At 39.8% G+C, this 144,179-nt stretch overlaps 4 protein-coding genes and 4 non-coding genes across 11 annotated transcripts in view; 5 read left to right on the top strand and 3 right to left on the bottom strand.

The window, feature by feature from the left end:
* Positions 1–57,338: 57,338 nt before the first annotated feature.
* Positions 57,339–71,515, top strand: ctps1a (CTP synthase 1a). Its single transcript, XM_065471333.1, has 18 exons — positions 57,339–57,505; positions 60,084–60,266; positions 60,345–60,515; positions 60,607–60,707; positions 66,129–66,245; positions 66,528–66,611; positions 67,492–67,572; positions 67,656–67,807; positions 67,907–68,039; positions 68,359–68,447; positions 68,551–68,645; positions 68,758–68,820; positions 69,769–69,812; positions 69,898–69,994; positions 70,074–70,129; positions 70,370–70,466; positions 70,568–70,712; positions 70,790–71,515. The coding sequence occupies exons 2-18, from the start codon at positions 60,098–60,100 to the stop codon at positions 70,872–70,874; spliced, it is 1,779 nt and encodes a 592-aa protein (XP_065327405.1). The 5' UTR covers positions 57,339–57,505; positions 60,084–60,097; the 3' UTR covers positions 70,875–71,515.
* A 718-nt stretch (positions 71,516–72,233) lies between these two features.
* LOC135933377 (small nucleolar RNA SNORD99) lies at positions 72,234–72,305 on the bottom strand. The gene has a single exon (XR_010573751.1). It is a non-coding gene; the product is annotated as a small nucleolar RNA SNORD99 (small nucleolar RNA).
* Positions 72,306–72,474: 169 nt separating this feature from the next.
* Positions 72,475–72,605, bottom strand: LOC135933370 (small nucleolar RNA SNORA44). The gene has a single exon (XR_010573742.1). It is a non-coding gene; the product is annotated as a small nucleolar RNA SNORA44 (small nucleolar RNA).
* Positions 72,606–73,012: 407 nt separating this feature from the next.
* Positions 73,013–73,150, bottom strand: LOC135933362 (small nucleolar RNA SNORA16B/SNORA16A family). Its single transcript, XR_010573733.1, has one exon. It is a non-coding gene; the product is annotated as a small nucleolar RNA SNORA16B/SNORA16A family (small nucleolar RNA).
* Positions 73,151–74,555: 1,405 nt separating this feature from the next.
* On the top strand, positions 74,556–82,122 carry rab42a (RAB42, member RAS oncogene family a). The gene is made up of 2 exons (XM_065471332.1): positions 74,556–74,969; positions 76,827–82,122. The coding sequence occupies exons 1-2, from the start codon at positions 74,611–74,613 to the stop codon at positions 77,266–77,268; spliced, it is 801 nt and encodes a 266-aa protein (XP_065327404.1). The 5' UTR covers positions 74,556–74,610; the 3' UTR covers positions 77,269–82,122.
* Positions 82,123–85,030: 2,908 nt separating this feature from the next.
* Positions 85,031–85,163, top strand: LOC135933375 (U11 spliceosomal RNA). The gene has a single exon (XR_010573748.1). It is a non-coding gene; the product is annotated as a U11 spliceosomal RNA (small nuclear RNA).
* A 298-nt stretch (positions 85,164–85,461) lies between these two features.
* Positions 85,462–101,785, top strand: gmeb1 (glucocorticoid modulatory element binding protein 1). 2 transcript variants are annotated; one of them, XM_065471331.1, is made up of 10 exons: positions 85,462–85,554; positions 89,132–89,331; positions 89,471–89,523; positions 90,579–90,694; positions 91,443–91,546; positions 94,444–94,592; positions 95,827–95,952; positions 96,094–96,231; positions 96,511–96,648; positions 99,277–101,785. In XM_065471331.1, exons 2-10 carry the CDS (start codon positions 89,192–89,194, stop codon positions 100,131–100,133), a joined length of 1,821 nt encoding a protein of 606 aa, XP_065327403.1. In that variant the 5' UTR covers positions 85,462–85,554; positions 89,132–89,191; the 3' UTR covers positions 100,134–101,785. The 2 variants fall into 2 exon arrangements, with proteins under 2 accessions (XP_065327403.1, XP_065327402.1); XM_065471330.1 differs by having other exon boundaries at positions 95,821–95,952.
* A 33,821-nt stretch (positions 101,786–135,606) lies between these two features.
* The window catches only part of ptprua (protein tyrosine phosphatase receptor type Ua), a 245,385-nt gene continuing 236,812 nt past the window's right edge, over positions 135,607–144,179 (top strand). For all 3 annotated transcript variants that reach the window (XM_065471328.1, XM_065471329.1, XM_065471327.1), the window contains exon 1: positions 135,607–135,829. In XM_065471328.1, coding sequence (XP_065327400.1) covers positions 135,760–135,829 — 70 coding nt within the window. In that variant the 5' untranslated portion in view covers positions 135,607–135,759. The remainder of the gene's footprint in view (positions 135,830–144,179) is intronic.

Genomic DNA, 144,179 nt, shown 5'->3' with positions numbered 1-144,179 from the left:
ACCAAATAGCAAAGTTTGAGGTTTGCTCAATACTAAAGTAAGAATAATTTCCATTCGCTTATCCTTTTCAGGGTCGTGGGGGGTGCTGGAGCCTATCCCAACTGTCATAGGGCGAGAGGCGGGGTACACCCTGGACAGGTCGCCAGTCTCTCTCAGGGCTAACACACAGGGACAGACAACCATTCTCGCTCACATTCACTCCTGCATTCACACCTATGGGCAATTTGGATTAACCAATTAACCTATCCCCACAAAATGCATGTCTTTGGACGGTGGGAGGAAGCCCACGCAAACACAGGGAGAACATGCAAACTCCACACAGAAAGACCCCAACCTGATGGTGGAATTGAACTCAGGCCCTTCTTGCTGTGCGGCAACAGTGCTAACCACCGTGCCGCCTAGTAAGAATAACTTGAGTGAGCCAATATCCACAATCTCCCTAACTCTCTGCAAGCTGAAATAAATCTTCCTATTTTTCTTTTGGCTGGTCACTTTAGGTACTGCCAAGCAGATCAAGTCCTTCTATCTCACCCTATCCCTAGCATCTTCTTTCAAACCAACCATCTACTCTCCTACTTCCATCTACTACTTCTGACTTCCTCCTGTCTTTATCAGTGCCACTGTCTCCAAACCATAGATCATCGCAGCTCTCAGGACCAACTTGTAAACCTTCCTTTTACTCTTGCTGCTATCCTTCTGTCACAAATAACCCCTGATACTTGTCTCTATCCACTCCATCCTGCCTGAACTCTCTTCCTCCCTGCTCTTGTGCACTGTCCATTGCTTTGGATGACTGACCTCATCTACCTTCTCTGTCTCTATTTCTTGCATGTTTACCTTCCTACCTGCCTCCATCTCATTCACACACATATATTCTGTCTTGCTTCTGACCTTCATCCCTCTTTTCTCCAGTGCGTACCTCCAGGTCTCCTGACTCTCTTCCACCTGCTCGCTAATCTCACCACAGATCGCAATACTATCTGCAGGCATCATAGTCCACTGAGACTTCCTCCTGTCTTCCTCTGTTATCCTGTCCATTACCATAGCAAACAAGACTTTTAAATGCCTTTTAAAATTCTGTCTAGGCTCACAGTTGTCATTATTAGACAACTTCATTCAGTGAGTAGATTTAACGACATCAGGATGGTTAACTTGATCGCTTGTCCATGTCTGTGATGCTGGAATCTTTTGGAGCATCATTAATGTAACTACCTGACAAAGAATATGATGTGGCTTACTCTGTGATTAATTATCCTGGCAGGCTTATCTCACATGAAATGGCAGATATTTGTGTCTGTGGAATTCACCCATACGCACACTATATACTGCATTATTGAGCGACACCTCTGTTGATTCAGCAACTTACAGTTACAGACCCCTGTCTGTGACAGACTGGCAACCCGTTCAGGGTTTACCCTGCTTCTCACCATCTTTGGCAGATGGAATTGGCTCCAGCACTCCTTTCACAGTCAACAAGTAGATAATATGTGGGGGATGAATATCCAACTGACTCCCAAAAACAGAAAGAGGTATGTCTTTTTTTTTCTTCTTTTTTTTTTGTTGCCTTTATTACCTGTCTCACATCAGGAAACAGGACAGGACAATCAGTATCACTGCAAACGCTGTCAGACATGAGATCCAAGGACAGATTCAATGCGAACACTAAATCACGTGAAATTAGTTTATTTACAGCAAACATGAGGATTATATACAGTGACGGTGAAGAAGTGTGGGCTGTATACAGAGGGGAGAACAGAAGAGTTTTTAACTATACAGAGCACAGGCTGACTGGTGTAAAAGAATGATTAGACTAGTATGATTATGTCAGTATTTAGTTTAACAGTTTGGGAAAGTGGTAGTGATGTAAAGAACAGACTATTAAGCCAATGAGTGATTACAATTCAATTCAATTCAACTCAATTTTATTTATATAGCGCCAAATCACAACAAAAGTCGCCTCAAGGCGCTTCATAGGTACAGAGAAAACCCCAACAATCATATGACCCCCTGTGAGCAAGCACTTTGGCGACAGTGGGAAGGAAAAACTCCCTTTTAACAGGAAGAAACCTCCGGCAGAACCAGGCTCAGGGAGGGGCGGGGCCATCTGCTGCGACCGGTTGGGGTGAGAGAAGGAAAACAGGATGAAAGACATGCTGTGGAAGAGAGACAGAGATTAATAACAGATATGATTCAATGCAGAGAGGTCTATTAACACATAGTGAGTGAGAAAGGTGACTGGAAAGGAAAAACTCAATGCATCATGGGAATCCCCGGCAGCCTACGTCTATTGCAGCATAACTAAGGGAGGATTCAGGGTCACCTGGTCCAGCCCTAACTATATGCTTTAGCAAAAAGGAAAGTTTTAAGCCTAATCTTGAAAGTAGAGATAGTGTCTGTCTCCCGAATCCAAACTGGAAGCTGGTTCCACAGAAGAGGGGCCTGAAAACTGAAGGTTCTCCCTCCCATTCTACTTTTAAGTACTTTAGGAACAACAAGTAGGCCTGCAGTGCGAGAGCGAAGTGCTCTAATAGGGTGATATGGTACTACAAGGTCATTAAGATAAGATGGGGCCTGATTATTTAAGACCTTGTATGTGAGGACCAGGATTTTGAATTCAATTCTGGATTTAACAGGAAGCCAATGAAGGGAAGCCAAAACAGGAGAAATGTGCTCTCTCTTTCTAGTCCCTGTCAGTACTCTTGCTGCAGCATTTTGGATCAGCTGAAGGCTTTTCAGGGAGTTTTTAGGACATCCTGATAATAATGAATTACAGTAGTCCAGCCTGGAAGTAATAAATGCATGAACTAGTTTTTCAGCGTCACTAAGAAACAGGATATTTCTAATTTTAGAGATGTTGCGCAAATGGAAGAAAGCGGTCTTACATATTTGTTTAATATGTGCGTTGAGGGACATGTCCTGGTCAAAAATGACTCCAAGGTTCCTCACAGCATTACTGGAGGCCAAGGTAATGCCATCCAGAGTAAGAATCTGGTTAGATACCATATTTCTAAGATTTTCAGGACCGAGTACAATAACCTCAGTTTTATCTGAATTAAGAAGCAGAAAGTTAGCGGCCATCCAGGTCTTTATGTCTTTAAGACATTCCTGCAGTTTTACTAATTGGTGTGTGTTACCTGGCTTCATGGATAGATAGAGCTGGGTGTCATCTGCATAGCAGTGAAAATTTATGCTATGTCTTCTAATGATGCTGCCTAGGGGAAGCATGTATAATGTAAACAGAATTGGTCCTAGCACTGAACCCTGTGGAACACCATAATTGACCTTAGTGTGTGAAGAGGACTCTCCATTTACATGTACAAATTGGAGTATATTAGATAGATATGATACAAACCACTGCAGTACAGTACCTGTAATACCTACAGCATGTTCTAATCGCTCTAATAGGATATTATGGTCAACAGTATCAAACGCTGCACTAAGGTCTAGCAGGACAAGCACAGAGATGAGTCCACTGTCAGAGGCCATACAGAGCTTCCTTTTTGAACTTAGACATAAGCTGAATTTATACAGTGAGAATCTTGGTTTACTCAAATTCAAAATGAAACTTTCAAAGAATCTGAGATATTGAAATGTCATGAGAAGTCATGAATACACAACAGATCCACTGGTTGAGCTATGTATGTTCTAAATGCAATTTCTAAGGCTGAATTGGTGCCACAATTAAGTTCATGGCAAATTCTTTTAATTTCATTCCCAGCGAGTGCTCTTCTCACAAATACATGGAGTGGGAATAATGTCATCAGCCTATGGATAAGGTGTTGCGTATTGTAGTAGGTAGTCCACTGACTTAGAGAAAAGAAAGTATTTGAGAGACTGTTGGATATGAGCTTCTTATCGTTGTTCCCAGTTGATGGAAAGATTTGCTGGAGAAAGATTCCATTTCCTTTTGTTACCTTGTAGGTGTCTGTTAAGCAGAGATACTTCAAGAAGGCTTATAGACAGCTTTCTTTTCTTCTTTGGTTATATTAGCAAATGAAGGCATGGCAGCTGGGAGGTTTGTAACCTAAGAAGAGGTGGATCCCTTGGGTGTTAAGTTTAGAAAGAGAACAAGATTAAAAGACAGAGTAAAATGCAAGCATAGAGGGAGAGAGAGCATCTGAGGAAGAGCCAGAGAAAATTATCTGACTGGGTTTAAATGACAATGAGAAACTAGAACAAAAAGTGATGCTTAGCAAAACTCTGGCTAGACTTGAGGATTGGCTCTAAATCAATGATTACATTTCACACATATAATTACATGCAAAGCTTAACCATGCAAGTCTTGCACAAATTGATGAGTATATCATGTCTGTACTAATACTGATCTCTCCAGAAATTAATCCCACTCAGGGCATTATACCATATTACAAAAGTATGATTTAGTTAGCTTTCAGATTGTTCTAATAATTAATTCAATAAGAATTTACATTTTCTTTAGGGGGAATCATGTATTGATCACATAGTATTAGTTAATGCCAACCAATGGGTTGACAAACCCTTAGCAGTCGAGCCCTTAATGAAAGTGGTATATTATGTTGTTCACTGCACATCCACATAATAATGCTACAGTCACAATAGCAAGTGCATTCAGTCTATGAATCATTAACCATATTCTTGTTGGGTGGAGAAGGAGGAGGGATGGCAGTGAGAAAGATGGAACACAGAACAAAGTCTGCTTTATTTTATTGCATCTTGAAGACACTAATCAAATAATCTGTTTATTTGCAGCACCACAAGAATATCGAAAGGCATGAGTGTATATATATCTTTTTTAACACCCTTTTACACCCTCCAGAAAAATAAAATCAGAGATGTCTTTAGTGACTAGCTGGATATAATTTAATATGCCAGGAGGAGAAGACAGAGGGTTAGTGTGTAAACATGTAGTTTGGAAATGTTTAATTTAACACAAATCCTTAGAAAGAGAAAAAAACACCTAAAATGTGGCATGCAAGTATTGGTGCATGGGATACAGCCATCACATGGACCAATAATTGAAGTGACTTTACAACTACCATATGATGGAAATGTAAACCTTAAATTCATGAACCCTTAATAAACATGTCAAGCTCTAACATAGTAAGTAAAGAGTCTGTTATTAAGGTCAGGATATTCTGTAGAAATGGCTTGTAGGATGCTCCCAGACAGCAGTAGTGATTGCACTGGTAACACGATGCTAGACATGCAGCAGATGACATTCTGGAGGAAGAAGGATAAATCTATCATCATAGCAGACTTAGAAATCTTTTTTGGTGGATTGATGTGTTGATTTGGCTTCTAAATTTCACAAATCTCAATCCAGTCAAACATCTGTGGAATAATAATGTTGTGCCTAAGATCATTGACAAGTTCCTCCCAAGTAGTTCTGGTTTCACGCTATTCTCATTATGATTGAAACTCTACGAGGTGGGATCTTGCTTGGAGCTCCAGACCACTGGAGATCGCCAGATATTTTATGGTTCTTCCATTTGCAAATAATTGCACCTACTGTTGTCACCTTCAAATCCAGCTGCTTGCAGATGGTCTTGTAGCCCATTCCAGCCTTGTGTAGGTCCACAATGTCATCCCGGTCATCCTTGGAAAGCTCATTGGTCTTGGCCATGGTGCAGAGTGTGGAATCTGAATAGTTTGATTGCTTCTGTAGACAGCTCTCTTTAATGCAGGCAACAAGTTGAGAAGGCTCCCAATATCTGCTGGTTACCTATATAAAAGACGCATGGGAACCAGAAATCTTGCTGATTGATAGGGGATCAAATACCTATTTTCTTCATGAAAATGCAAATTAATTTCTTACTTTTTTGAAATGTATTTTTCTGGATTTTTGGTTATTTTTCTGTCTCTCACTGTTCAAATAAACCTACCACTGAAATTATAGACGGAACATTTTTCTGTCAGTGGGCAAACTTACAAAATCTACAGGGGTTGAAATACATATTTTCCCTGACTGTACAACTGTGTAGAATTATTTAAGTGTTGAGCTTTCAGTCGCAGCTGAGGGAAGCTTCAGTGAAAAAAATCTATTGATTCAGTTAGTGATAGTGATGATTCAGAATACTCCAAATTAAGACTCATTCATGTACTGAATTCCTCCAACTGCTATTCATTGAACTGAAGGAATACGTGAGATTTGTGAGGCCAGAATATCGCAGGAGTGCTAAAAGCACTGCTGACTAAATTAGTAAGTATAAATATGTATCGCTGAGTGCTGACTCAGAGAGGGTGAGATACGTAAATGAATGACATCCATGACAAATGCTGTAATTCATAGGTACCATATTACCTTTACCATGGCATTTTTAAAAGATATTATCTGAGCTACTGAAAAATGTTTTTTCCTGCCAAACAGCATTTATATGGTGATATTAAATAATTACATACGCAGCAGTAAAGATGTTATTGAGTTCATGATGGGGCTTTGTAATTAAATGAGTTATCTGTGTTAAAATACTTCTCTGACAGCATCAATAAAAATTTCAAAGCAATTATATTCCAGGAGGAAATTGATTGTTGATGATTGAAACCCATTGTAATTTAAACAATTTAAACAAAGTTTTAAGTATTGTAGTCCCATAGCTTTGAAGCCAGAGTTTTAAGCAGATCACAGACTACATTTATTTGATTTAGCCTGTATTGGGCAGGCTAAACGACTGTTAAGCTCTATTGTTAAATGTAAAAAACTATCATTTTTTCCAGACAGTCATCCAGTTACCACATACTGAAAACTGTGCAGAAAAAAAAAACATTTTAAAAAGCCACTAAAAATATGTTAATAACAAATGTAAAACACTCTTGGTGGGCTGGTTTTGTTTGTCTGTGTGTCATTGTGCATGAGACATGGCATTCAAACTGTGTGCGCGTGTGTGTGTGTGTGTGTGTGTGTGTGTTACAACAAACAGCACTGTGTGGACGTAATGGCAGGGGGGCAAGGATCGAGCATAGCTGCAAGCTGTCACACTCTTGACTTAAAGAGACAGTGTGCTAATTCCGCATAAACACATAGACAGCCAGTCGAAGACCAGCTACTATATCTGGGCAGCAAGTCTGAAAGAAATGAAGCACCATTGTTATATGCAAGCATACACACACATCACAGCTTTAAGTCTTTTCTTTTGTGGAATAGAACGACAAAAGAGTGGGGAACAATGAGAGGAGGTGATGGCTACCTTGGAGAAAAGAAATGAATGAAAGGAGTAGAGAAGGAGAAAGAGAACAGAGGTAGTGATAATGTGATGGACAGGTGAAGGCAGGCAGGGAAATGGAGCACTGGATGAGCAAACGCTGTAAACATATGGCATTTTTCCACTGGCCTCTGTGTTAGTGTCGTTGTGTAGGGAATATTAAAGGAATACAAAATTTGGATATGCATAAGGTTACTTGCATGAAAGTAGCAAATGGCCGTACAATAACCTTGTCTTTTTTTTTAAATCGCTGATTTTTTTTTTTTTAGTTAACATCATTCAAATAAAGCCAGAGAGAGAATCTGTGCCACAACAACCATATTTCTTGGCTTTATCACAACACAAGGTCATTAATATGTCCTTCACTTTTAAGTCCCAGCATCCCCACTGAGATAGGCTAAACATTCACGTCACACCAACATCTTTAACCACCTGACGCACACAGCTGTGCGTGTCCAGATACTGCTCCCCACCCACACGCCATAGAAGAGCAGAGAGTATCTGTGGATGCCTGATACCTCACTGTGCTCAGTCAGAGACCCTGTGGCAGGAAAGTGGCTGATTGCATGTGCAAGGATGGGGGGTGGGACTACAGCTATTTAAAACTGTACGTGTCTGTCTCTCTAGTCTTCAGCACTGCCTGAACCGGCACCACTACCACTTTCTCTGATTTTCCTTTTTTCCACAGAAAGCATCCCATTCCCTACTGTGGCTCGGTAAAGCAGATGAACAGGCCTCTGTTCTTGGGTTCAGACAAATTATGTAACATCACCATTGGTTGAGAAGGAGCACTATCTGAGCCTGAGGCTACTGTACTCACTGTCCTTGATCTGTATGCATGACTTGGTGAGTTTGTGTAAAGTTGAGAGAAAATGTGTTGCTTCTAATAATCTGGTTTTGAAGTCAAATAATAAACAATGAAATATATCAATGTAATGCTACTTGTTTGTGTCAATGGCATGACATGAGACAGTCAAGATGAATAGTGTTTCAATAGAAGAACAACTTAACAACAACTTTAGCAACTTTAACAACCACAACATTCCACATACCTGCACAGAATGTGAAGTTGTTGGTGATCAATATGTATTTTTGTGATGGACTGCCAGCCTGGACTTGGGAACTGGAATAGCCTTCAGCCCTGAAAATGTATTATAGTGCTAAATAGTATATGACATAAAATAATGTAAAAATATAAAAATAATATATAAATAATATTATAATATTTATTATAGTATTTCAGGGCTATGTATGTCACTTGACAGCATTAAAAAAGTGAAATTAAATGTTTAATAATTTTTTTAAAAAGTGGTGAACCAAACAGTTGATTTGTCACTTTATGGTGCTACTGCTAACATAACCTAAATGTTATTAAAATTTATTATTTGCCATAAAATCAGACCACTAGACCCATTTTGTTTATCCATTGCTGTTGATAAATCACATTAAGTGTTAGCACAGCAAGAATATGCTGAAATCATTTCCTCAGTATGTCATTTTTGTAACTTTCTAAGTTAATATTAGTAAATATTGTAAAAATCAAGAATAACATGTGGAAATCACAAATATTACAACTGATTACCTTTTAATCAAATTACAGTAGCTGGTAAATTAATATTACTATGTTGTCAAAATTATAATTTCATGTTTAACAAGTACGATTTGGACGCTAAACAATTATATGGCTAAAAATCACATGGTCCTGTGGCATGATACTCATGATACCATCCACCTTCAACCACAGTGTGTTTGAGGTCATGGTTTCATATGAAGCCACAAGGGCTGGCACTCTCCACCAGTATATTGCCAACAAACCAGATGAGTGGGGCTTTAAATTGTTCAGCCAAGCAAGTTCATCTGGCATCATCCACGACTTGCTGCTGTATCAAGGGGGATCTACATTCTTCAATGCTCCCCTCAGTGAAAAGGAACAGAAGCTAGCTCTAGGTGCCAAAGTTGTAAAAAAAAACACACTATGCAACCCCACAAAAGAACCTCAGCTCTTCACAAGTTTCAGCTTGGACCAGAACTTGCACACCTCCTTGGGTGTCAGGTGCATTGGTACTATATGACCAAACTGCACCGGTGGAGCTCCCCTGATGGCAGACAAAGACCTGATGAAGAAGGGCCATGGAGCCTGTGATTACAGGCTCTGATGAGGGTCTGATTGCAATAAAATGGTTTGACACCAAATGTGTCAACCTTCTAAACAATGCCTGTGGGTTCATGCCTCTTTCATCGGTCAAACGGTAGAGCAAAGAGTCCAATGCAAAGATCACCTTTCCATGCCCATCACTCATCCCTGTATATAATTAGCATATGGGAGGAATTAAGCTTTCTGATATGATATTACACCTGTATAAGACAAGTTATAAGTTACAAGTTAAGGAGATGGCATATTCCACTGATCGGATACATCCTTGACTTAAATACCGGGTCTACAAGAGGGACTGTGCCCTACTGGACCAGAAACCGATGGCTCTCAAAAGGTTTCCACCTGGCTGTGTCTGAACCAAGTTAACAAGCCAGCATCTAGAGTTGGACGACCATGATTCAGCTCTCCAAGACCACAGAACAAATGCTACACCCTAAGACAAAATCTACCCCCCTCTACCGGAATGTTCCTTCCAGCACATCTTCATTGAAGATGAAACCAGAATAACAACTTAATAAACACCATGGAAAACCACATCAAAATAAAACTGTATGTTCTATTTCAGAATAACATAAAAAGTCTTTTTTTATCACTTACACATTTTATTATTAGATTATTGTGGTCTGATCTAACATCCCATGCATAGGATTGATGTCGCCTTGATGTGCCATTGATCAGTCAAGGGACCTGGTCTATAGTTGTCAATATATGAAGTCTGAGAGAGGTCCTGAAATTTTATGTGTCAGAAGTAAGAAAAATGAGTAAGGATTTGAGTGAATTTGATAAGGGCCAAATATGCAGCTTATGTGGGATGTATCTGATTTGCAGTGCTCAGTATCTGATAAAAGTGATCCAAGGAAGGAACAGTGGCAAATGAGTGGGCCACCAAGGCTCACTGATGCATAGGGAGCAAAGCAAAGGCTGGCCTGTGTGGTCTGTGCCAACAGACAAGCTACTGTAGCTCAAATTGCTATTGGTCCTGATAGAAAGATGCCAGAACACATACAGTGGCTTGCAAAAGTATTTGGCCCCCTTGAACTTTTCCACATTTTGTCACATTACAGCCACAAACATGAATCAATTTTATTGGAATTCCACGTGAAAGACCAATACAAAGTGGTGTACACGTGAAAAGTGGAACGAAAATCAGACATGATTCCAAACATTTTTTACAAATAAATAACTGAAAAGTGGGATGTGCGTAATTATTCAGCCCCCTGAGTCAATACTTTGTAGAACCACCTTTTGCTGCAATTCCAGCTGCCAGTCTTTTAGGGTATGTCTCTACCAGCTTTGCACATCTACAGACTGAAATCCTTGCCCATTCTTCTTTGCAAAACAGCTCCAGCTCAGTCAGATTAGATGGACAGCGTTTGTGAACAGCAGTTTTCAGATCTTGCCACAGATTCTGGATTGGATTTAGACACCAGACAGGTCAGGGATAAAGTTATTGAGAAATTTAAAGCAGGCTTAGGCTACAAAAAGATTTCCCAAGCCTTGAACATCCCACGGAGCACTGTTCAAGCCATCATTCAGAAATGGAAGGAGTATGGCACAACTGTAAACCTACCAAGACAAGGCCGTCCACCTAAACTCACAGGCCGAACAAGGAGAGCGCTGATCAGAAATGCAGCCAAGAGGCCCATGGTGACTCTGGACAAGCTGCAGAGATCTACAGCTCAGGTGGGGGAATCTGTCCATAGGACAACTATTAGTCGTGCACTGCACAAAGTTGGCCTTTATGGAAGAGTGGCAAGAAGAAAGCCATTGTTAACAGAAAACCATAAGAAGTCCTGTTTGCAGTTTGCCACAAGCCATGTGGGGGACACAGCAAACATGTGGAAGAAGGTGCTCTGGTCAGATGAGACCAAAATGGAACTTTTTGGCCAAAATGCAAAACGCTATGTGTGGCAGAAAACTAACACTGCACATCACTCTGAACACACCATCCCCACTGTCAAATATGGTGGTGGCAGCATCATGCTCTGGGGGTGCTTCTCTTCAGCAGGGACAGGGAAGCTGGTCAGAGCTGATGGGAAGATGGATGGAGCCAAATACAGGGCAATCTTGGAAGAAAACCTCTTGGAATCTGCAAAAGACTTGAGACTGGGGCGGAGGTTCACCTTCCAGCAGGACAACGACCCTAAACATAAAGCCAGATCAACAATGGAATGGTTTAAAACAAAACATATCCATGTGTTAGAATGGCCCAGTCAAAGTCCAGATCTAAATCCAATCCAGAATCTGTGGCAAGATCTGAAAACTGCTGTTCACAAACGCTGTCCATCTAATCTGACTGAGCTGGAGCTGTTTTGCAAAGAAGAATGGGCAAGGATTTCAGTCTGTAGATGTGCAAAGCTGGTAGAGACATACCCTAAAAGACTGGCAGCTGTAATTGCAGCAAAAGGTGGTTCTACAAAGTTTTGACTCAGGGGGCTGAATAATTACGCACACCCCACTTTTCAGTTATTTATTTGTAAAAAATGTTTGGAATCATGTATGATTTTCGTTCCACTTCTCACGTGTACACCACTTTGTGTTGGTCTTTCACGTGGAATTCCAATAAAATTGATTCATGTTTGTGGCTGTAATGTGACAAAATGTGGAAAAGTTCAAGGGGGCCGAATACTTTTGCAAGCCACTGTAGTGCATAGTTTGCTCCATATGGGGATGCATAGCAGTAGACCAGTCAGGGTGCCTCTGTGGGATATGCTCGACAAACAGGTCCTATCCATGGAGGTCCCACCTCACAACTTGCAAGGCCTAAAGGATTTGTTGCTAATGTGTTGGTGCTGTTATGACAGCAAAACAGCTTCCAACACTATATTATTGAGGTGGTCAAAATGTTATGTCTGATCAGTGTACAGTACTGTGTAAAAGTCTTGAGAAATCACTCTATTTTTGCTTGGAAAATGGGAAATAGCTGGTGATTCATTGGAAAACATGCAAAGTTCCTATAAGTTGATATTTGGTATGACCACCTTTATTCTTTAACAGAGTGTAAAGTCTCTTAGTCTCTCTCCTCTGCAGCTCACCTGGGATTACAGACCTCATACCAGGCAGTAGAACTATCAGTGCTGATGAAAATTCTCCAATATCAAGAGAACGATAACCACTGCTGATGAAAAGCTACTAGCTGATTTGTAAAACATGTCCTTATAAGACTCACACAACAAAAAGTAATCAATTCTGTCTTCACATTAATCACAGTGAGCAAGAAAAGTCAGAGTAATGAGATGGCCATTAAAATTAAAACAAATCAAAAACAGCTGCATATAGCTGCCACACAACATAGTGCCAAGGAGCATAAGGACTGACCTGATGAACTTGTAGGAGAGATAATGTTTCATTTAGTGATCTGAAATGTTTGTTTTACCTTCTGAGTGTGAGACAAACTACATAACCACATTAAATGTCCTGAAAGCACCACTCATTGCCATTTATCCTGTAGTTGAAAGTTTTCCTTATGGAGAGGGAAAATGTGGCTTGTCATTAAATATTACCATCTTTTAAACTATATAATGTTTGATGCTGGGAAGACTTAGAGGCAGTGGACCATGTCCTGCTAGGCTGCCACTAGACTGCAGCTGTGGCTCTAGTGACAAGAAAAATTAAATATATTTTATTAAACCCACAGTCACTTAAACATAGGTTTGAGAGAAAAATTCTCAACTGAAGACAAATAGTCCCTCTGGTTGTTTTTCTTAAATGTCGTTTTTTTATTTGCTCTTTTGAAGTTAATAATTTTTGCTCTGACTTGCTGGACTATCAGTGTTAAATTCAAAAACATTAAAATATACTGGTGAGAACACACTTACATATATGGATGAGCTACAGTATAATTAGAGAAACTTTTAAACTTACAACAACTAAAATGCAATTATTGAGTATTTTTAGTATTTACATTTACAAGTATTCCAACTATCAATCAATCTAAACCTTGCCAGACTGAGAAGTGAAATATCAGCTAGCAAAGACTGGTCATTGTATCCCTGTCCTTTTTATTTGTTGCATTTCTAGTTCTTATTCTGTCCTCTTTCCTTTTGACTGCGACCTACTCCCTTTAGCTCTCTGGATTTGTTCGTGTATTTGACCTACTTTTACACTGGTTTTTTTGTTTGTTTGTTTTTTCAGGGTCTTTTTTGATGAGAAGATCACTAATCCAGTGTCACATCTGCAGCTTTTAGCATGACTGTCATCATTCTTTGCTCATATGTAGATCAATTTAGATGGATGCAACAGCAGGAACTACTTCAAAGTTGTTGGTTTTTTGTTTTGTTTTTGCTTTGTTTTTACCTGAGACAGGAGGCCAGAGTACCCAAAGAGAATCCACACAGACATATGGAGAACATGCAAACTCCACACTGTTAACATGAAAGTGGAAATCCAAAAAAAGGAAAAGAAAACAGAAAGTAAATATTAATGAAATCTCTAGGCCAGTAACAGTTTGATAGTTAGATTTCCTGGTGTGCTTGGGATCATTGATCAACAGGATGATCATTAATCAAGCTAAGGTTTGACCCAATTTCAGTCAAGCTTTAGCTGTCAGGAAGATGGCCTCACAATTTACAATACTTAAGTATACAGAGGAATTCACGGCTGACTCAGTGACTGCAAGGTACCAAGGTCTTGTGGTCACAAAACAAGCCCAAATCGTCACTTCTCCACCTTAACAGCTTGTATGAGGTATTTGTAAGTTGTGTTTGTTTTTTGGTTTGGTCAAATGTAGCACTCTGCAACTGTGCAAATCTAAGCCATACTACCATGTTCTTGTTAGAGAAAAAAAAACTTTCTCTTGGCAACCCTTCTGAACAAACCATCTTTTGTCTTTCTTAAACTGTACAGTGTGCACAAGGTGCGATAATAATAAAGCCCCACTTGTAACTGTAATTTGGCCTCCAAAACCCCAAAGCTCACATTAACAATCTAAACATTATCCTGTGGACTCTTCACTGATAAATATAGTAGAAATAGCAAGATACTTAGTTTATTGTAGTAAAGCATACACACACAGTGGTCCCGCATAGGATCTGCATTAGCGTATTTCATTTCCAATCTTTCAGAGGCATTTAGAGCACAGGTCAAGCTGGAAATCTTCTCTCCAGTTTGCAAATATTTCCCCCCTGAGTTTTCTGTCTATGTTATTTTATGCCTCAGCAACTAAATGGCCTCACAGTTGATCTGCTGCAGGTTAAAAAAAACCTCTCAATAAGTGGTTTTAACAGAGGAAAGGGGCTACCAGAGAAGAAGTACTGTGTGAAGCCCCTGCAGCCTCTATACCCCTGCCCACCACTCACTATATGATTCCTCCTCCTGTGCAGCCCAGCAGTAATGACCTCCCTCTGCTCTGCAGAGCACCTTCAGCCTGTCCATGGGCTGAGGCAATCTGTCGCTTGTTTGTGCTGGTGACATCTGCTCCCACAGGGACCCAGGAATATGCTTCTGTTCTCTTGCAAAGCTCGCGAATGTGAACTGTGTGGTTTTTTATCATATGCGGGGGTGTGATGGGTGAGACTGAGAAGAGCACTTACACATATATTGCTGTTGTTGAGTGGAAATTATAGTTGGACCAGGATGGCTTTACTGATTCACTGCTTTACTGAATACTGATACTTTCACACTCATTTGAAAAAATAAATATCTGTTAGCAAATTAGGATTCCATGCATAATTTCATTTCTTGACATGTGGAAAATTACAATTGCAGTTGCACTGCCCAAAAGTGGCAAGTCAATTTTTGTTGCTACTGTATAATGATAGTAAAGACATCCTTAAACTGTAAGAGATTGTTTGTATGTGCATCTTGTTGAATGCATTAGTTTAAAGATTAGTGTGTTGATACACAATATATTCTTTAAACTACAAACCAAGTTTTACACACCATTTCAGTAGGAACGTTTGCATACATTCTTATGAGTTGAATAGGCTACAATAGCAGAAGTCAAGTCAGGCAAGACCAGATATGAGCCAGTGGGCACAGGCTTAATACAAATGAAAAATTGACACCTGCAAAACATAGGCTGGTCAGATAATTCTCAATTATTGCTGAGGTGGCAGATTAGTTGTTAATGGATTCTTGCGTTTATTGACTTATGGTTCCTGCTTTGATTGTATTTTATTTGTGTGTGTTGTGTTTCTTTGCTTTTCTTCCCCTTCTTTTTATCTGTGTCTTATTTATGCCTTTGTCCTCTTGTTCTTGCTGCCCCGTTTTTGTTTTTAATGTGGTCTCCATGTCTCAGTTTTATTTGTCTTTCAGTCCCTTTTTTGAATGCAGCTTCTCTTGTGTCTTACTTGATTATCTTCACCTGTTGTTCACCTTTAATTGATTTTTTTTCCAGCCATATCACAGTTGGCCTGTTATGTGATTAGCTCACCTTTATCCTTTTTTTCTTTATTCACTTATTTCACTTTTTCTGATTTTCATATTTGGTAAATGTTCAGTCACCTACTGTTTATTTACAATTTTTAAAATGTGTTATACATATGGACCTCTCATAATACTTTATGATAGACAAAGTAAACAGGCTTCTTTTACAAAATTCATCGTTAACAAGCACTGAATTTTGATCACTTTGATTACACTTTGGTTTAAATTTCTGTCTTCTGTTCATTTTCTTTTTGGACATAAGCAGTAGCTACATAGGAATGACTTGTAACTGTGACTGGGTTTATTGAACACTCTATTTAGAGCTTCAGGCTTTACTACTAAAATTACACTTTTAATCCCTTTGCTATACTGAATGGATGATACATAAATAGGGAGAAGATGCTGCAGCATTACATTTACACTATAATCAATGGTGTCAGTGTTGATGCCAAGTGTGAGAGCAGCATATGTAGTGCATATGTAACTTTATTAACTGGGCTGGTTCTTATATAGTGATTTTCTGCTGTACTTGAGCACTCAAAGCGCTTTATACAAAATACCTGATCCACCCATTCATTCAAGCACGTATTTCTACACCTAAGTGCTTTCTGTCTAACATTCCAACATATTCACACACATTTATACTCCAATAAAAGCATCGGAGAGCAACTTGGGGTTCAGTATCTTCCCCAAGAATATTTGGCATGCTGACTGGAGCAGCCAGGGAACAAACTACCAAACTCCATCTTTATTTCACATCTTTAGCCTCTAATAGTGACTGAGCTCATAAATTCATTAGGAGATTCTACTGAGGTCATAGAGAATCAAGACTACTTTTCCATATGTCTTTTTGTATCCCCAGAAAACACAATCAAGTAGGGGTGTCTGTCCGTGCAGTAGCCCTAAACTGGTTCTGACTGATATTTTTATGACCACAATAAAAACCTCCTAATGTATCACTAAAAACAATATCATCTAAAGCAAACACAGTGAGGAGGAGGAAGACACTGAGTTACAATGTTACAACATTTGTCAGGGTGGGAAGGATAAATGTGTGAGTATGTATTAAAGTGTTTCGTATTCTTTGCAGAAATAAACACCAGCGTTCTGGACCTGAGAGCAACTCATTCTTAGTCAGCATTCTAACAACTCAACTGCTCCCTGCACAGCACATTCAAGCCGTCGGCTTATTGTGAATCAGAACCAATTATGTCTGATCACTGACGCAAATGGGAACCAAAGAGAGAGAGGGGAAATTGTGAGGAAAAGAGCATTTTAAAGGATCATTTAAGATTGTGACATTAAGCAATGATGCACTGTTAAGTCAAAGGTGGGTAAACCATTATCTCCAGTCAGTATTTATCTTGAATCCTAGACATTTATCAACCCAGGCTTTTCTCAGCAGGTGCGTCATTACACCCAAAACTGGGTCACAAATTGGAAAACAATCAAAAACAAAGTCCCACAGTTCTGCAGAGTGCAGCCAGGTGCAGATGCAAATTATTGCTTCAACATGCTGGGACAGTCATTCTCCAGAAAAAAATAATACTATTTTTTTTGTAAGACTTTTATTTTTGAATGGCCTTGTTTATAACATACTACATTTAAAAAAAATAACTCTTACCCTGTAATGGTAATCTCATCCAAATGTAGCAGTCACGCTGGTATCTCTCTGCATTATTTGCAAAACCTAAGGTCACTATCTCAACAATTGCAAAATGATAATAGTTGAGCAATTTTTCTTTGTCAGTTACTATCTTCTAGCATGTTAACTTGCTAACATTTGTTAATTAGCACAGAACTCAAATACAGCTGAGGGTGACTGGAACATCACTGGATCTGCAGGTATTTAGTCAGGAAAGTTAGATAAAGAAGTCAAGACATTACTATTATTCACTTGTTTTCAAGGTGTGCCCAGGAGGCATTTAACCAGATACCTAAAAGACCTCAGCTGGCTCACAGAAGAAAGAGTATCTACTTCAAGATCATTCCAGATGTCTAAGCTTCACACCATGTGTCTCTTGGGCTGAGCCCATCAACCCTACACAGGAAACTCATTTTGGCTGCTTGCATTCAAAGGTTACTCTTTCATATGTTACTCTTCACCATAGATGAGCGTTGGGATGTTGAAGGACTAGTGGTCCATGGTGGGAGTTACCTCAAGTATTCAGGCTCTGTCGTCTTCACATAGGATGCTTTGGTCAGGCTTAGGGGTTCCAAAGTGCTCTTTCCCCAAAAGTATCCCGACTCTAAATCAGTATTTCTCCTCCCAAACCGAACACAAGCAGAGCAATACCCTGCTTTTCCTTTTTGAGTTGCTGGATGCCTTGCCATAACTTCTTTGATGCCTTCCCAAACTTCTCTCACACCCAGCTTTTTGCTTCTGTAACTGGTGAAACCCCAGCCCTTTTGGTCCTTTTTCGTCCAAGCCTACCAAGCCTGCAAAGTATCCTTCTTCAGTTTGACAGGCTCCTTCACCACTGGTATTCACTAGTGTCCCTGTCATCATGACAGGGACTGGAGGGTCATTTACCAGGGTTTTTGAGCCTTTTGCATTGTATTCTGTGTTTGGTGTTCGTTGTTTTGTTTATTGATATTTGTTTTAGTCAGCATTTTAGTGACTTCAGTTATTGATATAACCCAATCCTAGTTTTAGTGCTTGTTTTGTTCCCTCAGTGTTTCCTGTCAATTCCCCTAGCTTAAGTTCATTTATGTGTCTACATTTAGGTATGGTCTCACTCATTATGATAGTTTCTCTACAGTTTTATTTTTCTTCTTGTCTCATTGTATCATACAGTAGGCAGGACTGGGTCCAGATACAGGACTTGGGGGACAGAATGTGAACTCAAAACTCAGCTTTTATTTCTGGTGACTCACAGTAGAAAACAAAATATAATGCAGAGGAGGGCAGAAGCCAATTGGAAACACAGGAAACAGAGCAGAGGAGCACACAGCATTCAAATTAAACCATGTAATTCTTTTTCCCCCTTTTTTTGTTGATAATATATTTACATATGTTTTACTTACTAGTTTTATGCATTCTGTATTGTTCTATTGTAATAAAATAAAAGAAAAGAAAAAGAAAAGACTAGGCTTTTTATTAAAAAAAAACAAAAAAACAAGATTAAATATTACATTTCACAACTCACTTATGGAACTCTCCTCAGGCGGAGGAGTGTGTTTTTCTCCTCTGCTCTCATGCTGTGTATTTGTTTTCCCCTATTCTGATGACACAAGATTTACAGGAATTTGTATTGGAAGTAGAAAAGGAATACAACAGCATAATGAGTGTTTTTACATGCAAACCCAAAGCTTTATCAGCAGGCTCTGTGTGTTCCAAGTTAGTGAAACATTTTGTTCTACAGAGTCATGTTGGGAGAAACAACTTGTCATCGTTTGGTACACAAAGTAGATTTGGAACCAATAGATCTGTCTGCCCATATCAAGCTAATGGTGGCCTTTTAATAATTCACATGTGGCATGCCAGAAGCAGTCTTGACCAGTTTTTGTTTGTGCTTTAGTTACTGAGCCTTTGATGAGGATTGTCCTCACTTGAACTTAAAATGATTTTGTCAAACAAGCAGAGTCAGACATGCCCCAAGGAAAGCCAGTGATGAGTCAGTTCAGCTCCCCATTTAGTTTACTGTAAACTATTATCTCATTCATATTCAGTTACAGAGATGTCAGGCCTTTCACTTGTAACTACTGGCCAATCAGAAGCTAGTTACATTGATAAGATGTACTATAAGGCATCAGACAACTCTGTTTATCTTCTATCAGCAGTACATGTCATTGTCTTGATACAAAATGCATCCAGCACATAAACAAATGTTCTCAGGAGAACTTGTTAAGTGCAATAACCACAGTGATTCTGATATGAAAGACATCCTTATAAGTAAGGATGGGAATTGATAAGAATTTAGTGATTCTGATCCCGTTATCAATTCCCTTATCGATTCTCATTGGCTCTGCTTTGAGAGTCACCACCCTAAGCAGCATATCCAAGACATCACATTCATGCAAAATAATTACATGCATCAAATGTTTGTGTATGTTGGAGGAATCTTTGTTGTGATCAGTGTTGGGGTCATTACTCAAAAAAAGTAATTATTACACATATTACACAGAACACTTTTCTTAAAAGTAATGCAATATGTTACTTAATTACGACCAGGAGAAAGACATTTGTTATACTACTTGTTATGTTACTTTCATGTTACTCTGTAAAATGATCTGAAACACACTGTCTCATAATTACCTTTTAACAATATAAACCTGAAGCTACAGCCCCACACACCAACACAAATCCCTATCCTAATGAGGACACACATGATCTTTCTCTTAGTCTTTAGGTATGAGCACAAAGCTGATAACACAAAGCAAAGGTGAAAACCAGTGCAAAGAGGTCTGACTGCTCATCGGTTTGTTACCTGTTGAAGTTCAGCGGCGGCTGACTTCACCACAAATGAGGGCTCTTTATTACGATGCTGGGCTGGTGTCAGCATTTATTCAGGTTTAGCATCACTCTGGGTTCTTGGCTTGCTTAGTGTTAGCATGCTGTCTGTGCTTGCGAAGAGCTGAGTTGTGTTAACAGTATGATGCAGTTGTTTCTGTCCCCGAGCAGTCTTGACTTTATCATCATGCTCATAATCTTTTGTGCAACAGCGTCCATATCCACACTGCAGACTGCGCCAGTATTTTCCTCCTCCGACATCAAACTGAAATCAGCTGACTGTAGCGAGAGTGTAAGAACAATAAGCAGATACGCAGGCAGACTAACGATTCCAAGGAACTGGACTACTGGGAACGCATCCCTGATTATAAGTGGACAACTAGATCACATCATGTTTAAAATCACAGAGCTATGGGGTATCTCTAGTACATAATGGTCAAAGGAAGCCATAAATCTGATGCTGGTCGGATCTAGAGCAGTTTAAACTGTAAATGCCAATGTAGTAATAAGGCAGGAACATCCTAATTTTGTGCTAATAGAACAAAGCTCAGTTTTTTTAAAATCAGCATTTAAAATGCTCAAATTCTTTGTCAAATTTTAATCAAATGACCGTAATGAGTGGATTTGGTTTTGGGAGGAAAAAGAAAACTTAAACAGCACCATAGCTGAGTTTTCTGAGCTAGGGTGCTGGTTATATTTGTTATATGAATGAAGGTTAAGAAGTTGAATTCAAATAAAAATTTAAGCTTGATATGCAGTTGTTTCCTACCAAGATGGCAACAATAGAAAACGGGTGAGAGATATTACATGTCCATCTTTTATGCTGTCTATGTTCTCAGCTGTCTGGAGTGGCCCACTGTGTGGTCCCTGGTCGCTTCAGTCTGTCATTCCTGGGATCCAAACATGATGCAGAAAGACAACCAAGGAGACAGGGCTAGGGAAACAGAGTTGGATCATAAAAGGGAACTAACAAACCTAAACTCATCAAGAAGCTAGCAAAAAAAAACTACAGGCCACATGAAATGCCATTAACATTAATGTGTAAAATCTATGCAAATATTTTGTGCATTAAAAATGTTTTTCAGACTCAATAGCTGTGTCAAAATTCAGGGGCTGCCTTCAGATTTGCGTCACCAGCTGTCTCGGTGGAGTTTAATAAACTCAGCTGTCTGCTCCGTGCTATCTAAAATATAATAGGACACTGGAGTAAATTCTCTACCATCTCACACTTCTGTTTAATCAGTTTTCTGTTCGACGTTTATTCAGCTGTAATCTGAGCCAAACCGATTTACTCAGGAACAAATAAAACACTGAGAAAAGCCAAACAATAACATTTTTAAGTTATCTAAGTGACTTATTTATCATGTTTAACCTGAGTAGTGAAAGACTGTGGGGGGTTTGAAAACAATGTGCTGGGAGTTCGCTGTTCTCACCGGCTCTAGTGAGCCTTGATCTCCCAGTCAGCTATCGAGCTGGTGGGTAACAGACGTCTCCAAAAACATAGAAGCACTTTTGCAAATATGTGGTGATGTCTTGATAAATCGAGCAGATATTTGAAGTTTACACAGCTACAAACTTGCTTGAAAATATCTTAAAAGTTTATTTTGTAACCCAGAAAGAGTAATATTAAAACTAGGTAGCTGCCGCCATAGTTTGTAAACTGGAATTGGCTGGGCCGTGCTATGAATTCTGGAATAGGTTGGGCCACAAAGGATACACCCGACCCATCCATCAAATCTGGAGAAAGGGAGGACGCATTTATCGGCCGCATTTGGAGGAGTCTGAATTTGGACAGCCTTCGTCGCGTCGCTGTGACATAATCGGCCTACAAATGCGGCCCCTGAATTTGGACACAGCTAATGACTAAAAAATGGGCTGTGAGGTCAGTTTAACCAGTTTAACCAGAACAAAAGATATTTGTGACATCAGCAAATAATGTAAATAATATAAATAATATGAAATTGCTGCCTGTTTCTTAATTAGCTCATCAGCCAATTCAGTTCACTCCTCAGATACTATACCTTTCCAAATTGTTGAATAGTGATTTATGATCAACAATGTCAAAAGTTTGTTAGATCTATAAATAGTTTTGCTTCATACCTTTTTTTGCCTCAACAGTGTTAGATTTCAGCAATTAATTCCAGTAAAAGCTGAAGGTTTTCTAAATCCTTCCTGGCTGACAGTGAGCAGGGTTTTTTTTTTAATTAAGTCATCTTATATGACTCTTTTCCAGTATCTTGGCTCTCTCTCAATACAGAGTGAAATAAAAAAGAGGCCTGTAATTGTAAAATGATGTCTGTAACCTGCTTTATATAAAAGTATTACTTTTGGTATTTCAATTTTTGTTTGGAAATGTTCTTGGGTATAACGATTGGGTATTTGAGCTACTGGCCTTTTCTGTCAGTTCAAACCAGTGTGGTCAGTCTTCTCTAACTTCTGGGATTAACAAAGCATTTTCACCTAGTGAACTGTCACTCACTAGATATTTTCACTTTACTTTTCTGAACCATTCTCTCCCTAGACATGGTTGTGTGGGAAAGTCCCAGTAGATCAGCAATTACTCATATACTCATCAGCAGTTTCTGAAATACTCAAGCCTGTCTGGCATTGATCTTCCCCATTTTGATGCATGGTTTGATATTTCCATTAATGAGCTGCTGAGCAAATGTACCTAATAAAGTCGCTGGTGCGTGTGTGTGTGTGTGTGTGTGTGTGTGTGTGTGTGTGTGTGTGTGTATGTGTGTGTGTGTGCGTGTGTGTGTGTGTTTCACGGGCTAAAAAACAGGTGGATGCAACTGTTTTGTGAATCTGCACTATATAAATGAAACTGAATTAAATAAATTGCTTTAAAACGTGAAAATAATTTGAAAACATAGATTTCAGGGGTTTTTTTCTGGATCGTATTAGTAGTATTTTCAATTATTTTCACTCCTTAAATACAAAAGTGATGAACAATAGCTTGAATTGTATCAGCAGACATAAGAAATCATTTTTCTATGAGAATTATACAATCAATTAGTTTTCTATGAGGGAAATCTTCTCTTCCTTTGGTTTATGTATGCATTCAGTTCTGCTGGGGAAATTAAACATTCTGGGCTCATTTACAACAACTATTAGCTACAGCATCATCATCATTATTATTCCCCCAACGAGACAGCCAGAAGTAGAACAGATGAGTCAACAGAACACTCACACATCTGGTGATAGGGTTATGTCACCACACTGCATCATTTGCTCTTTAGTAATATGGGCTTGCTGATTTCAGAAATAATACCCGTTTTGCTCTACCAGCTGTAAACATGATGTGTCCAGATGTTTTTTGCTATACCTGTGAATGCTTTTCTACATCCAAGCAGCAGCAAAACAAAGCACATTTGCTCATTTTGTTATGAAATTGGGCAACTAAGATAACCCATAAGTTTCCTTGAATTTATCTAAAGCATGGACTAAGGGAAAGAGCAAGAGCTTGGGCTCTTGGGTATTTCAGTGGTATTGAGGGAGCCACAGAATAACATTGATGACACTTCATGTCACTATTTAGTCAATATTTCTGGATACAGTTCCAGAACTAAATTTTCTATTAATTACCCTAACCTGACATTAGTAATGATACCTGCATCACATCATGCATCAGATGAAATACTACCTCCACCTTTTCCTGGCTTAGCTGATGATAGCGAACAGTCTGATGATGTTTTATCTCCAGATGCACAATGTTCTAGTGATCAGGACTTTGAAGAGCCATCTTCAAGTAGTTCTCTGGCCCCCAATAATTCACTCAGCCAGAGTTAAAAGACTTAGTATTAGATTTGGGTCTGCCAAAGGAAGCACCTGAGTTGCGCCAGTCTAGGTTCAGCAAGAAAACCCTCCTGCCTTCAGGAACCAGATTTTCTTTTTATAGGCATCACAAGAAGGATCTTTTTCCATTCATTGCAATGGGTCATGCCTTTGTCTTTTGTGTTGGTATTAAAGGTGTTTTTGATGCAATTGTTTGTGTGTATCAGTCAGCTCCAAAGCCAGCCTAAAATGTGTCCTACTGTATAACTGTCCACTTAAAAGAAACCTATGAAAATATGCAAATTGTGTTTGAGAAACTGAAATAGAATGGGCACTGTGACATCCATTGACCTCTAGGTGCACTATTTACTAGAATGGAGTTTTTTCTTTTCTCATCTTGTTTTTTCGGAGGCCTACTGTGTACCCAGTGGTTATTTTTTGTTTGTTTTTTTGGTGATCTGTGTTGGGATATTCTGTTTTAGATGGGCAGTTTGGTAGGGGCTCTCTGTCATTTTCTTTAAACTAGTTTTCTCCTATTTTGTGGCCAGCCAGGGAGTTTGGGCATTGTACTTTTGCTTTGTGGGATAAGAATTGTTTTTATTTTTTTTAATCAGACAATGCTGAGCTGGATTTTGTTCAGTAGATTGAAGTTGTGGGTTGCTAGATTTACTTTATAGATGTTGTGTCACACCTTGTACCTCTTAGACTTCCACACTAAGGGTTTTAACGTAAGTGGGGGCTTATCCGAGATTGTTCTATTGAACATGGCAGAGTTTAATTTGGGGAATTTTGTTGTGAATCCTACCAAAGAACAGGTTAATGTTTGTGGGAAGGATGATTTCTGTGCAATTGCTGCTCATTATAAAATTCTTGTGTTGAAATAATTGCCCCAAAGAGAACTTAAATCTGTTGTTTTAAAGGGGCTGACTGACAAAGGAGTGCTCTCTCTGGAAAGGGAAAATGAAGAAGCTGCTACCACCTCTGCTGCAGAAACTCCTGCTCATCCTGATGTTACATCTGGGGATAGGATGAGTACACCCATTGTTGCCAAACCTGATGAGATAAAGCTACCTTCTGCTCTTCCACGGTTTGAGCCATTTTATTCTGAAACCAGCAATCCATCTGCTGGAGCACGCCTAAAGGTACGCCTGTGTAACCCATGGTTATTTTATTGCCAATGGTATTTTATTTTAACATTTATTTTAGTGTTACTGTTTTGTTAAGTGTTGAGTTTTCCCATGTACCGTAAATGCACCATAGCACTGCTCAAGGTGCGCAAACCTGTTGTGGAACTTTCAGTCCTGCAACGTGCTGAGCCACGGAGTTAAGATATTCTGTGAAGAATATCCTGGGTGTTGGGGTTTTTTTTATGTGGTAGAAATCTGCTGTTAAGGACCGAGTAGTGCCATCTAAGGACTGGATGCCATTGGAGATGCTCTCAGTCTTAAGGCCACCTGTTTCCTTGGAGGATGGTAGGATTCATGTTGCTACTTTTTTTTTTGGGGGGGGGGGGGGGGGGGGGGGGGGGGTCAGCAGAACTGTGACTAAAGACCATCCAAATAACTTTGAACTCTTACCAAATACTGAATATTGAGTGCACTCACCTGAAATGGACAGCGTACCAAACACATTTATGGAAACTTAAAGTGATGATATTGGACATTGTTGAAGGTAACATCATTGAGGTGAACTAAATGTTGAAATGGTTTAAATGTTTTGTTCATGTCTATGTTTTTGGACAATTTAAATGTTGAATACACTTAAATGACTTTTTCCCTTTAAGTTGTTGTCAGTGTCTCATTTTGAGTGGAGGTTTTTTCTCTAAGTTGAGTTACCACTGCCAGTCTCCTTATGATCCTAACTGAACCCAACAAGATATTTGTTTTTTTTTTACTTGACTTTGGATGACAGATAACTGTTTATTTGATTATTCGGACTACTCAGTTAAAAAGCGTGACACTTAGTATGTGTAGGACAAGTTGGAATGAAACTCAAGTGTTGACAGCTTGAAGCTGAAACTGCAATTAGATTGCAACAGTTGGAGTTAGAGTCCGAAAAGGTCTGCACTAAGCCCTCTCCTCTGACTGTGGAGGATTGTCAAGGTTCTACTCATCCTCCTGCTGTACCCTCTCCTTATGTCTCTGCTTTAGCCTTCGATGTGAGCAAGAACATAACCCTAGTTCCTCCATTTTGAGAAACTGAGGTTGAAGCTTATTTCAGGGCATTTAAATGCATTGCTGTGGCTCTGCTCTTGATCACAGGTGTTTGGTCCCTCTTTCGACAATGTAAACTGGTTGGTAAAACACAAGAAATCTGTGCAGCTCTTTCAGTTTAAGATTCTCTGGTGTATAAAAAAAGTTAAAAGTGGCCAGATTTTGTAAGATGTGCAGTGTTTGCCAAATTGCTGGTAAACCCAACCAAGTGGTAGCAAGTGTACCCCTCAAACATTGGTTGGCGAATCTTTTCAATGTGTGTTTATAGGCTGTGTATGCCTGCTCCAAAAACCCCCAAAATGGGAATTAGTTTTAACTTACCATTATGTGCTTCCACACATTTCCCAGAGGCTATTCCTCACCAGAAAATCACTGTTCCTAAAGTAACAAAAGTTCTGCTTAAATATTGAACAATATTTGGACTTTCTAGTGTGGTGCAGACCGACCAAGGCACTAATTTTCAGTCTAAGATTTTTAAACAGATACTACAGTCATTTGGCAAACAGCATGTTCTATCTAGTCCCTATCATCCCCAGTCCTAACTTGTGTTAGAAAGATGGCATCAAATTCTGAAGGCCATGATGCACAAATATTGTCTGGACTTGAAGAAACTGGGATGAAGGGCTACTTTTTCTCTTTTTTGCTGCTTGTGTGGCTAAGCAGGAATCCCTTGGGTTTAGCCCTGCTGAATTTGTGTTTTGGCATACTGTCAGAGGGCTTCTAAAGGTACTTAAGGCACAATTGGATGCTGACTCACGATCTCAAAGAAATGTGCTTGAGTTTGTCACACAATGTCGAGAGCTTCTACATCATGCCTCCATAGCCAGAACCTCCGTGTCACCTTTTCAGCCTAATATGAAGCGGCTTTAGGACAGGGAGGCTGTACTACGCTCATTCCAACCCGGTGACAAAGTTGTATTGGTGCCTAACCCTGGTCCAGCCCTCTTAGCAGAGTTTACAGGCCAATATGTTGTGAAAAGCAAAATAAATGACACAGATTACATTATTAAAATGCTTGACCGGAGGCACCAGAAACGTCTGTGTCATGTGAATATGCTAAAGCAGTTTCATTGCAGGGAAAATGCTAAAAAGAACTCAACTAAAGAAAAGTCTCCTGAACCTACCAGTGATGTTTCCCAGTTTGTTATCTAGCCTTAGGTGTTCTGTTATCATTTCCCCATCTGTGTCCCGTCCTCTTGTGCATAGCATACTGTGTTGGTATCTCTTTGTGAAGTCAGTCTTGTGTCCATGGTCATTTGTCTGTTCCCCCGGTTATGTGTATTCTATCATGTCTGGTAAATTCTGACCCTCACTCTGTGTTATTCTAGTCTTGTCTCTGTCCCCATGTTTATTTCCATGTTCCCCAGTATGTGTTTCTCTCGCTCCCTCTATTCCCTGTATTTAGTCGGTAAGTATCACAGTGTGGGTTTCTTGTGTTTCCCGTTTTATTCTGATAGTCTCTTGTCTTGTGTGCATCTTGTTCAGTTTTGCTTCCTGGTCTCGTTAGTTAAACTATGGTCAGCTATGTTCCCACCTGTGGCCTATTCCCTCATTTGCCCTTCTGTGTATTTATTGTCTGCATTTCCTTGTGTTCCTTGTTGGAATTTTCCTCATCCTCAGGCTGTGTGTCCCGTCTGTTTAGTTTGTCTCAGTTTAAGTTTCTTGTGTCTTTCTCGGTTCATATAATTCCAGCATTAAAGCTGAGTTTTGAGTTCAGTCCTGCTTGAGAGGCTTGCATTCTGGTTCCAATGCTGCCTTGCCTCTTACAGCGGTACATGACAGTTACAGTGACTGACTCATTTCCTTTACCCTGTATAGAAGACAGCATTAACAGCATTGGAGCAGCTAAATATATAGCAAAATTAGATCTAATGAAAGGCTACTGGCAGGTTCCTCTCACTTCAGGAGCCTCTGAGATTTCAGCTTTTGTCACCCCACATCACTTTTTTTGCAGTATACTGTGATGGCTTTCAGAATGTGCAACGCACTAGGTATTTTCCAGCAGCTGATGAACTCTATGTTGGGAGACATACCAAACTGTAATGTCTATTTGGATGATGCTGTAGTATATTCATCATGCTGGTCTGACCACCTGAATACACTCTACCTTGCTTCTTGCTAAATTTAGAGTCAAAGAGGCTTGGACTAAACAAGTGTAAACAGTTTTTAAAGGCTGTTGTGACATACCTGGGTATACCCTGGGCCGACCACAAGACATGACCTCCGGCAGATTTTATGATGTGAAAAATTCACATTTTGTGACAAAGCTTTGCATGATTAAATATTTTTATTATTATTTTTTGCAACTCAGCATCTTTGAATCAGGTAATGTCAACTATTTTCTGTAAAACACCAGTGGGGCAGGGTGTGGTTGGTGGCTTGGCTGCAGAGGAGGAGTGGAGCAGTGGGTTCAGGGTGTGGTGTCAGGGAAGGCTGGGTTTCGCAGCCGGTGAACATCATCTAATCTGATCATCGAACCCCTATTTCAGTGGCGGCCAGGCCGGAGAGGAGGACAGAGCGGCTGCAGCAGAGAACGGGAGCACTAAGTACTGCGAAGTGTCAATGAGAAGAGTGAAACGAAAAACTGACAACACAGTCATTGTGAATAAAATAAAGAGCCAAAAGTGAGCATTCTGAGCTGTGTCAGGTCCTTCAAGGTTACAAGCACAAATTGTGTGTTTGAAGTGCAATCTTCCAGCCGCCTGAAAGAGTTCCTTTACTCATTAGATGTACTCCTCTATTGAGGTAAGTTGTATGACAAAACCCATGCTTAGTCCTGATTAGACCATGAAGAGCACTTACTGATCTTCCCCTAGTACTTTGCAATCAGTATACAATCAGGATGAAGCATCCCAACTCTTCACTGACAGGTCTCACATTAGTAAGTGGCAACTAAAATTCTCACATTGCTTTACGACTTAATTTAATTAATGTATACTTTATTGATCCCCGTGGGGAAATTCCTCTCTGCATTTAACCCATTCACTCAGTGAAGCAGTGGGCAGCCATTGGGCGCCCGGGGAGCAGTGTGTAGGGACGGTACCTTGCTCAGGGGTGCCTCAGGGGAATCGAACCCCCGACCTTCCGATCATGGGGGGGCCATCACGCTATCTACTGAGCTATCCCTGCCCTTCTGTATCTTGGGGTCTTGTTCGTGAGAGAAGAGGGAGGGGACTGGGAGAGCGACAGATGGAGTGGTGCTTCAGCTGCGGTAATACAGACACTGTACCGAATATGGCGTTATTTTTGTGCCACTATTCTGAGCGCACGTCAAAATATTTTGAGTGCACGTAAAAAAAATTTGCAGGTGCAAGTGTTGCATTTTGAGGAGAAATTTATTTTGAGCGAAGAAAAACTAAATTTGAGTGAACAAAATTCATTGCTGTGTGCAAAAAATGTATTTCAGTGTTTGCTATTATCCATACACACACACAATAGCAGCCCCTCTCGCTTAGTTTTTGCATTTGCGCTTGCTCGCAATGTGTTGCTTGCGCTCTCAACATTTCTGCCTGTGCGCGTTTAACTCTTTCTGTACACCGTTATATTTGTGCCACAAAACCAGCCAATCACAGACTTGGATGCAAAAAAATCTGATTGGCTGTTTTGGTCTCCAATCAGCACGAAATGACGAAATGCAATATCCCAGAATCCATTTCGTCCAAAACTCAAACGAGGCAGTGGCGGAGGAACACAGAGTGGCGGAGTTTGAAATATTACTCTTTCTGGGTCACAAAATAAACTTTTAAGATATTTTCATGCGAGAATGGTGCTGTGTAAACTTCATATATCTGCTCAATTTATCAAGACATCACATATTTGCAAAAGTGCTCTAATGTTTTCGGAGATGCCTGTTACCCACCAGCTGACCGGGTGGTTACTTGGGTTAAACATAATATATAAGGCTGAACTGACAAAAAAATCGGCCGACTACACCACCAGGTATTATAGGAAAAACCACAAAGCCTTTGAACTAAAACAAACGCTGTTGTGACCGTGATGTACACTGTCTTGTTGGTATATATGTATGATTTGTATCACCTTCATGTTTCCCTCTCACCACATATCCAAACCGATATCATGACCAGCAGCTTTTACAGCTGTGGCTCCAGCAAACATCAGCTGATACTAGAAAGTAATATTAAATAAATTCTAACAACAGCTTGAACGTGCTGCTGTTGTTTAGCGCGACATCCGCTGGTTTCCTCTTTCTGGCGCAAAGTGGGCGATAAACAAACAAGAGAGACGGGACTTGTGGCAGAAAAGCCGATCAGCTGATCATTGATCAGTTTCATGATTGAAGTAGCAACAGGAGAGGGAGGGGAGAGAATGAGAGAAGAACAGGCAGTTGTGCAGCAAAGACACAGAATAACTCCAGCTTTGTGTCTTTTTTTCATTCTAGCTGAAGTACGGGACGAATCGCGTTCCTTTTCCCCTCAATACGGATGTATTGTAATTGGTCCAGCCCAGAGTTGACCATGACCAATTGGCTAATCCACCACCTTTCATTGTTTATACCGTTACAAAAACAAACAAACAAACTTAAAATGAAAAATCACCATTGGCCCACCGGGTAAATGCCCGGTATGCCCAATGGCCAGTCCAGCTATGCGGTCAGCTGATGGGTAACAGGCATCTCCGAAAACATTAGAGCACTTTTGCAAATATGTGATGTCTTGATAAACACCATTCTCGCATGAAAATATCTTAAAAGTTTATTTTGTGACCCAGAAAGAGTAATATTTCAAACTCCGCCACTCTGTGTTCCTCCGCCACTGCCTCGTTTGAGTTTTGGATGAAATGGATTCTGGGATATTGCATTTCGTCATTTGATTGATTGATTGATTGATTGATTGATATTGATTGATATACCTTTATTAGTCCCACAAGGGGAAATTTCATGTTAAGGCTGCCGACCTATTGCACGCAATGGCGGCACCATCTTACCCTCCGACCATACATACATTACACAAAAACATCACATGGGGAAGACAGGTCAGAGAGGTATAACAATGGAAAAAGCACCACATGAGGAAAGATAAGGAGAAAAAAAATAACTCCCCCCAGACTGAGCTCCAATAGGGAGATCAGTTTGAGAACAGAAAAAAAACACCTCTGCACATAGCACATGAAAAAACTCTTAATACACCAAAGAAACACATGACAAGCAACAGGGGTGGGTAAAGGGTGAGAGACAGCCAATGTAGACAGTACATCCGGGCCTGCAGCCTATGCGCTGGTCTCCTTGATCCACCGTCTGCATCGTAAGGGAATAAGCGTCGAAGGCGTTTGGAGGGGGGAGGGGGGATGAGTGTATATCTGCATGTGTATATATATGTCTGTGTGCGTGTGTGTGTATGTGTCCAGAGTTCAGCTGAGACAGTGTCCTTCGCCCTGCCAGGCTAAGTAAACAGTCTTCCAGCCAACCCAGGTGGCCTTGATAGAATGGGAAGAACAGTCTCAACACAGTCGTTATCAGGGTGTTTTGTTCAGCTCCAGCCTTGAGACCGCAGGTGGAGCCGAAGGGGTCTCCGCATGAAGTGATGGTGGTTTTAACTTTACTGCGAACAACTCATATGAATTTCAAAGCTGTTCTAACAACACTGGTCTCTCAATCTCCCGTTGGAGAGCCGTGAGCTTCTCCATGATGTTATCAACCTTACGCTCCGTGATGTTGTCATTCTTGTGCTCAAAGAGCAGATTCTGAGAACTCACGACCGCAGTGAGCTGCTCCAAGAGGTGATCCAGTTTGCGCTCAGAGGTGTTATTCCGAGCGAGCCCCTCCAGATGTAATCCAGTTTGCACTCAGAGGTCTTGTTCTGAGTATTCACGGCAGCCGTGCGGTTCTCCAAGATCTTATCCGTGCTGCACTCAATGAGCCCATTTTGAGAAACTCATGCCTCGTCCCATCGTTTCAATCCCAGCGGGCAGCCTTGTGGGGGTTTGAACAGCCGGTTCCGCTTCCTTAATTCTTCGATAAGCCAGGGCCAAGCCAGCTCCAATCAGCAAGAACCCTGTTATCATGGTTCCGAATAGGTAGATATCTTCAGCAGTCAGGCTCACCTGAGCCCAGACTTCTCGTTGAGAAAGGGGTGTCAATTGCATTCAGGGACCAGTTGATCAAATCCATAATTCCTCTTTTAGGTTTTAGAGAACAGACTGTGAGAGAGTGTTCCAAGGAAAAGTAATACAAAAAACACGAGACTAGACAAGGACACAAGAGGCTAAGCAGGGAAGCTAAGGGAGAGGAGAGGAGGAGGGGAAAAAAAGTGCGACCGCCTTCGCCGAGAGCAAGAGTAGAAGTTCGAGCTGATTGGAGGCCAAAACAGCCAATCATGGATGGATGTTAGAAAAACAGATTTAATTATATTTCCCTCCAACAGAAACTAGAAAAATGATGCACATGTAAGTATCCACATAACTGTTTAGGTTATTAAGTGAGTAAAATTTGCAAAAAAGAAATTCTGGGGGGGAGTTCACATGAATGAATTTCTGAATTTTGAGAGGCATATTGAAACTAAAGCAGCAATTATCTAAATATATTGGTTTATTTTTTTAAATACAGACATTTTCTTCAGTGAGAAGCAAGTATTAAACATTGTGTAATACTTTTCCTGCTTACCGTTAGAGATTACAGACTTTACAAATGGAAGATTTATGAGCCATATCATTGTCCAGGGTAGACGCTCCATCTGATCTTCTTTTTCATGTTTACAAATGTGTGAAGTTAACTGAATGTAACATTTTTCATAACGTCTGTGTGCTTGGAGCATCCATCAGAACGTGAATATGTGAACATTCGAATAAAAATGCTTGTATGAATTTGTGTGTGAATGGGTGAAAGAGGCTTGTATGAAAAAGTGCTTTGAGTGCTCAAATGGAGTAGAAATGTGCTACATAAGTACTAGTCCAGTTACCATTTACCACCTGAATCTAATGTTAGAAACCAGAATCAGGTGGGAAACAGACAGTCAAGAGTCAGTGCTGGAGATGGCAATAGTTCCACAATTTCAGACTCTGTGGACCAACAGAAAGGTTAGTTTGGTTAAAGTTGTGGCTATCTGACTGTACATGAAGCTGAGCAAAAACTGGAGACAAGGAAACAGTTGAGGTGTTTGTGGGTGGTAGGTGTGAGCCACTTCGATACAGGCTTGATTTTCTCTGTCTTCACCCGTTCACCATCAAATACTCAGAAAGTTACGGATGTAACGTGAAGTTTTGCTTCCTTAACATATTGTCTTTTTTACAGAAGTCACTGAAGTATTATGTAGAAGTTACAGATATTATTGCTAAAAAATACTCCATTAAAAGTTTAAATGCTGATTCAACGTCATTACTACAGTAAAAGTAAAAAGTACAGCCTCTGAAATGTACTCAAAGTGAGACAGTAAATTGTCTTTGGAGGATGTTTCTACCAGCTATTTTTGTGCCAAGCTAACTGAACCTTGTGCTATATTATTGTAATAATAAAATATTATTTGTAGATGGGAATACAAACTTTATTTTATTCTTCATTTTAATTCCAATTAATGTACTCAGCTTGAATCGGTTAATTAGAAAATGAGCAGAGAAAAAGAAGGATTAAATTGGAATTCAACCCTAAAATTGATTGGTTGTTATGACTCAGCTTACAGGCTATGATCAGCTGACCTGTGCTGCTGCTGCTGTTTGAGGTTTACTGCTCTTTGTAGATTTACACAACTCAATTCGACAACTTAAGAAAACACCAGCAATAAGAAAAACGCTGAAAAAGCACACAAATCACAACGGAAATAGGCAAAAACAACAACGGAAATAGGAAAAAAGAAAACAGAAATAGGAAAAAACAGATTTCCAAAAGCACAAGGGAAGTGTTTCTGGGGAGACAATAAGCCGACGGACCAGTTGCAGAAACCAAAATATGCTAAGAATTGCGCTGAGAGACACTTAAAAGAAGTGGAGGATCTATCGGTTTTGTGAGGGAAAGAAAAGATGAGAGGTAAGTGTGTTAGCCTAACTATTAGCCTAAAAATCCATCATTAGTATTATATGAATCATGATAAAACACACCTACCATGTTTTGGGTTCCTGCAACTGGTCTGCCGGGTTATTCTCGCCCCAGAAACACTTCCGTTGTGCTTTTGGAAAATCTGTTTTTTCCTATTTCTGTTTTCTTTTTTCCTATTTCCATTGTCATTTTTCCTATTTCCATTGTGTTTTGTGTGCTTTTGCAGCGTTTGTCTTATTGCTGGTGTTTTCTTAAGTTGCTGTCCGTTTGGGCTCTCAGGGCCACCGTAGTTTCTCTATGAATTTCACATTCCTGTGGCAGAAGATAAAACAAAGAAGTTTTCTTCCTACGCAGAGTGTACAGCAGACGCTAATGTTTTTGTCACTTTTTACGCATATCAAACTCAAAGTGATGTCAGTACTTCCAAGCTTTAAATGCTGCATGGTCGTACTCTCTCCCACACTCCATATTATCCATTGTTGACCTACACACGTCTGCTGCTGCCACAGACGTCACACACTTGTACGTCATTGTCATGAGACACTCTCACAAACAAAATCACGGTTTAGTCACACGGCTTAGGCCCGCGTCAAACCACGCGACCGTGCTCGCGTGTACCCGCGCAGCTACAGCGCTCTTCTTTGTACAGTACTTACTTGGTGTTGCTCTTGCGTGTAGTATAGCCTTGAATCTCGCCGATCGTCATTCATCGAGGAGAAAAGACAGACAGCTAATCCACAGGAACTTCCTGGCTGACGTCAGTCTTTCAGCGTGTCCCTTCTCCCCTCGGTGAATGTCGACCCAGAGATCCGGCTCGAAGGACCAATTAATGATAGGTTTGTAGCTTGAACCCATTCGCTGGAACGTTGAAGGCAATGTAATTACACAGCAAGAACAAGACACAAGTAGGCAACGTTCTTTGTGTTACTCATGCATGAGGAGGCCTGCCTGGAGCCAAGTGTCGTTCCAGCCACTTGACCTCCGTCAGACTCTCAGCCAGGTTCCCCATAGCACTCCTTTTATTGTGGTCACATGAATATGCATAGGTTCATTAACATATGACATCTTACATAGGTATACACGTGAACAAAGAATACTCTGTGTGTGTGTGTGTGTGTGTGTGTGTGTGTGTGTGTGTGTGTGTGTGTGTGTGTGTGTGTGTGTGTGTGGTCAAGCATGACCCCATAAATGACTTCCCTAAACCTGCTGGCCTGGAAGTCCAGCAGTTCATCTAAACAAAAGGCACTTAGACTAAAACAGATATAGATACGTTTATCCTACCATAAAACAATAAGACAAGGTACGACCTCTCCCATGCTCCCAGAGTGTGGGTGTGAAAGCCAGTGCTCTGGAATGCACACAAGTGTCTCTGCAGACTACTAAGGATCAAACCTCCTATCACTACACAATCGATTATATACTTCTAAGCATATGGCACAAATATTTCTAAGCATAAATGACAATCAACAATACAAAACCTAACAACAGTAATGCAGCGTTCTTATGGGAAAGTAACAGTAATCTAATTACTTTTTTTGCAATAGTAATACCATACTTTACTCGTTACTTGAAAAAAGTAATCGTATTAAGAAGTTTGCTTAGCAGGTTTGATGATGATGATCAATCTCTGGCTCTCTTCCACAGCATGTCTTTTGTCCTGTCTTCCTTCTCTCACCCTAACCAGTCACAGCAGATGACCGCCCCTCCCTGAGCCTGGTTCTGCTGGAGGTTTCTTCCTGTTACAACGGAGTTTTTCCTTCCCACTGTCGCCAAAGGGCTTGCTCATATGGGGTTTGTAAGATTGTTGGGCTTTTATCTGTATGTATTATTTTAGGCTCTGCCTTACAGTATAAAGCGCCTTGAGGTGACTGTTGTTCTGATTTGGCACTTTATAAATAAAATTGAATTGAATTGAACGAGGAATAGCAAATTTGAGGAACAGCACATTTAACATACAGTCTTTTTGAGCCACTGTGCCTCATGAACATACACTAAATTACAGCATGAGTAATAAAAACTCCAGTATGCAGTATACAATCCTACAGCTACTTTGACTGACAAGTGATCTTTAAGGATTAAAAAAAATCTGGGATTACCACTTTAAACAGTTTAACAGTAAAAGGTTCAGATACGCAGTAGGTTTGAGGGAGAGGGGCCTCTTCAGATTCAGGCCACACGTCCATCAGCTAAGTTGTGATGACTCATGCTGTTACACCATGCCTACGCATCTATGCCTCTGCTGCACACCAGCTTTATCTGTTTCTGCCTTTCCCTCCCCATCCTTCTCTGCTATTGTCTCTCTCACACACATGCACATTGACAGTCAAACACAAACACATACACACACATTTATGGACTAACCTTCCACCCCCCTTATACTGTGAGGCAAAAAGCTAGAACACAGTATTCTTCACTGCCACCAATCCATGCCCTCATTTTAAACATATCTCCTGCCTAATTCACCCAGTTACATAACAGACAATTACACAACCAATTCAGCACTTCTCAAAGACTAGCCTCACAAGGGCATCCAAGCACAGCAGTAAGCAAAGTGCTGGCGATATGGGGAAGAGGAGAAAATGTGTAAGTAATTTTAATAAAGAGACGGAATACAGTTAAGACCCATCAAGCACTAATGATAGTAAATGAAAAATGGGGGAGGGAATGAACCAGTGTGAAATTGTCAATTAGGATTTTCTTCCTGTTGTGACTAGAGGGAATTTGATAAGCCAGAGGCAATAGCAAACTTCTTGTATATATGAAGATCACGGAGGGCCTTTTCTCATTCTGTATATGAGCTGAAACTCTACAAGCTGAAGATTAGACAATCTTTTTCAGTGAATGCAAAGTTATCACGGTAGAGGAAATGTCAATGTATAGGTAATTATCGCCCAAGTGATGTCATCCACCTGTGCAGATTAAATGATAATATACTTTTTTTTTATTAACCTTTTGCGTCTTTATACATATAAATTGACTCTAAAAAGAGTTTACATGTGATTATATTTTATAAAATGTAGCCGTTTTAGGTTACTCCATGTACATAGGAACCTAACCCTGAGGGTGAAAAGCTCTTTTGTGCTTTTTGAAATAAAGTATAGGTCAAAACATAAAAGCTTTGTTCTTATTGCAGGGGAATTTGCCTTGCCACCCTTGACCACTGTTTCTGCGCTTGTGTGGTTGCTGTACGAACGATGATGAAGAGAAAACCAACTGAAGGTGAAGCTGACTAATTTACATTCCTAGCCTTACATATGATCAAGAGATGTGGGTAGTGACCAGAATAATAAGATTACAAATTGCTTCTTGTATCTTGTAAAGGGGTCTTGGCTCACCTTAGTGATAGAGTGAGGAACTCAGTCATTCAGGAGGGACGATAACAGCTACAAAAGAAACCAGTTAAGGTGGTTCAGGCATCTGACCAAGATGCCTCTTGAATGCCTTGAATGTCTTAAGGTAAGGAGTTGGTACGGACCCTTGACACAGGAGCGTTTATGTGTCTTAGCTGACTTGGGAATGCCTCAGTATTCCCCCAGAGGAGAGTTGGCTCTCAATGCTTAGAGGTGTAGGAAGCAGGCAATGATGAAGGAGGCTGGCCAGTAACAAAGGACAATGACCCCTTCTGGGGGCCAGAAAGGTGGCAGTTAATAGAAGATTGGATCCTTCCAGAGGCTTACCTTAAGGCCAGTAGTGGATGCTTACAAGGTGACCAGAGGCAAAGGAGGCAGAGTTTCTTCGAAGACTTGGTTGGCAGCCAGCATTGACAGAGGAGATGGGATCCCTCAAGAGGCTTGGCTAGAGGCCAGCAACAACAAAACTTTTCAAAAGGGCAGAAGTGTAGCACTGGAGAGGAATCTTAGGATTAGCATCTTGCCCAAAGGATACTTTGGCATGCAGGCTGAAATAGCCAGGGATCGAACCACCAAACCTTCCAATTAGTGGATGACCTGCTCTACCCCTGAGGTACAGCCGGTCACTGTGATGTTCAAGCAGGACAGACTAGCAATGTTGGAAGTGGAGGCCATCTGACTCAGAAGACAAGGGACGGTCAGAGGGTCTGTATATATTTTTTAACCTGTAGAATGATCAATTTGCTTGATAAGAAAAGATTATTTCTCCCGCTCGTTAGAACCTTCAAGTTCGTTCAACCGATTGCCCTTGACAGTGGTACAACTTACATTTTCAAATAATATTAAATCATAATTTTGATATTTTGATTTACCATTTAGGCAGTGGTTATCCAACTTGTCAATGTTTGCTGGAATTCTTCAGAGACATGCTCCACCCTGTGTGCTGCATATTTTGTACAGAATGATTCATACTGGGGAACAATAATGAGTCTATTAGACCTCAGAACCAAGCAAGAACTACTGTTATTGTATCTTTATTTCAGACATATACAGATGTCATAGACTTTCTACCACAGTTGCCTGACCTTACTGATTAAAGACTGAGAAAGTCAAGTATAGTAGACATCAACCCATATTGTTTTAAGCAGTGTATGGGATGCTGTCATTATTGCAAAAGATGGTGAAAAGAAATTCGATATTAGATATTTTGAATGCCAACTCTCTCCATTGTTAAGTTTAGAACATTTTTGTGAGTGTGGCAACACAAATGGGGGAAATGATGAGGAAAACAGAAAGGGGAACCAAGGATGATGTCACACATGCAAAGATTGTAGTGTGTTGATTGGGAGCTTGAAGGCTTTGCAATTACAAGGAAAACCCAACAATGTCACCCTGGGAATTTCACCCAGATAATATCTAGTTTAAAACTATGCTAATTACCAAGAAGGCACTCAAGTCTGGTATACTTGAGACAGAGACGTGATGCAGAGCATACATTGTTTTGGCACATATATAAAACATACATCAAATAGAAGACTCTGTAATTTAATTGCACATATACTGTTAAAAGATATGCCAAAAAGGAAGACAAGTCCAGAGAATCACCAATTCTCATCTGCAGTTTACCTTTAAATACACTCATATTAAGGTGCCGCTCAAACCAGGGGTGTAAACCATTGATACACGGAAGATCCCACCACCAAGGCACCCAGCCACCTCCACTTTTGGCATTTAGCTGCTGAATAAAGTAAACGTATGTCATTAATAGATCCAAACCATGTAAACAATCAAATGCAGCCTCTGTAGTTACACCATAAAAAAAACACACTGGTGATCTGAAGCTACTGCTGGAGCCTATCCAAGCTGCCATAAGTTGAAAGGTCACCAGTCTGGTCAGCAATCTGACACAGGATTAACAAGAGAAACACAGACAAGCATTCACACTTATGGTCCATTTAGAGTCACTAATTAACCTGACTCCACTAACTGCACTACTTTGGATTGTGGGAGGAAGCCGATGTACCTGGAGAGAACACACTCAAACACAGGAAGAACATGTAAAACTTTTCCTTTTGAAAACTGTTCCTGTTCCTCCATCCCAGATGGTGGAGTTGCACTCAGGACCTTCTTGCTGTGATGTAACAGTGCTAACCACTATATCACTGTGCTGCCCTATGTTGGACTTGTATGTCTAATCATGAAAAATCATGTTCAGAGTACCCAGCCTTCTTGAAGTCACTCAGTGTGGTGCTCAAGGGTGCTCCATTTAGTGACTTCTTCTTCCTACTGGAACACTTCAGTGCTCGTGTGGGCAATAACAGGAAGACCTGGAGAGACTGGATTGGGAAGAACGGCCTGCCTGATCTGAAGTCAAGTGGTGTTCTATTATTGGACTTCTGTGCAAAACAACTTATCAATAACAAATACCATGTTCTAATATAAGGATATTCATAAGTGCATGTTGCACCAGGAGACCCTATATCACAGGTCAGAGATCGATTTTGTAGTCATATCAGGTGATCTATGCAACCCATTTCTATTTTATTTATCCAGCGCCAAATCACAACAACAGTCGCCTCAAGGTGCTTTATATTGTAAGGTAGACCCTACAATAATAATAATGATCAATAAAAATGATCTGCAGCCATATGTTATGTTCTGGACCCTCAAGTGCATACAGGAGCTGAGCTATCAACTGATCACCGCCTGGTTAAGTGTTGAATCATTTGGTAGGAGAAGATACTGGATAGACCTGGCACATCTAAATGTATTCTGACTGTGCGCTGTGAATGCCTGGCAGAGGCCCTGGTCAGTTAGATCTTTATCTCCCACCATGACAGGGCTTCAACAGCATTCCAAGAGAGGCTTGGGACATTGAGTCCAAATGGACCATGTTTCACATCTCTATTGCTAAAGCTGCTGCAAGAAGCTGCAGCTGCAAGGTGGTTGGTGCATGTTATAGTGTTAATCCCTGAACCAGGGAGTTGAAGGGAGATATCAAGCTGAAGAAGGTGTCCTTTCCAGCTTCTTTGGCCTGTTGTACTTTGAAAGCAGCTGATGTGTACCACGAGGCCAAGCACTATGCAGCCCTGGTGGTAGTTAAAGCAAAAACTCAGGTGTGGGAGCAGATAGGTGACATAGTTATTCGGTGTAAGGAATACTTCAAGGACCTCTGTTGGATGCCAGGGCGATCTGGGTGCAACATCTGTCACTCAATTGATCACGAGGGTTGATTTGGCTAACTATGCGGATGTCCCCTTCTGAATCCCACTGACACATCTTCTGTAGAGGAAACAGGATCTAGGGACAAGGGGGGCAGCTTGCCCATCAGTGGGGTGAGGTCACTGAGGCAGTTAAACTACTACATTGGTGGTCTGGTCCCTGAGTTCCTAAAGGCCCTGGATGTTGTAGGGCTGTTCTAGTTGACACGCCTCTACACTGTGATGTGGAGATTTGGGGCACTGGCTCTGGACTAGCAGACTGGGGTGGTGGCCTCCGTCTTTAAGAAGAGGGGCTGGAGGTTTATTCCAACTACAGGGCGATCACACTTCACAGGCCAGGTAGCCAGGTGGAAGAAGGCTTCCACTTCAGGGAAAATGTGGAGGGCCTACTCCAGGTCAGGCACGAGTTGACGAAGTTTATGTGTCTTGGGGTCTGTACATGAGTGAGGAGAGAAGAAAGGAGCTGCATCAGTCTGTTGTGGTAAAAGGAGAGCTGAGCATAAAAGCAAAGCTTTCAATTTACTGGTTGATCTATGTTCCTGCCCTGACCTATGGTTACAAGCTCTGGAATAACCTTGTGTTTTTAACTGATGTGTAGTTACAGCCTGTTGTTTTATGGTAAGATTTGATATGTTATAATCAGTATCATCATTCATCTTGCTGTGGATAAACAAGTACAATATTTCAATTAATATTAGCATTTTGCTATTTTTTATATCAGTAAAAACGTTATTGTCCAGTTGATCTTTGCATGAATTTCCACATTGTATCGATATTAACCAAGGGTTAAAAAATAATCAAGAATCAATATCAAGAGGTCAAGATACATAGCAGGATACATACAGGTCACCAATATCTTAAAGGCTAACACATGGAGTCAGATAATGTCTAATTCAGTTATCCATTCACATTGACCGCTACATTTTGTTTCAGTTTTGAGCATAAAAGCTGTTTATTTTGCAATACGTATGAATCTCACAAACGAACAACAACACGAATAACATATGATTTTAGAGAATATAATTGTAGATTAAACATAATATATAGTTTTTGGGGTTTTTTGGGGGGTTTTTTTGCCTGTCCCATTTGGTTATTTAGCCGTCAGAATTGTTGTCTGAAGGCCAACAAGGATACCCAATGGATTTACTTTACCAAGTGGATCATCACGGCCTTGCTGTATTGGTCCATTTGATCGACCTTTGTTGTTATTATTTATTTTATTTTATTTTCAGTTGTTACTAACGGGACAGACATGACTAGGAAAGGGAGAAAGAAAGATGAAGGAAAGCAACATAATAAACACATAATAAACGCATTAATCTAGCTAAGTGTAAACAGCAGTAAATACTAAATATTGAATGTTGTGGTGCAGCACGCAGGGCCGACAGCGCACAATGTGCTTTGAGGTAGCAGCCAAGAAAGGTGTAGTTTATGTCTATGGACAGTGAACACCTGTGTTCACACCTGTGTGGATCAGCGCGCTTGTATTCAAAAGGTTTCCCCAAGTAACGGTCTGCTAGAGGGTGTAGGGAGCCATAGCCCTGTCCCCCAGGGCACGAAGCAGGCATGGAGGAGATCCAGGCCCCAGACATTCAGAGGCCCCAGAGTGCGAGAGCCCAAGGAGGACCACCGGAGGGGAAGAGCTGAGGAGAGCCCCAGACGAGGGGTCACCCAGCAGCCACGGAGCAGAAGCCAGAGGGGGCTGCACTGGCGTGCCCGCCAGCTCTGCCGGCAGCCAGCTGTGCCAGAGTAAACCGAGCCGCAGGCCCAGAGGCCCCGGAAGAGGCCTGACTGAGCAACAGGCGCCAGGCCCTGCCAAGTAGCCACCGGGAGTGAGCTGGTACATACCTGAGCGCCCAGCCCCGGACACCAAGAACCACCAACGCACCGACCCCTGAGGGCATCAGTCACCGGCAGGGAGTGTGGTGAGGGGAGATAGGCCTCCATACTTTGGAGGGCCTGGGAGTTCCCAGAGAGGTGGAGTCTAAGACCTGACCTGACATATAGACACAGACAAACAGGCACACACAGACACAAACATGCATTCCCACCCTCATGCACACATATACAAATGCTCAGCACTCACCCAACGTAAAGATAGACACAAATGGACATTGTACACACAATCACACTCCCCAAACATACTCTATACCCCGGGTCCAGGTACCCTCGCCCCCAGAAGGGGAAACGGCACCTAGACCCAGGTAACCTTTCCTCCACCCCGGAGGAAAGGTTACCCTTTACCCCGGGGTGGAGGCAAGCAGACCACCCTGGCTCCACAGTAGCAGGGAGGACCCGCATCCCAGATTCCAATCGGACGACCAACACTTCCTCCCAGCCCCCCCGCCCCGGTGGAAAGGAGAGAACGGGGGTGAAGACCCCATACCTCTTATTGGTATGGGAGCTTAGTTAAAATATATAGTATTTTAAATAAACTCAACCTTAAACACCTACAGCAGTAATATTAATTGATTTAACACTGGCGGAGAACATTTTTTTCATAATAATTACTTTTCGTTTTATTGATTTATGTAAAATTAGTGGAGTCTTTTCAAAATGATTTACTGGCACTTTTGCTAAAGCATTATTTTATTATTCCTCTACTACTCGTCATAGTCAGGAAGGAGTTTAGAAAGGTGTAGAAGATATATATAAAGGACTAACACACAAGCAGCACAAAATGGTATGTTTTAATCTGCTCCGATCTGTCTTGAACACATTTAAGATTATTTTTAGGATGGCTTTAGATAGGAACAGGCAGTTTTGCATTTGTCAGCCCTGATTCCTGTTATTACACTGGAACCACCACGTGTGTTTTCAGGTAATCATCACATTACTTGAAGTTTGCTGTAATATCAAAGTCATGCATCGAGCATGACTTTGATGTAGTTTTCACTTAGCTAGCCCTTGTATATTTCTAAAGTAATATGGTCTCAAATTATATATATATTTAAATCAATTTCTTAAGAGTAATAATATGAGTGTAAAATTTTGCACGACTTCATTAACTATGCTAAAGTCTGTTCATTCTTAGCAGACTGTAAACCTATCATCAGTGAGTCAAAGACAATACAGTATATTATCAAGACACAAATGTTGCTGCATTGGCGGCTTATTTTTAAGCATAGTGAAAAGTTCAGCAACATTATCCATTTTTTTCAGCCTCAGCTTAACTGAGCTCCTCTCCTTTATTCGAATGGCTAGGTGCTTCCTGCTGCTCATCCACAACAGAGCCGAACATTCCAGGGACCATGTGATTTTCCCCTCTGCTTCCCTCCCCCGATCTCTCAAAACCATCAAGCTATGTGACCACAGGGCTATTTCTCCCAGGGAAAATATAACAAACAGGCACTTAGGCGGTCTGCAGCAGCAGGAAGAACAACTCAGTGTGTTAAACAAGGGCCCGATTATAACTGCCGCATTGGTCACTTGTGATATCAGCAGGCACCTGCTGCACCTTTCTCCTGAATGATAGGTGTTGACACCCAGACAAAACCTCCACATCAGCAAGGGTACAGGAGGAAAATAAGAAGTCCAGAAGCAAAGAATTTGTTTTTTCAACAAAGTCTCATCTTTGCAAACTGTTGTAACATCTCTCTGTCTGTATGATCTGTGAATTTCTGAGCTTCTATACTGATATACAGCGATCAGACATTTATAACCACTTAGAGGTGATGTGAATGATTATCTCGTCACGGTGGCACCTGTTAGTGGGAGCAGTATATTAGAGAGCAAGTAAACATTTTTTTTCTCCAAGTAGATGTGTTAGAAGCAGGAAAAATGGGTGCGTGTGACTCACTTACCTGGGGAACAGCTGACACCTGGTCACTTTATACACTCTGGGCTTACTCATGTGCAAGTTTATGCTCTGAAGTGTAAATATTTTCTCAACATCCAGAGTCCTAACTGAAGTGTGAATTTGCCAAAAAGAAAGTATCTAATATCCTTTAAAACAATACAGTTTATTCTAAACCAGTAAAAATCTCAACACCTTTGCCAACTTGTGTTTTTATTACATGGAAGACCTGTGTGTGCTGCTACATACAAGAAAGTCCTGTTTTTCTGTAAATGACTTGGATTGAGCTAATAAACAGTGGCTTATGGAATATGGCTTGATGATTTCTGGCTGTTGCTTTCTCAGCACGCTATGATGCTAACAAGTGGGAACATAGCTCAACAGCTCAAATGGTACTGATCTTATTCTGATTGGCATGCCATGGTCATCGTCATTCCTGTCCTCATAACTATAATACTTGAGGACAAAATTCCTGAACTTTACTTTTTTCGGTTATGCCTAAGCCACGTGTACGTGTGTGTATGTGCTCGATTCATGCACTGGCTACTAAGAAAGTCATAAGGGCAGTTCATAGAATAAAGACTCTGCTGGTTTTCTGACCAAGCATTGTGTAGAAAGATATAAAAGGCACAATTTATGCCACAAAACTTTATTGTAATTGATGAACATGACCGATCCAATTTTGTGAGACAAATTAATAAGTCCGCATTCATAAGTAAATAACTGTTCTTGTCAGGTGTTGTCAGGGCTGGACTAGGACAAACAATCCACCAAACAGACAAGCAAACAGATTTAATCAGGTTGGTAGTTGCTGTTGGGTTAATCCTTAGTGTAGTGTTTGACGAATATTAAAAGCTAAACTTTTGCTATTATCACTGGATCATGGTCAAAGCAGCTATTCATTTTACCTGAATCCTTGAATTTGTGACTTTCTAATTACTTCTTGTACTTGTATTTTCTTACCAAGTGAATTTCCCCTTCTTAGTTTCTTCCTCTCTTCTCCGCAGCTGGTGCCAGCAGCAACAGCCTCCTGTGACTGGGAGGCCCAGTTACTAATTTCTGCTGGTACTACTGTTCACAGTGCAGGAGCACCGACAGCTAACCTGTCGGTTAATTTTGTACATTTTGCTACATCTATTATTAGTTTCTTTTTATTGTTTTCTCTCAGCTTTCCAGCTCCACCTTTTCACCACTTCTTCCACACTAAACTTTTTCTCCAATCTACATGACGCACAACAAAGATAGGGTAGGGCCGATCTCATTAAGAGATTTGATTGGGAAATCCAGTTTCAGTCATGAAAATGAATGAAGGGGCTGCTGTCAGTGCTCACACACCCCGTGTGCAGCGGCGCTTCAGGCTGGCCCGTCAGTCCAAAAGTGTGTCAGCCCACCAGAAAATTGCCCGGTATGCCAGATTATCAGTCCAACCCTGAGTGCTGTGCTGGATCTGGAACCTTTGTTGTCTAAACAATGATATGACCAAATGTAGTATAACATGGTCACAGTCAGGACAGTCAAAATGAGGGTGATTAATAGACACTAACCCTTCTCTAAGCCAAGTTAAAAAAAGAAAAAAAGTAATAAGACAATCAAGGACAGCATGTATGACGTGTTAACTATTCTCTCAATTTCTTTGAGGTCCTAAAATATAAGAAAAGATAACAACAAGAGTGCTCACTTTTCCCTTCCCTGGGTCTTAGTTGATGGCAGCAGGAGAGGTTTTGATTTATGATTCCTAGGATTGGTACTCTAGGAACAACCCCAGCTGTTTCATTGACACAGCTGAGGCCAGGAGAGAGATGAGTAATGTAATTAACAAGTGAATGAACGGAGGAAGATGGAGAAAGATCAGTCTGCATGAGAGGGGGGTATCGTTGCCCACTGATGTTCCCACACGACAGAGCTATATCTCAGTGTGTACTAGTGTCCCACTCTGATGTCATCCTCTCAGCATAATTAAATGAGATAAATGTGAAAGAGAAGCAATAAGCCTTAAAGGGCAACAACCGCATCAGTGTGGTGCTGCTCTGTGGCTGGGCTTGTATTTTTGTGGTACAAATATATTCTGTTACATCTCTGCTAGAGCAGCTCCACAGATTATGCGCATATTAAAGACAGGGATGGAGGAAGAAGAACATCTATATCTCCTTTTACCATGACTCTGGTCACCGTTTCATTTACAGTACTTAAATAAATTAAAGCTGACACAAACATCAAGGTGCTAGCTATGAGACGGACACTGCAAGCCCACGTGTAGCTACACCACAAAATATCGTAAATAAATCTAGTGGAATGACTGAATTTTATTCTCATAGTCAGTATAGAATTATTGTGACTTTTAAGCTCAACATTTCTAGGTTTAACTTTCACACTAGTTTAGATATAACAGTGGATTGTCTTCCAATTTGAAATAACCAGAATGAAAAAACTCTGAGAACTTTAACAGCTGATAAATGTAATCATAACTGTTTCTTTACATAGCAATGAAACCGTGATTATATATATATATATATATATATATATATATATATATATATATATATATATATATATATATATATATATATATATAACAAAAAAAACACCCAGCTCGCCCCTGCGGGCGGTTTATCCTTCAAGCTCGGGTCCTCTACCAGAGGCCTGGGAGCCTGAGGGTCCTGTGCAGTATCTTAGCTGTTCCCAGGACTGTGCTCTTCTGGACAGAGATCTCCGATGTTGTTCCCGGGATCTGCTGGAGCCACTCGCCTAGCTTGGGAGTCACCGCACCTAGTGCTCCGATTACCACTGGGATCACTGTTACCTTCACCCTCCACATCCTCTCGAGCTCTTCTCTGAGCCCTTGGTATTTCTCCAGCTTCTTGTGTTCCTTCTTTCTGATGTTGCTGTCATTCGGAACCGCTACATCGATCACTACGGCCGTCTTCTTCTGTTTGTCCACCACTATGTCCGGTTGGTTAGCCACCACCATTTTGTCTGTCTGTATCTGGAAGTCCCACAGGATCTTAGCTCGGTCATTCTCCACCACCCTTGAGGGCGTCTCCCATTTTGACCTCGGAACTTCCAGGCCATATTCGGCACAGATGTTTCTGTATACTATGCCGGCCACTTGGTTATGGCGTTCCATGTATGCCCTGCCTGCTAGCATCTTGCACCCTGCTGTTATGTGCTGGATTATCTCAGGGGCATCTTTACACAGCCTGCACCTGGGGTCTTGCCTGGTGTGATAGACCCCAGCCTCTATGGATCTTGTACTCAGAGCTTGTTCTTGTGCTGCCATGATTAGTGCCTCCGTGCTGTCTTTCAGTCCAGCTTTGTCCAGCCACTGGTAGGATTTCTGGATATCAGCCACCTCCTCTATCTGCCAGTGGTACATATCGTACAGGGGCCTGTCCTTCCATGATGGTTCCTCGTCTTCCTCCTCTTTCTTGGGTTTCTGCTGCCTGAGGTATTCACTGAGCACTTGGTCAATTGGGGCCATCTTCCCAATGTATTCGTGGATGTTCGTTGTCTCATCCTGGACTGTGGTGCTGACCAATGTTCCCTCTAATTTTTCACGTGTCTGAGCAAACGCACAAACTCCCTGAGCGGACACTTGGACCACTGTGAGCGACATCAGACGTGTGCACTGTGGTCACGCCGGCATCTAATCCATCCAAGTTACATGGTTTATTGAAATAATCAAATTACGGCATTTACATTTATGTTAGACTACTTTTAATTAGCTGCTTTAGCCCACTTACAATGAAAATGTAAAAAAAAATCTAGTCATGACCTGTGTAGTATGTTAACACTATTGGAAGTAAAAATAACTTGAACTCCAATTTTTAAAACACAACTTTTTTTTTTTTTTTAATAAAGCTCTGACTTGTATTATGAGTATGAATCTGTGGTCTGGGAGAGAGTCCTGTAACTCTCTGTCTGCAAAATATAGTATATAATGACCAATGTTGGGCAATTAATTACATAGTTACTTCTTCAAAAAGTAACTCAGTTTGGCAAACAACAAAGTTTATTGCAGCTACTTTTTTTTAAATGCAGCCAAGTCATTTTTAAATAAGCAATTCAAACTTTTCACAGAACAATCAGCTGTTCAAATTTGATGCCACACAAATTATTTGTGCCACTCCAAAAAATAATTTCTGTCCACTATAAGATAAAGGAGAACAACAGCCTGATACCTGCAGGCCTGACAACAGGAGATATATCACTCCTGTAACACCTGTAACATTCAGCAGTCGCCTCATTGTTCTGACACACACAACAAAACTATTGACTACACTACACACTGACTACACAAGATTTGCGCTAAACGTCGCAAATCTCTCACATCTCAAAGCACCACCGTCACTCCTAAAACTTCCCCCCGTTTCTTAACAACTAGATGCCACGTTGCCATATCATTTTTTGATTGGTCACATGGTACTTTTTTGGACGAATAGGAAAGGGAGAGGGGGGTGGAGTTTGTTTTTGCTCACAGGCTTTCGAGCCTTTTTTCTTATAAAATGCGGTTTTTACCGTTTCTTCCCGCAGTAAATACAAACAACGATAATATTCAGGAAGAAAACCAAACATATATTTTTTTTTTTATCATAACTCTGGTTTTACGTGGCCTATCAACACAATTTAAAAACTGGTATAAAGTCCACACTTTTTGTTCCATTGGTCCTGCTCACATCTCCAATGGTTGTACACGTTGTCATTAACGTGGCTTCACTCCACATCAGCCATGCCGCTTGCTAGCTAAAACACCGGTGTCGGCACATAAGGACGCTGTCATAGCCTGTCAATGACGTTGATTAGCTGCATATATACGAATGTGAATCGTATTATTGGCTGGACTATGGGATAAGGTGGCATCGTTCTAATCCCATACGGGAGCAGCCAGTCACTTACTGACTAACACTGCAAAACAGAATTGTTAAAGTATTCATTTTAATTTCAATTCAGGTTAGATTTTTTTTTGTGCGCAACGCAGATTTTCTGTGCGCAGAGACCGTGCCAGCAGTGCGCAATTGCGCACGTGCGCAGCTTAGAGGGAACATTGGTGCTGACACTCACCAGTCCCTGGCCTCCTTCCTTCCGCTTAGCGTACAGCCTCAGGGTGCTGGACTTGGGGTGAAACCCTCCATGCATGGTAAGGAGCTTTCTTGTCTTTATGTCAGTGGCTTCTATCTCCTCCTTTGGCCAACTTATTATACCAGCTGGGTATGATCACGGGCAGGGCGTAGGTGTTGATGGCCCGAATCTTGTTCTTACCATTCAGCTGACTCCTCAGGACTTGCCTGACCCTCAGCAGGTACTTGGTGGTTGCAGCTTTCCTAGCGGCCTCTTCATGGTTCCCATTCGCCTGCGGGATCCCCAGGTACTTGTAACTGTCCTTTATGTCTGCAATGTTGCCTTCTAGTAGTTCGATCCCCTCAGTTCTGACTACCTTCCCTCTCTTTGTTATCATCCGACTACACTTCTCCAGTCCGAATGACATACAGATGTCATTGCTGTATATCCTGGTAGTGTGGATCAGTGAATCGATGTCTCGTTCACTCTTGGCATACAGCTTGATGTCATCCATGTACAGGAGGTGGCTGACAACTGCTCCGTTCCGTAGTCGGTATCCGTAGCCAGTCTTGTTAATGATCTCACTGAGGGGGTTCAGGCCTATGCAGAACAGCAGAGGGGATAGAGCATGTCCTTGGTAGATCCCGCACTTGATGGTGACTTGTGCTATGGGCTTGAAGTTGGCCTCTAGTGTTGTACGCCACATCCCCATTGAGTTCCTGATGAAGGCTCTTAGGGTCCTGTTAATCTTGTACAATTCTAGGCATTCCAGTATCCAGCTGTGGGGCATTGAGTCATAGGTCTTCTTGTAATCAATCCAGGCAGAGCACAGGTTGGTCAGCCTGGTCTTGCAGTCTCGGCTGACTGTTCTGTCTACCAGTAGCTGGTGTTTTGCGCCTCTGGTATTCTTGCCAATCCCTTTCTGTGCCCCACTCATGTATTGACCCATGTGCCTGTTCATCTTAGCCGATATGATGCCTGACAGGAGCTTCCATGTAGTACTGAGGCAGGTTATTGGTCGGTAGTTGGATGGGACCGGTCCCTTCTTGGGGTCCTTGGGGATCAGGACCGTCCGGCCTTCGGTTAGCCATTCCGGGTGTCTCTCGTCAACTAGCAGCTGGTTCATTTGTGCTGCCAGACGCTCATGGAGTGCAGTCAGCTTCTTAAGCCAGTAGGCGTGAACCATGTCGGGCCCTGGTGCTGTCCAACTCTTCATACTAGAGACCCTTGCTTGGATGTCTGCCACCGCGATGATTACTGGACCCTGTTCAGGGAGGTTGCTATGGTCTGCCCTCAGATCTGCTGGCCACTGAGCATTGCGTTTTGGGTTGCGTCCTTCTCCCATATGCTCTTCCAATATTGCTCCGTCTCCAGCCTTGGTGGTGCCGTTCTCGTATTGTTCCCTTGCCACTGAGAGTACACCTTGTGGTACAGCTGGTTTATTCTCCTGCCTTCTATCTCTCTGTTGTACCTCCTCAAGCAGCTGGCCAAGGCTGTGAGTCTTTGCTTGGCAGTTTCCAAGGCCTCAGGTATGGACAGCTTGCTGTATTTGTTATGCACCTTCTTTGTCGCGCCTTTCTGCAACTCTGATAGTTGGCTAACCTCCCTCCATGCTACTTTGATCTTGCCCTTATAACAAAATGTGTACAAAAATGTGAGGGCTGTACTAATTTTTGTGACATACTGTACCAGATTGATTGTGCATATATAAATTAGAAATCAGTTATGTGCAAACCCTAATAATAAGAGAGAAAATTGTAGGACCAACAAGGAAAATTATTGATAGTATGTTAAAATCTACACAATAAGTATTAAAAAATTTGCAGACAAAATGTTTTACATCAAACTCTTTGTTAAATTGACTTAAAGTAACTGGGTAATTGCTAAATATCAATTAACTGGTATGAAATTATAAGCTGTAAATGCAACCAAGACAGAACAACCACAGAAAACTGCTTAACCACTGCAAATAGCAGAATAGAAAAGGTTGGTCTTTATAGATAATTCAGAGACACTCCACAATATAACACAGTACAACACACAAAACATGTGATCAGTATTTTATATTGGCTGCAAATATCTGATTAAATGTTATTGATTTTGTTATGAAAAAATGTTATGTTCTTTGTGCCTCAGTGGACAATGCCTGGGAAACAAGTCAGCAATCAATATACAGTTTAAAATTCAGTGTATTCTAATTGACAACATGTCTTTGCAAACAATTCAAAACAGTACAATGGAACACTGATCTCTGCAGTATACACAAACTGGCTTGGAAACAGCCTCCACAGCAAGTCTCCACTGCACATAAAGCAGTAAATTATTTTGATAATTAATGTTTACTCAATGTGATGGTGACAAATTGCATTAAATAAATAAATACTGCAAATTTACTAATAGTCTTGTTAGCCTTAATAACTCACTTTTTAAGTATACACTCACTTCATGGGCACACGTTGCTAGTGCTCCGTTGGTCCCTATTTTACCTTGAGAACTCCCTTAAGTCCTCATGGCATAGATTCGGCAAGGTGCTGGAAAGATTCCTCAGAGACACAGGTCCATATTGATATCATAGCATCGCACAATTGCTGTAGTTATGTTGGCATATGAGGTGACTCTACTGTTCCACCACAAACTCAAAGTTGTTCTGATGGATTGAGAACTGGTGATTGCAGAGGCCATTTTGAATGCAATGAAGTTATTTTTGTTGTGTTCCAGAAGCCAGTTTAAGATGACTGGAACTTGTGACAAGGTACATTATCACCCTGGAAGCACCCATCAGAAGATGTGTAAGCTGTAATAACAAAGGGATGGACACGGTCAGCAACAATACTCAGGTAGGTTGTGGTATTTAAAAGATGCGCAAAGCCTCGATTATACTAAAGCCTTGATTATACTCCACTGCAGACATAGAAAGCTGGACTTACCTGATGACCAAATAATCATTCCTGTTAGACTGCCATCTGGAGTGCATGCTCAGTTGGTACACTGCAATGTAAATTCTTGGTGGACAAGTCTGGTCTGTGCAGTCAAAAAAAAAAAAAAATGGCCAGATACATGGACGTCCGCACAGATCGTCACACTCACTGTCTGATGGCAAAATTTAAGCCACTCGGACATGGGCACATCCAAGCAGAGTTATGGATGCTGAAAGTATAGTTGAGGCTTAAGAGGTTCAAAATGTCCCAAGAAAATATTTCCCACGCCATTACACCATCACTACCAGCTTGAACCATTGATACAAGGCGGGATCAGTCCATGTTTTCATGTTACCAAATTCTAACCCAACCATCCGAATGTTGCAGCAGAAATTTAAAGTTATCAGGACTGGCAACATTTTACAATTTCCTGTTATCTAATTTGATGAGGATGTGTGAATTATGGCCAATGTTTCCTGTTTTAGCTGACTGTTGTGTAGCCCATATGGTTTAATGTTCAATGTGTTTTGCATTATGAAATACTTTTCTACATACTTTGTAACAAGTAGTTATTGGAGTTATTGTTGTCATTCTATCAGCTTGAAGTAGTTTGACCATACTCCTCTGACTGCTGACATCAACAATGCATTTTTTTCCCAATTAACTGCTGTTTACTGAATATTTTCACTTTTTTGAACCACTCTCTGTAAGCCCTAAACATGGTTGCGCAGGAAAAACCCAATACATCAGCAGTTTCTCAAATATTCAGTCCAGTCCATCTGACATCAAAAAACAAGTCACTTAAATAAGAATTTTCCATTATTCTAAGGCTTGGATTGAATTTCAGCAGCTCATCTTGACCATGTCTATATTTCTAAATGCTTGGAGTTGCTGCAATGTGACTGGCTGATCAGATATTTCCATTAACACGCAAATGATCTGGTGTACCCAATAAAGTGACCTGTAATTGGATATATTTGATGTAATAATCTATTACACGCAAGTGTTTTTTATATGTTATATCAGATTTTTTTCCCCATTGTTGAACTAGTCTTAGAATGGTTTTTAATTAGCATTTTAACTAATGATTCTTCTTTTCTGAATCAAAACTGGTTGGAAGGCTCTTTAGATGCTCATGAGTTTCTTAAGCAAAGCAGGAAGCGGAGCAGCAGGAAGATATGAAGTAGGAGAGATATTCTTGTGTGCCGAAAAGCAGTAAGTTAATAAAACATGACAGATTTTGAAAGGATAATGATTACGGCTGACCTTATTTGAGATACCCGGTAATATTGCTATATGGAAGAAATGAAAGTGGACATGGAAAAATTCAGCAGTGCAACAAAAATAAAGGTGTGTCAACCTTCTACGAAACAAAGTAGTATAGATCTTTATATTTTTTTTCACCACAGACCCTAGTTTTACAGCAGATTCAGTATGACTTAATACTTTTAGTGAAGAAATTTTGTCTAATATTCCCACACTCAAATTTGTCAGCAGAAGAAATATCCCTCTCAGGTATAAGTACACAGTTGTAGGAATCACAACTTTAAAATTAAAGGTCATACATAGCCACGTAGTTTTGACTAGACATCTGTTTAGGTCACACATGAAGGTTAAGCAAAGAAAACACAGGGTAATTAGTGATCTTCAGTGTGATATACATTTTCACTTTACACAGAGCAAGGTTGCTTGCCCCTTCTTCTACTCTTTATGTTGTGTAATTACTGCTTGTATAACATAAAAATATATATTTCTTTCTTGGTGCAAAATTGCTCCAAGAACGGATGGAAGTCACAAAAATAGCAAACTAAACCTTGATATCCACCATCATAGAATAAATGTGACTATATACATGGAGCACTAAAGAGAGTACAGAGTTGCAGTTTGTGTTGAGGCTAGCCTAGAGAAATGTGAACAGCTAGTCTGACTATGTTGGACTACAAAATACAACTGAAAGCACATTTTAAATGCGATGCTTTTAGCTATGTTTTAACCCTCTCGAGGCAGGCGTTGCCGATTTGCAACAGTTAAAAACTAACAACCTGATTACCCCACATACATATTTTATGAGTTTTTTTTTACTCAGAAGTACCACTGCAGGACTTGGTTGTGCATTAGCAACAAAAACTTAATTTGAGCCTGAGAGGGTTAAAACCCTCTGAACATTTGAAATGCAGAATTGCTAAATAAGCTAGCTGGTTGGTTGAAGACATGTTAATAAAATAAATAAGAGATTAGTGAGATATAAAATCAATAATTACAAGAAATAATAAATTACAACAATAAAAATAATAAATTTGAAATGTTTTCACTTTGGGCAAATCAGAGTAGCTGTTAGACATTAAGAATGTGAAACAAGAAGACACAGGTCAGCTCTCTTTCAGTAGAAACATGACCTCCTGGTCTTGGAGAAAAAAATCTAAATGGTTTTAAAATCTATGTATCTGTTCTGCCCTAATTATGTTACTGGTTGTATTTATTTTATTTCAGTCACATTTAAAAGGTTAGCTTAGGTTAGCTTACCTGAGAGCAATAGCATGACAATGAAGCTAATTCTGGTTAAGCTAACCTGGGCTAACTTGGGCAATATTTTGACTGAAGTTCAGTGATACATGTGGGGCGAACTAAATATTACAGCACTGTGCAAAAATCTTTAGCTATCTCTCATTTTGAGGTCTGGAGTCTCGAGGAGGCCAGTCCATGACTGATAGTCTCCCATTGTGTGTTATGCTAGCTAGGTGTGGTTTTACTATATTTCCAGTGAGTTTTGAATCATTTTCATGCTGACAACTTAAGTTGTTGCCCATCACATTCTTTCCAGATGGTATTGCGTTGTGAATCAAACTCTGATGGTACTTCTCTGTGCTCATAATTCCATCAGTTTTGGAAAGACAGAACTGACTGAAATACAACTCCAAACCATGCTAAGACATGCCAAGTTTTCAGCTAATAGCTCTTTGACAGTAACCTTGTTGGTACAAAAATATTATTTTCTGCCTGTAAAAGAGTATAATCTTTGGTATTTTTGTGATTTGAAATAAAAATTAAAAGGCATATTGAGAAAATATTAAAAGCTCAAAAAAGAGGGAAAAAATTTAAATATTTAATCTTTAAAAAATTACAAGATTAAAGATTAAAAGACCTTTAGAAAGCCCAGAGAACTATTACTATTGTCAAACATGAAGATATGAGAGGTGGTTTTAGACTTTTGGACAGTATTGTATATTTAATATAATATTTGTGATGAAAACATTGGTCATTTCTTTTCCCGCATAATGAAAAGGTTCCTTAAAGACGTACAACAGAACACCATGCAGCTGCATCAACACATTAGCAGACCACAAGGTGAAGCTAGCAGCAGACACGTAAGCCCTGTTATATGTTTCCATAAAGCACTACCCCCCAAAAAATACAGTCATATCAGACTGACCTGCCTCCCTGCCTGCTGCTTCTGTTACATCTCTAATAGGAGGAAATGGCTTGTGGTGAGGAGAGGATCCAGCCCTTCTGTGGGAGTTTAATTCAATCACAGTGCTGGTCAAAAATGAATTAAAACTCTCATTAAGCCCCCCTCCTGTGTTCCAGAGACTAAGCTGGCTGCTAAGGCTCACAAGTATGATTTGGGTGTTACACAGAAGCATCAGTCAGCTCTGGAGCTATCTGTCTGTGAGTCAGCCATCAGTCACTAAGTCCATCATTTTTGTTATTTTAATTTGCAGCACTCACCCACACAGTGCACCCAATGAACCTAGTTGTGGATGATCCAAACAAGCTGTGGACATCTTGTTGTTCAACCTGAGTGAGTCATAGTGTGGCAAAATTGAGACTTCATATCTCACTGAGCACAATGAAGATTATACACCACGATTCACACCACAAGATCGTTGACCTTTCCGCAGCACACTGTAACTAACCACTTTGCACTCTGGTCATTTATTGTATAAAGTCTCGTTCTGTGTCAGTGGGAGAAAGGGGAGCTGGTGTGCTGTAACCTCAACTCTGCCTCGAGCCATTTATGTGTTTCTGCTCCAGGACCAATTGAGCTTTGCTTTGTTGCTTCTGTGAAACATCCATTATCACTGGATTCACACTGATACACTGTTACATCTATTGTCAGGACACCATAGCTTATTCTATTATTGAACAATGATTGTGCTGTACTTATTCTGGTGTAGTGTGCACTTAAAAGAATTAATGCGGTGTGAACAAATTTGTTTTCACATAAATTGTGCAAGACATTGAGATTCTCAGCTACTTAAAATATGCACAATGCAAGGGGGCTCCAAGCAAGATGATATAAGGCAGATAGATGCCTGGTGTGTGTGAGGGGGGTGGGGGGTGCCATCTTTTCCCTCTCCGCCCATTAACCATGAAACATGAGCTCCCCCTGCTGATCCAAAAATACAAATGGTGTTGCCTTCAAGGGCCAATGATTTAAAACAACAACAAAAAAGAACAAAAAGGTCATTGTAAATCTGAGGAATTGGACTTAATAAACATAAATACATTTTTTAAACGCACAAAAAAACGACAAAAAAGTGGTTCTATAGACAATGTGATTAAAAATTATTTTGACTGGCCTCTCAGAAATAAAGTCTCCATTTTATTAATTAATTTGCATCAGGTAGGTTTTTTGTTTATTTTTCTTTTTTATTTAAGTATCGGCATTTTTCTATGATAATAGGTGTTTGTCTTTTGTCAGCTAGTCAGATTCCTCTGTGCTAAACTGCATACAGGGATGCATACAGGCTTTTATTTGGTCAACCTCGTGGAAACCAAACATTCCCCCGAAGGCCGCAGTAGTTTCCGAGGCGTACCTGAAGGTAACATATCGTTGTCGTAAGTGTGTTGAATGACGTAGAACAGCTCTCAGTCGTGCTTCATACACGTGTGGGGCTAGTTTGTGGATAGATGGGATTTTAGGGAATCACAGTACCAAAAAGCGTCAATATTTGGATCGAAATTTCGAAAGGTCCTGCTAACTGTTTGCGTCGCTGACGATCCTTTTACAGAGGAGTCTTTGGTTGCGGAATATTTCGGTGAGTTGAAATCTGATAGAGATACAGAGGTTGTGGTTGGCTAGGTAGAAAATTTTGTCAAGTTAAACGAATACGTCTCGCTTCCGCTAAGAATAAAACAAAATAAAATTCTACTCGGAATATCTTCTTAATATTATTGTAGAAATGATTGGTTATATTACGGCTCACATTCTCGTAACAAGAAACATAGGGCTTAGTTTAGACTTGGATGGCAACGTTTAGAAATTTGAGAATATAAATTGTTATGTGCGCGTTTTTAAATACCCAACTTCCCTTTTATTTTGAAAGCCTTGTTGGGTATCGTAACAATTTGGCAGGCTTGATAGAAATGGAACATTAGCCACCCTTTGTAGTTAAAGAAACTAACGAAATTGGTACCTTGTTTAGCAAATCTTAAGCATCTCCTTTGTCTATTTTAGATACTAATGACCGCCTTGGCCTGCTGTAGCTGAAAATAACTCCCGTAACGATGTTGACCATTAGCTAAAAGCTAGTTGTACCGGCTGGTTTTGTTCAATTTGCAACTGTGGCGCGCTGTCTGCTCGTGCTTCCTGAGAGCCATGCTTCATGTATAAAAAAAACGAACTTTTTCAGGGTCGTAATACGACACAGTATGTTTTTAGACATACTTTGAAACACATTTAGTTGTCGACCTTCGAGCCTATGTAACGTTACTTTTATTTTTATTTAAGTTCTATTTACCTGAAAACAACAAAATTAGTGTGGGGGTCCATTTCTTTGTACAAGGAAGAGGACATACGTGGTCTGGTCTGTTAACTTTACTGAGTTTTTCTTTGCTGAATACTGATTTGTTCATATTTAGCTTTCCTGTTAAACATCTGTACATCATACGTATATTGCAATGTAACCCAGCTCAATAGGCAGCATGATGATGTACTTAATCATCATAACGGGGCCGCAAAACTTTCTAACTCGAGGTTCACCAAATTCCAAAGCTTTTAACTACTTCATTCTGTAGCAAGTTGGCCTTTCCTTCATTCCAGTATTATTTTAATACACAATCAAGTTGAGTCTGCTATGAAAATGAAGAAAATGTTAAAAAAGTTCCTATTTTTAGTAATGTATCTTGTTTTGACCAGCCACATGTTCCACATGGTTAAAGTTTACCTAAAAAGACAAAACCTTTTTTTTCCCACTGAATTATTAGAACACAAACACACAACTGGTCTTTTACATCAAAAACATGGTATCATTAGATTATTCACTGTCATATATCCCACTGTATTAAGACTCAAGTTGAGGAAGAAAACAAAAAGGATTTTGCCGTTAACTTGCAATATGGAAGTGACCTCAGTTATTTCCATCCATTTTGCGCTGCATGTGGTATGTAATGTAACAAGTGCTCCAGCGACTCCCAGTGGAGTCATTTGTTTACAATGGGGTTACAATTATAATACACCAGCTACTAGCATCCCAGACTTTGCTGCCTGGTTGCACTTTATGTGTGATTGATGATTTTGCTATACCAATAATTTTTCAATACAACATTGTTATATAGCATAAAAATTTGTACTGGTGTCATCGCAGACAATATGATACAACACAGCCCTAGGATGAAGGTAGCAATTTGCTTCACTTTATTTGATATGCTAAAGTTATTCTACAAAGAAGCCACAGAGACACGCACGCACACAAGTGAAGGCACTCAGTGATTTTTTTTTTTGTTTTTGGTCATAGCTGAACAAAGTAGAGTTTGGCTTGGTCACATGATAACTGTTTAAGGGAAACAAGATTGTAGTCACTCATGCTCAAAAGTAATGGCTAACCGCAACTAGAGGTTGAAGCCAATATATGCTAATACGCTACATTGTTATAATCATATCTTATCTTTGTTTTTGTCCGGCAATTCTGGTATTTCAACTTATCGCATGATATGATAATAGCCTATCTAGGAACCTTTACTTTGATAAGGTCTTAAGAGGAACAATGGTCAGTGAATGCATCAATAAGACCAAAGTGCCTGGAGAAAATTGAACAGCAACAACAACTGTTATCACAAACAAAGGATTATTAATGCACATTTAACCCTAGAACACTATCGCTGGGTGATTTTCACCCGAGCAAATACATTTACATGATTTCTCTCTCCTGCAGCTGTTAGTGTGTCGAGGAGATTGTGCCTTCACCAGGGAAGTCTCAAATGTCCCAGGAATGGGTGTATCAAAGACCAGCTTTCCAGCGTCATTTTTTTTTTTTTTTTAGGAATTTTTTGTTCTTGAATTCCAGATTTTTCTGTAATTTTGGAGCATTATTTTAGCATCCCCCATGACACTTTTTTTCATTTTGTTAGACATGGCACAGTTGAAAGTAAAAGCTGACCACTCTGATTTGTCATGTGTTTGATATATTTTGATGACAAGTACTTTTAGTTGGCCATATTATATCGGGTAAAAATCACCTGGCGTTAGTGATTGTGTTACTATTTATAGCGATAGTGTTCTAGGGTTAATGTGGGCCAATAAGTTACTGCGGGTAAGCTTCTGAAAATGACTATTTTAAATGTCTGACTAGTTATTAGTGGTTTACTGTTGCTTTCTAATCACTCATTTACCTCCAGGTACCAGAGCAACAATGATGAAGTACATCCTAGTAACTGGAGGAGTCATCTCAGGTATTGGCAAAGGCATCATTGCAAGCAGTGTGGGCACGATCCTCAAGTCATGTGGCCTGCATGTGACTGCAATTAAGATTGACCCTTACATCAACATAGATGCAGGCACTTTTTCGCCCTATGAGCACGGTACGTCAGCGGAGATATTCAGTATAAATGAACATGTGCAGACTTGTCATCTAATTGTTTACCCCTCACTCTGTCCAGGTGAAGTATTTGTGCTGGATGATGGGGGTGAGGTTGATTTGGATCTGGGGAATTATGAACGCTTCCTCGACATCCGGCTGACAAGAGACAACAACCTAACTACGGGCAAGATCTACCAGTCAGTCATCAACAAGGAGAGGAGGGGAGACTACTTGGGCAAGACTGTGCAGGGTATGCAATGGTCAGGTCATTTAGAGAAGGATGGTAATGTCAAAGATGAGTCATTAACCGAACACGCATTTTATGCTTTGCTCTTTTCCAGTGGTGCCACACATCACAGATGCAATCCAGGAATGGGTTATGAAACAGGCACAAGTGCCAGTTGATGATGACGATATAGAACCTCAAGTGTGTGTAATTGAGGTAGGCTGGCTGCTTGAATGAAGTATGATTACATGGAAAAAAGCATTTTTTTTTCTATGCTGATTTGATTTCTTAATCCTAAAAACAGGTTTCTTTTCAATAACATGTATTATTACATTTGCATAATTACACATTAGAATGGCGTGGTGGGTAATGCTAGCTAGCCAGGTAGGATAACCCGTGAAATGCAGTGGCTTGCAAAAGTATTCGGCCCCCTTGAACTTTCCCACATTTTGTCACATTACAGCCACAAACATGAATCAATTTTATTGGAATTCCACGTGAAAGACCAATACAAAGTGGTGTACACTTGAGAAGTGGAAGGAAAATCATACATGATTCCAAACATTTTTTACAAATAAATAACTGCAAAGTGGGGTGTGCGTAATTATTCAGCCCCCTTTGGTCTGAGTGCAGTCAGTTGCCCATAGACATTGCCTGATGAGTGCTAATGACTAAATAGAGTGCACCTGTGTGTAATCTAATGTCAGTACAAATACAGCTGCTCTGTGACGGCCTCAGAGGTTGTCTAAGGCTGTGTCCCAATTCAGGGTCTGCACGCTTGAAGTACGCACACTACGCGTACTACGGACGGTGCGTACTAGAAGTACGGGAAGTGCGGAAGTGAGAGTCTTGTGAAATGGGACGGTCTAGCCTTCGTCGCGCTGTTCAGGTTGCCTAGCAACCATGATACTAACCGCGAGAAACGTGTCATACAGCTTTGTGTGACAGAAATGAAGGAGAAAAAATGTTTTGTTGGTCCTACATTTTTGTCATGACATCACTTTGATTAGTTGAGTATCTGAGGCTGAGACCACGGGACTGTAAAACATGATAGTTGGGCTTCATTTCTGTACTGAACAGTCATTTCAATATTAGTTAGTAAATAACAATCAGCTAATGTTGTTCATGAGACTAAAATCATCTCACTGTGGTAATGTAAATATAATATGGCCAATATTATATGTATTGTCAGATTATTATGGTACATATATATATATATATATATATATATATATATATATATATATATATATATTACAGCAGTGAGCTTGATCTCTGGGTCAAAGATTAAAGTTGCAGTTATTTACATTTCCTATCACCTTAAATCTTCACTCAAAGACAAGTATCTTTGACAGTGTATATATAGGTGTATTATACATAAGAGACAAATATTGTTCGTCTGATATGTTGGCATTATTACATTTGGCTCAATGCTTACATATATGTGTAAAAACAAAATGTACGAGCTGTGATAACTGTTGCTGATAGAATGAAGAGTAGACTGATATATTAAATATTCCTTTATTGGGTGAGAAAATCAGACCATGTCATAACTGCTTTAAGTCATACAGAATAGATATCAGAGCCTTAAACAGGCTGACTTCTGCTAAATGGGTCAAACTGGGCAGAAAGTATACAAACACATAACATCCTTATAGAATATGATGTAACACTATAGATCAACTTACCTCAGAATATATAAAGCATATAAACAATTACAGCAATATGATGCAACAAACACAGCAGTACTACTAATCCAAAATACTCAAAGCTTAATCGAACTGAAACAAACATTTATTTTTAGCTCCATTCTGCTGCTGATACATACTTTAGGTTTCTGAATATTAAACTTGTTTCTGCCTTTCATAGTGTGTAACTTGAAGGCCCTGAGTACTTTCTCCCACACTGAAAACACTGGAATGATCAAATTATTTGAACATTACCTAATAAGACTGATTCAGGACAGACAATTAGTTATTTAAAAATTTCCTAGCAGTCCTTCACAAACAGGGAACCGTCTGTCTACTCTCTCCATCTGTCAGCTGCTGCTGGCTCTTCCTCCTCCTCTTCCTCACACACTGCTGAGTTTGTCCTGGTGGATCATCAGGGGTGCAAAGCCTCACAGATGATGTGCAGCAGTGGGTCCCTCAGTCTGTCCTCACTCTGGACACTTGCAGTTGTCACACATGGAAATCAAATGTGTGATAAGCTGCAGGATTCAAACACAAGTGTAACTTATAAATACATGTTCATACTTTTATTACACAATCAGAGAGAAAGAAAAAGAGAGAGAGTGCAGGACAGACAGACAGGTGACAGTCTCAGGTGTACACACTGCTACAAAACAGCACAAGAGAAGGAGGATTTAGTGTTTGTGTTATTACGAGTGCTAAACAAGAAGAGTTCCCAGATGGTACAGTGGACACATGTGTGACTCCTGTGATTAAAGCATCTTTCTTTCAGCTTAACGAGTGAACCGTCAGCTCGTTCAAACACACGTTAAAGTCCGTTTGGCTCGACACCACCGAACAGAGGCAGCAATATAACATAGCTAACATTAACAGTGCAGTGAATCCTGCTTGTGCCGTGATATTCAGGACTGCAAACCGAGCAGCATTCACTGACTTTCAGCTTGTTGTGTTTGTGGATATATGACTGACTTTAATTATCCATAAAATCATCACATTCTCTGTAAGATTAAGGTCGACTATTGAACGGCGTATATTTGAAAATAAAGACTTTAAAACCAAGTTAGTACAAACATCACTAATGTCACATAACTTTGCCGACATGTGGCCAACAGTAATGTTTTAATGTTCTTCATTATTCAACATTCGCACATAAATAAGTGACATAATATTCAGTACTTACTTTTGCCAGTTCACTCTTCAGCCGCTCCCTTCTGCCGTATTTTGCGGCAAAATTATCCACACCCACCGCTGCGCTATGAATTGTGGGATATATGGGACCACGAAGCGTGCACCGGACCACGCTTGATATTTGGGGAAATCGACGGCGCATTTGGAGTATGCATTTGAAGTACACTTTGAATTGGGACAGCCGTCGTCGCGTGGCGGTGACGTATTCGCACTTGAAATGCGTACTTCAAGCGTGCATACCCTGAATTGGGACACAGCCTAAGAGAATATTGGGAGCAACAACACCATGAAGTCCAAAGAACACACCAGACAGGTCAGGGATAAAGTTATTGAGAAATTTAAAGCAGGCTTAGGCTACAAAAAGATTTCCCAAGCCTTGAACATCCCACGGAGCACTGTTCAAGCGATCATTCAGAAATGGAAGGAGTATGGCACAACTGTAAACCTACCAAGACAAGGCCGTCCACCTAAACTCACAGGCCGAACAAGGAGAGCGCTGATCAGAAATGCAGCCAAGAGGCCCATGGTGACTCTGGACGAGCTGCAGAGATCTACAGCTCAGGTGGGGGAATCTGTCCATAGGACAACTATTAGTCGTGCACTGCACAAAGTTGGCCTTTATGGAAGAGTGGCAAGAAGAAAGCCATTGTTAAAAGAAAACCATAAAAAGTCCCATTTGCAGTTTGCCACAAGCCATGTGGGGGACACAGCAAACATGTGGAAGAAGGTGCTCTGGTCAGATGAGACCAAAATGGAACTTTTTGGCCAAAATGCAAAACGCTATGTGTGGCGGAAAACTAACACTGCACATCACTCTGAACACACCATCCCTACTGTCAAATATGGTGGTGGCAGCATCATGCTCTGGGGGTGCTTCTCTTCAGCAGGGACAGGGAAGCTGGTCAGAGTTGATGGGAAGATGGATGGAGCCAAATACAGGGCAATCTTGGAAGAAAACCTCTTGGAGCCTGCAAAAGACTTGAGACTGGGGCAGAGGTTCACCTTCCAGCAGGACAACGACCTTAAACATAAAGCCAGGGCAACAATGGAATGGTTTAAAACAAAACATATCCATGTGTTAGAGTGGCCCAGTCAAAGTCCAGATCTAAATCCAATCGAGAATCTGTGGCAAGATCTGAAAACTGCTGTTCACAAACACTGTCTATCTAATCTGACTGAGCTGGAGCTGTTTTGCAAAGAAGAATGGGCAAGGATTTCAGTCTGTAGATGTGCGAAGCTGGTAGAGACATACCCTAAAAGACTGGCAGCTGTAATTGCAGCAAAAGGTGGTTCTACAAAGTATTGACTCAAGGGGCTGAATAATTACGCACACCCCACTTTTCAGTTATTTATTTGTAAAAAATGTTTAGAATCATGTATGATTTTCCTTCCACTTCTCAAGTGTACACCACTTTGTATTGGTCTTTCACGTGGAATTCCAATAAAACTGATTCATGTTTGTGGCTGTAATGTGACAAAATGTGGGAAAGTTCAAGGGGGCCGAATACTTTTGCAAGCCACTGTATGCACAATCTGATATCCCCATGTTACAAGAAGTTACCTGATGCTATTAAAAACAATCACAATCAGACCAACATGAGTAACCTAAATTTGGCTAGCAGCAAACCTCACTATGACCTCACTACAACATGATTGGTCAGTTGCAATGTTGTTCCTGGACGAACATTATGGTCATAATGCAGGAACACCACCTAAATGAGGGTATCAGATAGACCCTGAAATACACTGGCTGTATTTCTGCAACATCATGTCTCCAGCACAGTTGCGTTCTTTCCTCGGTCTGGTTTTAAAAGGACTCCCAAGAATCTTTCAGAAGAAGCTCTGTCTTACTCTGCGTGTGGTCTTGTATTTTGAAAAATGACTGGATTTTTTTGTACTGTTGTGCCTGACTTCCTGCCCTTTTTATTTGCTCCGTGCAGCTTGAGGTGGCATCTGTTAAAAAGACAAAACAAGAAAACCTATTTTAAATTATGCTGAGTGGAAAGCCTCTTCTGGGACGCCGCCGTAGATCTGGTGGAGTCACAACCGTTGTTTTGAGTGTGTGCGCAATCATTTCTGGACCACTTCTGAGTAGAAAACCACCACAACAACATCCAGTGTATTTTAGGGTTAACATCTGGGAAGACCAATCAGACTTTATGGTGCTTGGTGTTTGTTTACATAACTGTTTGGCTATACAGAGGGATGGATTGTGGGAATACGACTTGCTCAGGTGGTTGGGGGGTTTTCCACAAAGTTTTTCAAATAGTTACACAATCTCCCTCCGTATATCTCTGAGCTTCTGTGCTGGAATGTAATTAAAATGGCAGTAAAAACTGACATGATAATACATTCGTGTCTTCAGCCCAGCTACGACAGCTCCAGTCAAATGTGCCAGGTTTCAAAAATCGAGAGGTGCACGACATATGCGTCAGGGGGCACACTGTGAGCATAAAAAAAAACACCCTTACTATTCAGTATTGAAAGCCAATTATAGTCCACACCATCGGTCTGCGGGAGGGAAAACTCATGAGTGTGGTAGGATAATCTGCTCTGTTATAGTGTCTCACTTGGTACATTTTCAGGAGTGTTGTATGCCATAAAGCGTAATATCAATAGGCTGTTAAGGGCTGAATAACTGTCATTGATCACCAGAGATTCCCTGTATTTTGATTAAATGTCATTAGGGTCTAGCTTTAATATTGTGTAACCCCCCCCCCCGCCTTGATGGTCACTGCCAGTGTTTGTGTGTTTGTAGCTGGGAGGGACTGTCGGCGACATAGAGAGCATGCCATTCATCGAGGCCTTCAGGCAGTTCCAGTTTAAAGTGAAGAGGGAGAATTTCTGTAACATTCATGTCAGTTTGATACCACAGGTAAGACAGCCATACTTTTATATCTCACCTTACATTTAACAAACATGTGAAACTGCTGCATACCTGAATGGGGCTTTAATGCAAATATGCACTCTTATTCAGCCCTGTTCAAAAAAGGTGAGTATTTAGTAAGAAAAATACTGAAAGTTGTGCCCAGATTTTTGTTCTGCTTTAATGAGGTGTTGCTTAGATACCTCTAGGAAATGAAACTAGCTTTTAGAGGGTGATTGTTGTAGACTGTCTCATTATGTACCGGTTTGTTGTTTGCATGGTTGTGTCCAGCCCAGCGCAACAGGAGAGCAAAAGACCAAACCGACACAGAACAGTGTGAGAGAGCTGAGAGGCCTAGGCTTGTCTCCTGATCTGGTGAGTGAGTTGCTATTACATAAACATGTTTGATGCCTCATTTGCATTTAAATTACATTTCTGAATTAAAATGGATTTTTGAGTGGCATATTTTACATGTTGAAAACCAGATGTTTTATGTGCAAAACATTCTTTGACTCTTAATTCAGAATTTCACTATAGGCAACCAGGGATTGGAGTGCCATGAAAGTATTTGCCCTCTTTCCTGATTATCTGGTTTTTTTGTTTTGTTTTTTGCATATTTGACACACTTCAGGTGCCTGAACTTTAAATGCTGCTTCAATCTGCTTCTTCAAATGAAAAATGGATTAACCATTTATTACCGCTGTATGGAAAAATTGTGCAAACTCTTTGTACAGTCACCATCAACCAACCACGGACCCTTAACTGTGATTAGTAATTAGAGTGCTAGCATGATGTATTTGCACTAAAACATGACCCCTTTAAAGGATAAAGCAAGACTATTAGATCACTGGTATAGTGGGGTGATGCGTTCATGCTGGTACTCTGCATTGATGATATGATGGTTTTAACTTCCTGGGAAGCTTTTCTGAAACAGAATGGACATGATCCTGCTGAAACATTAAATCAAGGAAAAATTAAAGCCTCCTCGCCTACAAGTCACAGTACAAAAAAAAGAGAAATTTAGTCAGAATGGAGATGGAGGCCTTTGCCAGCTTGCACATAATCAGGACTGTAAGATGAAGAAAGGTGCTCACACAGATTTCTATAAATTTAAAAAGAGAAGTCATGCAAGAGGACACATATTTTCTTACTTGAACCCAGCCTCATGTGTGCTACATGTGGCAAAGTTCAAATTTGGACAAACTTGGAATCGGATCTTTAAAGGTTTTTCTGTTTGTTTGTTTTTCACTGGCAGATCATGTGCCGCTGTACAACTGCTCTGGAGAACTCTGTCAAGGAAAAGATCTCAATGTTCTGCCACGTGGAGCCTCAGCAGGTAGGTGAAGCACCTGTCAGGCTCGATGAAGCCATAAAGCTCTCTCCATAAACATCTAAAATGGATGACCTGTCTTCTTCCAGGTCATCTGTGTGCACGATGTGTCATCTATCTACAGAGTGCCATTACTGCTGGAAGATCAGGGTGTGGTGAGCTACTTGAGCAGGAGACTGAATATGCCAATAGAGACCAGACCAAGGAAGATGCTGACTAAATGGAAGGAGATGTCTGACAGGTGAGTGAGCACCTTTGTGGGTTGAACCTTTCCCATGAGAAGTCATTGTCCTCCAGAGAAGACCGAGTAATAAATGGATGCCCATATTTTTCCTCACAGGTCAGACAGACTGCTAGAGCACTGCTCTATCGCACTGGTGGGGAAGTACACAAAGTTCTCAGACTCCTATGCTTCTGTTATAAAGGCTCTCGAACACTCTGCACTCGCCATCAGCCACAAGTTGGAGGTTAAGGTATGTACACAGAATCATAGTCTTTAGCTCAAATGATCTAGACATGGTTCAAAGTGAAGCCAGCTCCTCCTAGATTTAGTGCTTCCTCATTGTATTCCATGGCTATGACAGTCTTTGCAGTACCCTGAAGTTTAAAGGTATTACGGCTCTAGAGTAGGGGAAAGTGTTGATAGTTATGATTAGTGATTAAATAGTTGATTTTAGTTTGGGGTTTTTGTTTGGTTGTTTGTTTGTTTTTGGGAGGGGGGCTTTTGTTTTAAACAACTTGACTTGTGCCTTTAGACCAACCATGTAAGCTGTGTACATCTCTTCTTCTCAGTATATAGACTCGGCTAATTTGGAGCCAAGCACTCTGCAGGAGGACCCAGTGAAATACCACGAGGCGTGGCAAAAACTCTGCAGCTCTGAGTGAGTGCCCTGTAGGAGCACAATGTCCTGTCTCATTAGATAATCTAGCCTGAATATTAAAATGGAACTTTTATCAACATGACAATGTTTCCACTGTCCTCAGTGGCATCCTGGTTCCTGGAGGTTTTGGTGTGAGGGGAACTGAAGGAAAGATTCATGCCATCAACTGGGCCAGGAAACAGAAAAAACCCTTCCTCGGTACAAGAGTTTCTGTGGATCACATTACATGTTTTATTATCTTACTCCATATTTAATGTCAGTAAGTAGCAGCATCAGAAACACTACTTGACTGGTGTTCATATTTCTGCAGGTGTGTGTCTTGGAATGCAGCTGGCTGTATGCGAGTTTGCCAGGAACGTGCTCGGCTGGACAGGTAATGTTTTTGATATTATCTTTACAGTAAAGAAGAAGAAACAAAGCAGGAAAACATTGCATCGTACTAAATGTTATTTACATTACCTTTTAATGTGAATGCTGAGTGATGTAGGTAATTAATAAATGATTGAAATTTCATAAATGAAAAGTGTATATTGTTCCATGTATACAATTTTGGATGGATAGGTAATGAACATAGGATCTATATCTATGTTAAGTTTCATCATTGAGAATGTTTGTGGGTACGTATAGGTAGATCCAAAGAGGACCATTATAATCTGATTGTGTGTCCTTGTGTGTGGAGGAATAAAAAAGAAACACATTGCCTACTTCGTTTTTCAGTCAAAAGTCCCAATTTTCCTGCAATACCCTCGATCTCAATTGTTAAGGTTCGCCTGGAGTTGGGCAAAATTTTTTTTCTTATGTCATACTATTTTTGTGGGAAATTGCAGTGCCAGTTGTGCCTGGAAATGTATTTGGGGGGGGGGGGGACAAGTACTTGTTTCTTTAGCAGCTTAACTAGCAAAGGTTCAGATGTCTGTTCCCGCTGTGCATCAGTCTAGTTCTTGTACTTTTAGTTTTGTAAAGGCTCCTATAATCCTATAATACTTAAACCTAGCCTTCTGATCTTCAAAAACGTTACTTCTAACTTCAATAAATTAATAAACTCACGCCATAAACACTGGTTCCAGCCAATGTCCGCCTTCTTGTCAACTTTGCAGCAGCCGTAATGCTAACATTGAACCTTGAAAATACAGAAGATAGTCTGTCAAAACAACGTGTTCGTTACAGCATAGTTATTTGAGAGAGGTGTGGGAATGGGAGCTTTCTTCAAAGCATAGTCAGTTTTCAGCTTGAAATGCCTCTCCTACTCACAAAAGGTGGGCACCGGTGGCTGACTGTTGATTAAAATAACTAATGGCATATTGTTCTGTTTCATACTTAGATGCCAACTCGACTGAATTTGACCCGGAAACAAAGCATCCTGTGGTAAGTTTTATGCATTGCACAAACAACCTGACTCCTGCATGCACTGTAACTGTATATTAAAATCCTTTCATTTTAATCTTTGCAGGTGATTGATATGCCAGAACACAACCCCGGACAGATGGGTGGCACCATGAGGCTTGGGAAAAGACGGACCATTTTCAAAACCACCAACAGCACACTGCGTAAGAAAAGCTTTTAGTTCAACCTGGACCAGCCGGTGATGAACTGTTGCTCTGTGCTTACAGCTCTTCTGTATTCCAGGAAAGCTCTATGGAGATGCAGAGTATGTGGATGAAAGGCACAGACATCGATTTGAGGTAATGCTGAACTAATATTTCATCATCATTAAAAAAAGAAAAAAAGCTGCTGACAGCTTTTTAAGTTATTATGAAAATGTTCAGTGAAGAAACAGGAAATTGGATAGAGAGTAAGTGGGGGACAGACGTATAAGCAAAGGGCCGATCCGGGGTCGAACCCAAGGCGCCGCATTTAATCTTTTGGCATATGGTCACCTGCTCAACCTGTGATCCAAATGTATACCTTGTTTTTGTGAACAGGTCAACCCTGAGCTTAAGAGCCACTTTGATGAGAAGGGCTTCCGCTTCGTAGGTCAGGATGTGGAAGGAGAGAGGATGGAGGTCATTGAGCTTGATGGTACAGAAAAGCAAACAGAATTATTTTCAGTGTTAATATATCAACCTTTTCTGTGAAACCTTCAACAGACTCTTGTTTAAAATTGTTTTCTCCACTTCCAGATCACCCATATTTTGTTGGTGTGCAGTACCATCCCGAGTTCACTTCACGCCCCATCAAGCCATCACCCCCCTACCTTGGTTTGTTGCTTGCTGCTGCTGGGAAGCTGCAGAGCTACTTACAGAAAGGCTGCCGTCTATCTCCACGGTAAATAGAGTGTATGTCTCAGTTCACTCATGTTCTAAAGGTATGCATATAATTAAGACTGCTTCTGTGGCACACAGGGACACATACAGCGATCGGAGTGGCAGCAGCACACCAGACTCAGAGATATCAGAACTGAAACTTCCTTCACTCTCCAATGAATGACCCATCTGTGGAAGATATTTTAACACATTTTTTAATTAAGTGTCCTACCATCAGTTGTCTCAAGTGTTGGAAAACTGTACTGTTCACACAGATAGGGCTGGCATTTCCTAGAGTACAGAAGTGACTACAGGCAGCTGCAGATTAAGTTATGGGACTTTCAGCTCTAGAGTAAACTACGCTCATGAAACAAACACCACTGAAAACCAGTGTTTAAATAAAATTTAAACTGTTAATATTCATTTTTGCTCTTCCTATAAATGTTACATAACACACTGAGAACTGTAAATTGGAGTGGTTAACTTCAGTTGTCACTCATTTCTACAACAGCACTTTAGAAACAGGTTTAACATGGGAGTTATGGGTTTCCAGCTTATCCATCTTGTAAGTTTAATTCACTTTAATAGATCATATCTGAAGTTTAGCTTAACATCTTCACATTTATTGCAACAGGTAAGCAATAATTGTGACTAGTCTACCTATTTTGCTATTTGTGCAACTCCAAGTCTTGAGAGGTTTCCAGTTAGGTCATCTACTGCAGGCATACAACATGGTGTGTGATTAGTTTTCCACTCCAGCTTCCTCATTGACTTTCACAGGGTTTGTCACCTGTGGCATACTGTTGTAAAGAAACTGTTCCTTTTGTTTCTGATGCTGCTCTACCACCACAGTACTGTTGTGGCCTTAATGTAAATAAATGTGCTACAAACTGTTTGTAGCATAGTTCAATGTCTCCATTCTTTTGATCATGTTACAGACAGGTTTCCAGAGGTAGTCAAGTCAGTTTTATTACAATCTGCAATTGTCACACATACAGGGTTCATTTTCTTAGGTTCAACCCTTAACCTCCTAGGACCTGGCGTCCACATATGTGGAGGTCACATTTTGGCTTATTTAGACCAAAATACTAAATTTTGCGCTACAAGGGCCTGATATCCACTTACGAGGACACTGTACTGCTACTGTTCTATTGAGATTTTATATGAATAGCCTCATATGTGCCTCTCATTTTTCTTAGAAACAAAAATTAGGTAAAAAAAAAAAAAATCTGGCAATTCTTTGTTTTTACATTCATCAGGTCCCAATCAGTCCAAATATCAAAGAGAAATTAAAAATGCATGCCATGGAAGAGTTCAGGTCTTAGGAGGTTAAAGAGCCAGGTCAACTGATTCATGCATTTCACAGCTACAAGAAAGCTCCGATCCAAGTTGGTTTTCTTCAGTAGTGTTTGTACCTAGCCGGAAACTCTGTAGCAATTCTCTCATGGAAATGTCACGTCACTCCGAACGTAGCACCATACCTGAAAAATAAACACCTCAGGCTAGCCAAATTCAGAAACTTTTTGTAAACATTCTCATTATGCACTGATCTCAGTCCCATATCCGCAAGCTTCATCCAGAAGTCAACAATGTATTAAGGTCATCATAGATCAAAATAACCACTGACCAATTTCAGCATCAACATACCTGTAAATTACAGATGTGAATGCACTTTGTTACAGCTCTGCAACACCAAGAGGTCAAGCGGATAGACGCCTAAAGTTTAAAAAGAAAAAAGTGAGATCACAAGTTGCATGTTAGCTTCGTCTATTTTTCTAGCAGATGTCTGTAGGACAGCTGAGTGGCTGCTGATGGCACAGAGTGGCCACAGCAGTCAAAGACCACCCTGTTTTCTTGCATGCACTTGGAGAGCCTGGAGCTACAAACAAGCGCCGACCCTTAGGATAGCATGCTGGAACAGGGACATAAGTGGCCTTTAAAAAAAAACAAAAAGTAAAAGGTGAACTCTTACCTGAATGAGCAGTTTTCATTTACGAATGACAGGTCTCCATTCACCTAACAAGAAAATTTGGTTAGTCGTTTTGCCCCAACAAACATTGATTAAAGTCAGTCAATCCCATCAAGTTTTAATAAATGTGGCTCAGGAAGAATAAGTCTCAATCAAGACTAGATCAGTGAGGGCAAGTTTGTCATCACAGCCAGGATTGTCGGAAATATTTTGAAGAGTTACCTGCATGTTGTGTTCTCATTTGATGGTTTTGGCCTTGCAACTTTGGTGTCACCCAGTACCTGTTGGAAGACAAGGCAAATCACTTACATTTCTTTGAAAGTTTGCATTTAATTCTGGGATAAGTCACTGATCAATGTCCTTCCCCTAAATGTTGCTGTAGCAGTTATTTTCAAAACTGAACAGCGACCGTCGGTGAAAGTCTTCATGTCGGCTTCCTTTTGACCGTTCACTGCTACATGGGAGCATGAACGGCTTCGATAGGAGCCTTTTCACGATGGGACAGCTAGTTTTAATTTAAAGACTCACCTGCATTCTGCATATTGGGAAACAAGGTTGAACTGCCATTTCAAATAGACCCTAGAGACAAAATAAAGAAGATTAAAGATTAGTTATGTTGAAAACAGTTGCCTGTGCCATCACCTTTTATAACAAACTGCACCTAGTCTAATTTTGATTCTAAGGGTAGTTTAAGTTTGTTACAATGACATAAATGCTATTAACGTGAGAGGCCTTAAAGGCTAATGTTTATTAAAATGAGCTAGCATTAACACGTTGAGCCAAACTACAATTATTAAACAAATCCTAAAACAATATTGCATAATGACATATATAATACATAATTAAGTATGTAACAACTGCATGCGTTTAAAGAAATGGCTTTGATTTTAACCACCTAATCTGATTTCCATGCCACCCTAAGAAAATTTCTCAAGATCCGCCCCTGGCCACGTGGTACAAACCCATTAGCGTCCAAGCTAAGCTATCAGCAAGCTAAGCTATAGCTAACCCTTAGCATGGTCACTAAAGCCTAGGTATATCTACTGTCGAGTTCCCAGTTCTATGACAAGTCAGCAAGAAGTGTTGATTATAAAAACAAGACTATACTATATATCCCAAAGTATCAACTAGTCAAGCATTATGGCTGTAGATACAAGCTAACGTAAGGTCGTTCACTCACTTACGTTAAAAGCGCTATATTAATGTTATAACTAAATAATGAGTTCTGTATCAAGATGGACTGGATTTAAAAGCTGCGCATAATTAATGTAAATACCTGGACACATGACCTTACTAATCGACAACACCAGCATAAAGCTTACCATAGATCTTTCTTGGGGACTTCCGCTCACATGGAAGACTACAGGAGGAAGAGAGAAAGCGGCAAGGCCCGCTGTTCTTATATACTCACTCTGAGGTCCGGCAGCGGTGCGCTGATTGGCGCGCATTACTCACGCGGACCGGTTGAATAGTGGGATATGTAGTATCACACTCCTCCTCCTCCTCCTTCTTCTTTTTTTTTTTTAAGCAACGCCTGCTGTATTTATTGAAGTTTACTGAGACTCAGGCAATAGAGTTTTACACTTAACTAGCCACGCATTTTTCACAGAGTACAGCGGCACAGAATAAACTGTGCAATTAGAGAAATATGCTGTAAATCCAGACCATCGTCGGAAGTGAATATAGGCTACTTCAGAACCACGGACAGCAACACACTGCGTGTTTTAGGTTTTGTGATATCAATAGTGGACGATATATTAAATAAATTGGGGTGGTTAAGGAAACTCTGTGCAAAACATGCCCAAGACGGACCTCATATAGATATTTTGTTCTGTTTTTGCTGCTTTTAAACCCCCTATAAGATTCTTTTACAACACACACAGGCCAGATGAGGTTGTAGCGGGTTTATTGGAGTGATATTCGACTAGTAGAGCATAGGTAAATCTATCACATGATTGCTGCGGCCGCTCTGTGCTCCGCGTCTCTTCCTGAACAGAAGGCAGTAGCAGCAGTTGGGGCTCCATGTAAACACGCCGCGCGCAGGGCTTTGTTTCACACACACTCACTCCGCAGGTATCTTCCCTCTAGTCATGCCATGGATATTTTGTGGCAATATCAGTTCCGAATCATTCTACTCGGGGATTCCACAGTGGGCAAGTCCTCGCTGTTGAAGCGTTTCACGGATGGAATTTACAGCGATGTGGCGGACCCGACGGTCGGGGTAGATTTTTATGCCCGCTCGCTTGACATCGAACCCGGGGTGAAAATAAAGCTCCAGCTCTGGGATACGGCTGGCCAGGAACGATTCAGGTATAGTGAGGTGAAATGTATCTTAAATAGAATATATCTGAGCTAAATATGTATACAGCCATAGTCCTTCAAAGAGATTTTTAAATAAATAATTTCGAGGCCTCGGTTTAATGTCGTGTTTGGCTACTATTCTCAGTCCCTTTAAATTGAATATGGGCCATTTTCCCGTCTCGTTAGCATGTAATGAAATGAGTTTAGACAGCGGAGAAAGGAGGCCAATAGAAGATATTACGATGTCCTGACCTGTATAACAACAGGACACGGCGACTTACATCATGCTTTCATGGATGATGGGCAGCCTCCTCGTTTTAAGGCCCCAGTTTGATTCCCTCATATACAATTTCCAGGCCTTCGCGGGGATGACAAGTCCCGATCCAAATCTAGTTGTTGTTGTTTTCATTCATCTATCCTGTTGCTTGCTCTGCTTTTCATGCCCACTGTCACGGATCATTTCCTTTAAAGAACTCCTGTATCTGGAGAAGCTCTTAGATCTGCTTTCCCTTTTGAAGCCTCTGAGGGTGTTTTCCTCCAGGCTTCACTTCACTTGTCTTTCACTTCTGCCTATCTGGCTGTAGAATCTGTGGTTTTTAAAGCATCAAATGCAGAGATCAGAGTCTGTATGTGCATATATTTTCATAAATAGAATAGTATCATGCACCAGATGTTATGACCCAAAGGATCCTTTGTGTTTTTGTATTTTATTTCACTTGATGGCATTGTTTAGTTTCCATTTAATTAGGCACATTAATGTATGAAACGTTAAAAAAAGCATTCACATTGCAAGTTTTGACTTCATAAAATTACAGAAATTGTTTTAAGAAGCCAAGAGAGACAGACCTTCCATAGCAATATGACTTGGATATATTTATTAGACCTGTACATTTCACGGACTTTGACCACAAAAAAGTCCCAAATGTTGGGTGAGGTCCAAATTTATTATCAAATTATGTATAATGCCATTCAGTGATATATTACCATCATAAATGAGGTCCTGACACAATTCACTTAAGTACACAATTTACACAATTTATTAAGTATGCTTCAGTTTTAACATATTTAACTCCCCTCATATTGAGCACACTGTCTCAATAAGTAGTTTCATCTGAATGGCAAGGCCAGCTAAAGCACACATGTAACTCCATGAGTCTTACTAATGTAAAACACCAGTAACACAGCTTTGAAAGGAAATTCTTGTGTCATTTAAGTGGTTAGCTTGCAAATAGACAGTTGAAAGACTTAAAAGAGAGCATGCAACCACATTCCTTGACTGACTTGGAAAACAGTGTGTGAAAATTGATTTGGGATTGTGTCAAATGGGACTTGATCTTATCTTAGTTTCCGCTGTCTTGACATTTGAGCTTCACTTTGGCTATAATATTCAAGTTTGTTTTCTATAAACTGATTAACGGGAACTATGACTATTTTTCTATTGTAACTGAGCACTCAAAGCGCTTTTTTCTACATGTCCCATTCACCTACACACACTCACACACCGAAAAACGCATCAGGCAAGTTGGGTACAGTATCTTGCTCAACAATACTTTGACATGGAGACTGGAAGACCTGCTCTACCTCCTGAGCTACAGCCACCCCTTTTCTTCAAAGACTTGATTTGACTCAGGGTTTGACTTGACTTGCTTTGGCAATTCTTAAGAGAGGACTTGGACTTACCTCAAGTGATATGAATTTTCCACCACAAAAATTAAACTCATATTGTGATGTTACAAACAGCAGTATAAGGGTAGTGAACTGATAGGAACCATCCAAGTTCATAGAGCTGTCCAAGACATTTAGAAGTTATAAGTCTAGAGATGTTTGTCTTTGGTTTCTAACACCAGTAATGTGTCTTTCCACCAGGTCTATCACAACATCATATTACCGCAACTCTGTAGGTGGCCTGCTTGTCTTTGATCTCACCAATCGTAAAACCTTCGACCATGTGAGGGAATGGCACAAGGAGGTGAGTGAGCACATCCTGCCTCACCACATGGTCTACATCCTCATCGGCCATAAAAGTGATCTCAACAAGGACCGGAAGGTGAGCAGGGATGAGGCAGAGCAGCTGGCCGCTGAGCTGGGCATTCGCTATGTGGAGACATCGGCCAAGTGCAACAGCAATGTGGACCGGGCCTTTGAGCTGCTGACCAGGGACATCTACGAGCTGATGAAGATGGGGGAGATCGTCACCCGTGATGGGTGGGATGGCGTGAAGAGCGGCCTGACTGCCAAGGTTCTCTACTCTGCAGAGGATGAAGAGGAGTTGGCCCCTCCATCAGCTGAAAAAAGCTGCCACTGCTGACTGAGAAGTCTTTGTGTTCCAACACTATCCTATCACACCAAGAGCTCACTTTGTCTCACAGCCGATCATCAAAACCAAATCACTGAGGCTTAGCACCCTGTGATATCACCATCCATCACTTCCTCACCTTGTGCTTTGTGCCCTCTCTGTGTTGATTTTTCAGACCACTGGGATTATTTTCAATCAGGATGCAAGAGTAAATACCAATGTGTACCTGTTGGGAAAGTATTGTATTGTTAATTTGATATGATGTAGCATGAGTCGAGCTGTTTTGAGCCTCATCTTGCTCAAGAAAAAAAAAAAGAAAGCATGCCAATGTGATCAGGTGTTGTTGCTTAAAGTGTAGCCAGTACTCCTTTTCATAGCAATGGAGCTAAAGGACTACTGAGCATAAGAAAGTACAAATGGACTATTATGGTCTGGCATCATCCACATTTCATATGGTACTATTATGGGTTTCTACTTGTCAAAAGTTTGTGCAATGCTTTGCCTGCAGTCTTAAGTGGCTGTAACATTGTAAATAATAGTTAAATCTATAAAGATGAGAGCTAAAGGTGACTGAAAGCTATTTAATTCATAGTGTGAACAGACACAGTGCACTCTGCAATAAGTGTCACCATATTAAATCAATGTGCTCCTCCTGCTACTGTAAGCTGTGTGTGCACTTATGCCAAATTGACCTTTGACCATTCTGTGAATATATTAATAATGTTTTGGGTTTTTTTTGTAAAAAGGTAGAGATTATTTGTAGTAAAAGTGTATACATAAACATAGATTATTGTAATTAGACTAAGTGTAACATACAACATTCACAATAGCAGTAAGTGGCAATGTGAGAAAAGGGAGTTTAAAGTCTAAATATGCCCCATTGATATAGACATAGACGATATGCACAGCAAAAGCTAATGAGCTTTGATATGTTTATTGCAGGCCTCTAAACTGGCTTTAATTCAGCTTATCTGGGCCATCAGCCCAACAAATGTCATGTCATGAAACCATGACAAAGGATTTAGCTGCATTTTCTGACTTTTTTTCTTTCATTTTCTTTTTGCTGTACAAATGAACCTGATAAAATTCTTTGTAGGGCCTTAAAAGTGCTTAGAGAATTAGAGAAAAGCTCTAGCTTAGCTTAGCATAAAGAACTGAGAGTAGTAACATGTTTAAGCAAATTAATTTTATGCTTACATTCATGGTTGCCAAAGTGCAGCCTGCGGGACAGTGGTGGCCCTTGGTAATGTTCTGTGGCTGGATCAAAACAGAATCAAACAAAGGGAGCATTTGTTGTCTGTTTTTGTTCTGGACAGCTATATAAAACACAGTTACAGTTGTCAAAAAATGTAACAGACAAAATTTCAATTAACAACTTATAACCCCTCCCTCTGAACACCAACTAAATGGGTTTGTGTGTATTTTTCCTGTACCTCTTGTCTACTGGTTCCCTAAACTGGCACTTTCTTGTTTAAACCATGTCTGAAAAGCCACTAAAACCTGTAGTTACCAAGTTTATCTATTACTCTTCAACAGCTGGAGGCACTCAACCAGTTAAGTTGTTAATACGCAACTGTTTTCCAAAGTCACTAATGTAAGTGTCCTGTTGTTATTGTGTTTTTTATGATGTTTTTAGACATGTTATATAAATGTGACAAAGGAATTTCCCATTATTAATTTTCTCACGCTGATTTTATGCACATAAATATAATTCTAAAACAACAGTTCGGAGCTGCAATATACCTACACCCAAAGTCACTAAAATTCCTTGTAGCTAACAAATTATGATCAAATCTTTGTTGTGACTTTAGTTTTTCTTTGCTGGCTGGAGACACTCAAAAACTCCCTCCAGAATCCCTGCTGAATTATTAATAAGAAAAATGATTTAGACTTTTTTTAACCACAGATTCAACAAGGAAGATAAGCTGTGCATTTTAGAGGTGCTAGTATCGCTAGCTATTGTGATAGCTGTCACTCCTGCTTCCAGTCTTCATGCTGAGTTAGCCTAGTTTGCCTCTTTGGCCCCCACATATCACTATCTTTTCAGCAAAATCCTAAAGAATATTAAATGTTGTTTTTTTTTTAAGGGCTACAGTAGTAGGCTATTTTATTTTAGACCTGTTATATAAGTATAACAGAGGAAATCCCTTTTATCAATGTTCAAAAGCAGAATTTTTACCAACCTATATATAATTAAGAAGTGCAAGTTAATCTTGCTCACATTGTTTGTTAACTAACTAATGTACTGTAGATTTTATTCAGCTGTAATGGAGAATGATTGGGTGTCTGCACACATGACTTCCAAAACCTGCAGTGAATACCTTTAACAAAGAGGATCATGAATTCCTTTAAGGCTCTAGAGGCTAATAATTTGCTGCAACACACACTACACTGTAAACAGCAAGAAAATATGCATTCTAATGTTTTTACTTATCATTCATGTGACCAGTCTGACACTTCTTTTTCATTTGTCTGAACCAGTTAATAAAATGTACATCATGTGGTTGCAGCTTAGTATTTGACAAGGAATGTATTCTAACTCATTTCTGCAATCCCTTTTCATTTTTCATTTATTGTTTTGCACTAATTCAAACTGCATTTTTTTCCCCTGGTGAAAGTCTGTGTTTGTTTGACAATCAAATGTTATCATTTTGAGTTCTTGGTATAGGTGAGGAATACAGTGTTGGGGTGGCAAGCCTTGAAATCGTGCTGAATGAAAACCAACCAGTCTGTACAACTACCTTTCTCACTTTTGCCTCTAATCTAAACAGGGTTACATTGTATTGTATAATACTGTGTGTTAGCACTGTGCTGTGAGCGTTACTGACGACTACAGACTCATGTAGTTGGGAGGAAAACACTGGAAAGACAGGAAGAAGTATTATTTTAAAAGATTGAATCTATGGGATAAAAAGACCAATTGAAAACCTATATATACATAAATCAACAACAGCACAAAAAATATGATTCATTTTCATCTTATTTGTAATCTTACAAGCTATACCAATACATCTGCAGTGACTGTAAGTAGTAATATTACTACAATGAAGGTGAATGACTAACTTTCTGTCCAACTCTAGCTTCTCTCTGTGTTCTTTGAAAACAATTTGTGGAAACATTCTTATTTGTTTTCTTTCCAATCTCTCTTTCCCAGTGAGATGACAAGACTGATGCGACATTATCTTCTAGTGTTCTAGAGTCAGGAGGCAGTTAGCATAGCTTAGCATAATGACTGCCTCCATCTGACTTATTTCAACAAATGAACTGCAAAAACACCAAGCAGCGAACACTTCTGAGCAAACAGACTTCATAGTTTGAAGACATTAAGCTGAATCGTGTCGCAGACACGCACTTAGTTTACAAAATCGTAATTTTTGTCTTTGACTTTTTCCAAACCCCGAAAAATGATTTAAATATTGGACTTTTGGTGCCAATCTAATGTGTTCCAAGGGATACACATGTAGACAAATAATCTTAAATTATTCTATCTTTAAATAGATATATTTCATTCTGCCGGTTTTGTTGAATGTATGATTTAAATGTAGCTTTGCTGTAAAAAACATACTTCCTATCGTTCCTTAAGCATCACTAGTTTATTGGTTTAGTATCACTTTTTACTATATTACACTTGGATTCAGCTTCAGCATTATTTGTATGGTATAATAAACTGAAATCCAAAGCTATTCTAGCATCTTTTTTAATGCAAAAAGGAAAACGGTAGCTCTATTCAGTTTATCAAAGCCTGTGTTACTAGTTTGTCTTGCTTTACAAACTGTGCATACCCTTGGCTGTGCTGTTTAACTCCTGTTTACTTTCCACAAATTATTTTTATGTTTTAAACATATCACCAAAATTCTGTTTAATTTTTCTATATAGGAACATAAATAGTAGAAGATCAGATTGAATTTTTTATTCAATTCTGGCCCAATAATTTAGCTTCATAAAGTTCACCAATGTTTCAGTTTGTGTATGTAAGTGGAGTCATCGTTCTGGAACTATTTTTTGGTCAATTAAGCCAAAACCTAACATTTTTATATTTTAGTTTGTGAGCAGCTTTGTGGAATACGATATAAAGAGTAACTTTTTGAGCTAACAGCATGGCAGTTCTATCTCTTTACTGACCACAGAGAATGTGTATATCTGTGCTTTAGACTTTAACACCTGTAGAAAGAAAAGGAAAAAAGAAAATAACCTTTTTTTCTCCAGTACACATTTTTCTTCTAACTGACTTAACCACTGCTGCTTTCTCTCTCTCTTGTCCCTCAAACTGGGCTTTAGAATCAGTAACCAACTATTTCCATGGAACATAATGAACAAACATCTATTGCCAAGAGGAGCCAGAGGTGACTAACAGCATGAAATGCTCCAAATATTCTATTTAACCAATCAGAAATGTCCTGCTCTAAAAGCCCGACCCCCTTGTAGCCCACTGAAACTTTGAAAAGTACTACCAACGCTTTTTACATGCCTCTGTGTATGGACTTTTTGGTCGGTAAAATAATTCTTCCCTTTTCCTTACTTTGACAACATATGACCATCCAAAGGTCATAGTCACTGTTGTTCCTGTTGTGGAAAAGCAGCTATTGATACCAATTATCTCTCGTCAGTCTTAGAAAGAAAACAAATAAGAACATTTAAAAAAAGAAAGAAAAAAGAAACAAATCACCCATGTAATTAATAGTGTCATATCCAGTGAACTGATCAAAATAATCACAGGTAGGGTTTCTCTACCATGTAACATCAAGCAGTACAGCTTCTGATCCCCCGATGGTCATGTTCCACAGTATTACTGAATAAATGTTATTTATTTTTATGTTATGTATAAGGGATATTGGTTATTAAATGAATAAATAGATGTACGTTGAATATTGTTTGGACTGGATGGTCTTCTTAACAAAGATTTGGCGCCCTCTTCTGACAGATTTAAGAACCATCATCGTTGTCTGGATTTGATTAATTTATGGTAGTTAGCAGTGGCGGAGCGGGGGGTGGCTTACTGGGCTTAAGCCCGGGTTGTTTTTTCAGAAGCCCGGGGTCTTTTGGAGTGTAATTTTTTCATAGTTAGATGCCTGACTGACAACTGTATAAAACAAAAACTACACACAATATTCGAAGCACATAGTGCACACTGTGGGAATTTACGACTGTGCGTAAATCCCCCCTAATATTGGTATGATCCGAGCTCAGACACGAAGCGACTGAGCGAGGGGAGCTGCTGCCTGCAAGTGCGCTGTTGGAGAAACGCAGCGAGGCAGACAGAGGAGAACTGAAGTTTGACCAGGTACCAAAGCAAATCATTCGTACTGTACAAATAATGTAAATATGACGGTGTATCACAAAAGATTGATATCAAACTGATCACTTGACCCATATTACGTTACTTGCTCTTGAAGTGAATCAACAAATGGTGAAATGAAAAGCCGAACAACAACAATGCTGTTTCTTTAGAGAGTCTTAGCTTACATGTATGTTTATTTCATATTTTCAGTTGTTACCCTCCACGGCTAAATAAATCGGTTTCAGTAATGTACTGATATACAAGAATGGACATAAGGGGCTTCTTTCAAAGAAAAAACTCTGGTAGATGTTATTTTATATATTATGCTTTGTATGTTGTTCAGTATATTTCTATGCAAAACAAGAGGAATTTCAATACACAGCAGTTTATTCACAGTTGAAACCAGATATTTACATACACTTTATGGAAAACACAAGAACATTTTTTTTACTGTACAACATCAATTTAGAGTAAACTTGTTTTGTTTTGGATAAATAAATATTGAAATATCTTTTGAATTAGTTAAATGTCAGAATAAAGACAGACAGAGCTGTCTATTTATTATCACTTTCATCAAATTTAGGAGTACATATACACTAAGTTTATTGTTAATTAATAAGAAAACTCCAGACGATTCCTTTCTGAGCTGAAGAAGCTTCTGATAGGTTAGTTGAGTCCATGTGAGTAAATTGGTGGCACACCTGTGGATGCATATAAGGCAAAACACAGAGCCTGTGTTTTGCCTTATATGCCTGTCAACCAAAACACCAGGAAAAGAATTGTGGAGCTCCATAAGTGTGGCTCAATTTTGAATACAATTTGGTGCCATTTACAATTAGGAAATAGACAATTTCTCTCTTTACTCTTAAAGTTAACAAATATGTTTTTTATATTTATCAACCTAAAAAAATAAACATTTAGTCTGATTTGATGTTACAATTAAAAAAGTGTTTGTGTTTTGATCTGGTTTATATCTGGTTTCAACTGTATATTTGATGATTGTCAGCACAAAGAGGGAGAGAGAGGAGAATGAGGACAGAACAGAGATGGAACAAGAGCAGGTGAGACAGACATGTTAGTCAAATGGTTGTTTACCAAAAGTATGACCGTATCATAGGTACTCATGTATCTCGTACCTAGTGTTTCTTTTTAGGTTTGTTATTTTTCAAATTCTATATTTATTAAGTTATGCAGGCTTGTTTGAACAACAAGGCTAAATAATTATAAAAACTTTTCTCAATCTAAATGGTGTACTTTGGTAGAATTAAAAAATAAGTGTAGTGCAGGTCTATGATGATTTTTAGTGCTACTATCATCTAGTTCTGATTCTGGTTCTGTTTTGGTTAAATCCTAAGTAGTCCTGATTTTGAACTGTTGTAGTCCTGTTTTAATTCTGGATCAGTTCTGTGTCTGCTTGAATTGGGGTTTAGTCCTCGTGTCTTGATACAGCCCCGACTGTGTTCTGCCTTGCTGCTTAATTAAAAAACTAGTTTAAGGTGTCCTGCAGATGTGATATATATTTTTCCCTATATGAAGTCATTCTTTTTTGAACAAAACTCAAAACAGAGCCAATTAATCTTTCAGTCATTTCTACCCCCCCCCCCCCCCCCCCCCCCCCAAAAAAAAAAAAATCCCACATGCATACTACCCTTTAGGGCTAAGCCCCAGGTGTTTCAAATGTCTGCCTCCGCCTCTGGTAGTTAGGGTAAAAATTTGGACAAATGTTGTTGGTGAGGTCGATCCAAACCAAGAATTAGGACCTGTATTACACTAGGTTAGCTTTAGAATATTACTGATGCCTCAGCAGATGTATTTTCTTCAGCTATGAGAACATCATAAAAGATCATTGCAATACTTAAATGTATATGATCGTATATGCTACTATTCAGATAACTTAGTTAATGTCCTCAAGTTGTGCCTGGGAATCTGAGCAACAGAGAACACGAACACCGCACACACACACACCACAGTATTATGATCTTTCTATTGATGTGTAATTCACTTTTAATTCAGCGTAAACAGTATATAATAAAATTAAATATAACAAAGTTTTATTTTTCAATTAAATTTGGTAGTCTATGTAAGGCTCAGGGAGAGGTCGAAAAACTGTCAAGATTTTGTAATCGCTCTTGAAAGAATCTCACAGAATCTCACGATTACGATTGTAACCATGTAATCGACTTTCCCACATTGCCTGAATGCAACATTAATTCGAGTGCATGTAGCGCCCAATGGCAGCATTCAATGTTAATTGCCCCGCCCTCTTTACCCATCATGCTTTTCGGTGTCCAAAACTAAATAGCCAAATACGGTCAAGTTTTTATTCCCGTTGACTATATAAATATATAAATGAAAGATAAAGGGCTGATTTGCCGTGTTTAGTTATACAAAATATTGTGAAACTTTTCTGTGCCGACTTGAGGTTTATATATCATGAACCCTGAGTGAAAAACAGGTTACCTCTGGTCAGGTCGCAGGATGTCCGGCGTAGCTGTTAAAAAGGGCTTCTGCTATGTTTGGCACAGGAGAGGTGGGGTCTCTACCTCCTTTGCGGAATCGCCATCAAGAGATTTCGGAAGCATAATTTTTACTTCTGGGGCTGCCGATGATCACATGTCTTGGCGCCCCAATTTCTATTGTCAACAGGAAGACCAGCTATGTTGGAATACACATAACTCCCGCGTTGCAGAAATAAGCATTTGTCTTCTTAAGTTTAATGCAAGTATGATAGTACCAATATGATCTATGTAGAGAACACACTATTATAAATGAACATACAAGTCTTTGAGATATGACCAGATAAAACATATATCAAGGTAATACCCACTTATTCTCGCCTGCATATATAGGTTCGCTAATAAGGAGTCACAGTGGTGGTTAAAAACCTGCGGTTTACACAGGGTTTACACGAGAGTGAAAACAGGGCGAGCGCTGTTCAGCAGGAAGTCGAACTATAGCTACTGAGTGCGCATGCTCCGCAGCTCTCCTCTATCTAGGGATGCGTTTGTCTTCTTAAAACGGTAAGAACGAGCTATTTTTTTACTGTGTGTTTTTAAATATACACAACTGTAAAATAGCGACCGCTCTCACCACACAAGCTGTAGTTTTAGCGGGGTGGTTTGGGTACATTGCGGAGGGGGTTCAGTCAGCCAGGCTCGAACTGAATGGAGGGGCAACGCCGTCGCCGTGCCGTTGTTTGCTGTACGTGCCGCCGCACAGGGAGACGTCATTTTGAGGGGGAGCGGAGAGTTAAAATGCAGAGTTACGAAGGGACGTACGGTTCATAGACAAGCGGCACGTAGCCGTCACACTGTAAATGCAAAGCTTTACCCGTCTCGGACAGTGGAGTTCACGCTATTGTTTGGATTCCCACACATCAAGTTACGCCCTTGTGTTAGCAGTAATGGCTACCGCCGAGCCTAGTCTGAGGAGCTCCGACAGCGAAAAGTAGTCAGCTGGCTACAGCGGTAGCGATAACCAAGCCAACTTAATAAAAGTAATTTATCTGCAGCAAAACGTAAAGGTGTAGTTTTAATTGAGCTGTGAATGGTTTTGTAGCCACTTGTTGGTTAGTAGCCCCCAAAACACGTAAAACTGCGGTTTCTAATGCCTAATGCGCGTGAGAAAAACCCACTCTTGCTGTATTCTACTAAAAAAATGTATCCGTTTAAAAAAGTAGCTTGCTTTTCTGGCTATCGTGGTTTCACATTTCGGCGAAACACAGCTTCTGAAAATTTACTAGCCTATTATAATCTCGCGTGTAACCCTTACGTGCACACTAGCAAACCGTTACGTAAAAATGACTTATATTAATCCAGTTAATATTGGTGTCAAACAAGTGGACCAGTCAGGCCGTTTACAAAACGCGGCATTCTTTGGTTTGAATTAGCTAAGCTCACCTTACTTGGAAACAGCACGTCAACATTGAAATAAGATTTATATTTTAATCTTGGCAGATATTTTTCCAGTCCAATTTAAAGTAACATGAGTTCAACTAATGTCAATAGCAGAGTTTCGCAAAGAGTGGGCCATGAAGCGAGGAGCTTTTCTTCAACAAGCGGTCTCTAAGAAGTCACTAACAATGAAGTAAAAGGAAACTAGTAGTTTTGTGTAATTTAGTTTTTAAATTGCATCAAATATTTACATTTAAGGAAAGAGTTATTAATAATAATAATAACAGGATTTGAAAATTTCACATTACTCATCTTATGAGTATTTCTTGGGGCACAATTGTCAGATTTTGAAGCAGGCTACAATTGTCTGGATAATATATACAGGGTGAAACAAATAGTGTTAGGTTGTTTTTGTTGTTTATTTTTTTAATCAGCTTGTATATAGCTGCATAAATATTAGAGATGGCACGATACCACTTTTTTTATGTCCGATACCGATACCATAAATTTGGATATCTGCGATACCGATATAAATCCGATATAGCGTATTTTATAATCAATAAAATGTTTTTTTTAAATATCTTGTTGCATTTTGTATAAGTTCATACTCAAGTTTAAAAAACAAAACTAAACTAAAGCTATTCTGTTATACCTGTATGCAAAAAATACACTGTACCCCAAATATTTCATAGATCAGCAATACTGATCAATCTAATAAACTTAAACCTACACCATCCTCCCTATTCTGGTATTTTAAAGAGTACTTAGTACTTAAATATTAAGCAACCTAACTAATAGGGTTGCCAACTCCGAGCAAAAAAGGGAAAAAAAAAATAGGGAACCACCCCCCACCCTCTGCCCTATAATGCTTAATTGATATAATCAACTCTAATTTAATGCACATGTAAAAGAAAACGCACAGAAATCACAATAATTTTTCTATAATAATTAAATAGATTCAACATCATTCTTCATCAGAATTGCAGACTGCACAGATGGTACCTTCCCAAAGGAAAAAGTACTATAGCTTAGTAGGTTATAAATTTGACTTTATAGTTAATAATGGATTTCTATACATTTTACATCAGATGAAAACTTTGGTTGTAAGATTCAGATAATTATTTATTAAAAGCTAGACATGACAATAAGAAAGAAAAGTATTTCTTTGTGTCGCCCTTTCCCTGTTAATGCCCTACCTGGCCCCCTTGCAAAACTTTGCTAGACCCGCCCCTGCACAGTTACCAGCCGTCAGCTACGTAGAAAAGGATCCTGGTGTAGAAAGTAATATTAAATAAATTCTAACAACAGCTTGTCTTTGTGGCGCAAAGTGGGCGATAAACTAACAAGAGAGATGGGACTCGCGACAGAAAAGCCGATCAGCTGATCATTGATCAGTTTCATGATTGAAGTAGCAGCAGGAGAGGGAGAGAATGAGAGGCAGTCGCTCCCAGCATTCGCTGGGAATGCTTTACAAACATTCAGAGATGAACTTACACACATGCTTTACTTATCTGGGATAACTTTCTCGGAGATTAAATTCCGGTTTGGTAGCGAGGCTCCAAATCCTCAACCAGACCACCAAGAGGTCTCGCATGCCACAGCCGCTCTATCACGACGCATACTCCTCCGACGTGCTAAGGTTATGAGCTGGGTTACGCTATGTCGCAAGTTTTGTGAGGTACTTTTGAGTGGATCGGATTACATTTTTTATTTCTCTCCGATATCCGATCCAGTAATTTAGGTCAGTATCGGACCAATACGTAATATCAGATCAGTCCATCTCTAATAAATATTTGAAACTTACCAGGATTTCTTTTATCTAAGCCACTACAATACAAAAACACAGCTGAAAGTGATGACTCACAAAAGCTTATTAGGATCTGGCCTTACACAGTAGTCAGCCACAGTAAAGAAGTCGATTGTAGTAACTAAGAAAAAATTTTTAGTAGGGTCAAACTTCATCAGGCGTTTCCTGTTCTCCAAGCACAGTGGTAACATTTTATGGAAAGAACAATGAAGGCCCCACAGTTCCTGTCAAAATAAATAAAGGTAGTCCAAATCTTGAGGTCCAACTTCTGCTGTTTTAGCCAATACAGCTGACTAAATCTGAGTAAATCCAGCTGATGCCAATACATGTCACATAACTAGTCTTTATTTGTAGGCACGTGTGCACTTACATTCTCACCTCAGCTGGAACGCCTCAATGAATTGAATGTAATCAGTGCAGAGGCTCACTAAATATTCAGGCTTTTTCTTTGTCCTTTGAGGACAAAGTTCGCTAACTCATCAGTCATCTTGGGATGCCTAGAGATACTTCAAGATGGGTCATCAAAGTTTTCTGACTTTAGCTCAAAAAGGCTTTAAAAACATTTTATCCCCTTGAGGTTATTCTGCTCCCACCCTCTTTGAGCTTTTTTGGAATTCTGTTATAAATTACATCTTAGTATTTTTGGAGTGTCATGTCTCTTTCTTATAATGTTATACGAGTCAGTTAGCCCAGCCGATGTTAGCTAGCAGAAGTTAACTAATAATACCTATGGTGGGCTTTTAAAGATGAGTTAAGGGCTCAGATATTCAGCTATTTGTAGGTGAAGCATCTTTTTCTTAATTTCAGTTTTGAACTGAAATGCAAACAATCAGAAAAATGTACAGCCTTTTATAACCACCATCTGCCTTTCTTTTTAATATATTTATGGCTTTTCAGATGAACAAACCCCTAGGTAGCTGTTGCACAGAAGTGGCCCCCTCCCTCTAGTCTACTCCAATGAGTGTGATGGCGACCACTGATGAGGTCACTGTACCTATGGGGGAAGTGGTGATGGTAAAGGACGACAGTGGTGAAGGTGACCCCGATGACCCTAATAAGACTCAGGTCATCCTCCAGCTCCAGCCAATCACCACTGGGTATGTACTGAGAAACTACAATTCACTTCAAAGTTGTATAACACCACAATCAGAGCTACAGAGATTCCAGATGGTCAGTCATTTCCCATGCTTACTCTGTTGTACCAGGAGAAAATGTCCCAACTATCTATCTTTTCAGAGACGAGTCTGCTGAAACAGATGCGGCTGTCATGGCTGTTGAATCTCATCCAGGTAAGTGGTTGTCACTAGAGCAGGACGATATGACCAAAAATATTTATCACGATATACATTTGAAAATTTGCGATAACGATATAACTGACGATATAATTGAGACTAGACAAAATACTTTACAACTCCACAACTTTATTAGTGCAAAAAAAAACCCATCAGTGTATTTTCACTTAAACAAGCAGCTGTTTTTTATGTGCATTAAAGTTATATAAAAATTTATCAGTGCAAATGCAAATTCCTTGCTGACAGTTTAACCAAAAGGCATTTCCAGTGGAAATTGGCCGACATATCCTGACCATAACCATGTATAATATCCACAAAACTTAAAAAGAGGTTATACACACACAATACCGTAATATTATGTTGAAGCACAGTACGTATCACTCCGCGAGGCTTCTGCCTACGGTAGCCGTAATGCTCCGACAATCCATCAAACGGTGCGGCTTCGTAGCTTAGCAAAGTCGTACTAAAACATTTGACAGATTTTCGAGCGCAGTGTACCACATAAAATTGTTTCGAGGTCAGTAAACACAACCAGAATTCATACATAAGGCACACGGGATTATAAGGGGCACTGTCGATTTTCAGAAAAATCAAAGGATTGATTTCAAGTGTGCCGTATTTTCCAACAAACACGGTAATAACGACGGCCCGCTAGCATGCTCTACCAAAAATAGTGCTTTGTTGTGTATCTGATGGACGAAAGCTAAACCAGTTCCACACCACTGAAGTTGCAGCATTATTACAAACCAATTCTGGTTCATCCGTTTCCTTTAACGATCCGCTTTCGCCCTTCTCATTCTCCGTCGCTGCCATGCTTTTTCCGCCATGTGCGTATGAAAACAAAGGCACTGCGCATGTGCGTTTTACCCATATTCTATTGCGATATTTCATTTTCTTATCATTGCCCGGTATTACCATGAACGGTATGATATGGCCCAGCCCTAGTTGTCACAATGATTCAGACAACTTGAGGGATGTAATGATCCATGAGTTTTGCAGATTCCATTACATAAAGCTTGTTGGTAAATGTTGCATACATTTATTCCCTGTAGAGCAAACTGAGGGAGACGACGTTGAAATTGGCTGTCCTATAACGTGTGGTGACTGTAAAGCTGTGTTGCTAGTGAAAAAGTTTGTGTGCCCAGGAATCAATGTGAAATGTGTGAAGGTTAGTATCCCTGTTTTTTCTTTTGGCTCACATGGAGTAAAATGACAAATCATTAAAACATTGCCAAATATAGCAACGTGACAACTAGGTCATTCAATAGTCTCTGAGCAGGAAATAAACATGTAGCGCTGACAAGTGTCCCACTATATCTACAGAGTCATCCAGTTCATTTCTTCTCACTGCAAGTAGCAGGTTTCAAGTAACCATGCTCCAAGCAGACATGGATGAAACGACCGAGCAGTTATGAGATAAATGTTCTCGTTCATGCTTTCACAACAATGCTCAATTTTTGATCACAGTGTTATGAGTTGAATTACATAGGTCAGACTGTATTTGTAATGAACTACTAAGTCCATTCAATCTTCTGATCCACATGAAAGTTTTTGTTGTGTTGTGAGCATCGAGCATACACTTCCATTAAGTAGGAAGTGTAGCACTGAAAAAACAGAATTCAGTACATCACAGTAAATTATTATTTAAAGTTGAGAAAACTTATGCATATTTTATATTTTTTTTCTCCTGATATAAAACAGTAAAAAATTATTTCGCTATTCTAGCTGCTACAATTGCTCATAGTTAGAAGTCTACCATGATTCTAGAACCACAGCATATCTATTACATTTTCATATTAAAGGCCAAAGTCAAAGACAAGACATATGATACTGTAATGTGTTGTTTTTAGTTATTTCTGTTGTTTCATCATTGCACTTATTGAACATATTTACTAAACTGGCAATCTCTCCACTAGTATGAAGACCAGTTGATCAGTCCCAAGCAGTTTGTGCACATTTCTGGAAAAGCTACTCTGAAAGACTGGAAGAGAGCCATCAGGATGGGGGGAGTCATGCTGAGGTGAGGGGATTTATTTTTGAGACAGAACACTGACATACTATGGCCCTTAGATGAGCAAGTGCTGGTTGGTTGCACTGCACCACATGGTAATGAGCTGAGATGTGACTCATCCATCTAGAATAAATATTCAAATGTTCTTCTGTGGCTTTGTGACAGGAAACTAACAAGCCACTGTTGCCTCACTTCTGAGCGTGAGTAAGATGATAACGATAAACCACGGGCCTTCCTGTCTCTTTGACTGGCCAAAATAGATTTTTCTATATCACGTTTAAGCTGCGCTAATCAGTATTACAATGAAATTGTGGAAGATGTTGCCTGTAGTGGAAAACCTGACTGTGATTCTGCAGTTCTCCTCTACAGATTCGCCTCAATGATCTGCAGCATTGTGTCTTGTAGATAAATTCATGGATAATTATTTAGTTTCAGGGATACACTACTGTTTGGATGAGCAAAGTAGACTTATTTTATTAATGTAAAAAACCCTCTGTGTGTGCTGTGACTTAGCCGTATATTGCTTCAGTGATCACATGGCTTTTGGAAGACTGCACTGCAAATAATACAGTTTGCGTTATTATACAGTCTTTTCAGTTTCTTGGATTTATTTGACATCATTTGACAACAATAGTTTATCTATGCTTTACATTTTGTGTAGTGATCAACTCAGTTTGACAGATATTGAATAATTTTCATGCCTTTGACATTTGTGTCTGGACTTGGATAAAATTAGGTTGTTGGTTTCTAGCAGCGAAAAAATGAGCAAAGTGGGGGGGTTTTCACATTAAGTTTTCTATTTCAAATTGATGAATTGTGTCACAGCTATTTTCAATCTCTCTTGCAGTCTAAAGGTTACTAGTCTGTCACCAACAATGTGCAGGGTTAAGATTCTCTTTACTGGGTAGAACATCTGTATATGCACCTCTGATTAAAAGCACAGGAGAAGCAGAGGATTTTGACTATCAAAAAAACAAAACTGTGCAGCTTTACATAGATGCAACAGTGTCTCCTTCTGACCAGTGACTCTTATATGGTTACTGGCAATGGCACAGCATCTCCTGTCATGTGGACGCACTGCAGGCAGCCAGAGCCAGAAGGTAGTAGCACAGGGTGATCCTAAGTCTCAAAAGCAAGAAAGCTGTGAGCCAACAGATTCTTTTTTTTCTAGGTTTGAAGTGTTTGAGAAGTAATATAGCTTCTATAATATAGTTAATAATAAATTGTTTACTAAAAATAATCCCAAAATAGACATTTATAAAGAAATTACCCTTACTTTAAGCCCTGTACACATTTCAGGGGACCTGTTGTTTTTTGACCCAAACGAACTATTCGTCTCAACCTTGTTTCCAGAAATGGCAGATGTAGATGTCCGAAGCTAAAGCTGTACATTATTTGCTGTATGTGAGAAGGCTAACTCTGAAGAACGTCTTGAACATTTAGGAGTGAAGATATTTTTCCTCATGTACCGGAGGAGAGCAGAAACAATCCAGATAAATGTTTCTACCTTCATCACAACAACAGCTTAGGCTAAAGTAACACGTGCCAGACGCTGAAGTGTATATGACAGTAAATATGTAATTTATAAGGATTTAAAATATGATTTTACATTTGACCTTTCGCCTCTGCTTCAAGAGCAAAATATTAATCTGAAGGTCAAAGTGATAGTTACACTACATAGAGCTATTTAAAATCATTCTTACTGCCACTGTGTGTACTGACAAGATGTATGTATATAGGAAATATAAATATATGATATAAAAACACATTATTTTATTATGACTTTGTCCTGAACATTACAGTAACAGGTTAGATAACCACTGAAATATAAAACATGTGTATAATATTCCTTGTTGAGTATTGTTTTTTTTGGGGGGGGGGAAATAAACTTGTGATCAAAACCTTTTTTTTTATTCTTTTTTTTTTTTATTGAACATTTAAATGAATTTACTAAACAATGAAATGAAAGCTACACATTCAAAATAATACCAAATAAGATTTCATTATATTAAGTAAATACTGCCCAGAGAGTGAGCTGCCTTGGTAGAGGGTTGTGCTCTCGCAGCGCTTGTTGTTTTACAACTGTTTTGGCTGTAGATCAGTGATATAATGCAGTCCAGCAAAATTGGCAACAATCAGCACTAAAACACAGCATTAAATTAACATGTGGAATAGCCCTACAGCAGTGTTAAAATAAGAAAGTGGAAATAAATGCAGGAATATGCACACACTTAAACCAAGACCAACATTTTTCATGTTCTTGTCTCATGTCAAGGACATGAGACAAAATAGTTGGGACACATTTTATGAAGTGTCTTAAAGTAGTGGGCATAAAACTCCTTTTTTTTTGTTTTTGGAAACTGTTGTCGTTCAACCAGGAAATACTTTTGAGAGATACACAAAGACAGAGAGACTGTCACACTAAAAATAGCAGCAGCTTTAAAACATGCACCTTCTAAAGCTTCTATCAGCTTCACAGTAACTCTAGAATACAGGTTTGCACAGAACACCAACTGTGGATTTTGCTCTGCCAGTATGGAAAGGACTGCTGTAAGCAAAACTTGATTTAAATGCATACAGATATTGCATGTATTGCAGACGCACTGCTTAAGTCTGTTGCACATTTTATGTAAATGTCTTCTAATATTCTCTCCAGGATATCTGTGTGGGCAACTCTCAGACACGACTTAGTTGTTGCACTTTACACAGTTGCTCCTGTGGTTATTAGTTCCAAACAGGATAAGTGTACTGAAAGAAAGGCACTGCACTGCCAATCAGAAAATGCTGGTCAGTAATGGATCTTCACTTCTAAAAGATGCAAATGTTTTTGACAACGATGATAGCATCTCTGGTCAAACAAACATGTTTTCCCCTTTTTTATATATTTCCTCATTTCTGTTCTCCAGAAAAATGATGGATTCCGGTCAGCTGGACTTCTACCAGCACAGCACTCTGTGCACTAACACATGTCGCAGCACCAAGTTTGACCTTTTAATAAACAACACACGCTTCCCTCCAGATGGCACCGGACTTACCACACCTACATCCTCTCAAGGTAAAAATCAGAATATAGAGTATTATTGTGCCTTACAATATAAAGCGCCTTGAGGCAACTGTTGTTGTGATTTCATGCTGTATAAATAAAATTGAATTGAACTGAATAGAAGGTGCAGTGAATCTAGATTTGCTCATTTAAACAGCAGTGATGTTATAATCCATAACTGAGTATTTTGTTATATTTGTTGTGTTTTTCAGTCAAAAGATAGGTTTAACATAAGGGCCACTGACTGTTTCTACTAGGCACAGTTACGAGTTTACTTCTAAACCCTTATTTAAAAGTCTTTTATGCGGTCTGCGTTTTTACAGAAAAGAAACATATGAGCTTGCTGAAAGAATGTGGAGGTTTTTTAGTGTCATGGAAAACAAAGCAGGAGGATGATGCTGGTGGTGGAGCTCTCCACAATACAAGCGTTTCTCTAGACTGAAAATAAATGTGTTCAAACTGCAAAATGTGTTTAGGTGCACCTGTGCGCATGTAAACTATTATAAGAGTCAACAAAAGCTGCTTCTGCTTTTCTAAACAAAAATTTGATAACACAACAACAGTGAAGATGACATTGTCATTAGTGGTGTAATTTACAGCGCAGCCTCTCCTCTCTGTCTGACACAAACAGCACAAAATCGAGACGTTGAACCCAGCTGGAGAAAATGATAGCGTCGTTCTAGAGTTGACAGCAACGGGGCTCATTGCTGTTACCTTCATGGCTACAGAGCCAACAGGAGTATTATCAAACCACCTGTTCAACAAGCTTAGTGATGAAGAAAAGCAATATTTTCACCTGCTCTCATCCAACACTGACATGTTTTACAGTGACAGCGCAGCTGAATGAAAGAATAATTTAAAAAAAAAAGCTGTCTGTATGCAGACAAATTGCTTGTTTGGTTTGCCTTGATCTTTTAAGTTTTTATAATTTCCTGCAAACTACTGCTGGGTGTGCACACTGTGATCAGTGTTTAATACACTGCATATCATTTAATGCTTTAGGTGATAATTATTCAGCCCACATAGAGAAATTATATGATATAGAAAAATGCTAATTAACTGTGAGACATGATGAAAGCTGCCCAGCAGGATATAAGGTAAAATTAACAACAACAAAAAAAAGATCACTAAAGATAAAGAAGTGTGGTGGGGGAATGTGACACTGAAGTTTGGCTCCCTCTTAAATCCAGAATTGCATTTAAAATTCTTCTCCTCAGTCATGTCTGTTGTCTTGTACAAGTTACAGGTCAGGTGATCCTGGGTAATGGTGGGGCAGCTGCAGAAGACCGAGCAAAGGTCCTGAGCGGGAAGTCGGACTGGAGCTCAAGTTCATCGGAGTCTGCAGACAAAAAGGGATCAGCTGAGATCTCAGGTAACACTGAGCACACATCCAAACACAGATTAAGAGTATAATAACAGCACGAAGATGGAAATCATCTCCAACAGCATGGATATATGTAACACTGTGTACACTAGTGAGTAAGATTGCTCTGTGTTGTCTGTTTGTCCGCAGAGGACACACTGAACTTTTGGAAGGGCATTGCAGATGTGGGTTTGTTGGGTGAAGTGGTGACCAACATCAACACGGAGCTTGTGGAGCTGTTAAACAGCGTGCAGCAGCGCATGGATCCGGCCAGCCTACAGGACACAGGTACAGAACGACGCCAACATGCACTGGGAAACTGCATCGCCAAAACAGAGGCGTTGTGTGGGACACACTCTGACCTATGTGAATAAGAAATGCATGGAAAGAAAGAGCAAATTCAGCTGCTGTTGGAAACTGAAAATGACTGTCCAACAGCAGAAAGCTTTTTAGAAAAGCTTCTTTTAGAGTAATACCACACTGATTTACTGTGCAAACAGCTGAATCTGTTCCTTCTTTCTGACTGACCAAGTAATTGTTTTTGATTGCTTGCTGCACTGATCCCAGATTCCTGTCTGGTAGAGGTGGCCGTGCTCAGTAACCTCGCCCAGGTCTTCGATCTGCTCGATGTGGTCAAGAAGATTGTGGAGAGGAGGAAGCAGCAGACGGATCCCAGTCAGGAGCAGGTGCTCAGCATGCTTACCAGTGAGTACAGAACACAAACAAGGCTCTACTTCAGGAGCTGCCACATAGAGCCGCTAAATTCATAAGAATTTTATTTAAATCATTTTTTATAGAGCCAATTCTTTAAAACAATCATGGCTTTACGTAATAAAGTAAAGGGAAATTGAATTAAACTGCAGTAATCATGTGAGTCTTAGTTAGCAAGCACTTTTGCAAGAGTGGGAAGGAAGATTTCTCTTTTAACAGGAAAGGAGGGGCAGCCTTCTGCTGATGGGGATTGAGGAGACGAAGAAGGCCAAAAAAAAAAAAAAAGAGCACAGAGAGAGACCCTGAATAGCTTATAGAAGACATGCTTAGTGGATCCTAGGAAATCCCCTAGCAGCCTGAGCCCAAAGTAGCATAACTAAGTGATGGTTAAGTGACAGTTGAGGTTTGAGGCTAAATTCAAAACCATCAAAAGATTGTTGTCTCCTGAATCCAAACTGGCAGCTGGTTCCACAGGGAGGGGCTTAACAGCTGAAGGCTCTGCCTTTCATTCTGCTTTTGGAAATTAGGAAGTGTAAGTGTTGTACTGGGATAAATTGGTACTGTGAGGTCTTCGGGACATTTAGGGACAATCTTTTAGGACTTTGCACATGCCAATGAGAATGATCTTGAAGTAATTTCTGGTAGGAAGACATGTGGTCATATGGTACACTTGCGCTGGTGTCCTGGATGTATTGTAGACTTTTCAGGGACCTTTTAGAGCACCCTGATAATCAGTAGTTACACTAGTCCAACCTCTATGTAACAAATGCATGAACTAGCATCCCTCTGAGTCAGGATGTTGTCATAGTGCAGAGATAAGTGAAGGTAATCCTAGATGTCTGTTTAATGTGTCAGTTAAAGAAAAACCCAATCAAAGATGACTCCAAGGCTCCTGACAGTGCTATTGAAGGTCAAGATTATGCCACTCATAGTAAATAGTTGTTTAGGCATGTTTCATGCATCAAATTTAGCAGCTTGGGTTTGAGTCCAACCTGCAGCCCCTTGCTGCATGTCTCCCCATGCTCACGCTCCCCATTTTTCCTGTCTACTCCTCAAAAAGGCAAAAAGCCCAAAGTCAATGGCTTTATTGTTACATATATGCGGGAAAACAAGTTACTTTTGTTTGTTATTGGTGAGAGACATGAGGTTTAAAAGAAAAAGACAAAAATAGAGAAGCAAAATTTGGTTTCAGTCCATCTTGAGTTCCACTCTTTGATTAAGCAAAATTCTTCAGACAGTTGTTCTAATTTGCAATCTTTCAGTTCCTGATTGTGAGGCTGTTGCTCCCAAATGCACTACACCATTACCCAGCAATAATTAAAAGGTTGTGTGCTGCAGATCATCATTCACAATCATCATTATTATCACTATATCATTTTAAAAAATAAAATGCAGCCACATTCACACTATAACTGTTCTCTTTACACATTTTTCTGATAAAATGAGCAGTGACACAGGTCAGTGGCAGCAGCTGTGCTGTGAGTCTGACTATATTGATAATGAAGAAGAGTGATGACTCCCACTGCTCCCATCCGAGGTAATAACAGTCAAGATCATTTTCCCAGATGGTGTACAGTCTTGCTTCCTCTATGACTGGATATCATTTTTAGGTTCTTATTTTTTATTTATTTACCTCTGTGTCCAACCTCCCTCCAAGTCATTTTTTATTTGTCATTTATGGACTAAGTTTAGGGAGAATTTAGGGGTATTTGTTTTAGTATTTTTTTTTTTTTTTTTACAAACAAGGTAGGATCATCGCTGTATAGAAATTAAATTAGATTTATCATTTGCCTGAACCAAGACAGCCATGGTCTCGGTTGGCCCTCCTTGAACCCAGAGGGAAGCAAATGGAAGCTTTGCTTTTATGCTGAACACTGATGGAGAGTTAACTGGCTACATAGCAAATAAGGAAAAAAATAATTACGTGAATGCAGAAAGACGCAGTTTGCATAAAGGATCCACAGAACACATAAGAGGTTTGGATATCTGGTTAATATGAGTCACTTTAGAATCACCAGTTAACCCAACTCCATGTGTTCTCTTTGGACTGTGTGAGGAAGACAAAGTCCCAGGAAAGAGCCCAGCAGACATGGAGGAAACATCCACACAGAAAGTCCGCGACTAGCTGGTGGATTAGAACCCAGTACCTTCATGCTGTGAGGGAACAGTGTTAACCACTACACCACTGTGTCACCCAATGTGAGAAAATTCACACTAAATACTTTCTGTTGCCAGTCAAAGTTAACAAATAACAGCTCTGGTGGGTAACGTCATAAATCAATTCAGAATCCTAACAGATAGTTCATGACTTTTGACTCCTAACAGAGTCAAAATTCCTGTGTGAATATATGTTTATTTCACTCACATCTGTCATGTTACTCAAAACTGTTTTTGAATACTGAAAATGAAGAATGACGTTTTTATTGAGTTAGGGTTTATGTTTTGAAATTCGATTTGACATTTGCTGGATTATACATGCCTAGCCTGTCTGATGAATATTGATATTAGAGATCAATATAAGAACGTGCACGTTGTAATCTTGTAAAAATCTGCCTGGCTGAAAATGAATGCATTCTTGTGGTTGACTCAGCCCTCACTGTCAGTCCTGTCATGTCTCTGCAGACCTGGAGGTGCAGCTGGAAGAACAGAAGAAGCAGCAGCAAGTACGAGCTCTTCTCACCTGCCCCCAGCCTGCCAAAAACAAAACTCCCACTAAACGCCCAACCAAGCGGCCTCGACTCCAGAGACCTGCCTCCACCACCACCCTCCTGACCACCCCTATAAACCAGCAAGCCACTCTGCAGCCTCAGCAGTTCACCGTTCTTTCACCCATCTCGCTGTCCTCAGTGGGGCAGCCATTCACCGTGGCAGGCCTACCTATTGCCTCGCTGTCCCAGTCCTCCAACACAGTCACATTACTCCCTGCCGGCTCGCAGGTCTTCACCCGCTATATGGTGGCTGGAGATGGTAAGACAGAAACCATCACCCTGCATCCGTCCTCAGGTTTGACACTGGTTGGCACCACCGCTTTGCAGGACTCCAGCCAACTGGGCACAGTAATGAGCCCCATGGAGCTGGTGCAGCTAAGCCAGCAGGCCAGCGGTGCAGAGGTGGTGCCCATAGAAGGCCAAGTGGTAGATGGCACCATGCTAGTGCAACAGGAGGTGATGCAGGGGGAGGTGGAGGGCAGCCAGGAACACACAGTCATTGAGATCAATCCAACTCCTGTGGAGCAGGCAGTGGGAGTGATGGAGCTCCAGCTGACCGGGGAGTCAGGCAGAGAAGGGGCCACCATGGTGGTCCAGAGTGGGGTGGAGATGACCATGTCAGCAGAGACGGAGGAGGAGACTCAGCACCAGCTGCAGGAGGCACACACTGAAAGGGTTCAGGAGGTGCAACTGGATGCTAGCGGACAGCTGTCGCACGTACAGATAGTGGTGATAGGAGAAAACACTCAGGAAGAAAACAAGGTCAAATAAGACACAACCATCTTTATCCAGCACAGCAGGTATGAACTCATGGACTGAGCCATCACAGACTCGACAAACTGTAAATACACAGGATTTCCAAATCCACAAATTGCCTTGGACTAAAACCAAGCTTTAGGGTAGCCATTTTTCCTTTTTTGTGTCTTTGTACATGCTCCGCTAAGCTTGTTCATTTTTATTGAAGCAAAGAGGGATCTGCAATATATGAAATGCTTCTGTTTGTTTTCCAGTTGAAGGTTCGAGCATATAATGACTTGGCTCTAAAATTTATAGTTTTGGCCATTATTTCTGTTCTTTTTTTATTTTAACCCTGTACTCACCAAAGTAACTGCTACTGAAATCTGGGAACACTGGGACTGTGACTTCAAAGAAACTTGTACGCTTTAAAATCCACAAATTTTTGATGTGATTATTATGAAGTTAAAGATAAATGGATTTAAAAGCTTAACACACACAGCAAAACATGACGCCTGCATGTGTTAGATGATGTTGAAGTGAAGCAAATGCTGTGCGAAATCCCCGCTTTTGCTTTGATTACAATGTCTTGATAGAGTTTGGGACAGCACATACTTTGATCTTAAAACGGTGCACATATTTTGTTTGAGTTGTTCCACACCATCAGTCCGGTTCACATCAAACTGTTTCACACAACGTCTTCATGTCTCTTTTTTCCCGATTAACCAGACAGGCACAGTAAAATATCCATCAAACATTGTTTTTCCTCAGTAAAAAAAAAAGTTAAATATTTCACATCCTGACAGATAAGATAAGAGAATACTTGGATGTTTTACTTGAAAATGACCTGAATTATAAATATATTCATTCAATTTTCTGCTGATGGACTGATGGTCCCTGGGGGTCTAATAATAAGGAAAATAATGGCCAAAAGTATACAAATGGGATCATGTCTTTATGAACTATAATTTTACTTTAAGCCTCTGTGAACAACCTGAGGTCAGGAGAAAGCACTGTAACAGTAAAGTCAACGTGGACGGCTTTAGAAAAGGTGCTGATGATCAGTCAGACTGGGCAGCGGCAGTCTGCAAGTCCCTTCTGTTCATCAGACTCGTTACCAGTAACAGTGTTGGTGTTACCTGAGGCTAGGAGGAATTGCACTCTGTTTTGCGTGGTAGTTTTGCAAACTGTTTTTGTTTTTGCACTGTGTGACATCCTCGTGGGACTATAGGAGGATGTTGGCAGTGATGCCTGCTCTCGCTCTCAACACTTCACTGGAAACAGACTGAACTCCTTACCGGAGCGGTATCATTTATCCACATACTGTATTCTCATCAGTTTTATGCTGCCTGATAAATCTTCTCCACTCTTCATTTATTGTGAACACCTGTTGCTTTTTCTCCGTATCTTGGATAGTGTGAGCTACTGGACTGATTGTTCAACTGAGGATATAAAAGAACATAATATACTCAATGTCAGACTTGCCTGTATTTTACACTTGTCAAGTAGTATTTTATTTATTAGCTTTCAAAACTGAAGTTTAAGGAGCAGATATGGGTTCATTTGAGCTCTTGGTTAAAGCTCACATCAACAAAGACCTGTTCATGACTTGTGCTTTTTCCAATAATTTAATTTAAAAAGATGAGAGTATTTGCATACTGACTTTGTAATGTGTTTTAATATCAGATTAAAGCAAACCAAAAAAAGATAAGTAGTATTTTTTTTTTAATTTCACCACCAGAGTGCGCTGTTTGATCACTCCACTACGGGCTTTAGACGATCTGCATTAGTAGATGGTGGAAATGGTCTGCTGCTATAATCTCCAACTGCTCCATGTGTCAGACTTATTGTGGAGCATGACTTAATCTGGGCTGCTATGGACTGATGTGCAGGCCTTTCTGGAGGATGAGTCGTGCTGACAGGGCACAGGGCTTCACTGGTTATTACGTTTCGCTGCTCTTGTAGCCCTTAACGCTCTCCGACAGGCTACATAAGGGGAAGGCGTGAGGATTTTGGCTGAGTGCAAAGACAGACAAATACACAACCACAAGGCTGAGAAAGACCTAGACGAACTTATTATATGTGGAGTACAAAAAGGGAAAAGGCATCAGTGGTTTGATTGTCGAGCAGCTGGGGGGCCCGGTTAATGCTAAAAGGCTGAGACACTGAAACAGTATAAACACTGTGTGGTGTGGAAAAGGAATAATCATGAAGTGTTCAACAGACTGTGTCGCATGTTTTGCAGAAGACAAAGAAATCAGGCTGAGCGCAGGCATCAGTTGCATGTCTGAAATGTCTTAAAGTCTCTGGAGGCGATAAAAGGTTGTTAAAAGAGAGGTTACCACGGCTGACATGTTGTCGGTATCACCTCGGCCTTAACAGCTTTAGCTGAGAATAAATCCTTGAACTTGACATCTGGTAGTCAGTGTGCCCTACAGGCAAGGTGGCTTCAAGCTATATCTATAACACCAGGGGAGGAAAAAAATCTGCCAGAATTAACATATCGGACTTGGAATTTTGTAAAAATGTATTTATATGTGTTCTTAGTCATGAACAGGAATTTGTAACAAATATGTAACTGATGTATTTCTAGCAACATATTTCACACCATCAGCACATATTTTGATCAGAAAAGGGGAAAGATGTCTCTCTACACTTGAAAAAAAAAATACATTAATTTGTAAAGTATTGAAAAAGTGACTGAACTAAAGTGTGACATGTGTTATCCAAACCTGGGTCTCTGGGTTGAGTGGCAAATTGAATAACCCCACCACTAAACCGTCCTTCAGACCTCCAATGTCAGCTTTCTTGCCCTGTAAAAGAAAAATCTGAATTACATGGACACAAATCAGTACGCATGAGACCAGAGAGATGAAAAATCATGTTCCAGGATATGAATCAATAGATCAGAGGTCATTACTGCCTTGAGCCTACGTTGCACAGTCTGTGTTTACATGTTAAAAAGAAGCTGACACTCAAGAATGAGAATCAGTTATACTGGAAAAGTACACTTAAGCCATAATAGCCCCCCCAAAATCTGTAAGATTCTCACCAGGAAGCCTGTTTAAAAAAATATTTTAAATAATTTTTTAGGAGAGTCCACATAGTCAACAAAGTGGTAGTACTGTTTTGTAAGAAGCTAAAGCCTGGCCATTTAGTATGTTAATACAAGAATTTTAAAACTAAAATCTATTGGGAAAAATTATAACAAGTATTACAGTAAAATAGAACCATAGAAGTGATTTGAGCTCACTTGCTAGAATGTTTTAATTGTCTGGCTGCAGCATTTTCTATAGCTTAGAGGCATAAAGAAACAATTTGTCCAACACAGTAAATACAGCACTGCAATAATCTAGACACAATGACACAAATGCATGAGTAATTTTTTCCAGTTCAGTTGAGGAGACCATATGTCACAATATAGAAATGTTCCTTTAATAAAAGAAACACAAGTGAGACCCAGAGAAATATCAAATATTACACGAAGTAACAACAGGTATTGCTAGAGAACCAGTTACTAACTTGGGTGAAAATAGTGGGCTAGGGCAGATAACCTATCCGCCTGAGGCTTAAAAGACATATAAAGCTGAATGTCTTCACCATAGAAATGATAAAAAATGGTATTCAAAGAAGGAATGATGCCAGCTAAAGGAAGCATATAGAAAGAAAATAATAATGAACCCAAGACAGAACCTTGTGGAACCCCACAGGTTAAAGGGGTAATGTTGGAGGTGAACTTGCTTGTTCTAACAGATAAAATCCTACCAGATAAGTAAGAAAACCAATCAAATGTAGAGCCAGCGATACCAGCTAAAACCTTAAGACTGTTAAGCACAATGTTATGGTCAATGGTATCAAAGGCTCCACTGAGATTAAGTATTTACCTATTTATTTACCGGTGTGAAACAAGTTTAATAGGCTGTAATTGTATCTAAACTTCTCTGTCTTCTAGATCTTTCTCCATTTCTGAGTGGACAGGACAGAAGGATAGCAGATTCCTTTCCAACGAGAGTTATTTTTTTCCACAAGCAAAACTTGACCAACTAGAAATTTTAAGCTTACAGAAAGTGTTTCCATTTCTCTTTCCACTGGATCTTTTCATAGTGTTGTAGTTATCTGGTCATTTTTGAAAAGCAAATTTCTGTTATTCCAAGGTTATGTGGGATTACTGGACAGCAAGTGCAGGCTAAATTGTGTTGCTAGCAGTACTGTAGTAAAGTTCACAGCAATGGAGTCTGCTGTACTGGTGTAGGACAAGCTGCAGTGATAATGGTCTCTAGTCTCACTTGCTATTATTTATCATTGTAGTAGCTTGCTAGCTACAGCAGGTTAACATACAGTAGAATGTAAACCCACAAAGAAAAGTCAACCTCAGAGCCAGCAACAGCAAATCTCAACAAAATATCTAACGGACAATCATTTGTCATTATTTTGTAAAAATATATTGTGACTTATTTCTAAACTAGTAATTTTCCAACACCGCATTGCTAGACAGGATCTTAGAACCCCCAAATTAGTAATTACCAATTTAGCTATTGCTTACAAGTGACAAACATTTGGAGTCAATCCAGATCTGAACCAGAAATATTTGTTCATTACCTTATTTAGATATGTTATATCTCTGATTAAAACAAAACACATCACATTGGAAAAAGAACAAATGGGAGGCACTCTCTTGATGTTTTCAAAAACAAATATGACTAAATAATCCAGATGCAAATATTGTTTTGCATTTAGGCACTAATTTCATGTCTGAAACCAATTTTCAGCATTTACAGAGGTATTCTGAGCCTTGTACCATCCCTCAGTGTCAAGATCCTCTGTTGGGTTGCTGTGGTTGATATTTTATTGAATGCTATTTTATTTATCATACTTTATTGATTATTGTTTATTTAGACAAAAAAGAAATAAGGAGACATCACCTAGGGCTGTGTGAACTTTCTGTGGGTATTTTCGCAGTTTGCTAATGTTTTAAAGAAAAACATTTACATGATTAATTGAAAACTAATCTTCAAACTGAGAATTTAACAAAAATAATTAGTTGCAGCTCTCATTTAAAGCCTACAAAACGAGCATTGTGGCTCGCAGCCTCGGCCTTCTTAAGCAGCACTTTAAAGCTTAACTAAGCAGGATTTAAACCTCCCTTATCAGCCTCAAGTGGCAATTATGCAGAGGAAGTGATGGCTGTTGCTGCTGCCAAAAGACTTGACAGAGCATCTTCACCCCTACTTTTGGTGCTTGTAGTATACAATTTAATAATGTCACATTAGCTCTATGTTTTCTGAGTGACATATTTAAAAAAAATCCTCATGAGGATTGGCCTTTCAGGACAGCCAGGTACAGCTCTGGAGGTAAGGTGAGGCGAGTGTCACAAGAATCTCAAGAATTAAAAATTCATATCTGAACCAAGCTTTAGATGACGAAGTGCTCTGTATTCTAAAATGAATCCTGATCAAGCATGCTGTACCCAAAATCTCCTTGCTATTGTCTTGGTTGATGCAGATTGCTGCAGTGTCGTGTAAATGCATTGCTTACACCAACCTGTTTTTGCAAACGCTCATCATTTACTTTTCAAACTGTCATAAAACCTGAAAAATGAGGTGCAAACCAGAAATGGACATTGACATGAACATTCACCATCAATGTAACAGTTGCACCTTACTGATGTAGCTGCAACCAACTCTTTTCAAAAGGTGCAACTTTTATTTGAAGGTAAACAGTCTCCATTTCCGATTTGTGTCATACTTTGTAGTACCATTTAGCAAGTAGTCTATTTGCAAACAGGTCTGTGTCTTCCAAGCCAGCCTAGTGATTCTGGCAACCTGCTACCAAAGCAGTCACAGTGAGCATCAAAGTGTATATCTTTGTAACCAATTTCATGGTAGCAACTACCAGCACGCTCCAGCAACCAATTGCTAACTTGTCGCAGAATGCACACTTTTCCCCTGTGATTATCTGACCTCTGATGATGTGTCTTTTATTGCTAAAGTCCACTGCTCTGCTAAAATTAGCCCATAGCTAACACAGCAGACTCCCTCTATCTATTTTCGTTTGCTTATCCAATTCAGGGCAGTGGAGCCTATCCCAGCTGTCATAGGGCAAGAGACAGGCTGGACAGTCTGGTGTGAATCAGATTGGAGATGTAAATGTGAGTGAATGGCTGTCTGTGTGTATGTGCCTGGCCCAGTGACCAGATTGGTAACCTGTCCAGGGTTTGAGTCTTGAATCTCCAGTCTGGTCCAGCAAATACAGACAGACAGCCTTTCACACTCATGGTCAAGTTATAATCACCAATTAACCTAACCCATGCACGTTTTTGAACTGTGGGAACAAACCAGAGTACCCAGAGAGAACCCACATGTAGACACATGAGGAACCCTTCATTAGAAACATTCCTGATGAATACTAATTAATGTGTCTGACTGAATAAGCCCTATGCAATGATATATAATGTATCATCAGTTAAACATGAAATTAAATAATGTTTGAAACTTTTTTGGCTACTTTGCAGTAAGTGCTGTGGCAACTAGCATAGATAAAATTAGCATCACAAGAATGTAACCCGCCTTAGGAGAAAACAAAAGCTTAAAGGTACAGTCAGTCAGTTTTTATTGTACTCACAAATATACATTGATTAGTGTGTAATTATGTCGTCCAAGAAACTGATGCATTCTCATAAACTTAGATTTAATCTATTAGAAATACATAGGAGTGGGTGCGGGTCTGTGAAACCTGCCATCATAAATATATTGTGGCCAAGATGGACATCACCGTTCCGCCTAATTACGTTTTATGTATTTGAACCAGTGACAAGTCTAGGTAGTGTTTACGTGCCATAGAGGCAAATTTTAATTAATCGAGAGTTCTAAAAATCTGATAAACAGTTTGATTATAGTCTCACATCTTATGACAGTTTATTTACTAAGCATCCAAGTCCTCCACTTCAAAGAAAATTTCACTAACAGTGATTAACAGCAGCAAAAATAGCAGCACTTACTGAAAGTTTAAGACATCCTCAACCACCATAACCCCCCCCCCAAAAAAAAAAAAATTTCCAAGCCCTGATGTAGGTCTTAAGCAGGTCCACTTTTTTACAGTTGGGATTTAAGTTTCAGCCATAGCCGCTCTGCCATGAATAAAATTGAAAAGTGTAAGAGTTTTTTTTTTTTGTTTGTTTTTTTAATTGAGTAGGTTCTTTGCTCCGATTGTCACTCGACTGTCTTTGGCTACAGTGTTAACATCATCAGCGCTGGATAACTGAAGATACTGATATAGACATTTTTAGTGTATTACTTTGGAAGGTAAGTTGAAAATACTGTAATACAATGTATTCACAATATTTTAAAACATTGTTGTATCTTTTCATCTGATAAGACTTCAGACTCAGAATTGTCTTTATGTGTTACTGGAACATAAGAAACCTCGTCTGAATCTTTTTTTGGAGTCGGGGGAACTAATAAAACTGTGGCAGCCTGTTCTGCCACATCGTTTCACTCTGGTTGGCACACGCCTTCAGCACAGGGTGCGACTTCTCTTCTCTCGACGAGTAGACGGGTGAGACGGGAGGGCCCCGGTGAGCGATGATGGGTGCCCGGCTGATGGACAGAGGTGTTAACCCCGTGGTCAGGCAGGGAGAGATAGTGGCGTTCTTGTTTACACAAACTGAGGCCGGATTGTCACCTTGTCTGTCAGTGAAAGAGCCTATCTGCCTCTTCTTATCTCGCTGTGAGACAGCCAGCAACTCAGCTGCAGAGACCTGATGTAGCTTCATCACCATAAATTATTTCCCTTAGCCATACCATTGCTGTTTTTCCTGTTATTTTTCTGTCCAGTCCACTCAGCTTCTTTCAACTCATGGGTTGTTTTCACATTTGGTTCATTACCACATGTTTTAGCCGACCATGACCCTTTGTTCCCGTGTGCCCATTGTGCATTGTGAGATTACAAAAATAATCAACAGCAACGACATGAACGACAAAACTTGTGGGATCACAGATATTTGTCTGATTCAAAAATTCTATGGAGCATTTATTTCAATGTTGAACAGCGCTAAACATCAGCAAAAGTGAAAGGACATTGACAGTATGCTTTTCTTGTCCAATTAACACATACAGCTATTTGTCAGATTCAACATGGCCACTCAGGGAGCGGGATATCAGCTGCAAGAAGTACGCCGGGCAGGTTAAAACGAATGACAAATAAAGCTCTACAGGAAGGAAGCACACAAGAGTAATGAAGCGCACACTGCATGAGAAGAGTTCAAAAAGCCTGAGGACATGAAGAGGCTGTGCGGATGTGCCATTTTAGTGATGGACAGCTACTCTAGATATAAATTTCAAGGACTGAGGGGGCGAGAGCAGCAGAGAGAGGAGAGAAGAGTAGTCCCAGGAGGTGAACATTTTCATAAATTGATGACTGCTATTGTAGGAAGCAAGAAGTAGAGGAGGAAAGTGATGAGTAGAGAAAGATGAGGATTTTGCAAAATTGCCGAGGATTTTCCCTCTTATTTGTCCATTAAAAGAAACACAAGAAAAAATGTTGTCAACCACAGAGTGGGACTTCCCATTTGAAATTGAAAAGCTGTGTGTGTGTGTTTGCGTGCACATAGTGTCAAAAGATAAGACAGCAACACAATGCAGAAAGCTGAGAACAAGAAGAGTGTGCAGTCGAGATTTTGTTTGTCTGTTCAGTTTTGTTTGCATTTCACAGGTGCTGGTTCGTCACTATGAAACTACTCAAACAAACATCGCAGCATGCCTGTATATCACTAACAGCATACACCTGTTATTTCGCTGTCACTTAAAAAGGATTTAAAAACAGAAGCAAAGACTGAGTTAGATACATACCTTCGTATGTCTTGCCAAATGACTAAAACTCAGTAAAAATAAAAATAAAAAATCTATTTTATGTCTTTTTCAAACCATGAAGAGAAGCTGTATTGATTCTTGTTAGGAAAGCAGGACACAAACAGCAAATCGTTCAGCATGTTGCATTCTGACAGATTCAGCAAAGCAGACAAATGTAATGTGCCAAACTCCAGGTGTTCAAACTCTAGAGACAGCAACGCTTGCACCTCTGAGATTGTACATGTGGCTTGGAGCTAATGCAAACAACAGCATGGTAAAACAAATTTGCTAAAAATGCTAACGTGGGATTTCTGGAGCCACATTAATGTTCAGTTGTGTAGATCTTTAAGAGAGAAAATGTGGGAATTTAACCAATGCAGAGGCTATGAAGACATGTGCAGGCCTCAAAGGAGGGTAATAGAATTTTCTCTTGGTTTCATCTCAATGCAAAGAAATTCTTTGTTTATTATAACTCCCATCATATCCATGGATACGACGCTAAGCATAGACATATACAGTAGATAAAACCAAATACTGGTTTTTGACTCATTTTTTGAACCCTAATCCATTTTTTGCCAGTGCTAATAATTTTTTTGACCCAGATAGAATAGAGTGACAGGCTAAAGCTAGCAAGTGATGAACTGGCTTTTGGAGCAAAAGAGGCCAAAAAAGGAACTGCAGTTTTTGATACTACAGTTGTGTCATTTTACTGCCCCGGAGGTTCCTGCTTGGGGCTAAGCTAAAGGTGAGGGGAAAGAGAAAAGAGCAGATAGACGGGACAAAAAGCAAACTATGGAAGAGAGCCAGAGATGAGTCAAGAGGAAATGCTCAATGCATCATTTAGAAGTCACTAAGCCTATTTCGGTATGACTAGGGGATCATTCAGGGTCACCTGATCCAGGTCCACCTATGAGCTTTATCAGAAAGTAGAGAAAGTGTCTATCTTCCAAATCCAAACTGGGAACTGGTTCCATAGTAGTGCGGCCTGATAGCTAAAGGCTATTCCTCCTGTTTTACTTTCAGAAAGAACCACCAGTAAGCCTACAAGCTTTTAAGGAATATCTCAATTCTAAACTGAAACAATACAGCACGGGCAGTAGAGGCACGCAGAAAAAAGGTGTTTCTTTCAGATGTGAGGGTAAATGAGAAACAGTTACTAAAGAACAGTTTCTACTGTTTCTACAAAACAGAAATAGAAAGAAACAAATGTTTACATTAGCTATCATAGCAGCTAGTCAGCTATTAAGAAGATAAAGCATTTATATGTCTAAGAAAGAAATGATGTGAGACGGTCACCTATGTATCAGTTTCTGACAGAGTTGTAATGAAATTCAGTATTGTCTAAGGCTTGTAAAATGGACAGAAATAGCTGTTTATAGCATAATCAAAAAACAATATTATGCTGTTTTGTGCATTACCTTATCTCCTTTCTTAAAAAATTGTTAGAAACATGTTATGTGAAAGACTGGTAGTTTGAAGTTTGTTAATTCATTCATACTTACTACAAAGAACAATGTAATGTTAGAGACAAACTTTTAAAGACAAATCTCTATTTCAAACCTACACAATGCATAAGCTCTCTCCATCACCAACTCTGTGAACTACAGTGCTACGGTGTTATGATGAACACAAAAGTAGCAACCATGAGAGGCACCTATAGCTACATAATTTATTTCTACTGGACATGGATTTAGAGTCTGAGTCAACAAAAAAGATGTATGCCTTTACTACTTGTACTTATTTACTGATATAGTTTTCATTATGGCCTCCTACTAATATTTGGTGTTTCCCCATCGATGCTGTAACACGGAATGGAACAAAAGGAAAGTTGATTTTGAGAAGGGAAACTGAGATTGAGAAGAACAATGGTCACATGGGTTGGATGCTTTTCTACCACTCTTCCATGTTTCCAAAAACTTCCACAGTGACTTTGAGCATGTCAGGTCTAAACCAGGTGCATCCATCAAAACCAACGTCAATGTCAGTCATTTGTCAGATACATGAAATATAAAATGATGTGCTGTTTCAAGTGGAAAAGATATGATTTACTGCCTGACACCCTGATGTGCTGCCTGATGTTTGAGCACAATGAATGTAGTTGGGCCTGAAATAGAGAATCCCGTCCACTTTCATTTAGTGAAACTTTGGTGTATGGTGATCAGTAGGAAACGCTCTCCTCACACAGAACATAACAGTATAAAACTTGAATGGAATTCCATCCGCTGTGGCTGACAATACACACCACGAACCACCTTCCTACTGCTAAAGTCAAAGAACTCTACCTTCCCAAATAATTACAATCAAATAAAATAGTGCCACTAGCTTAGAGGTAGGTATAATGTTAAAAGTCTGCCCCCACCCCCCACTGATATAAACCTGTAGTTTAAAATCTTCAAAGTGCAAGTGGATGTACCATAATTTCAGTATGGCATTTCAAAGCATGAATTGTTCTAGCCTCAACTCAAGATTGAACTTTGACATGTAAAATATAAAAAACTGTTAATGTCTGGCTGACTTTAAAACAAGGATGTGACCTGTTGTTCAAGAACTATTGATTGTAAGGAAGGTACAGGGAGTTAACAATATCCTTGTATAAGAAAGAAAAACGCTATAGTGGAGCTTACCAGGTACAGTATTGTCTGTATCAGCTTCTTTTCACAACTAGCAGAAGTAAAATTACCATTGCCAATTTCTCCGTAAAGGTGCTTTCAGTTACTATTACATTTGCCACCTGGTCAGTCAGTGTTCTCAATTTAAAATGGGTCTATAAAAATCCAGTCATGTGATCACTTTTTAAATGTGACATTTAGAACATTTTTACTCAGAATGATACAAAATGCTATGTGGGGGTAAACAGCGCAATAGACTGCAGACTACGGAAAATGTGATGGTGGTAAAAAGCTTGATTGGCCTCTAGTAGTCACTAATGATGCTGTAATTTGGCTCTTTTACAAACTAATTTACAAATATGTATAAAATTACTTTTCATGTTCCCAAGACGCTCAGAACATACCAACTCTGCTTTTTAAACTCTGCAATCTGAGTCTCGCTACACAACTGAATACAGTAGGCCTAATATAGGAATTAGGTAATGGTTTAGCTAATTTAAATATGTAATTATATGGACCAGATCATATAGATCAGAGTTTGTAAAGATGTGAAAAGTTTTGATCTGAAATATTGCGTGAGCAGAAAGTAACCTATCAAATAAGTAGGCTTTACAGTTTGAGATGAATATAAATTATAGAAGTGCAAGCTTAAACCTTACATTAGTTTGATTAAAAAAAAAAAAAACAAGATAGGGATAATCAATTAAAGTTATGAGGAACTAAATGGAAGGCATTCTAAATAAAAAATAGAATGTGTTTGAATAGTGTGTCATATTAGAAAGGAGTAAAGCATCATAGGTCTGAAACCAAACATAGGATTCAAATGCAAAACTCACTCAGTTGAGTGCTTTTATTTACAGTGGAAAAACACTTCAAACAGAAGATCAACACGAGTGAAGGTCCTGGGATTTCTGCATGATAGGGTCATCTACAAATCCACACAGATCCAATGGTTCACTCCCAAGAACACAAAACAACTCAGTGTTCTTTGGTCAGGGTCTCTTCAGCAGAATCTACTCACAAGGAAACAACAGGTAAGACAAGAAGCACATACACAGAGATAAAAGAGCCACACTCACTGTCTTTAACCACAATGATCCAGGGAAGACTATCGGGAACAGGTGTGTGATTGCACAAAGTGCGTGGAAGCAGAAGATGGGAACCAGTGGAAGGCCCTGCTTCTGAACCAAAACCAACACACACACACACACATGATAGAGGAGAGAGAGAGAGAGAGAGAGACTGCTGAGAGGAGTGAAACACACAGAAAATGGTGAGCCAGCATGCCGAGGACAGAGGGATGATGACAGGCTGCCTGAATGACTGGAGAACCAATTAGTTAGAAGAGAGGTTTTTGAGGGGAAACTAAAACAAGTGTTTTTGCACACTGTCTTCCAGAAAGTTTACTTTTTTTTTTTCTTTTGGTCCATGGCTATGTCAAAATAAACCTCTCTCCTCTTGACCACTGCCCCGTCTCTCTACAGCCTAGCTGTGAGCAGTGCAACACTGCAAAACACACACAGATACTGTTTTTACCTGTGAGCCAATGTGCATCATATTTTAGCTGAGATGGCATTTACCCAGGTCCACAGGGTACTTGTGTTCTTGTTGCATGCTTCATGCCATCTCCATCACAAAACACAAACGGGAGTTTTTCCCTGCTGCTCACCTGGGCACAACACTGGCCAATGAATACTTTGTCTTTGTCGACACTGCCTAACTTGCCCACTAAAGCCACACGTGGACAGTTAGACTCACCTTTTCCCAGCTGAGTGTCGAGGTGGCTGTTAATACATATGCCTCAAATGCCACCAAGTAGTATTTGGTGTATTATAGCTCTTAGTTTTAATCTTCACAGTCTCCATCCAGTCCTTTTTTTTGTTATTGTTTATTGCCCACAAACAGTTTAATAGCAGAATTTTTTTTATCTACTCTTCTTTTAAGTTATGACAGAATTATACTTTGTGATTTTAGCATTCAAACAGGGATTTACCCTTTAAAAACACTGTCAAAGTCAGCCCATCTTGCACCTCCAATAATTTAAATGTCTCAAAATTCTATGCAATATATGATAGCAAAATATCATATGTATCTGATTTTATCAGATCATTTTATCATTTCAATAACCTGGCCAATTGTTTCAACAAAGTCTGCTTTTCTGCACTGAATATTATTGCTCTGCCAACAGAAGGGAGCTGTAGATAACTCATGATATTATCCACCCATGCTATTTTAAAAGTCAATACATTACATCCCCATAAAAGAGTTTTTATTTGAATTCAACAATACGATAATTAATGCCAGATCACCGTATTTTTCTCCCATCTTATTTTATCTCAAAAGCATAACCTTACATTTTTATTTATGAATTATTTCTATCATCGATGCCTCAGTTAAAACTCTAAGTGTGACACATTTCAGTGTTTCTCATTCATTACTGGGTAGTGTGAAACAGTTTCACCTTGTTGCCTTGGTTACTTACAAACTGTTTCACACAAGACAGTTTCCTTTAGCTTCTTGATGTACTACCTATAGATTTTTAGATATGAATTGGGCTCAGCCAACTTCATAGCTTTAACGGTTATATGTCACGTCAGTGTGTTCCTGATTATTTCAGAAATTCCTATATGAGTCCACCTCCAAAAAACCGTCAGACTCTCCTGACAGACTTTTCAACATTGCTTTGTGATGATCACATTGTTACATATATGTATATTTATATATTGTAATTTCTAAATTTCCTTTTATATTAAACATTTTATAACTTTTTTTTTTTTGGCAAGATAACTACTGTGTGCGCTTGAAAGGATCAACATTTTTGAGAAATTCCAATAAGGATTCCATAAGTTCTACAACGCTGAGACTTGCACAAAGGCACCAATGACCTTCTTATGGCTGTTGAAGATGGCACGTGCTCAGTCTTGGTGCTGTTTGGACCTTAGCGCTGCCTTTGGTTTAGTCAAGCAGAAGATATTCCAGATATTCCCACCAAGATTTTCGGGTGGAAATATCTGGTATAGCTTTATCATGGTTTCAGTAATATTTGGCAAATTTGATCTGACCCTGGTACGCTGAGTTCTTTATCAATTCAAGACTGTGGAAAGACCGTCTCTTACTCAGAGAACCAAGGTTACAAAGCAACCACATGTTTGTCCCTCTTTCATGACCTAATAGATTAGGTTCAGTTCAGTTCAGTTCATTTTTATTTCAAACATATACATTCACCAACATTTCATAAAATCATTCCATGCAGTTGTTTGAAAAGGAGTAGGCAGAAGTATATACTTATTTAGCCCTACCCCCTCAGGTTTACATCCTCATCATCTAAATTTAAACAACAAAAACGTTTACAATGCCTTCAACTTAGAACATAATAACATCACAAGGTGATCAGCTAGTTGATAGTAATGTAAGGACCATATCACTAAAGTACCACAACTATATTTTTTATCATTAAAGATATATCTCAAAAATAAGATCCATCTTAACATTTAAAGACATAGACTTTTTCACATGCTTTTGTTTCTTCACCATAGATTATTATAACAGGCTTTTTATTTGCTTAGGCAAAAAAACTGATTACACAGAACTCATCTGTGAGCTCGTTAGTTCAAATGGCCTGGTTTAGAACTAAAAGGGACAGAGCATTTGCTCTCAGGCCCCCAAGGCTCTGGAATGACCTGACAGAGGAGTCGTTTACTTCCTGTACATCACGCCATAAAACATGTTTTTAAGAGACAGCTTTCCCTAATTTTATTTGAGATTTTAATTTGCTTTGAAATGTATTTTATTTCTTACATTTGCTTGTTATATGTTTTATTTTGTTGTGCTTATAGAGCACGTTGTAACACAGATTTTGAAAAATGCTGTGTAAATAAAAAGTTATCATCACAGTGCTGTGTACAGTCATTTTGAGGCAGCACAGTGATGCAGCAGTAAGCACTGTCACAGCAAGAAGGTTGTCTCTCTCCATGTGTTAGCTGTATTTCTTACCCTGTGACAGCTGGGATAGGCTCCAGCAACCCCCTACAATCCTGAATTGAATAAGCGGAAAGAAGATGGATGGATGGATGGATGGATACACTCATTTTAGCTGGCATTACATGAAAGGATATAATTACAGCAGGTGCTGTAATTTAAGTTGATTTGAGATTTGTAGATTGCAGCTGTGTAAGTTGCGAATGTGAAACTCTGAACTTGCTTAAACAAGATTTTTTATATACAGCATCTGTTACAAAGTGAACGTACACCACAAGATAAATCTGAGAACATTTTTTATCAGTAAGGCACTTGATGCTCTTGAACTGAGATGTGTTTCCCACAGACTAAAAGTTAGCTCTTTGATTCAGTAAATGAATCCAAGCTGTTAGATGAAGAAATCGTACAGGGTATTAATTTGGTTGCCGCCTACCTTTTCAGGACTGCTTTCACTGTGTCATCGTGTGTAGGGCTGGGCCATATCATACCGTTCACGGTAATACCAGTATAATGTTGGGCAACAATAAGAAAATGAAATATCGTGATAGAATATGGGTAAAACGCGCATGCGCAGTGCTTTTGTTTTCATACGCACATGGCGGAAAAAGCATGGCAGCGACGGAGAATGAGAAGGGTGAAAGCGGATCGTTAAATGAAACGGATGAACTAGAATATGTAAAAATACGAAAACTTCAGTGGTGTGGAACTGGTTTAGCTTTCGTCCGTCATATACACAACAAAGCACTATTTTTGGTAGAGCATGCTAGCGGGCCGTCATTATTACTGTGTTTTTTGGAAAATACGGCACACTTAAAATCAATCCTTTGATTTTTCTGAAAATCGACAGTGCCCCTTATAATCCCGTGTGCCTTATGTATGAATTCTGGTTGTGTTTACTGACCTTGAAACGATTTTATGTGGTACACGGCGCTCGAAAATCTGTCAAATGTTTTAGTACGACTTTGCTAAGCTACGAACCCGCACCGCTTGATGGATTGTCGGAGCATTACGGCTATCGTAGGCAGGAGCCTCGCGGAGTGATATGTACTGTGCTTCAACATAATATTACGGTATTGTGTGTATATAACCTCTTTTTAAGTTTTGTGGATATTATACATGGTTATGCTGAGGATATGTCGGCCAATTTCCACTGGAAATGCCTTTTGGTTAAACTGTCAGCAAGGAATTTGCATTTGCACTGTAAAATTTTTATATAACTTTAATGCACATAAAAAACAGCTGCTTGTTCAAGTGAAAATACATTGATGGGGGTTTTCTGTACTAATAAAGTTGTGGAGTTGTAAAGTAATTTGTCTAGTGTCAATTATATCGTCAGTTATATCGTTATCGCAAATTTTCAAATGTACATCGTGATAAATATTTTTGGGTCATATCGCCCTGCTCTAATCGTGTGTACATTAGAAGTAACTGCCAGTACCATTAACTGTGGGATTACACCAGACACAGAGCAGGAGATCTTTTGTACTGAAAATCGACCTGATTTTCTATAGTGCCCCTTTTCGTTTGCTCTATAAAATCTGGTGTGGCTTCCATAAAAATTTAACCCTGAGACATTTTAACAACACGAAATGCACAGACAATTCTGTGATGTATCTGTAAAAACCATGTGATGCATGCAGTTTTATGCCAGCTCCAGTTCTGCACTGGCATCTGAGGACAGCACAGCCATGTTTGGTGTATTCCTAAGAGAAGCATATTTAAGTCACACCAAGTCCATGACTGACACATGGGCCACAGTACTGCAGACTTAAAGGGTCTGCAGTAATTGTGATCTTGTTTTATATTTACCAGGAAAGTGTCAAACACTTAATCTTTAAGGTGGAGGTGAAATTAAACAAATCACTTCAACCCCACAATATAATCCACACCTGTGTATTATGAGTGATTAATCGTGTACTATGTGAGAAAGACATACACCTGGTGTTCCCACCACACACATACATACTGGTACATATACACTGCCACAAGGAATTGATATTTTTAGTCATGCTATTCGATCAGCTTGGCTGGCCACTATAATGAGGCGAGGGAGATGGAGACTGATTCCTTTCATAGGTCAGCAGACTGACAAAACCCAGTGTCCCGGTCTGGAACTGGGGAACTGTCTGCTTGCTGTGGCTTGTGTGGGCTGCCTCTGCCTGTCTGGAAGTGATCTGTATTCACCTCGACATTGCTGTGGCCGCGTCTGTTTAATATGGGCCTGCTGTAGTCTCCCCGCCATCACCTGGCATTGTAGAGTTCATTCTCAGCTTGTGTTTTTATCAACACCCCTAGGGGCACATGTAATTGCTCAGTGCTGATGAGAACAGCCCCGGCTCAGAGAACCATCTCATACCACAATTATGCCCATGGAAGTGCAGCTAAAAAAAACAAAAAAACAGTGAATATAAATTTATATTCACTGCTTTTTTTGGTTTTTTTAGTTTCTTAAGAAACTAACAGTGCGACATGGTGGGAGAAAGTCTATGGCCTTACCTCCTCCTGCTGAACTGAGCCAGGGCTGAAAGACGACAAAGTCAATCATCTCTTTGGGGATAAAGAGTATTTAAGCTGTTAATCCTCTGTCTGTGGATGATTGAGGTGAATATCTGACATTTGAAGCCTTTTATGTTAAAGTTACCAAAGCTTACAGTTGTATGTGCATGTGTTCTGTGGCAGTGTAGCATTACCAAGACAATAAAGGTAGCAAACTTTCAAAGTGGAACTTCCTGTGTCCCGTGTGTTTGTGTGAGAGCTTTACACACATAAGGAGAAATGTGAGAGGCGCTCTTGCCAGGATGGTGACAGCTTGCCGCTCCTCTGCTTATGAAAATAAATGCTGACAAGTGTTGAACTGGCTGAGGCACTGGGGTGTCGGGCAGGGAAGAGAGATAGCTCTCTGGGCTGACAGGTCGACGCGCCTGGTTTGCATTGAGATGCATGACGCAGCCCTACGTCTCAGCCTTCCTATTCAGCTTCAGTGTCCCCCCCCCAAAGTTGCTCCCTCCTGGGGGGAGGTGACTGGTTCTTGGATCAGAGCTGAGGCCAGGGCAGACGAGGCTCAGAGCCAAGGCAACATGTCCCCAGTATTCCACTTTGACAACTGCTGATTTTCGCCCTCACGGTGGCTTTGCCTCCCTGTGAAGCTTCAGTCCATCTTTGTTTTGGTCAGTAATAGCACTTTCATCTGACATCTGTCGCTTTTGCTTTAAGGCTGTCTTTGCATGAGAGTGATGTGTTTTTTCTATGTGACCTCAGCATTTGAATATTTTGAAATATTTTAAGCGGCACACTGCCTGCTAGCTTCCTTAACATTCCCTTGAAATTTTGTCGACCCATGGTAGAATTTATGTAAAACATAAAGTTATGCTACTAGTTCATAATCCAATTCTGCTGTTAACCAGTGATACAGTAAATATCACATTTAAAAACAAGAACACATGCAGGACTGTTTAGCCTTTGTATCAGCAGAAACTGAACTATTTTAACAAAATGCATTATCTTATGAAGTCAGATACAGAGAAGCACTGTACTTTACTTTTGATTTGTATTTTTGCTTGTATTTATTTATGGTTTAGCAAGATTGTTTCATTGAAAGTATGCTGACTTAGTTATTTGCAGTTTGTGTTAGTACATACACATGGGTGAATGAATACGTAGGTCAGTGGATTGCTTTAACATTATCATTATGATTATTATGATTATTGATGATTATTTTTATTACTACTTGCCAGTTTATTTCTGATCAAAAGACACCATTTCATAGTTTGCTTTTTTTAGACTTCTTTAAAGTAGCTGTTTTATCACGATTGTGTTTATGTGGTTAATCATTCAAAGTGAGATCAAATTCACTTAGGTAGAGAAAATAGTGGGTTTAAAGTTACTGGTCACTACAAGGTCCTTTTCTTTGACAGCACTGCACTTCTTTCAGGACTCATGCTATCTTTAGATTGCTACGTGGTGCATTCCAGTATCTGTAATGAGTGCTGAATGTCAAAAAACTCCCAAACAAAATTTCCAGTATCTAAAATTGTGACGTAGGCATAACAAAAATGTATGTTTTATCATGTCTCATTATGAATCCTGGTTGGAAAATTTGCATTCTTCTTTGCAGTCTCTCCTGCTCATTGATAATGCAGTTAAATTGGACTGCTGAAGGGTATTATGCTGATTTTACTGCATATTGTGCTTAAATGTATCCTGACAATTGTTGCCAATTCCTCATTGCAATATGGTAAAACTTTTATCATACTTTAGTTCATGTATGATTGTATCTTTTTCCAATACCCCTGGTTTAACCTTTGCTTTTCTGTTACTGGTCGGTTGGTTTAGCATCTAGAAATATTTGTTCGGGGTTTAAATGTCATAATTACTAGAAGAAAAGAACTGAAAATCAGGAAAATAGAGCCTGGGATTTAGGTAAGTATAAGCTGTAAGGCTTTTCAGCACAGACACTGAGCAGTGGGGCACCAGAGGACTGGTTGGTGCAGTTTCACTTGAGTACTTGGCCACATATAAGGCACCTAATTACCACCACAAGGGTGACAACAACCTGCCAAAGAATGGGGATTTTAAATCCTGAGAGGTGTTGAGCTAATGGAAAACAGGTGAGCTGGCTGGACCAGGAGGCAGGCGCGACGCCACCTGTGGGTGGGCCAGAGAGCCAGAGTCCTGCCTAGACTCCATCTGACAGCAAAGGGAAATTAGAGAGACAGGGAAAGAAGACAAGGGAGACAATCACATAAAATGATGTGCCAAAATACACGCTTCCAAGATATTAACCACATGCATCCCATGACAGTGAAAACATCAAACATCAATTTTTAATTGTGGTCTTGTGGAATATTTCAGATGTTGGACTCTGACAGCTGTGCTCATTGAAAAACGGCCTCACATATGTTTGGATATGGCAGTGAGTGTTTCTTTACAAATTTATGATTTTGTTTTTATCATTAAAATCTAACACTTTATTCATAGATTTGCTAAAGAAACTAGTTAACCCATCCTTCCTACTGTGGGAGTGTACAAATGCAGCCAACAGAAAATGTGGGAACAGGGAAAAGCTTCTTAGTGTGAGGCAACAGTGCACCACATTTTTCACCATTGATTTAGCAACATTTAGACACCAGGATAGCGCACCCATGAGCTAACTGCAGAGATCAGGATAACAATTGTGCATACAGTAAATATTTTATTCACTGGTTTTGTTCATTCTTTCAAAATGTGTCACTCAAATCACCCCTATACACCCTGACATGTGCAACGTCTGCTGCCTGCTTTACTCAAGCACCAATAAGCATCAGTACTCTTCTCACAGTCACTGCCTTTAACGCGTCATACCCACCGCGTTTGTTTCCCTAGCACACCAGTTCCATTTTTTTTTCTTGACACAGAATAAATTCCCCCTCAAATCTCTGTCAGGTTAATTGGAAAATTGATGTGTGGGAATAAAAACGTTGTCCACCAAATGCTCCATAATTACAGTGTTGAATCAATACAACAGAGTAATGAGAGGCTTTTTTTTTTTATTTCTCACTAACTGAACTACACTACAAAAGGTTGGAATTGTGCCACACTAAAAAAAACCTCTACTACTTACTTTTAAATGTACTCTTGACTTGGCCGTGATCTGAACTGAAGGCTGAGCGAAAGGTCAGCTCAGAGATGTCAGTTGTATTTGGAACTTTAAGAGCTTTGCTGGAGAAAAATCAAACATTTTCGGTGTAAAAGATCAAACTACAGCATGTATTCTGAGGGCTACAGTAGACTGTGTTGAGTATGATAACACAGCTTTAGTGCAACAGCTATTGAACGTACACACTCTGCTACTATAAAAACAACAACAAAAAAAAAAAATTATCTGTATAACATATTTCAGATTCTAACCAATGGATGTGACTTTTGACTTGTATAGAGTTTATGTAGGCCCGTTTACATCTGGACTCATGTGGTCATTTGCTATGACTTATATACACATTAAGGCTTAACAGTTCACCAGACTGTTTATCCATTGAGACTTTGTACTGTTTAAAGAGTTTTGAGTCACCACATCCATTTGGAATATGTAATTTGTGTGTTTGTACTACCTGTATTCAAACACATACTGAGTGCAATCACTCTCAGACAGATTGACTAATGTTTGCAGGTAATTAGCGTCTAATTTAAAAATGCAGAGAGATTGCCAGTACGTTGCAATCAATGCCACTATGCGCAGATGATCCCAAATCATCTGCAGGGCCTTTGTTTGCCGTCACTATTTGTGGAGATATATCACAATTTCATTCAAATTTCTGAATTTATATTTAAAGTGGTTTTTTGTGTGTGTTGACAGCAACATATTTGCAAAAAACTGCACCAACTTAGCAATTTTTGCTAATATATCAATATTTTATCATAAACAGATTGTATACATTTGTCAACTTGATCCCATTCAATTCCAAACTCATAGCAGACTGATCACAGGCAGACTTCATCTTATTGGACTAAAGTCGCTTTGAAGACCTCAACTGACTGTAAGTAGTTGAAGACTTGTCCTGTAAAGAAACCATTTCAGAGGCAATGAGACTGAGACTGCTACTTTTTTGCACATAGCTGCAATAATTTTGGTTTTGCCAAAATCTGCAACCATTGTTTTTTTTGTAGTGTGACTGTTGCAAAGCCAGCAAGGCAAAAGATTCTAATAGCAAAGCGCAGAATTTTTTTCGTAAATTAATACTAACTTGGGTTTATTCATCTGAGTTATTTTAACAGCAGACATGTTCCATCTTTTTGCGTCTTTGACAACAAAAGAAAAGCAAAGAACAAGCCTTTAAAATGTAGCAGGTAAATCACTTTAAGCATGTTATGTTTGACTTGTTTTACTGTATCATTAGGATGATAATAGCATATAGTATATAGATACTGGATCCTCAGAGAAGTGTTGATCTTTAAACATGGCTGTTGTTTTACTGTGTGTGTGTGTGTGTGTGTGTGTGTGTGTGTACATGTTTAGACATTTTTGTAAGGACAGAAAATTGGCATGTCACTATACTTGTGGGCACCAACAGTCACTCGTGGGGACAGACGTTTTGTCCCCACGAGTTTGTTTGTAGTCTCACTATAAAGATTTGTATGGTAAACAGAGGTTCTTTTAATGTATGCCAAGTTTGCCTTTGCTATGTTGTTGTTGTTGTTGTTGTTAGAATTAAAAACGAGCAACAAGAGAAGTTACCAAATCACAGACTGAGAACATGTATGAGACATTTTGCAATTGGGTTCTATGGAAAATTCAACACATAAGAAACACTTTCACTGTTGTCTTTTTCAGGCACTGCAGGCTGATGCTGATGTAGCTAAAGGCCATGCTGCACAACATGACTGTCACGGTTTGACTTTCTGTTTCTCATGTTTTGGTGTTTTTCTAGATTATGATTTATGTTCTGATTAATCAGTGATATTGTTTTGTGTGAATGTGTGTGTGAATGGGTGGATGACTGGATATGTAAAGCGCTTTGGGGGTCCTTAGGGACTAGTAAAGTGCTATATAAAATACAGGCCATTTACCGGGCCATTTTGATTATGATTATTATTTTGTAGGTTTTAGTTAGTCTCTCTTTGTCTAGTCCAGGGGTGCCCAATCCCAGTCCTCGAGAGCTACCGTCCTGCAGCTTTTAGATGGATCCTTGTTCCGACACACCTGAATCAAATGAATGGCTTGTTATCAGGCATTTGCCAAACTTGATGGCATGCTGAAGAGGCAATCAAACCATTTGATTCAGCTGTGTTGGAGTAGGGCTGCATCTAAAAGCTGCAGGACAGTAGCTCTCGAGGACTGGGATTGGGCACCCCTGGTCTAGTCCGTGTCTTAGTAAAGTGTGTTTTGTTTCCTGTTTTACTTTGAAGGATCATGGTCTTGTGTGATGTCAGTGTGTTCAGTTTTACTGCTCCCCTGTCTCGTTAGTCCAATTTCTTCCAGCTGTGTCTCCCTCCTGTTGCCCATTCCCTGATTACCACTCTGTGTGTATATAAGCCCTGTGTTTCTCTGTGTCAGTGTTGTGTCGTACCCTCAACTAGCTGTGTGTTCTGCTTCTGTGTTTCTAGTGTTCCCAGTGTTCAGCCTCCAGCTGCTGTTTAATATTTCAGTTCCAGTGTTTTAGTCCTCCAGGGTTTTTGTTTGTCTTTTGGTGTGTTTAGTTAAGTAAGAGGTTTTTCCCAGCAATCAAACTGCGCTTTAAGTTGTACTCCCGTGTCTGAGTCCTGCATTTTGGATCCACCACTCCTGCTTGCCTGCCTGCCACACAGCCAACCATGACAGTGACAAAGAAATAAGCTGTTTATATACGGGAAATCGTGTGGGTCTTTTGACTGGTCATTGTTGCTCAGCTGGAGAAATGGAGGAGCCGGGTGACGTAGTGGCCATGAAAATGGAAAACAGATTATACTGTTTAATATCAAGCGCTAAACTCTATCACCCCTTATTATTTGTGTTGGGTAAGTGCTACATTCAAAATAAATAAGTGGACGACTGTATTTTAAGGGTGTTTTGTTTTTTTACTGCAGGGAATATTAGGATTTTAAAGGCCTGTAAATTGGGCCTTGGAAACGGCTGCTTATTACAAAAGATAAATTGTGTCTATGTGACACTAACTTGATGAAATTGTCAGAATGCTTGTAGTGATGAAAGTGAATTCACTAGGACCAGTTTGTGGTTATTGACCTGCCTGAAGTGGGAAATTGAGAAACTGCTTTTGAAACTGTTTTTTATGTTTTGTTTTGTTTTTAATTCTTTTATGTTTTACTTCTTTACTGTTGCCTTTTGATAGGCTCAACAAAATTTGTCATTGTGTTTATAGGTTTGTTTGCTGCCTTCATGTAGTCAAAGCTAATACTGCTAACTAAGACTACACCGTTGAGGTTTCCTATTCTTTTCCTTAAGAATAAAAGATTTTGGAAACTGTTTTCAAAACTTTTTCAACCACCTCAGTTTTTACAGCATGGATCAATTTTCTGTTGACTCTCTTTCTAACCTCTCTTTCTTTCTCTTTCCTGTCAGTTCTGACTGTAGTAACTGAAAATAAAGAAAAATAAAATTGGGAAAAGTAATAATTGGGGAAACTAAATTGCCCATGAATGTGAATGGGTGTCTGTGTTAGCCCTGCGATAGACTGGTGACCTGTCCAGCTATACTCTGCCTCTCGCCCTAAGACAGTGCCCCCCCACTCCACTCTCCTCTGCAGCCTCTCGCGCTTCCACACACTCGTTTGCGGGGTTTTCAGGTTTGCAGGGACAGATCCAGGAAAGATGCAGACTGCTCAACGATCCAGTGATGAGTAGCGTAGGACCGCTGTCTTAAGTAAAGACAGCAAATTATTTCTCAAATCTCATCATGAGTCATAAGCATAACTCAAAACTCTTATTCAACACAGTGTCACAACTTACAGAGAGTAAGTCAACTCTCTGCTGTTCTAATTTGACAGCTCATGACTTTCTTATGTTTTTCAGAAACACTTAGGACTCAGATTACTCCCTCCTCAAGCTGTTCGTCAGACTACTCAGCTGCTTTGCCTGTTGGTACTGATGAACTGTTCTCTGACTTCAAGGTTGTTTCCCTGTCTGGATTAACTAAGGTTGTAAAAGCAGCTTAATGTACAACCTGTTCTTTGGCTCCTCTACCAGCCTGGGCTATAAAGGAACTGTGGTCAGTATTAGGACCCTACATTCTGTTTCTTTTAAATACTTCATTGATGACCGGAGTCTTCCCTGAATGTTTTAAATCAGCTGTGGTAGTACCAATCTTGAAAAAGCCTGGACTGGACATTGACATGGTTGCAAATTATAGACCTATCTCACATTTGTCTTTTTTGTCTAAAGTCTTTGAAAAAGTGGTTTTTAAGCAGCTCACTGAGCATTTGTCAACAAACAATCTGTTTGAACCATTGCAATCTGCTTTTAGACCAAATCACTCCACAGAAACAGCTTTAGTCAAAGTGGTAAATGATCTGCTGGTAAATGCAGACAACGATCGCACTTCAGTTTTAGTACTGCTGGATCTAAGTGCTGCGTTTGACACTGTGGATCACTGTATTTTATTGGATAGGCTTGAACATTTTATTGGAGTTACAGGAAATGTTTTATCATGGCTGCGATCTTACCTGTCTGGGAGGTCTCAGACTGTTAGTTTTAATAATGATCTCTCCGAGACCTGTGCAGTGAGGCATGGGGTCCCTCAGGGCTCCGTACTTGGACCATTGCTGTTTTCTATGTATCTGCTGCCTCTTGGTGTTCTTTTACGTTCTTTTAATGTAACTTTTCATTGTTACGCTGATGACCTGCAGCTTTATGTTCCTCTAACCATTGGAAATTGTGCTGAAGTCTCTAAACTAGAATCTTGTGTATCTGCAATTAGGGGCTGGTTATAATGGTTGATAATTTCTTGCTCCTAAATACTGATAAGACAGAGTTGATGGTCATTGGACCACAAAAATTTCAGCACTTGTCCCAAAATTTCATCTTGAAAATTGATGACAGTGCCATACATTGCAGGGACAAGGTAAAAAACTTGGGCGTGTGGTTCGACATGGCGCTCTCCTTCGAGTCTCATGTAAAGGAGATAACGAAGACTGCCTTTTATCATTTGAGGAACATAGCCAAAATCAGACATGTTTTGTCAAGCGACACTGCAGAGGTTCTTGTTCATGCATTTGTGTCCTCACGTATTGATTATTGTAACGCTCTTCTTTCTGGGCTACCAAAGAAAGGTTTCAGAGGTCTACAGATGGTGCAAAACGCAGCTGCTCGCATTTTAACCACAACTGGGAAATTTGAGCACATCACCCCTGTTCTGAGATCTCTTCACTGGCTACCTTGTCAGGTTCGAGCAGATTTTAAGGTCCTGCTGCTCACCTAGAAGGCTTTAAATGGATTGGCACCTTCATACCTCTCCGACCTTTTACACCTTTATGTTTCATCCCATTCTCTACGATCTCAGGACTCTGGCCTTCTAGAGGTTCCTAGAGCCAGAAAAAAGACAGTTGGACAGCATGCTTTTTCTTTTCGTGCCCCATTCTTGTGGAACAACCTCCCTCAAAATATTAGGCAGGCATGCTCTGTGGAGGTTTTTAAAACTAAGTTGAAGACACATCTGTTCACCCTATCTTACATGTCTTAATTCTATGTCTTTTAGTTTTTAAATTCTTTTTGTTTTTAACTTGTATTGTGTTTTTACTTGTACTGCAATTTATCCCTTTTATTTATTCATCTTTTTAGTTTCAAATAGCTGTACAGCACTTTGTTTAAAAGCGCTTTATAAATAAAGTTATTATTATTATTAAGTAGGACTCAGGAGTACTGGGGATCATCAGCAGGTGTGGTGACTGAACACAGGGGCTTGGGCCATGGGTGGGAGCCAGTAATGAGCACTGCCCCAGCAGAGGAGAGAGAGACAGGGAGCAGAAAACAAAACATGTCTCCTAGCGTGGGGTCAGCCAGCGAGGCACGGGGACCATGACACTCTTTCTCTCTCTCTCTCTCTCTTTTTTTTATTGAGCACATTAACCAATGCGTAGAGAGTATTGCATACACATTTTGTAAAAGTTGCAGGTGTTGCTTACATTCCATTAGCAGAACAGCGGTTAAAATGTCAAACCACTGTAGACACTGTGATGTGACTGCAGTTAACGCTCCAAACTTTACTTCCCTGCATACCACCCCAGGCATTTGCATTGGTATTTCCCGCCCACCCACATTACTCGCTAAAAACAGGTGCATGCACAACTGTGCTGAATACCCAGTGCTTTCATAACTGAGCCTATAATTTGTCACGATGCACTATAATAACTGTGAAAAATGAGTGGTCAAACTTTTTAAATGCATGAAACTAAGTACTGTTTTTGTGGTGTGTTCTGTACCAATTCAGATTTGTCAAGCAGGCCGCTCTAAATAAAAAATCTGTTGGCTGTGGAGGAAAGCACAATCTGGTGTGAATATTTGACCACATGGCTGATTAAAAATAGGCCACCCTAACATTAAAAACAGGCTGTTTATACTAAAATGTTAGATGTGATTTATGCAACGCAGTAACAAGTGGAAACACAGGCTATCTGCTCTGCTGCCCAGATAAATTATGAAACAGCTGAGACCTTATGTTGACCAGTGACTTATATCTACTGAGCTACTTGTATACAGAACATATTGTGAATAATAAGAGCACAGCTAAAGGTCTGACTCAGGAAGCGTGTGATAAAAAGTGCTACCGCAGCAGCTTAGCATCCGCTTGCTCAAAAGCTTCCTCTGCAACCCTTCGTTTACCTTTCCACTCATATTAAATCACTTCAAATGTAACACAAACACCACAACAGCAGCAGCAGTGCACTCCTGGTAGGGTGTCCGTAGCTTTGTGCACCCAAACTAGAACACCATACACCAGGAGTGCACTGGTCTCAATGTACGATAGGATTTAATCTGTGTAATATAGTCCAGTGTTTAAGTAAAATTATAGGAAAATTGGCCAAGAATTCAGTATATACAGATGATCCTTGGTGTTTGTTTTGATTACTTATTATTTAGAACTAATTGATAAAAAAACAGGATTTTAAAAAATTATTTTGTTCTGGCATAATAGTATGTAAGTGTTCTCCTGGGAGAATTTTCTATATCAACTTAAAATAATATTGCCACGATAACCAAAGTAGTAAATTGACATGCATATATGTTGCTGTGTGGTATTAAAGTCACCTTCCTTTTATTTCATAAATTCTTAGAGTAGTCACAAAACAACTACATGATCATCTGCAGAGAAATGGCTTATCTGAAGAGTTTCTGACAGGTTTCAGAGCTTGTCACAGAACAAAAACAGTGAAGGTTACAAATGATCTTCTTATGACCCCTGACAGTAGACTTATCTCTGTGCTTGTCATTCTTAACCTCAGTGCAGCCTTCAGTACTGTTGACCACCTGTGATCAGTGCATGTTGTAAGTATTAAAGGTACTGCGCTACAGTGGTTTGAATCATATCTGTGTAGACTCCAATTTGTTCATGTAAATGGAGAGTTCCACATATGGAGTTCCACAGGGTTCTGTGCCAGGACCAATTCTCTTTACATTATACATGCTTGCCTTAGTATCATTAGAAGGCATGGCATACATTTTCACTTCTTTACAGATGATACCCAACTTTATCCATCCATGAAGGCAGTTATCTTCGTTATGCTGCAATAGGCCTAGGCTTCTGGGGGCTTCTCATGACGGACTGAGTGTTTCTTCCTTATTCACTGTTTTTCACTCACTATTTGTTTATACACGACTCTGCATTTGATCATTGGTTATTATTAATTTCTGGCTCTCTTCCGCAGCAGGTCTTTGTCCAAGCTTGGTCCTGCCAGAGGTTTCCGTCCTGTTTAAAGAGAGTATTTCTTTCCCACTGTTGCCACAGCACTTGCTCATATTGGATCATCTGATTGTTAGGGTTTTCTCTGTATTACTGGTGGGTCTTTACCTAACAATATAAAGCACCTTGAGATAAGTGATGCTGTGATTTGGTGCAAGAGAAATAAAATTGTATTATTAAATACTTTATTTATTAAATAATGAAATTGTAAAATTGAATTGAATTGAAATTAAAGTTTCCCTTCACCAACTAACCCATTAAAGCTTGCACCTGTAAGAGTGTATATATACCTAAAAAGAAACTTCTGAAATGTGTAGCCTGAGCATGTCAGGTAGAAACGGTGTTAATAGCTGTCCCTAATGGCTCTCCATAAAAAATGAAAATGAATATCTTACGTGAACCAACCCATAGTTACATTTTATTAAGTGACCTCTAATGGTCTTAGGAGACATCATCAGTTATTTCACAAATTGCCTCAAAAATATGTTTGCCTTCAAGAAGGTCAGGGTCAATGGATAGGTCAATAAAATGATGTAGAGGAAGAAAGATGTTCCTGTTGATCATTAGTTTTATGTCTTAATTATGACTTATGATTAGTAGGTCACCACCACTGTAAATGATCCTCTGTATTGAAAGCACCCCTCTGAGAATTTCAAATGATCCTTTAATGCCTTCTGATTCTGGTGTTCAGTCAGGTCTGCTTTTGGCACAGATGATCATCACAGTAAAATATTTAAATGTTATATAACAGATGCTTTCCATCTCTACTGAAGACATTCTCACTGTTTTGGTTCTGGAGCCAAACCTTTATCCCTTTTATATTTGCCACGACAGCCAGCTATATTTTTCCTAATGAGGCCTATAGGCTACGCTTGACTGCCTTAGTGCTATTAGAAGAATTTCTTACAGCTCATTGCGGGCAAAACAGTGGTTTTGATTGCTGCTCCAGAAAATGTCACCCCTTTGATCAGGAATATCTTTTGGCAATGTCTTCTTCTGCTCATATCAGCACGGTTCATTTTTTATCCATCCTGATCTGCTGTTACTCAGCTGTGTTCCTCGTATGTGCCTGATAACCATTTAACGTCCTCACTCAGGACACAGAACTTAAACTTTGTGTCTGTCTCACGCTCCTGCCTGAAGACCTTTGGAGAATGAGGACTTGAAGCCACCTTTACTTTTGAAATGCTCCACCCACACCTGTGAGATGAGTGGTCAACCAAACAGAGTAAAATAAAGTTAAACTGATTTCGCAAGCCTTCAGATTCCAATTGAAATTTCTACAGCATAGTGTAGACAGTGAACGGAACACTCCTGGTAGCTCAGCAATATTTAAGCCACAGTGTAGCAGGTTGTTGTAAGCAACAAGTGACACAAGTATCCTATGGTGCAACAATATTTCCTTATAAACCATAAACTGTAAAACTGACAATGAAAACCGTCAGTTTGACCCTGCCCAGACTCACTATGGCAAAGCTTTGCACTAACTGACCTGCTGACTTGTTTTGGACTGAGAACACATTAGTTCTCAAACATCAAGAAAGTAGCCGTTATCATGCTCAGTATGTTTTGGTTCAATATGTGAATTGAGCTTTTCACACACAAATTCAATAAAAAGCAGCTCCTTATTTGGGTAATATGACTTTTCCCCCCCTAGTGTTGCACTTGGTTGTGCATACAAAGTGGTAGAAAAACAAGCTATTCATTAAACTACATGCACTATTTTTTTTGTTCTTTTTTTGTTTTACGCTTTAGTTGACTTGAAAACTGCAACAATAATATAGAAAGCACAAAATTTTCCCCTTCCAAACTCTATTCAGAGGTTTAGTAAAAAACTAAACTAAACCAAAATGTAGGTAAGGACTGGAAACATATTATGTACTGATATGTAAAATCTTAAAATTAAGAGAATGTGTAGTCAAGCACCAACTCAAGGTGTTCATGCATATTCAAAGATGGTTTTACCCACTCTTTGAAAATCAAATATTATGCACAAAAATGCTGCAGAGTCACAGAAACTGTTTTCAAAAATCGTCCCTTAGACTCCATCTACTTTACTGAGTTGAATAGTTTGTCTAAACACGATACCCAAGTCCAGCGAGTGCCGTAGGAAGACAAACAATTAGCCAGTCAACACCATGTTTGGGACCAACAGTGTCATCAAGTTGTTTACAAGCTTTAGTCAGTGGTTAGGGGAAATCACATACTCTTCCCCACAGAAATTAAAGTGGAGACAATGTCTGGGAATGACTGGGAATACTCTGTAACAAGCAGACAGTTCTCTCTGATAGAAGAAAAGTTCAAATTAAAATCAATTCATGTTTAAGCCCGACATGAGACTGCAACAGGCCGGAAGAAAGAAACTGATGTAAACCCTAAAAATAGGTACTTTGGGCCATGTAAGAAGAATAACTCTGTGCTTCTCTGCAGATGTAACAAATTGCTATTTCTGCTGGTGGGTGTTTGCCTAATCATGATCACCAGCTGGGGCTCTGAGCTTACCGCCTTTATAGTTTCCAAGCTACAATACAGGTGACACAGCTGACATGAAATATAGCAGAATTACTGTGAACAAATTAACTGGTTATATAACATGTAATATAAGTACTTTAGTGGCGAGCTGTTAACATGAACGTGGAGGAAGTTATTAGACTTGAAGGGCATGTGGACCACTATATCACTCACACCAATATATCAATCTCTCCCAATAGTATAAAAAATTACATTGAATTATTACAGCCTAGCAAATGAAGCAGCTCCCCCGTCCTCCCTTCTCCTACTCTCGTCTCAAAATAAATATCTCCCAGACACAAGTTAAAAGCCTTGAGGCCACAAAATCAATTTTTCATAGGCAGGGGGTAATAAAGAGTCTTGATCCTGCTTTTCCTGTCTTTGGAGCAGCCAGTAGTCCAGCAGTGAGCAGCAACATGGCTCACTACCATCTGAAGCTACAGCCAAGTGGATATGGGCCAGTGCACAAATCTAACAGGTATAGGGAAGAGTTGGCTGCACTTCGCCCTGCAGTTGGTTGATAATTTTTCAAAATAAAAGGCTGAGTGACCATCACAGAGTTTGCGTGGCTATTTATCCACCGACTCCCAAAATATGGCCCTGTCACTTTGGAATGGTCCTGCAGAGAATCAAAGGCCAGAGGATAAAAGTACCTTTCACAGTCTGGGTCATTGCATTACTACTCAGCCTTTCTAGCTGCAAGGGCTTAGGACTAATTTACCCGAGCTCAAATCAATAACGGGACCAACAGTCCATTTCACTTTCAGACCAAAAGATGTGAAGACAAGCAGGTACTATCTTGTATGCTGTATATTGGTATCATTTTCTTGATGTTGCTACAAGGGTGGTACAACACCAGGTAATGTGAGTGTTTTTTCTAACTCGTTTGTGTGGTTCTACTTAACACTGTTGGTAAATCTCCATGCTGGCTTTATTGGTGATCCACAATGCTCCTGTGAGCAGGTTTTCAGAGTTTGTCTCAGATACTTATGGACTGTGATGTGCTGAATTAAAATAGCAAGTTGTGGTTTTCAAGCTATTATATTATTCACATTTTACACCTATGTATACACTTTAGATGTTTTAATCATAGTTTGTATTCTATTTTTTTAAACAATTTATAAATCAGAAAAGTCATATATAGAAAAACGTAATATTAAACATTATATTAGAAACCATAGTAGGATTATTCACAATAAAATAACTGTGGTGAACTTATTTTGAGTGCAGCCTTCAGAGCCATGTGTCTATTTTTAGCTTTGTGGCCTCTAAATGCTAGCTTCAGCTTGTAGACCTCTAGGGCTGCAAGAAAGGTCTACAAACACTTCCAGTACACCTGTTGGTTTTTCCTCCTAAACTAGAGTGAAAAAAGGGAGAAGTTTTCATGTACTTGGTAACTAAATGACAGGATTATGGTCTGACACACTTCAGGAATTGAATCCTCCGTGTACATCAAAAAAGAAAAGGGACCCCTCCCCCCCAAACAACCTGTAGGCTAAAACAGCATGTCAGTATCACCACTGGGTCTTAAGGCAGCATTTTTTTTGCCAGGTTCATCTAAAGCTCCATCTCACAGAGTGACCCTGCCTCAAAATCTGTTTTTAATCTGGGTATTATTCCAGCTGATATTACGTCTACTTCAGCAGTTTTCACCTGTTTTGTTCTGTTGGCTTGCAGAGCATAAAAGCCTCTCTGATTTTTTCATTCACCCAATGGAAAGGGTCACAGGTAGTTCAGCAGTTAGATAAATTACTTATCTTGACGTGAATTGCTGTTTTAAATCTGATTGTACAAATCATATATCAAGCTTTGTATGTTGTTTGCTGACAGCTATATGCACTAAATATTGGAATGAGTGTCCCCCCTCCCCTTCCACTGGATGCTTGTGAAAAAATGAATTTTTGAACTTGGAAAACTAAAATCAATAAAAATACAGAGAAAATCTCATCAGTTTTAGCATTTGTTAGTTTTGTTAAATTTATATCACAACTTGCATGATGGACATGTTTACTGAGCCTTTTGATGTCTATAAAATTTTGAGTCACTGCTTTTAAAAAAGTTCTTCAGTGTATTTTCATTGCCATACCGCTTCTTCTTCTTCTTCTTTTTCTGACAGGTCCCTTTAGGTATTGCCACAGCTGATCATCCATCTACCTAGCATCCTCCTCTGTCACATCGAGCACCTACATGTCCTCATTCACTACATCCATTCACCTTCTAGTTGGTCTTCCTCTTTTCCTCCCTCCTGGCAGCTTCATAGTCACCATTTTTTCACCTCTTCTCACAAATCATCTCAATTTTGCCTGAAAACTGCTCAACCTGAGCTGCCCACCTGATATACTTGTTTCTAATCCTGGTCATTCCAAGTGAAAATCATACCATCTTTAAATCTGTACCTCCAGCTCTTTCTGTCTTAAAAGTCATAATGTAGATGAATGACAGTTTTAAGAAAGAAACATGTCAGAACATTTTCAGTACACTTCTTTCTACAAGACTCTAAAATGCTGCTGAAGGCGATAATCATTTGCTCTCCAAAAGGCAGTCCCTCATTTGGTGTTTTGCTGATGGCAGTGGTTTAAATCTCACTTGTCAACACTGTCAAGATCTGATTACTGTGACAGCACTATCATCCTCCAATGGATCACTCCAAAGTGGGTAGAAATCTTGCCTTATAGGACAAACTTCAGAACTACTGGCCTAATTTCCACTGACCCTTGCCATCAAATGGCACAAGTGGACCAAAACCATACCACAAAAATGCTTCTCAAAAACTGAGGAACTCATTGTTAGGGTTAAGAGTTGTTGTTTCTAACTTAAGCTGACTTAAATCTGAAAAGTGAGACTGGATCAAATCATCAAGACCAAAAAGACAAGAAGCAGAATGCATTCATAAAGAATGATCATTTATTTGCATCTAATATTTCAAAAAATATTTCAAACAACAAGCCGGTGATATCTGCTAAGCAAACATTAATTAAAACAAACCCCAGAGGCAAAGTCAGAGGTCACCTGCAGAATGGCATTGCTGGAGCTGGAAAATGAGAATCATCAGCTGACTTTGCCACTGGCTTTTTATCTGTGGCTTGAACCCAAGCTGTCCAGGTACAACACACTCTCACTTCATCACATCGCCACCCTCCTGCCACAAAGCAGCATGCTAGATATTGACAGAGAGAGCAGCTACTTCCACATCATATTAATACACAATATATACAACCGCAGAGAGCGGACAGTGCTCGGGCAGCCTTTGGCAAGGTGTTAGTGCTTAAATATCTCACCACAAGTGAGTCAGAATTTAATCTGTTGCTTTTTAGCATAATAATGGAGAGCAAGGGCCAAGCTGGAATAAAGCTGCTTGGAAGCCAAAAATGCACTTAAAGGGAAGACTGAGGAAAAATATCCCCCTGAAATGTATGTTTAATATTGTGCTGATACAGCTCGCCCCCACAAACTTTGGAGGCTATACTTTAAAAAAAAAAAGAAAGCCATATTCAAAACTGCAGTAAGAGCTGGAATTATGAGAATTATTATTTAATATTTTAAACATTTCTATAATAACTTATGTATAAACTCTTTTTATATTTTTAAACTTGGACACCTGGACCTGGACAAACCCTGACTCATACGGAGCTATCCCTTGACCAGCTGTTCTCTCCTGTTTGACTAAATGGCCATTATAGCTTCAGATTTCATTTCACTTTTTAATCTCAAAAAATCATTTTCACTTACCTGAATATTTTTCTTATTCAAAATTCAGATTTAATCGAAAATTGAAGTTTATTTTCATTTACACTAGCTCATGACTTTGACTTTTAAATCTGATATTTCTAATATTTATCTTATCCTTTCATCAGCTGGAATTCCTAAAAATGAATTCTGCCTTTTATAATAAATATATATATATAAACATTATGACTTTATTTTCTTTGTTTTCTTCATGGCTTATCTCCTCATTTTTGCATTCTTTTATTGAGTTAAACGTGATCCTTGAAGAAACTGACTGACTCCGCGCAATTAAAACCAAGCGCTTGGCTTCGTGTGGCTGTCCGACCGTGAGCTCCCCTTCCTCGCCACATGGAGGCGCCGCAGACCCGCATTCCTGCGTCCCGCTTGCTCACAGTGCACACAGAAAAAAAAGTAGCGGAGCCGTTACAGGAAAGGGGGGCTCTTTTGAACGCTTTAGCTTGAAATCAGATGCTCCCTGTGCGGGATGTGGAGGGATCAGTGCAGGCGGCGATGAATGGAGCTGAGCGCGCAACTTCTCTCCAGTCCTGCCGCTGTTGTTGCTCCTGCTGCTGGAGTTTCCTCTAGGATTTGCTTCTTGTGACGAGCTGGACTTTACTTCTTCTGCCAACATGTATTCAGCAGCATTGCTACTGATGCTGGCCATCAGGATCTACGCAGATAGCATGGAGGGACCAACAGGTAAAAGAAGAGAAAAGAGAAATACTTAGTTTGGGTATGGCGAGGCATAGTCCAAAGGCAAGAGTTACAGTCTTAAAGTTGACTGTGAGGGGTTAAAACCGCCATGTCCCTGCAATTTACAGATTTATGCTGAAGTCAAATTGTCTTCTGCTCCGACTGTGGTTCTCTAACTTGAAAAAAAAGTTGCATCTGAGTGCGCGTTCAACTGTTTAAACGCGCTCCTGTCTCGCTTTCGGTGCTGTGAACTTTCTCCTTTGTGCAAACAGTGGCACGTTAATATTTCACTGGACATTAAACGTGACATTGCCTGCATCCTCACAGCAACATTTTATGACAGTGCTCAGTGGTGTGTGTGTGTGTGTGTATATGTGTGTGTGTTTGTGTCGGGGGGGAGGGGGGTTCAGAGGATGTTCCCGGTTTTCAAGATCATATATAAAAAGTCAAAAAGCTCGAAAACGAAAGAGGATTCAGCATTGTCTGCCTGCGTTCACTCCTCCAACATCTTGACGTTTACTGCTATTTTTCCAGTTGTTCAGGCTTCATTAGGTGTTTTTTTTCTAAACCAATGTGTCATCTCACAGAAAGTAAATCTCCTCTCAGTAATAAGTCATCCCTCATTGGATCTTATATTGCAGATGTATAACTTGCTTGTGTGTTAATAGCTCTGATGGAACATCTTGCATGATTATGTTGCGGATGCATCGGGTGATTTGTTCACTTTGTAACACAGTCAGCCCTCAGAGCTGTTTTGGAGTGTGTTGCCTGCTGCTACAAAGCAGCAACCATGGAGATGAATTAGTAATGTCAGTGTTTGTGCTCGGAATAACCGCACTGACAGCTGGTCCAGATATTCTCTGTGTGGATCAGTCAAACTCTTGATAGACAGTTTTGAAGTGTTCTCAGAGAGGAAAACACATTTTGAAGCTATATTACCTGAAAACCACAGAGCCTGTCTGAGCTGTGAGTTCAAATCCTTTTCATTTTGCCTGTGGCTAGTTTAACATTTAAATGGCCGAAGTAGTGTGTGAAGACTCCTAAAGGCCGTGGGAAGTTATCTTTTAAAGAATTTTGTGGAATACGATTAGAAAGAGAGAAAAAAAAAACAGCCCTCAGTCAGCCCCTTATCAAATTTGTCTCATGTGAAAGTGCAAGTTGACTTTTCTCAAATGCTTTTCAGCTTGTGTGAATGTTGGCAGTGCGATATAAATACTTTGGTACGTAGGTATCAGTTACACGATCACCAGAGCCAGTTGCTGAACAGCCGTGCACCGAGCCACTCCCTGCTCTCTAGGATCAAGTGGATTCTGTGGGCAAGATTTATTATAACAAGCCACCTGTCTTCTGATCTCGTATGAAATAGTAGACAAAATGTTTCAACACCACTGATTCACATTCTTTTTTATTTATATCACCAAGAATAGACACTGATTTCCATGGAGAAAGTCAAAGCTAGTCCTAATTGCATATGTCTTGGGTCATTTATGGTGTGACTTTGTCATAAAATTGCAAAAAATGTCCAACGTGATTTTCTAAAGCTCAAGACATTTTCTTCAAATGTCAGTTCACTTCCAAACCCCAAAGATGATTGGACCCATATATCGAACAATATCAGTTATTTGCCGATCTATCGGCTTTAATAACAGTTGATACATGAAAAATGTAAAAAGTTATACGTTATGAGTAGTGGTTTGTCCACCAGAGGGCACTGAGCAGATTCTCTGTCGACAGCGTTCGTATTTGGAATGCCATCACCAAATGGGTAAATGAGTCACCAAATCTTTTTAAAAATCCAACATTTTGAATATCTATATATGGATGTATATCAGAAAGAGTACCTACTTCTTGCTTCTGTCCAGATTGTTTGCAAATCCTTGATGGCCCTTGTTTAATTCATTCTCATGCACTCTTAGACCTTCTGATTGGGTACTGGAATTTTAAATCTTATCATTACTTGCCAACATTTTTTTCCATGTATTTATAACCTCGTTAAAGCATTTTGCATCATCGTGGTCAAAGCATTTTGCACTACTGCATCATAACTTGAGATACTGCTCATGTTGTTTCACGCTGTGGTTTCACTGCTAAAGACAGCTCACCACCCATGATATTCACCAATTAGTTATCTTTGGATCAGATAATCAAATGATTGTTGCAAATTTTGCTGTTTTCTTCTATTGATACAAAAATCACGGTAGCAGTAACCTTAGCATGTTGAATAGCATCAGAAATAAAGACCGCTACATGTTGTTTAAAGTTGTCAACAATATTATTAGAAAACACTGCATACATTTTCATTGCAGTGCAGATGAGGCGCATCTTTATGTATCCATGAAGCCAGATAACTGCACCAATTAGTTAAACTGCAGGAAAGTAATAAAGACATAAAGACCTGGATGACCTCTACTTTTCCAATTCTAGATTCACACTAAGGTTACTGTACTGCTGGCCTCCAGTAACACTGTGAAGAATTCAGAAGTCATTTTTGTCCAGGATATGTCCTTCAATGTGCTCATTAAACAAATATGTTGGACTGTTTTCATTCATTCGTGCAATAAATCAAAAATTACCAACATCACGTGTCAGAGTGATGCTGAAAAGTTAGACTGGGACTGGTTTGAGAGACCATTTTTTTCCCATATTAACTTCTTCTCCTCATTGGCTTTAAAATCTTTATCCTTAAGTAGAAAATCTTGAATAATCAGGCTCTGTCATAACTTAACAACCTCATAGTTTTTATTCATCCTAAAAGGGGGCTTCAGAGTCAGACTGCAGGTTTACTTTTGGTTCCTAGAGTTTTCAAAAGTAGAACAGGTGTCAGGGCCCTCTACTCTGGAAACTGCTCCAAGTTTGTATTCAGGAGACAGACTCTTTCAAGATGGGGCTTAAAACCTTCCTTTTGATAAAGCGTATAGTTAGGGCTGGATCAGGTGACCCTGACGTTAGTTATGCTGCAATAGGCTTAGGCTGCTGGGGGACTTGCCATGATACACTGAGCATTCATTTTTCCCTCATCTCATTTTACTCTCTGTGTGTTTATACACCACGACTGCATTTAATCATTAGGAATTCTTAAATGCAGACTCTCTCTTCCACAGTTTGCCTTTTTTGTCCCGTCTTTCTTTGCTTTCTTCTCTTTCCCTTCATCCCCAACTAGTCGTGGCAGATGGCCGCCCCTCCCTGAGCTCGGTCCTGCTAGAGGTTTCTTCCTGTTAAAAGGGAGTTGTTCCTCCAACTGTCACCAAGTGCTTGTTCATAGTGGGTCATGTGATTGTTGAATTTTCTTTTAAATATTGTAAAGTATATTGAGGTAGAAAGCTGAATTGATCTGAATGAAATGCAAGCAGAAGTAAAGCGAACTTGGTAACATGCCTTTTCATTTTGAAATGTATTTTGGAGTATTTTATGCTTAAGACTTGAGGGGAGTGAAAGACTGTGAATTAATTCCCCAGCTGGATTCAAGTTAAGAGCCGTTATAGTTTGGGGTCAGCAACTTAATCTCTCAGTGACAACAGTGACCTAAAGATTAGGTGTCTGTGTGACAGGCTGCCTATGTGTTGCTAAGACACTAATGCTTTAACGTTTGGAAATAGGACTGTAATACATCATCACGGTTACCACTTGTGGGTACACATTGAGATTTACATATAAATCAGATTGTTTCTATTTATGCCCCCTTGATATTCACAACTAGGCTTTGCAATCTACAGTAGATTCACACGAGGAAAAATTCTTCGAGAAAATCCTTTAAGGTGGAAGGAAAATGATTTGAGTTGTGTTTTACAGAGTTCGTTTGTTATTCATCTGACCAAGCTGTCACTGCAAACTTTTGGCAATTGTAGTTATGTGATGCTAGGAACACTTTTGGTTGGTACTTTAGGCTCCCCACACAGCTCTTGGAATAAATCATCAAAGACTGAGCCTGGCAGTTTGTTGTCGGATTTGCAGGTACTGAAGTTTTAACATATCCCTTTTGCTGCCTTTTGAGGCTGCCAAGAAGTTGTGTCATGCAGCTTTAATGTTGATCGGAGCAAAAACACAAGAAGGTGCAGTGGCAGCCCCACTTTATAATTCTGCCGAGTGTAGCTGTGTTTGCACCTCAGCTCCAAAGTCTGGCCTAGAGAACGTGTGATCGCTGAGGTGACACCTGGCGTGTTGTTTAAAGGTGCCCGGCCCCCTGTTAGCGGGGGCTCTGAGGAGTAAAAGCAAGAATGTAATTTAATCTTGAAATGAAACCACGTGAGTGATCTCCGACACTAAGCAGCGCTGACATGCGGCTCCAAGGATTCTGATATTGGAGGAAGTAAGCTGGAAAAGATCGCAACGAAAATGAGCGCTGACATGAGAAGGTGCGCTTTCATGGTCTGTTGGGAGGATGTAAAGAGGGGAGTTCTTGGTGTGTAGTGGCGTGGATCCAGCTCAGTGCTAAAATAGTCCAACACACACACACACACACACACACACAGCTCTCCTGGGGCAAATGTGAGGGCTGTAAATGGAGAAAATGGCGTGTGTGTTCACACAAAAAGCAATAATGAGATGTGTTTTTTTTCTGGGGGAAATAACAAAAGATTTTTTAATATAGAAATTGTGAATTGCATAATAGCTGCACGTTTTTAAAGAAAATGAGTACAGCATAATTGCAGCTTGCAATAATGAGATGACAAAAGAGCAAGTGCTGTTTCAAACTGAAGAAGACCCAATGAATGTAGGGTATAGATTTAGTATAACCTATCTGCATATTCTACTAGACATTTAGAAGCCTTGAAAGAGCAAAAATTTCAGTTATGACCATTAGATAGTTTGGCTTTAATTATGTGTTTGGCTGAATAAAATGGATACAATGGCAAAAAAGATCAATTTGAAATGATAAAGCACAGCCGATGTTTCACTCTTAACCTTTCTGATGAGCACTATAGTATTAAGTGGGATAAATATTACAGAACACACGAGGGCTTCTTTTCCATTCAAATGCATAGGTCAAGCATCAAATGTGTAGACATATTCAGACAGTCAGTAGCAGGCTGACAGACAAATGAGTGCTAGCTAAGGAGCCCTGAATGAGGTGGAAGTCAGTGCAATCCTCCACTTTGATGGCTTTTGAGAAATTTTAATTGCCTTGGCTGTTAGTTGTCACTCATTCTGTTCATCTCTCAGACTTTCATTGGCAGCGTGGCGAAAGCAAACTTGTAAAGGTGTTTCACCAAATTAAAATTTTAGTTTTAATCATCACAGTGTGAAGACTTCATGGGCTTTTTGGAAGTTCTCAGACCTGCGAATGGCAGACAGAGTTCGCAAACTTCAGGGTTTTTTTATACATATATAACTGCAGCATGATTACTTCAGTTTATCTCAAAATGATTTCCTCTTATCATGAAGGGAGAAGTCAGGCCTGCCGCTGTGGTACTGAAGGCAATTTTCTCTATGGAATTGGAGTTGATGAAATGCAGTTTCGCCGTCAACAGACTTCATTGTGCCCGTCTCGGTTGAACTCCGGGTTCTTGTGCTCCATCTATCTTTCAGTATGATGTATCTTCAGTAGTCATCAGTTGTATACAGTACTTTAGTCTTTTGCCACTTTGCTTTCTGTTTTAACACCGGACTACTCTTGGTGAATGTTTGAGCTGTGAACATATTAACTAAGTTGGATAAAGCGTTCACATCACCCTCCAAGTTGAAACTTCATTTGAATTGCTATTAGTTGGCAGAACTGCTGCAGACTCACTATGCAGATGAATCTAAATCCAACTAGGGCTGGGCCATATCATACCTTTCACGGTAATACCGGTATAATGTTTTCCAACCATAAGAAAATGAAATATAGCAATAGAATATGGGTTAAACGCGCATGCGCAGTGCCTTTGTTTACATACGCACATGGCGGAAAAAGCACGGCGGTGACGGAGAATGAGAAGGGCGAAAGCGGATCGTTGAATGAAACGGATGAACCAGAATTGGTTTGTAAAAATGCTGCAACTTCAGTGGTGTGGAACTGGTTTAGCTTTTGTCCGTCAGATACACAACAAAGCACTATTTTTGGTAGAGCATGCTAGCGGGCCGTCGTTATTACCGTGTTTTTTGGAAAATACGGCACACTTAAAATCAATCCTTTGATTTTTCTGAAAATCGACAGTGCCCCTTATAATCCCGTGTGCCTTAAGTATCAATTCTGGTTGTGTTTACTGACCTGGAAACGATTTTGTGTGGTACACGGCGCTCGAAAATCTGTCAAATGTTTCAGTACGACTTTGCTGAGCTACGAAGCCGCACCGCTTGATGGATTGTCGGAGCATTACGGGTATCGTAGGCAGAAGCCTCGCGGAGTGATACGTACTGTGCTTCAACATAATATTACCGTATTGTGTGTGTATAACCTCTTTTTAAGTTTTGTGGATATTATACATGGTTATGCTGAGGATATGTCGGCCAATTTCCACTGGAAATGCCTTTTGGTTAAACTGTCAGCAAGGAATTTGCATTTCACTGTAAAATTTTTATATAACTTTAATGCACATAAAAACAGCTGCTTGTTTAAGTGAAAATATAATGATTTTTTTTTTGCACTAATAAAGTTGTGGAGTTGTAAAGTAATTTGTCTAGTGTCAATTATATCGTCAGTTATATCGTTATCGCAAATTTTCAAATGTATATCGTGATAAATATTTTTGGTCATATCGCCCTGCTCTAAATCCAATGTTGATTCCCATGCAATGAATTTAGTATTGTTAAAACAAATTTCATATTTCCCAGCCGTGTTGTTTAGCAATTTTTAAATAAGAAGTTTTTTCTACTGTCCTAAATTTTGTTGTTGTTTTTTGAAGTTAAAAAGAATGTTTTCACTCTCTAGCAAAAATACATAGAAAATGGATTTACCTTTCAAGTTTGGAAAAATTATTCTGGAATTCTTTTAATTCCTAACTGGGGGTGAACTCCAGGTTGAAGTCTGTGGGAAAATGTCCATCTGCTCCCTTTCTCTGTACACACAGTAAAAACTTTCCTGCTGTCCTTTTGGTCTCAGTTGCTGCTTTCTGGTCACGCAAAGTTCCTTTTGGAAATGATGGTCATCATTAGACTCAGAGAGAAGGATTATCCAGGGGTAGTGCATTGGCTATGTAGCTATCAATCACAAGTCAAGCTTGACAATCAGTGTGGGGTGTCCATACTGTGTCATAGTCAGTCACCTGTACTCATCATGTCCACTTTTAGGACACCCAGATTGCAATGGTGAAAATGCTAGTTTAAGCTTTCATAATAGAACTTCATAATCATGTGACATCATGCTGGCAATAGTTGCCTTTTTACACTGTCTGTGGTTTGAACCCAAAACTATTTTAATTAGTTTTGGTGCTTAAACCAAACCAAAGTGTTAAAAACAAAACACAATGACTGAATACAAAGTGTAAAAAATAATGTGTAATCACGGGGTCGTGTAACATTTTTCATAAACATGATTGACATAAGTATGTCACTGCCCACAGTTCAAGATGAGTTATTTTACAAAGAGGTAATTATTTATAAAACAAAAGAGAAATTAAAAAAGATGAAAGTAAAGCCAACTAAAACATAAATGTTAGAGAATGTAAAAATATCAAGGTTAAATCAATGATGTCAAGAATGGAAAAGTTTGTAACTCGTGTTAATGAGCACAGACTCATGGTAAATAAATACACAATACAAACAGTTATCTGGCAGCAGCAGGTTTGAATTTTTGTGGATGTTGTTTGGGTCAGGTTTCATTTACCTTCATGTTAGGTTAGCACAGCTGTGACTCCATGAAGCAGTGAGTTGACAGATAGATGATCTCCATTTACACATACCTTACTTTACAGTGATCATCTCACACATACCTTATTTTGCATTACATACGAATAGCCTCAAAATTATATTAAAATATTTTAAGAAATTTGAAATAATTGTATTTATGACAATATTGAAAAATAAGGGGATGACATTTTATCAATGATTGCACCTTGTAGGCAGCAGCATGTATTTATTAGTGCAAGCAAAATGAAGTCTCTTTTCATTCCTTCTTTTCCAATGAACTACTGTCAGTGGTGACAGACTACCTAATTCAAAGTGTGAATCTATTGCATCAAAGTGCCAGCAGCAGCAGCATTATAGTGCAATAGTAGTGACTCTGCAATATATCCAGTGACACTGCATAAATCAGATGTAAGCACGAAGGTTTCCTAGAAATCTTAAGTAAAAGTAAAACAGAATTGCCTAAAAGTTTAAAAACAACAACAACAACAACAACAACAATAATAATAATATTATTAGCAGCACGGTGGCACGGTGGTTAGCACTGTTCCCGCACAGCAAGAAGGTCCTGAGTTCAATTCCACCATCAGGT

Source organism: Pelmatolapia mariae, linkage group LG22 (genome assembly GCF_036321145.2).
Source record: "Pelmatolapia mariae isolate MD_Pm_ZW linkage group LG22, Pm_UMD_F_2, whole genome shotgun sequence".
In the NCBI taxonomy this organism is placed as follows: Eukaryota; Metazoa; Chordata; class Actinopteri; order Cichliformes; family Cichlidae; genus Pelmatolapia; species Pelmatolapia mariae.
This window is presented reverse-complemented; position numbering and strand designations above follow the sequence as displayed.

What these genes read in the sequence shown, in the direction of transcription:
- ctps1a (XM_065471333.1), top strand. Translation starts at nt 60,098, where the DNA reads ATGATGAAGTACATCCTAGTAACTGGAGGAGTCATCTCAGGTATTGGC. An exon ending in CTCAAGTGTGTGTAATTGAG is followed by an intron (nt 60,708 to 66,128) that starts GTAGGCTGGCTG and finishes GTGTGTTTGTAG; the next exon opens with CTGGGAGGGACTGTCGGCGA. An exon ending in GGCACAGACATCGATTTGAG is followed by an intron (nt 70,130 to 70,369) that starts GTAATGCTGAAC and finishes TTTTGTGAACAG; the next exon opens with GTCAACCCTGAGCTTAAGAG.
- rab42a (XM_065471332.1), top strand. Translation starts at nt 74,611, where the DNA reads ATGATTGCTGCGGCCGCTCTGTGCTCCGCGTCTCTTCCTGAACAGAAG. An exon ending in GCTGGCCAGGAACGATTCAG is followed by an intron (nt 74,970 to 76,826) that starts GTATAGTGAGGT and finishes TCTTTCCACCAG; the next exon opens with GTCTATCACAACATCATATT.
- gmeb1 (XM_065471330.1), top strand. Translation starts at nt 89,192, where the DNA reads ATGAGTGTGATGGCGACCACTGATGAGGTCACTGTACCTATGGGGGAA. An exon ending in TCAATGTGAAATGTGTGAAG is followed by an intron (nt 90,695 to 91,442) that starts GTTAGTATCCCT and finishes TCTCTCCACTAG; the next exon opens with TATGAAGACCAGTTGATCAG. An exon ending in ATGGGGGGAGTCATGCTGAG is followed by an intron (nt 91,547 to 94,443) that starts GTGAGGGGATTT and finishes TCTGTTCTCCAG; the next exon opens with AAAAATGATGGATTCCGGTC.